We start from the raw sequence: 144,179 nt of genomic DNA, 5'->3' as shown, positions 1-144,179 counted from the left end.
TTGTCTAGTACCTGGCTGTGGGGTGATTAAGACAGGAGAATATGGGCATAAGTATAAGAATGCAATAGAGGAGGCGGTTGGAGGGTGGGTAGTTTGCATATGAGAAGTGCTCCCAGGAAAGCAGCTTGCTGTCTCCAGGAATCAGCTAGCTCCGGGAGGGGCAGTCTTTCCCAAGTCAACAAGCCCTCTAAATGTCAAAGCATAATAAAATACAGAAAATAAAAACCATGATTAATACAAGTATCCTTGGTGAACTTCCCAAGCCACACAACCATCCTTATACTAGTGGGGCTTCCAGAAGAGTTGGCATGATTTATGTCTATTTGTAATACAATTGCAACTATGAAGTACAATGACATGGTTTTAACCACCAAATAACCACCTTCAAAAACAATTACACGTATAAAATATACTCTAAAATTCCCAGTAGCTTTTCTATAGATCAGTAAAAATTAATAATAAAATTATAATAAAATTCTGAGTACAAACATAAAATATCTAGATATAAATTTAATAAGAAATGTGCTATTCTATGTTGTGTGAAACTGCAAATCTTTATTGAAGGGTATAAGAGATACATAAATGGAATCTATGTTTTCAGTATTAGATACATGCCAATTTAGCCCAAATTATATAAACATTATGTGATATTAATTAAAATATTAGCAGAATTTTTATTATTATTTGACAAAATAATAAGCTCATCTGGAAGAATAAATAACTGAAAACAATTCAAGGATTTTCTGAAAAAAGAGGAGCAGTGAAAGGATTTCTTCTAACAAAGTGTGTCTACCTAACACAAATATGTAAGTAGTTTATATATTATAAATGTATTTCAAATCAGAGGGAAGAGTTAATTGTAAAATGAATTAACTTTATGGGAAAAAATAAGTTAGATCCTTACCTCATACCTTATACCAAAATAAATTTCACATTGTTTAAATACTTATATAAAAATAAGCAAATAACCACAAAATTTCCATAGAAATAGATAGGTGAAAGCTCTATTGTCTCAGGAGCGGGGAAGGCCTTTTAAACTTTGAAATCAACACCAGAAGCCAGCAAGAAAAAACCACTGATATGTCCATCAGCAGATGAATGGATAAAGACGATGTGGTGCATATATACAATGGACTACTACTCAGCCATAAAAAAGAATGAAATAATGCCATTTGCGTAATGTGGACGCAACTAGAGATTATCATACTAAGTGAAGTAAGTCAGAAAGAAAAGACAAATACCATATGATATCACTTATTTGTGGAATCTAAAATATTACACAAATGAACTTATCTATGAAACAGACTCACAGACGCAGAGAACAAACTTGTGGTTGCCAGGAGGGAAGAGGAGTGGGAGAAGGATGGAGTGGGGGTTTGGGATTAGCAGATGCATAGTATTATATGTAGAATGGATAAACAACAAGGTCCTACTGTATAGCACAGGGAACTATATTTAATATCTTGTGATAAACTATAATGGAAAAGAATATGAAAAAGAATGTATATGTATGTATAACTGAATCACTTTGCTGTACAGCAGAAGAGGTGAATCAACTATATTTGAAAAAAATAAATTAAAAAAAAAAAAGAAAAGGGCTTCCCTGGTGGCACAGTGGTTGAGAGTCCGCCTGCCGATGCAGGGAACATGGGTTCGTGCCCCGGTCTGGGAAGATCCCACATGCCGCCGAGCGGCTGGGCCCGTGAGCCATGGCCACTGAGCCTGCGCGTCCGGAGCCTGTGCTCCTCAACGGGAGAGGCCACAACAGTGAGAGGCCAGCGTACCGCAAAAACAACAACAAAAAAACGCTGATGGACTTTGTTACACACAAGTTAAACTCTGCACAGCAAAGGAGAACAAAGTTAAAGGACAAAAGGCACATTAAGAAGAGTACTTACAGCATACAATCTTTAAGATTTAAAATGGCAGTATATCAAGTTACTCCAATGGGAAAAAATGAGCAAGATACCTAATATACAAATTCATAAAAAATGTGTTTAATGAACATTTAAACTTAATATAAATGAAATGTATTAAAAATGACAGTAATGTGATCACCATTTTTTCTGCCATCAGATTGTCAAAAACATAAAGATGGCTCATACACAAAACTGATAAGTTTGTAAGGAAATAGGCAGGGTCGTGCACTGCTTGTGAAAGCAAATTGGTCCTTTCTTTTCTTTTTTTTTTTTTTTGGTAATGTGAGTCGAAGTCTTTAAAAGACCCATATCCCCTGAAACAACAGTTTCACATCAAGAAATTTATATGAAAGAAATAGTAAGAGAACACTCATCTTTCTGTGGAGGGATAATCACCACATCTTTAAATTATTTTTTTAAATAATAATGAATAAGTGGAAACAACCTAAGTGCCCAGTGATAGGGGATTGCTTAATTACTTATTTCTGGTACTTTTTTACAATGGAATATTATACAGCCATTAAAAATTATGTGCATTAGACAAACACATACACACACTCCCACACAAGAAAGATCTCCGCACTATAATTATAATTAGAAAAAAGAAGTTTGCAAAATAGTTTGCATAATACAATCCCATTTTAGTAAGAAGTAGTATAATCCTTTTTTTGGAAGAAGATCTAAAAGATTTGACATCAAATTGTTAATAATGATTATTTCTGTGTGGTGGATTAAAGGTGGCCTTTATTTTCTTCTATATACTTTTTCTATATCCTGAAATTATTGCAAGGGATATGCATTTTTATAATCTGAAAAACACTATAAATTTATGAAAAGGTGATTTCTCAGCTGTTTTTCCGCTTAACAGGAGCCTTCAGATGGTTGGTAGTGGAGAGCATGGAGGGTGAAACTGGGTAAAAGAATTCTGTTTCCTGCTCTCCATTCTGCTTGCCGTAGATTGAAAATCAGGAGAGAAATTCCTCTGCAGAGCATTCATTGCTCTGACCTTCACTGTTGAATGAAATTAGAAGGCCTGTTGAAAAGAGAATGTTTTCCCTCCAAGTTTGCTATAAATATTTAAAGTGGAAAATATGGATTATGTCAAATGTGGTTGAGGAAACCAGCACAGAAAGCCCAGGATCTGTGCAGACACAAGCGTGGGGAGGAGGGTAAGTGAGGGGCGTTGGCTGTCTGAAGGCTCCGCTGACTTGGGGTTACTTCCAAAGATCAATGGTGCTGATGTTGCAGAAATGACAAGCCTTGCTGTACAGCCTGCGTCTTCTTATGCTCCACCATTGGGATCCAAGCTTTGGGCTCAGGGGGGTAGTTCATGATTTATTTTGTTTGAAATACAAGCAGAAAAGGAGGACATCTCCACTGGCATAATTATGTTCTGGGGCCCCTAAGAGAGTGATTCCTGCTCATTAAGTGGCATTTGCTCCCCGAAACAAGCCAGTCTTGGGTGGCCCTCTACCATGCAGACATATTAGCACATCCTTGGGGTCTCTCTCTGCTGCTTCTCATCCAGGTAGGTGCAGAGATGTTAAACAGCTCTCCATCCTCACCAACCCACCCAGTGTGTTTATAAATCAGACATTCACCCCAATTTCCAGCTAAACCAGATTTCTGGGACTCTGGGTGCCATTTTCCCCCTTGGAGAGCTAAGATACTGGGATGTCGGAAGCAGAATCAGAATAGTGAGATCGAATCACCATCCATCCCTCCTCTCATTAGATATTTATTGAGCATAGACGATAAGCCAGGCATTAGAACTCCAGAGATGACTGTGGTGTGATCCCTGCCCTCAAAGAGTTCACAGTCTGGTGCGGGAGATAAATATGTGAACCAGTAATTGTAGTACCACACGCACAGTAGGTAAAAGAAAGACCTACAACATGTCATCAACACCCAGAGAAAGACGAGGCGAAATAGCTTTGGAAAAAAGTGGTGTCAGACGAGCCTTCCTAGTGGAAAGGATTTCGACCTGGATCTTGAAACAAGAATAAAGGAGTACATGCGATAGTTTGATACACTGAAGTCCGCAGCATGTTTTGAACATTCCAGAAACCCGATAAGCATTTGTTGAATGCATGACTGTGCAAACAAAGAATTAATAAACGTGTGCAGGGAAAGAGGTTAATGACGAGGAAGAAGAGTGTCTCAGGAAGGGGTTTGGAGATTTGAGGCTGGAAAGGAAGCTTAGGGTCAAGTTGTGAAGAGATCTAAGTATTTTCCTAATGAACTGGACTTTTCCTTGTTTGATGAGCTTGAGCTCGTGTAAGGATGCAGGTAGATGGAGCCTCCAGCATCTGGAGGTGGGGAAGCCACAGCGGGTCATGGCTCTTGAAGCTCTGGACGGCGTCCACCTGAAGTGGCACAGCTCACTTCCACGCGCATTGTATTGGCCTCTGCACGTCAAAGAGCCTTATGGAGACAGAGAAGCAGAACGCTATTTTGTGCTCAGGGGGAAGAGAAACAAAATACTGGTGAAGAGCACCACAGATGGCCCCAAAAGCAGAAGAGTGCTTCCCACTTATTATTTCCTACTAATAAGGGTTATTTTAGGTAAGTCACTAAACCTTTCTGAGCTACTTTTTTTTTTTTTTAAGTAAAAAGAAGTACTGAACTTAAAGAGCTCTAGAATTCTATTCTATTTCTCTTTCTCTCTTCTTCTGTCCTTCCCTCTCTGATGATAAGGATGGGGTGTGACATGACTGGGTACAAAAGGGTCAGGTTCTTTCACAGAGCACAAGCAGACATCCCAATGAGCCCGAGAGCAAAGGACAAAACTTAACCTCAGAGTCTATAAAAAATTTACAGAATTGCAGAGTGCCAAGCAAAAATATAAAGAGTTCTCGTTCTCTGCACTCCGGGAAATTATTGAAGCCATAAAGATTCCTGCTCTTGCAGAAGAGGCAGTCGGTGTGTGGAGCAGAGCAAATCAATAATGTCATACTTCTCATCCAGATCAAAATACTCAAGGAAATAACTGCAAAGTAAGAGGGGGACAAAGTCTGTCTCAGTCGATCCCTGCACTGGGCAATGCCGTAGCAGAACACAGCCTAATAGTCTGGCCTGGAATTTTAAAAGCCAGGAAAATGCTTAATCAAAATTTGGAGCCATTGTAGCTCCTAACGGATAATTACTCAGCACTTTGGCAGAGGATAGTCTTGGAGAAAGAATCTGATGGGGGTTGTGCATATTAAAGTGAATGCTGGTTTCATAACTATGAAGGATTCTCGGGAAAGAAAGGGGCAAAAAGAGTTCCCTTTTGGAGGACTGAGAAACTAGGCATCACAAGGTGATACCTATAAGAGATTACATGTGCCTTGTTCACTGTTGTGTCCTCTGCCTTACAAGGGGCCAGGCCCATCCTTTCATTTTTGCCTCTGACATAATTTATTAAACATCTACTATGTGACAGGCACAGTTTTAAGAGCTGGAGTATAGCAATGAACTAGACAAAGTAGGTGTCTGCTTTCCTGGAGCTTACATGGTATTGAGGAAGACAGATAATAAACAAGAAAACTAATTTGATCCTAAGATAGTGGTAAATGCTATGAAGACAATAGAGTCGAGTAGTGAGCGGGGGGGGGGGGGTGGGGGGGGTGGGGGGGTGGTGGTGGTGTCTAGGATGCCCTAGGGGGCTGAGGACTCTTCTGAGAGGAGCTATTCAGACTGAGACTGGGAAGATAGAAGGAGTCAGTCATGACATATAGAAGGAAGAACATTCCAGGCAGAGGAAAAAGCAGGCCCTGAAATGGGAACAAACTTGGCATGTTTGAAGAACTTCAAGAAGGCCAGTGTTGGGAGGCCAGTCGTGGGAGCAGAGGGCAGAGGGGTGGGTGTGGAACCAGAGGGTGTATAAACTTACAGGCTATAGGAGGACACACAGTAGGTGCTCAATAAGTGTTTGCTGAATGACAGACTAACCAAATGACTGAAGTGATTGAATGTAGCAATTTATCCTGGGCTGCACAGATATTTGATAGTTGTGTTGAGACTAGAACTTGAGATGCAGCCCCAGGGTTTTACATAAGATCACGATAATCCCTGGTAAATGGGAGTAGTAGGGAGGAGTAGATTTTGGCGTGATAAATACACTATCTTATATTTATTGAGCCCTTATATTCATACATGTTTAACCTTCCCACATCTCTGTGGATAACTGTTATTATTCTTTCTTGATAGATGAGGAAATGGAGCCTCAGAGTTTGACTTTAGTGATCACCAGCAGAGAATGGTCAATGGATTGGTGGTTTCCTGATAGAGAGGTTTTATTTTGTTCACTGCTATATCCCCAGCTCATAGCAACCAATCAATAAATTTTGTTGAATGAACAAATAAAACCATATTTTAACAGAAATGAAATCGTACTATACGAATTGCTTCTGAACATACTTTTTCTCATTGTGAATGTTTTTTATCATCAATAAAAATCTTCATTGTCATTTTTTTTTTTTTTTTTTTTTGCGTTACGCGGGCCTCTCACTGCTGTGGCCTCTCCCGTTGCGGAGCACAGGCTCCGGACGCGCAGGCTCAGCGGCCATGGCTCACGGGCCCAGCCGCTCCGCGGCACGTGGGATCTTCCTGGACCAGGGCACGAACCCGCGTCCCCTGCATCGGCAGGCGGACTCTCAACCACTGCGCCACCAGGGAAGCCCCATTGCCATTTTTAATGACTACATTGTATATCATTGTATAGCTGTATCTCCAATCATTTTACCAATCCCTATTATTGGACATTGGGTTGTTTCCATATTTTTGCTATTGCAAATATCTCTGCCAATAAAAAATCCTTGACATGACAGCTTTACACATCTGTCTGATTTAGTGCTTGAGATAAACCCCCTGAAGCAGAAATGCTGGATGAAATAGATGCACGTTTCAGAAGCTTTGCATACACAAACCCAAACTGCCCTTTGGAAAGGCTGGGTCTATTTCAGCATGTTCTGTTTGGGATGCTACCCTTAAGGGTCATAGGTGTAAACTACTGTGTGTTCAGAGAACAGGATCCCAAAGTATGCTTGCCATGTTAAGGGCATAACGGAAACCACACTTTATGAAAAGTAGTCAGTGTCAAGCTTAAACGGTAGAGGGTCTGGGAGACTAGGCTGGGAGTACTCAGCCACAGAGACGTTCCTGCAGAAGAAAAGGCCTCCTGGAGCAGCCATGAGCTGAAAACATTTGTCATGGAGTCATTTCATGAGTTGGCTTTGTATTTTTTTTCCCATTTGCTTTTGTTTCTCTGGGTAACAAACTGGACTTGTAGAATGAGGGTGACCTTTGGAGATGCCCAGACGTGAGTTTGAATCCAGACTGCATTTACTTACTGTATGTCCTTGAGTGGTTTTCAAACATTTCTGAACCAGGTTAAGCCCCTCATGTCCCAAATGTGTCTCCTCAGATATTTGTGAGAAGCTCTTAGGGGACCCTCTGAACCGGCAGGGTTTCTCCTGTCTCCCCCTCATGTTGCCATGCCAAACAAAGCCCCTTAAGGGTCAGTACTCTGGTGGCCAAAACTGTCCTCTGCTGCTGAGCCCCGTGTACTCTGGCCTCAGCGATGGGACACCATTCTCGTTCATTCATTCAACACATATTTATCGAGCACCTACTACGTTCCAGGTACTGTCCTAGATGCTCGAAATTGAAGAGTGAGAAAAATTGAACGTGGTTCCTGCCCTTGTGGTATTTATTGTCTAGTAGGGGAGAAAGATTCTGATCAAACAATCCCATGAATAAATATGTAATTACAAACCATGCCTATGATAATTCAGGGATTATGAGAGAGCATAGGAAGAATCTACTGGGTCTGGGGGGTGAGGGTTAGGAGAGCCTGGGAGGGTTTTCTTGAGGAAGTGATATTCTAGATGATAGGTCAGAGTGAGCACGAGTGTACAGGCAAAGGGGGCAGAGGCAGGCATTCCAGGCTGAGAGAAGGTGTGTGCAAAGGCCTGGGGCAGCAAGGAATGTGGCATATTTGTCAGGGTCTGAAGGAAGGCCAGAGTGACACGTCTACTTCCTAAGTGTGGAGCGGGTACTTTGCCTTCATTTCCCCAATAGAAGAGGGACCAGGATTAGCTATTCACAAGCTTTTATGACAGCTTGGGGCTAGTTGAGAAGAAAGAAAATAGAGAATAATTAGGACCGAACAGGTCCAGATGTGTCCTCCGCTTCTCTGGACTGCCTGGCTCTGGGTGTCCCTCTCAGTATGGCTTCACCATGACTGGGCCCAAGTCCCCCCCTTCCCTCACCAGAAATACTCCTGGCATCTCTACATGGTGGGCTCCAGACCCAGCTGACCCCCAGTTCACAGAGAAGAGACCACTTTCCATCCAGCTCATTTAAGGTCTGTTTTCAGAATCCTCATTTCCTGCTCCAGGGCTGGCCGCCCTCCAGGAGGGCTGACTGCAGGAGCACCCCTTCTTTTCAGGGGAAGCTCCACAGCGCCTCCCCACCCCCAGGGCTGTGACCTGTCCCTGCCACACATGTGGGACTATCCTACATCCCGTCCTTTGGGTTATTTTATATTAAGCAAAGTTGGAAATGGCGCATGCACATCCCAGTCCAGGTGAGGCTGCACCTCTCTCAGAGCATTTCATTTTCAGCCTTTTCTTATCATAGGTTCAAAAATCTTGGGGCCTGGTTTCATTTAGAATCACCTGATATGACACATATTACTGGTGGTACCCAGTACCACCGTTCGTTATCTTCTGCGATGACATTAGAACCTCTGATTTCTCACTGGGTCTATCCCACCTGGATTAAAGATTACAGTTTCCAGCCTCCCTTGCAGTTGGGTGTAGTCATTGGCTAAGTTCTGGCTAATGGGAAATGTGCAGCTATGCCGTCTATAAGTTCATGTCCTTAAAGGAAAGGGGCATTCTTTTTCTCTAGTCCTCTTCCTAGCTGGCTGGAATGTAGCAATGCACCATCTTGGACGAGGTGAATGAGGGCAACACCTAAAGATGGCAGAGCAACAAGATAGAAGGAACCTGGGAATTCTGACATCCTGGAGCTCCCATCCCAACCCTGGACAGCCTACTCCTCGACCGTTAAATGAGAGAGAAATGGGGGACTCTGTTTTAGCAACCAAACTTATAACTTAATTATATAATTTATCATTGTGTGAGATGTATGGCACATAGTAGGTGCTCACTAAATTGTAGCTCTCATTTATTTTTAGAGTTCTCCAGCTGACAGTGGGGATGAAATTGCAGGCACTTAGGAATGTTCTTATGGGGGTAACCTTTAAATGAGGTACCTTAATGGTGATGGAGCAATATTGGATTAAGATAGATCTTTACAGAAAAAAAATGCAAAAGACAGTAATACATTTGGTAAATCTGTGTGAATGCATGAGACATATTTTATGAGGTAATGGGGATTTAAATGTGAATTTCAGCTAAAACAAAGTGAAAGCATTGATTCTCTTGCAGGGGATTGGGGCTGGGAGGGAGGAAATTGTGGAGTCTCGGGAGGCTGTTTAACTTGAAGGTGATCAGCATCCTTTGTGCTGCATCTGACACCATAGCCCAGAGCATGCCCTGCTTTCTACGTTTCTGTCTGACCTCTGTTTATCAGTCTGGGAAATAGTCATGGTGAGAGCTAAGACTTTTCTTATAGGCTCAATGACCCTCAGGGAAGGAGACAGGGAGAGGATTAGGTAGGGATTTGAGATTTTCACTGATTTACCCACATAGTCAAGCACACCAGGATGGCATTGAACCTCCTGAATGGCTGAGCCATCACCCCATACTATAGCCTTCTGTCCTAGAGGTCTTTCTTGGTGGCGTGGGCAGAACCCCAGACTTCCAGTAGAATCCTTGAACCCAGGCAAAACTCCTTAACTACACCCGGAATTCCCTCTCGGTAGATTAGTGTGTGGGTTTTGGATTCAGGGAGACCTGAGATGAATTTGTACTCTGCAAATTCCCTACCAGGTGTGAGAACCTAGACAAGTAAATTCAGCTTTTTGGAGGCTGTCTTCACTTGTAACATAGGATTCAAATCTTATTCACATCACGGTTGTAAGTGCTTATTATTAACCTCCAGCTTGGCTTGGAAGAATAGTCTCAGGATGAACTGATCAGCTCAGCGAAAATAAATATGCAAGCTCGATAGAAGATATGAAGTTCAGCTGCACAGCAAAATCTGTCATTGATCTGCCCTGTGAGAAATCAGGTGGGAACGGGCACTGGACTTAGCAGAGGGAATGGTTTCCAGACCTGGCTCTACTGCTCAGTGTTCGACATTAACTGTGTTCTTCATGTCCTCTGGGCCTTCGTTTCCTCATCTCTAAAATCCCTTCCAGGAGAGAAGATGAGCCTCACCTAACTTCTTTGCAGTTAACACTTAATGCTTTGGGGGTCCTTTATTTGGCAGGAAGAGTTGATAAAGTGAATAATAAACTAGTTTTGGATGATAAAAATTTTTTAAAAATAAAATCCCTTCCATGATCTCTGTTTGTCCAGCAAAACCTAGACATCAATGGTATGACCTGGCCACAGTCCCAGTGAAAATCAGTAAAGGCCAACGTGGGACCAGAATCCCGGCCTGGAGCTTTTCTCCAGGGCTTTCAACATCTTGAGAATGCCAGCTTAGCACTCACTGCCTGCTCGGTGCGGTGGTAGGTGCTGCGGGAACAAAGATGAGGAAACAAGGTCCCTGCCCTCAAAGGGCTTAGTTTAGATGGTGAGCAGACACAAACAAGGTCATTGACCGATGCCCCCCAAATTCTTCTCCTACTCATCGTCACTTCCCTTGTGAAGGGAAGCCCTGTGAGCCTAGGACAGGCTCAGACCTTGTCTCCTGCGGCTCTGTTCTCTCTGCACCTCTGGGCTTTTGCGCATGGGACCCTCTTCCTTCTCATCTGCTAGCTTGGCTCACTAATGTTTACTGGGCACCATACCATGTTAAGTGCTTTATTTTAATGATCTCTTTAAAGCCCAACAAACACCTTATGAAATATGGACTATTATTTTTATTCCCACTTTGCAGTTGAGAAAACTGAGGCACAGAGAAATTACTTGCTGAAAACACATAGATAGGAAGTGGCAGATCTAGAATTGGAACCCAGGGAGCGTGGATGGCTGTGCTCTCAGTTGTTAGCTACTCAGCAGCTATTTCCTCTATGTTTCTGCCAGTCTCTTCTTTGGGTAACCCGGAGAGGTCCCCAAAGCTGAGGATTTAACGAGGTCGTTACTGACAATGGTGATATCTATTTCACTGGCTGTTACCCCATCTGTGTAATAAAGGCCTTTGGGCTCTGCCGTCCCAGGTGAGGTCTCACCCAGGTTTTGCTACGAGTCCCAAAGGGGTTTCACGTGAGCTCTGAAATGATTTGCTCAGGGTGTGTTTGCCCCGGCCCCTCTCTAGTGGCCACCTCTCGCCAGCTCCTGCTGGAACCACCTTGACACCATTGATGTATATGTTAGGGTGGTGTCGCCAAGTGCTCCTGAAAGCTGGAATTCTTTAACAACAGCAACATCAAAAAACCAGCCAGCATTGAGCAAACCCTCTCTGTATACCCAGATAAGCATTCTGCATGTGAGAACTTACTTATTTCTCATGGCAGACTTAGGAGGTTTTCATGATTAATATACCCATTTTACAGATGAGAAAAACAAGGCTCACACAGGAGAAGCAACTTGCCCAAAGTTTGTTAGAAAGAAACAGAGCCAGGGTGTGAACCCAGGTGGCCAGCCCAGGGCCTGCAGTCTGCCCCACGTGAGGGGCCACATTCCCAGTCTTTCCTGAGCAGAAGCCACACTGTGTGCTGTGCTGACATGAGTCAAATGCTGCCCTCCCCCTGCACGTGCCCCACTTTGTCCCCTGGTCTCCAAAGCTGTCATGTCAGGGCCGCTTGAGCCTCAGAGATGCTCCTTTGGCATCTCTCTCCTCAGGGCTCAGACCCCAGCCTTGAGGCCCGTGAGATCCCCACATCTTTCTCCCACGTTAATCAACTCCTGCACGTGGATTGCCTTGGGGTTGCTGACCTCTCAACCTATCTGCCCTGCAAGATAGCCTGAATTCCCTTTTTCTCAGACAGAACCTGTTACATCAAACAAACAAACAACAAAAATTCCTATGAAATCTTGACTCCCCTGACTTATCATTTTTCTCAGTGTCCTCTCTTTGCAGGGAGACTGGAACCCATCAGAAAGGATATTTGCTTATCCAAAGCTTTGTGAACCTCTGCTTTTGGTCTGCTTTTCTTTCTTCTTCTTCTTTTGAATGGGCATTGTTCAATCAGGAACATCAGAAATTAACTTTTGAAGCCAAAATTGTATCCTAGGATGAACTCTGATTTCATGCTACAAAAGATCTCTAAGGAGAGGAGCCGGGAGCTTTTCATTTTCTCATGGGTGGGATGGAAGCTGACATGGTCCAGCCCGTGAGGTTTCCACCTGAAGGTTGACTCCCTCACTGGGTGAAGTCTTTGAAACTGAAGCACAGCAGAGCAAAGCACAGCGTCAGGTGGCAAGGCAGGAGGTGAAAGCCTCAAAGCTTTCTGTAAATTCCACCTGCAGCCTCGTCATCGTAGTTATGAAGTTTAAAACCTGAAGCAAGGATGTGGCAGGATGCACCTGGCAGGACCTGAGATCTCGGTGCTGGAGCCCAGGTTTCAAGGCCTCCACAGCTGGGAATGGTGACAGGGTGTCCAGGACACTTGGAAGGGGCCAAAATCTCACAGGGACCAGAGATACGTCTGCACAGCTGTGGTTGTCTGTGATCACTTCACCTCTTGCTTGGACCTCTCAGTGGTAAAGAAAGTGTGACTCCTTCCCACATGATTCTGCCCCAATCAATTTCATCAACTGTTCTTCTCTCAAGCCTCTGCCAAGAAGAGAACTCTTTAGAATCACCGGGTGAAAAATGAGGCTCAGTTGTTAGTCTGAAGGCTGGCACATTTCACCATCTCCCCACAGACAATACATCAAAGGCAGCTACAAATGGGACTCAAGCACAGGCGCAATGAATTGGCCATGCACTTAGGACTTGGAGCTGAGCTTGCAGCTCAAACTGAGTTTTATATGCATTTTTCTCTACCATGTTTGGGGCATTTTCTTACAAGCCTAGGTGGAGACTCCAAAAGGAAGCCGTGTCTTTGGACTCACAGGCTTATCGTATGGCTCAGCAATTTCACTTTTAGGTGTCTACCCCAGACATTTGGAAATAGACGTCCACACCAAAACCTGCGCATGAAAATCATGACCACATTCTTCAAAACAGCCTAAAACTGGAAACCCTACAAACGTCCATCAACTGGCAAATGGATACATAAAATGTGGCACAAACGTGCACTAGAATGCTACTCCAGAATGAGAAGGAAAAAACTACTGACGCGTGCCTGACATGGGTGAACCTAAAAATAATTACGAAACATTGTGGAAAAAGCCAGACAGAAAGGACTACATAATGTATGATTCCATTTATATGAAATTTCTAGAAAAGGCAAAATTAGAGAGTGAGGAAGCTGTTCAGTGGTCGCTTGGGACTGGAGCTGTGAGTAGGGCCTGGCAGCAAATGGGCAAGGAGAGTGATAAAAGAATTCTAAAACTGGATTGTGGGGATGGTTTCCTAACTGTGGAAATTTACTAAAGCTCACTGAACTGTACACTTGCAATGGGTAAATTTTATGGGATGTAAATTATACCTCACTAAAGAGACACGGCAACTAAAAAGAATGCTCTGGACTTCTTTCTGTCCTTCCTTCATTCCTTGCTTTCTTCTCTCTCTCCCTCTCTCTGTTCCTCCCTAAACATTGGCTCAAAAATGTCCCTGGCCCAGTACTAGGCACTGCAGTCCTTCATTCATCCACTCATTCTGCAGATATTTATTGAGCGTCTACTATGTGCCAGGCACTGGCGTGGGGACTGTGGAGAGAGCAGTGAATAAAATCAATCCCCTGACCTTACAGAACATGCATTCAGTGGGACAGACAGACTGACAAATTTAGACATCACGTTAGGAAGCCGTGATGCTTTGAACAGAGGACTAGAGAGGGATGGTGACGGTCATTTTGGATGGGGGCCGGGAAGGCAGCAGCCTGAATGACAGGAAGGAGCCAGCCATGCGGCTCCCTGCAGGAAGAGCAGACCGCAGGCCCAACTGGCCAGTGCAAAGCTCTTGGTCCGTGAGCCAGAGGAGCAAGGAGGCCAGTGTGGCCAGAGAAGGGGGCGAGAGGAAGAGGAAGGCATGGCCAGTTCACGTGGGCCACTTTTGCCCTAGTAAAGTACTGTGGATTTTACATTAACAGTGATTGGAAACCACTAGACGGTTGAGAGCAGGATAAGAGCCGATCTGACTTCTGTCTTGAAGGATCCCTCTGGCGGCTGTAAAGCACAAACTGAAGGAATTGGGCACAGAACACGGAGGCCGGCAGGAGGCTAATGCCCAGGTGCAAGAGGATGGTTGCTCAGCTGGCACTGTGGATGAGTTGCAGTGCGCTCGGAAATGAGATCTGTTTTGAAGGTTAAGCCTGACAGGATTGCAAATAGAGAGCTCAGAAGCTCAAAGGAGCTAGTAATGTAGTGGGGGAAACAGCTGTAAAGGCAAGAGCTATAGTGAACACCTAACCCGCTAAACACATCTTTTAATCTTCACTATAACAAGGAGGTAGATGTTATGATTATCACCATTTCGCAGATGGGAAAATTGAGCCCCCCCCAAGAGATAATAAGTGGTAAAGCTGGGATTTGAACCCAGAGCTACACAATTCAGGCCCTACTTTCTTAATCACTCTGCCATGCTAGCTATGTGCACTGAGTGCTAGAGTAGAAGCATGCACAAGACGTGTGGATGCAAGTTTTGGATGAAGAAGGCAGAGAGAGCTTCCTGGAGGGGGAAGACTTGGACTGTGACTTGAAGGAAGAATGGGAGTTCTCCAGGGGCAGGGTGCAGATATTATTCCAGGCAGCGGTACATGTACTGGGGAGCACGTACAGTCACTGCGGCATGATCAACCTAGGCACAAGCCTAAAAGAGCACAAGAGTCCAAAAGCCTGGAGCGTAGGATATCGGAGAAATGAACGTGGAGAGGGAGGCAGAAGGTACATCCTGGCCAAGAAGTTTGGAATGTCTGGAAGCCGGTGTTTCCCTAAATAGCAGATGCATGGTATAAGGGCTAAGCAAAATGAATATAGGTGATACACAGGCAAGCATTTTCATTTCAACAATTATGGATTACTTATCTATTTATATTAATGTCAATTTGAAAAATATACATTTAGTCCATCAAACCTGTGATTTCATAGATATCGCTTCGTACAGAAGCAAAGTTTTAAGAAACAGTTGATTGAGAGAAAGATGTTATTTCACTAATAGTATAACTGGAGGATTACTCATGCTGTATTGTTTGCAATATAAAAAGAATAGGAACCACCTAAACGTCCATCAATTGGTTGAAGAATGGGGCAAGTGAATACAAAGCAGACTTTAAAAATGAAGAAGATTTTATATTCTGATATAGAACGAGCTCTAAGGTGTATTGTTAAGTTATAAAGGCAAGTGGCACAACGTTATGTCTGATATGTTTTCTTTGTGTTTAAAAGGGTGTGTGTGTGTGTGTGTGTGTGTATTTGCTTATATATGAGTACACTTTCTCTGGAAGGACACAAGCAGCTAATAATGGTTGTCTTAGTCTGCTCAGGCTGCTGTAACAAAATACCATAGACTGGATGGATTACAAACAACAGAAATTTATTTCTCACAGTTCTGGAGGTTGAGAAGTCCAAGATCAAAGTACCAGCATGGCCACATTCTGGAGAAAACCCTCTTCATGGTTCACAGCTGAAGACTTTTCCATGTGTCTTCATATGATGGAGGGGGAAACAGAACTCTCTGGGGTCTGTTTTATAAGGGCACTAATCCCATCCATGGGGGCTCCACCCTCACGACCTAATTACCTCCTGAAGGCCCCCCCTTTTAACCCATGACATGGGGGTTAGGATTCCAACATATGAATTTTAGGAGGACACAAACATACAGACTGTAGCAATGGTGGCCATCTCTGGGAAAGGGACCTGATTGACAGGGTGGTTGGGAGAGTTTTTGCTGTATACCCTTTTATAACTTCTGCATTTTGAACCACATAAATGCATTCTAAGTGAAGTTCAATTATTTAATATTAATGAGTGCAGGTCATCTATATGATGAAGATTGTCATGGCAGTACATGAAAGGCGTGAGTCTGAGACCTGCGTGCAGGCAATGGGGAAGCAGGGAAGAGCAAGGCAGCTAAGGAGAGTTTCACGTGGATCTCCTATGTTAACCAGCTGTCTGCAGTCTTGGCACCATGTCTTTCCTTTCACCCTTTTACACATCTGTGTTCTCATTGTATTTTCATAAGAATCCTATGGGAAGGGGGCCCTCTGCAAAAGTGAGACTGTTAATCAGAACATGTGTCTGTGATTCAGGCCTGAACGACCCTGTTGTGTGCACATGGTCTAGCTGACTGGCGTGGCCCGGAGCACTTCAGGCCAGACCTGGGTCCAGACTGAGCTCTGCCTCTTCGTGGATGAGGCCAATCAAGTCATTTCCTTCCATCTCTTGAACCTCAGTTTCTTCTGTAAAACTGAGATGACAGCACGACCTCTGTCCCAGGGTTACTGTGAGAATAAAAAGAGGCAAGAGATGTAAAGCATTTTGCACAGTTCACGGAGGACATTAAGGACACGACAAATCTCAGCCCTTTTGGGTCATGGCAAGTCAAAAAAGTTTCCTCTGAATCAAGAAGCATTTGAACACTTACTGCAGATGCTTTGGATATGTAAGAGAGACCTTATCCTTGAGGATTTCACAGTTTTGTTAGAGATCCCTAATATCCTTCTGAAAACAAAACATGAAAAGTACAAACAAAACATATATGCAATGTTTGTACCGTTAATGGGACAGCAAGTTGTCTCCGGAGCTACGTGGACAACTAGTGAATCACAGAGTGACCATATTTCCCCTCACATGTCTTCGTTGGTCTTTCTGATGTGCCAGGAAGGATGTCTCAGTTAGTGCTGATATGTCTTTAACATCCTTCTGAAACTGGCCAGTCTCCCTTTATCACAAAGGAAGAGTCATAGCGATTACTTTTATTTACCTTTTATTTAAGGCAACTCTAGATGGGTATTACCTGGGTATAGAGAAGGTCATGAAAGTGGGATCTGAATGACAGGAAATAAGATCACAGTCGGTGCTGGAAGAATGGGGCGTAGAAATTCAGAGCATGGCCGGAGTGGTCAGAGTTGGTCAGGGTCAGGAAATGTTTCCTGGAGGGGGCCGGGCTTGATCTAGGGGTTAAATAGATGAAGGAGAAAGTTCCAGGTGGAGAAGCCAAAGACTTGGTGTGCTGTTTCCAGACCTCCTGGAAACACCTCTTGGTGTTTCCTTTCCCACTCTTGGTTCCAGGGCCCTGGTCCAGTGTTACTTCCTGGGAGAAGCCTTTCCTGTAGCTTTGCTCCCTTGTCACACGCTCCCTTTGCCTTTGCCTCTTTTTTATTTTGCTCAAAACATTTATCACAGTTTGTAATTATGTATCTATTTGTGTGATAATTGGATTATTGTTGGAGTCTGTCCACCTCTCCCACCCTCATTACACATAAGCTTTTCCAGGAGAGAAACTCTGCCTATTTTTGTTACTGGGACACCCCTGGTGCCTAGTAGAGTGCTTGGGACAAGGTAGGGACTCAATCATTTTTCTAATCAGTCAATCCATGAATTCATTCATTAATGGCTGTTTTCTACCGCAGTTGTCCAAAGGGCAAGGAAAGGAGAACTGACCTCCTAGGGTCTGAGACTGGGGTCTGAAGCTCCCAAACGCAAAATGTTTTTGAGCTTTTCTTTTATCTTAGAAGTGTATTCTGTACCATAATATATCTGTTTGCTTAAATCTAATAGCCATGTTTTCAGTTACTCATTGATGAAATAATTTAACTTTTTTCCCCCTAAAACATCTTCCGGTAAATTGACTTTCCGGGAAGACAAGCATCTTCCTCCTGTGGCTTCTCTCACCCACACGGCACACTCTGTTCTGAGAAGCACGTCCTTGGAGCTTTTAAATTTTTCAGCAGATTTCATGGCTGCGATGCCAACAGACCCAGGGACGAGGCTGAGGTCGCCTCTTGATTCTCTGGGTCTCTTCTCCCATCCCTCCATTTTCCCCCCTATCGTACCCACGCTTTCTCCTGCTCTTACCCAGTTCCTTCATCTTGTTCCTCTGATGCACACAACCTAAAAAGAAGAGGATCTTAGGGCTGGATCCTATAGCCCCGAGGTTCTCAAACTTGAAAGCACATCAGAATCACCTTGAGGGCTTTGTAAGAACCTAGGGGTAGGACAGGAATAAAGACATAGATGTAGAGAATGGACTTGAGGACGAGAGGAGGGGGAAGGGTAAGCTGGGATGAAGTGAGAGAGTGGCATGGACATATATATACTACCAAACGTAAAACAGATAGCTAGTGGGAAGCAGCCGCATATCACAGGGAGATCAGCTCTGTGCTCTGTGACCACCTAGAGGGGTGGGATAGGGAGAGTGGGAGGGAGGCACAAGAGGGAGGGGATATGGGGATATATGTATACATATATTCACTTTCATATACAGCAGAAACTAACACAACAAGGTAAAGCAGTTATACTCCAATAAAGATGTTAAAAACAAACCCCAAAAAACAGATCGCTGGGCTCCACCTCCGAAGTTTCTGATTCAGTCGGTCCCCATGGGCCGAGATTTTGCATTTCCCCAGTGATGTTGCTGGTTCAGGGACTACATTTGAGAACCACTGTTGTCATATTAACCCTGGGTGCATAGCCACAGCTCTGGCTGTGTAGGCCACCAGATGAACTGAATCAGAATCTCTAGAGGAGAGGCTGAGTTGCTTGTGTGTTTAAAGTTTCCCTGGGAATTCTAATGCTCTAAAGCCCAGAGAGGCTGGGATTTGCCCAAGGTCACACAGCAAGGTGAGGCAGAGGCAAGACTAGAGCCCAGGACTCCTGGCTCTCAGAACAGTCTTCCCAACACATCATCATGTACTGAAATTGCTGGGCTCTCTTAATACATCAGCATAGATAACCCTCACTTTACAGATGAGGAAACTGAGGCAAAGACCCCTGCCTACGGCAGCAAAGGTGAAGCTGGCCCCAGGGCTGCCTGCCTTCAATGCTACCCTCTCAGGGGACAGTATAACAAAGGCCTGAGCTTTGAAAGCAGAAAGAAACACCTGGACTTACCTTCTGTTTCTACCACTTGTGGAACTCAGTGACCAAGTGAACTTGGATACGTATCAACCCCTCTGTAAGCCTCCGCCCCTCATCTGTAAAATGGGTTTAATGGTGTCTCATCCAGTGGAAACGAAATGTTCTGCTCCTGCGGGACCCCATGTTGGCCCTGTGGCCTCACACACTCGCTTCCTCACACCCTCGGTGATGTGTCCTCTTCAGGCCCCCAGACCCCATTCCATTCCCTGCCCCGGACACTGAGTTCCTAGGAGAAATCCCACTTAGCCCCTTTGCACATCAGGAATTAGAAGACAGGAGTCCTTTAACCTCCCATTCACACATCATCTCATTTAATCTCTACAGCCACCCTCCGGGCTAGTCATCCCCATCCCCGTTTTCAGAAAAAGACACTGATACTTGGAGGTTGTACAGCTCACAGGGAGCTGGACAGGAACAGAAGCCAGGATAACCTGACAGCAGAGACCATGCAGTTAAGAGGCAAAATGACCAACTGACTGCTGTGTGCAGACAAATCTGCTCATTTTCCAAGTAAAAGCAAAACTTACTCCTTTAAAAAAAGCAGGGCTTCTCTGGTGGCGCAGTGGTTGAGAGTCCACCTGCCGATGCAGGGGACGCGGGTTCGTGCCCCGGTCTGGGAAGATCCCACGTGCCACAGAGTGGCTGGGCCCGTGAGCCATGGCCACTGAGCCTGCGCGTCTGGAGCCTGTGCTCCACAACGGGAGAGGCCACAAGAGTGAGAGGCACGCGTACCGCAAAAAACAAACAAACAAAAAAAAGCAGTTTCCAAACCAAAACAGAGAGCAGAAGGCTGGCCTCCGTAGGCTGTTGCTAGTTAGCAGAGCTTGCCGCCTTCTCCTCAGTTGCTGCCCTCTCCCTGACGCCCCTCGTCCCTCCCTGCAGGCCTGGCTCCCACCCACGGCCTCCCAGCCCCTGGTTCTGGTCCTGATGCTGGGGAGCCACACTGGCATCTGGTGTCTGGGAGTTTCTTGAAATCTCCTAGCTGCGCAGGGCACCTGTGCTCATGTCATCCTCCCCTGTCCCTCTCTCCTGGAAAGCTGCGCTCTGTGTCAGCTTCTTGCTTTGCTCGAAAATGTTCCCCCTCCCTGCCCCCTGCACTCCCAGGAAGCCAGACTTTGGTGAAGTTGGAAGTGCCTGGGCGGGGCTTCTCTGGACTGTCCAGGTGGGACCTTTGGTGAAATCCTGTCACCCCTGGACTAGAGAAAGGAGAACTTCATTACTTTGGAGCCAGGATTTCTTGCTCACCATTCCTTCCCTCCCTTCTTCGTTCCCTTCCTTTCCCCCTCCTTCCCTCCTTGGTTTCTATCTTCCTTCCTGGCTGAAATCAATGACAACCTGCTCACCCCTGACGCATCCCCCTGAACTTGCACTCATTCAGGAATTCTCCTTCCAGGACCCCACAGGGGGCGTGGGTAGAAGCGATCTTCAGTCTCTCACCAGCTTCCTTGCCTTTCTTGCCAAAACCTCTTATGTCTTTACGCCGAGGTAGCTCCCGAGCCTGGCCCTTCTTGGACAGGAGACTCAGCTCAACAACTGTACTTCCACTGAGGACTCTGGAGTCAGAGAGTCCTGAATTCAAATCCCAGAATGGTCCTTGACGTTTGGTGTGACCTTGGCAATATACTTAACCTCTCTGAGACTCAGTTTCTTTAACTGAAAAATGGGAATAACATGACCAGCATAGTTGTTGAGATCACATGGGATAGCAGAGGGCCTGGCACTGCTCAAGGCTGTTCCCAGGTCACCACACTCACCAAAACCTCTTTCTATCAGGCTGCCTCACTCAGGTATGACTGATGATAATTTAAAATACTTACATAATGATTTCTACTTTTAAATATACTTTAATTTCTATCATCTCACTTTACCCATACTCACCATACCCCCTTGTATTATTATTTCCCCGAACAGTGCTTTTTGGAGGAGGAAACAGTCGCAGAGAAGTTGTGTAACTTGCCAGGTTCAAAGAGCCAGTGAGTGGGGACTGAGCGTTTCACCTGAGGTCTGGGCGCTCCAGGCCTGAGCCTGGTAAGAAGCTAGCACATGGCCCTGCCCGGAGAACTTGCATTTTTGTAACAGTTCGAAGGAGTGGACCCTCTAATGGCCTTTCAGACCTTCTTGCCTGCTCAGTGGAAAGGCCTATATTGAGAGGCAGGAGGGGATCCCATGGGGTTTTTCAGTCATACCAGAAGGTGACCCCACCCCAGAAAGCCAACAAGAAAAAAGTCCTGGCTTTTAGAGCTGGAAGGAGCCTCAGAGAAAATCTAGTCTCTGCTGCCATTTGCCACATTTTGAAGAGGAGTCCTGGAAAGGGATTTGAACCCATGCCTCGGGATTCCCTCTGCAGGTTCCTTGGCAAAATTGAGGGGAGGAGGTGACACTTGGCTTCTGTACCCTTGATCCCTAATGACAGCAGCCAGGAGGCTCCCCCAGCTCTCAGGGAACCCTGTGCTCCCTTCTCACCCCATCATCAAAGGAGCTGGGAGGGAAGCAGAAGGAGCCCCTCCTATCCCGCCCTTGGCCCAATCTCTGGGGCAGAATGTGCAGTACTCAGCTGTGGGGCTCTGGGGACCCCTGTCATCACTCCAGGAAGCTCTGGGGAGTGAGGAACGATCCTCCACCCTCTCCCCACACTCCCCACTTCAGGGGTGAAAGAGGGGGAGGGAGCTGGCAGTGACTGAGAGCTCCATCCAGCGCCGAGCATCGATCTGGCTCTCAGCGTTGTCATGGCAACGGTTCTTCCACTCAGGAGAGATCAGCTCACCAGCACAAGGAGACCTTCTTTAGCCTCCTCCCCTCTTCTTCCCAGGCCACCCCTCCCTCTCCTCAGCCCCCATGGCTCCCCGCCCCCCACACTGTCCTAGTCACCTTTCCATCTGCTCTTGACAATCGTCCTGTGCTGCCACCGTCCCTCTCCCCTCCACCGTGCTCCCCCACCCTTCCCCCTCCTCTCGTCCTGTCCTCGCCATCTGTCCTCTCCCTGCACTTGGCCCAACCCCCACTGGCCGCTCCCTGCTCTCTGCCCACCAGCCGTCACCCCGGCAGGCCTTGGGGCCACCTCTCTTCTGGGCACATACAGAGGTGCAGGGACAGGAGAGCATGAAACCTCGGAGCCACGATGCTTGAGGCAGCCTCTTGCTCGTGCAAGCTCTTCTCCCTGCTGCTCCCAGCCTGCAGCCTCCTCCAGGGGAGAGCTCAAGGCCACTAGGCCATTTTGTCTGCCTGAGCGAGCCTAGACAGGAGCTCAGACGTACTGTCAGGCCCATCTGGGCTCTAGCCCCTGCTCTGCCACTTTCTTTGCAACTCCTGGCAAGTGGCAACTTCTCTGAGATGCAGCCTCCTCAGCTAAAGAAGTGGTAACACTATCCTCCTAAACCAGTTGTTGTGAGGATAAAAGGAGACGCCAATAGCTGCTCACACCGACTGAGCCCTGGCCGGATACCAGGCATCGTGCTAGGCGCCTCACGTGTGTAACCCAGTCACGTGAAGAGGCCACATTCGCTGTCTCCAGCAACAGACGAGGAGCTAGTGCTTAGAGAGATGAGGTGACTCACCAAGGTCACCATCACGGTGGAGAGCTGTAGGCGGTCTTTGATCCCAGTGAGACCACAGCCAGGGTTGTTGGGTTCAAGCTCTATACTTTCTCGTCCCCAATGTTGGTGAAGCAGCATGCAGGGGGCAGATATATATCACACCCTACCCTGACAGTTCATTAATTAAATCATTTATTATGTGCCTAACATATCCCAGGTGTTAGAAATACAATGATAAATTGCACACAATCCTTGTCCTTGAAAAGTTTAAGAGGCTGTAACAGGAGACATAGGCAGACACGGGCAGTGCGGTGCAGGGGTTTGAGCCCACACCCGAGTGCAAATACCACCTGCCCAAGGTACCAGCAGGCGCTCCTAGGCTCGTGACTGTACCCTTCTGGATCCTTGCCTCCTCATCCACATACTGGGGCTTTCAACAGAACCTTCCTAGAGTTGTGAGCAATGACAAAGAGAATGTACACACGACCCAGCACAATGCCCAGGATAAATTAATACCCTATAAAAGCGTTAAGTCAGTATTTTTATTATCAACTTGCTTACACTGCAGCCCGGGGGAGAAGGGGGTCCGTACCCTTTGGAGGAATCAGGAAAGGCTTCCTGAAGGTGGTGAGACGCTGGGAGCATCTTGAAGGAACACTGTGTGTCAGGCAGTCCAGGAGGGGCAGGTCATTTGAGGCAAAGGATTAAACCTTGGGGTGAAGACAGTCTGGGGGTGGGTGTGAATAGCAACAGCGGCATTTCTGGAGTATTTGCTGTGGGCCTGGTGCTGCTGTAGGTCAGTGGTTCTCCCTCCTGGCCGCACGTTAGAAAAACCTGTAGAGGCTTGTTCTTCATCTGTTTTAATATGAATGATGGGCCCTTTTCCCTGAAGATTCTTAGTGACTTGGTCTAGGGTGCCCAGCCATCAGCATGTTTTCATTTGTTTTGTTTTGTTTATTTTGCGGTATGCGGGCCTCTCACTGCTGTGGCCTCTCCCGCTGCGGAGCACAGGCTCTGGACGCGCAGGCTCAGCGGCCATGGCTCCCGGGCCCAGCCGCTCCGCGGCATGTGGGATCTTCCCGGACCAGGGCACGAACCCGCATCCCCTGCATCGGCAGGCGGACTCTCAACCACTGTGCCACCAGGGAAGCCCATCGTCAGCATGTTTTTAAAGCTCCTCAGGTGATCCAGGATTGTGAAGCTCTGGTCTAGGTGTTTTAGAAGTATTAACTCGTTTAATCTCCCTGACAGCTCCATGAAGTTGGTACCAAAACTCAGAGAGATTAAACAGCTCAAAGTTGTAAAGTTGAATCAAGGCAGATCTGACTCTAGGACTCTCTTAAGCATTAGGCTGGGGATGGAGAGGAAGATGTTGGGGGAATGTTAGGGGAAAGCAGAGATAGCAAGATAGAGAGGATGGTAGGTGGGTGGGTGGGCAATAGGCGCCGTGTGGCAGCTACACTGATTGTCAGCGTTGTGTCCCCATCTCCTTTGGCACCAGGCGTGGCTGCCATCTCCCCACAAACATCTGCATGTGCTTCTAGGGGTCAGGGCCTGGGCCACCTCATCCCCAGCCCCAGACCTCGCTGAGCGAGTTGGGCACTCAAATTGTAACCTCTGTATGCTCCACCACAGGTGGGATCTTATTAAAGTGCAAATTTTGATTCAGTCGGTCTGGTGGAGCCTGAGATTCTGCAGTTCCAACAAACTCCCAGGAGAAGCTAGCGCTGTTGATCTGTAGACCACACCCTGAGTAGCAAGTGGATAAAAACACAAGAATAACTGCCTACTCTATCTGTGAGAGCCCACGTATCCCTGAACTTGGAGACAGCTCCCTTCTTTCTGCTCTAGGAGTGACCTCTGCACCAAATGACTTGCTTTATTCATGCTTCCCATAGGTAACACACAGTATTAGCTCAGTAGTGGTTCCCAAACTTTAGCATGCATTAGAATGCATTTGGAAGGCTTGTGAAAATGCAGCTCACTGGGCCTCATCCCAGAGTTTCTGATTCAGTAGGTCTGGGGTGGGGCCTGAGAATTTGCATTTCAATCAAGTTCCCAGGTGATGCTGCTGGCCTAGGGGCCACAGTTTGAGAATGGCTGCATTACAGCAGTATCTCTAGGACAGCATTTTCTTATCATGCCCATGTGGTTAGATGCACTGGATTACCTACTATCCTTATGTAAGTGACGTTTGGCGTGGAGTCAGGATCCCTGGTTTCAAATCCTGGCCGTGCCACTAGCTCTATCAGTGACCATATCAGTTATGGATTAGGTTGGCTGCATATAATGGAAAATCCAGATAACAATGGCTCATACAAAATAGGGGTCTATTTTTGTCTCGTGACATAAAACACACAGAGGTCAGTGATCCGGGGCTAATGTGGTAGGTTCTGGATGTCATCAATATCCCAGACTCCTAACTTTCTGTTCTACTCCCTCTAACTTGTGGCTTCTGTCATTGAGATTGCCTCCTGGGCACAGAATAGTCCCCTCAGCGCCGGCCTTCGTGCTTGTGTTCCAGAAGAAGGAAGGGGGGGAAGGCAAAGGGTATGCCTGCTAAGTCAAGCCCTCTTTTAAGAAGATTTTCTAGAAACCGCATCTAACAATGTCTGCTTACATCATTGGCCAGAACAGTTACACGACCATCCCTCCCTGAAAATGAGGCTGATAGATGTAGTATTTATTCTTTATTTATTTATTAATTTTTAAGCTGGGCTTATCACCGCCAACAACAAAATCTGGGTTCTGCTTATAAGGATGAAGAAAGAATGCTATTGCTCAGGTAACTAGCGGTCCCACCCAACTACAGTAACCTCCGGCAGGTGACTTTCACTTTGGGGCTCCATCTCTGCAAATTTAAAATGAAGTTGATTTTCCATTTATCAGCTTGTTGATTCTCAATGATCGAAGAGGTCCCATTCAGCTCCAAGGTTATCAGATTTCATGATTCTGAACCTAAACTTGCTTATCAGTTATGTCCAGGAAAAAGGAAAGAGGCCTGGTTGTTACCCTCATTCAGTCCTCCAAGTGTCCTCAGTCTGATGAAATGTCAGAACATATCCTGTGCCTGTCTATCCATTCACCCACAACACCTATTAAAAATATTTTGGGGGCTTCCCTGGTGGCGCAGTGGTTGAGAGTCCGCCTGCCGATGCGGGGGACGCGGGTTCGTGCCCTTGTCCGGGAAGATCCCACATGCCACGGAGCCATGGCCGCTGAGCCTGCGCGTCTGGAGCCTGTGCTCCGCAACGGGAGAGGCCACAGCAGTGAGAGGCCCGCGTACTGAGAAAAAATATATATATATATATATTTTTTGGGTACCTACAATCTGCTAAGTACTAAGGGTAGAGTAGTGAATAAGACAGGTGTGGTCCCTGCTCTCCTTGCCCTCTTAGAGCTTACAGTTTAGCTAAGAAGATAGACATTAATAAATAATGCTGAAAATGTTCAACAAAGTACTATAATGAAAGTGGATATACCACATGAGTGCCATAAAGAAGATATAGCGGGTGTAACTTAGATGAGGGAGGCAGAGAAAATTTCCCCAAGAATTTATTTTGAAGCTGAGACCTTAAAGAAAAGGGGCCAGTTATGCAAAAAGTCAGAGGAAGTCCATTCCAGACACAGAGAACAGCAAGTTCAGACACAGGCCCTGAGGCAGGAAAGAGCTGGGCTCATTCTAGGAAATGAAAGATGGCTGAGTGTCCAAACATCATCAGCGAGGAGGGGGCTGACACGGGACGAGGATGGAGTGGTCAGCAGACACCACAGCTTGTTGGTCGACACAGGCCCTGGGAAGGAATTTGGATTTTATTCTAAGGGCAGTGGGAAGTCATTGGCCTATTTTAGACAGAGGTGAGTCAAGGCTGATCACATCTGCATCTTTACAGCATTCCTTTGGCTGCAGTATGAATAACAGATTTTAGGGGGGCCAAAGTGGAGGTGAAGAGCCCTTTAGGAAGCTATTACATCTGTCTGAATAGGAACTAATGGGGGTGGTGATGAAAAGTGGTCTCACTGAGAGTTCCCTTGTATATTCATCCCTCTATCTATCCATCCATCCATCCAACCACCCATCCACCCACCTATGCTTTCAACAAATGTTTATAAAGTATCTTTAAGTGCCAGGGTCTACACTAGGTGCGTCGGGTGAATAAGATGGTTCATTCTCTCTAGAAGTTCACAAGTTAGAGAAGTAGAGAGAGACACATAAATCATCATAGTTCGGAACAGGCCATAATAGTAGTGAGTTCCAAGAGGTGTAGGAAGAGGCTCTTATCAGTGGTGATCTGTCTGTCTAGTGCCAACGGGAGGCGAAAAGCCACAATATGATTCACCACACTGGCTGCAGAGGGTGAGGACTTTTCTAGGTCACAGTGAAATAAACACATTTGAGGGTAACAGCAAGACAAGGGGAAGTTTGGGGGATAGACAAAAATCCCAGAGGCTACTAGGAAGTAGACCCACCCAGAATGTAGGGAGCCATCCCATGAATCTATCCTGTAGGGTTTTTCTGCATGAGTTTAAAGCCTCCCTGTTGACAGCCAACTGGTAGTCTATCGGCTGGACTCCAGTGGCTATCAGTGAGAGCAGAACTGGCTGTCTCTGCTCCAGGCACAAAACAAACGCTTCAAACCAGGAAGCCGAGGCTCTGGGAGCAGAGAAGCCATGGGGCCAAAAGCAGATGGGCTCAGACACACACGATGGTCAAATGATGCAGGCTCTACCGCCCAAATGCCTGGATTCAAATCCTACTTCTGCTGTCTGCTAACCGTGTGACTCGGCAGTTGTTTAACGTCTCTGTGACTCGGTTTCCCATCTTACAGGAGAATGCAATTGTACTTTCCTCGCTAGGATTAAAAGACTTAATATGCTATGGTGCTTAGGGCGGTGCCTGCAACATGATAAACACTATGTGTCTGTTGTTAACAGGATTGTCCCTGTCTTAGTTCTTCTGTTCAGTTCAGGGTTAGACCATGTGCCCTCTGCCTCCCAGGGGCTGAGACCTGGGAACTGCATACCAGGAAGTAACCACGGAATGTGCTGATATCAGGTGTTGTGTCTGGGGGAAATCTTTGTTCCATTAACCAAGGCTCTTTGAAACGGTTGTCCCAATGACCTTACTTCTTGTTCCTAACAGCTTGTCACTCATGCCCACGACGTCCATCTGCCTGCCCCATGCTCCAGTGGATAGAAAAGTATACTGTAGTAGAAAAACTTGGGTTTGGGAGTCAGACTTGTTTCAAACTGCTCAGCTCTGTGCAAGTAATTTAACCTCTCTGAACCCCAGTTGGTTTAACTTCAAAATGGTAAAGAGTGCTGAGCTTGAGAAAGGCTGGAATAAAGTAGTTGAAGTCCAAGTTCAGTGACTGGCCCATCGTTAGTGGAGCAGAGAAACTGAGGGAACAGAAGCAATGAGGGTCAGAAAGGCAAATGACGTAATGACTGACAGTGTGGACCCTGGAATATTACCTCCTTGGCTTCAAATATTCCAATTTTCTCTTCTTTTCTGTTCCATTTGAGTCTGGAAATCCACGTGCCCAAAATTTTGGCTCCCCGGCTGGGGCAATGCCGACCGGTTCTCCTTTGACCATTGCTCCTGGCCCTTCAGAGCATCTTATCAGGCTCTTGTCTCCAACAGAGGAAGGGTTATCATCCTCCCTTAGATGTGGTAACTGGGGCCCAAAGGAATAAGGAACTTGGGCCACGCCGGTGCATTCTGCTACAAAGTCCACCCAACAAAGAGACCACTCTTGGAAGAGTGCAAGGTAAATGAATGCTTGTATATTGGAGTTCATATCCCTTTGTCTGATTTTTCTTGAATACAGAGTACATGTTGCAAAGATAACAAAGTCAGAATTTTGGGATCCCTGTGAACCAAGAAACAGGATGAGAGTTGGCTCATTCAAGGTTTATAACTAGCAATTTCAACAATTTCCTTGCCGTTCTGTGCCCAAGTAACCTGGATTCCAGTCCCTGCTCTGCCTCTTTCTAGCTGCCTGATCTTGGACAAGTTTCTTAACCTTGTCTATATTTTCCTTGTATGCAGATGAGCTACACAAATAATACCTGCCTCGTGAGGTTGTAGTGAGGAGCTAATTTGTTTGCCTTTGTCAAAATGCCTAGCCCAAGGCCTTGAAATCAGTAGAAACTCAGCAAATGTTGTGTCCTTTCAAACAGCCACAGGTACGATCTCCAGACTTATCCATTGACAGTAGCAGATGATGGACATCTTTGTTTAATTCTGCCCCAGATTCTCCTTGCCCCACACACATAAGCGCAGCATATTAATATGACCCTTAGCAGTTTTCTTTGTTTGTTTGTTTTTTGCAATACGTGGGCCTCTCACTGTTGTGGCCTCTCCCGTTGCAGAGCACAGGCTCCGGATGCACAGGCTCAGCGGCCATGACTCGTTGGCCTGGCCGCTCCGCGGCATGTGGGATCTTCCCGGACCGGGTCACGAACCCACGTCCCTTGCATCGGCAGGCGGACTCTCAACCACTGCGCCACCAGGGAAGCCCCCCCAGCAGTTTTTAAGTTTTGTTTGGCTTGGCTGGAGATGGGGCTGGAGTTGCAGGGGAGCCAGTTCACCAGTGGTTATGAAGAGTCTTATTCAGACAGACCTACATGGTAAAACATTTCCAAATTCAATTACCAGCTGAGCAGTGGTGGCGTTCTGGACAGCCAGGCTCAGATAAGTCTTAGTTGGAACACACTTCTACTGTCTGTTCTCTTCTCAACTGTGTCCACCGTTACCTGACTCTCCTCCCCAGAAATGGGCCTTGGAAGTCAGGCAAACCTGAACTTGAATATTGTCCCTGGAACCTACTGTCACATCTCATTGAATCTAAGATGACTTTGATTATAAAACACATCATTATATGTATCACCAAGAATAAAAGAATGGTGCCTACAAACTATGTCATGCCATCAATTATAACAACTTCAGATATCATAAAATGTGCTTTTTAGAGTCATTTCCCCCTTTCTAAGAAACGAGGTGAGGAAACTAACATTTGGTAAGCACCTACCATATGCCAGACCCTTATACACAACACACAATCTCATTGCATCCTCATAGCATCCCTGGGAAATGGGTTTTATCATCACCATCCCCGCTTTACAGAATAAGAAATTGAGGCTCAGAAAAGATTTCTGAGTTTTCCAAAGTCATATATCTTATGACTGACCTTGGAATGCCCAGATATGCTGCCTTATCTGGGCCGCCTTATAGTGAGTTCTCCATCACGGAGGGTAATCAAATATAGGGTGGATGACCACAATGATGATGTTGGAGAGGAGATCTAATCAACAAATGACTGGCACAGCCATCCATATACCTGTAAAATACAAGCATGAATCCCTATTTTTACAAAGGGAAATGCAGCCTCAGACAGTTTAGTGACTAACACGAGGTTGTCATAACGCTAGTAAATGGACGAGCTGAGACTTGAACTCAGGTCTGTCTAGCTCCAGAATTTTTCTTTCACTGAGTTCAGAGTCTACTGGGAGGAGGAGAGGAGTTGATGCAGGCGATAAGTAAGCAGACAGGTAGATAACCAAAATTGTTATAATTATAAGAGCTGTGAAGGAATAAACCAGGTGCCGTGATAGAGAGGCAATGGGTGGGGGGGAAGGTCTCTTTCAATCGGGTGATCATCAGGAAAGGACTCCCAGAAGGGAGGGAAAAATTGAACCCTCAAAGCATTCCTGGTTTGAGGATTAAGTCTGGTAATGCATGATATTTGGCACCAGGAAGTTCCCAATTGTTGGTAGCTGTTATTAAGAAAAGTAGAATACTTCCTCAGAGATCATTGTGGAATCAAAGGGGCATTGTGTGCTTTGTCCTACCTCCAAAATCTAGATCCTTTCTCCGATGGAACAGGAGCAAAGAAGGAGAAAACTCGGGGCAGTGAGGGGCTTGGCAAACGGCGGCCTTGGCGGCTCAAGGCTGCAGCGCCCGCGGGCAACCGGCTCCTTCGGGCTGGCAGCTCCCACGCAGAGCGGAGAACGCCAAGGGGTGAAGAGTCATCTCCGCTCGCCGAGCAGTACCAGTGTGACCTTGGGCGAGTCACGTCTCCTGTCTGGGCATCTGTTTGCTCATCTGTAAAATGAAGGTTTGGGTCTGCAAAATGAAGGTCCCTTCCGGCTCTGTCTTTCTAATTCTGACCGCCGCTTCCCTCCTTCTTTTGGTTATGTTCCCACAGTGCCCTCTATTGGCCATTCTGTAGACAGCAGGGACTGCGCAGCCCCAGGGAGATCGCTGCTCCCCTGGGGGCCTGGGGAGACCCCCCCCACCTGCTAACGGCCCCTCTCCTGTGGGGAGATTTAGACCCCTTGGGGGTAACATACGGATCAGCACACAGCAGAATGAGCCAGGAAATCTGACTTCCCGGAATCATAGAATTTGGGAAAGAGAAACTCTTTTTGTGGTGGTTGTTTTTTCTTTTTGGAAGGAGACTATTTACTGCAACAACAGCAATATGAACTAATATTTGTTTAGGGCTGGCTATTTACCAGGCTGGGCTAGATGCTATGCATGAAGTGGTGAGTATAACAGGCACAAGCCTGCTTGAAAGGGGCGTATAGGATGAGCACTTGTCCATCCTTCACCTGGAAAGACTAACAGGCCAAGAGAATAGTATGTGCAAAGGCCCTGAGGGAGGCAAAGGTCTTGGGGTGCTCAAGGAAGTGGAGTCAATAGTCAATAGTCACTAGATACTGGAAGATAAAGATGTTAACATCTTTAAGTTAAGTTGGGATGTTAACAAAAAGCATGTCACGTATAAGTGCAATCACCTTGGAAAAGTGCTTGGTAGTAGCTACTATCGCTGAATATGCACACTTCACCAGAGACGGGTACCTGTGCTCACCCAAAGCCAGGAACAAGAAAGTAGCACCCTTCGCAACAGCTGATACCTGGAAACAATCCACATGTCCTCAACAGTAGAAGTGATGAATAATTTAGGTTGTATTCTTCCTACAGAATCATGTCGGCAAGTAGGATGATCCAACTATAATTAAACACAACATGGATCAAGTTCACAAAGACAGTGCTGGTCAGAAGAAGCCAGGCTCAAAAGATAGACGTTGTGTGACTCCTCTTAGATAAAGTTCAAACTCAGACAGAGTTACTCTGTGGTGCTGGAAGCTAGGACAGGTGTTGCATCTGGGAGATGCAATAACTGGAGGGGCAGGAAGGGGGCTACTATTTCTTGAGCTGGGTACTACTTACATTGGAGGGCTCATTTTGTTAAAATTTATCAAGGTGTATAAGTGAGATATGTGCGTGATACGTGTATTATACACCAATAAAATATAGTGAAAGCATTCTGTGGCGATAAAGTGACATCACCTTTTCATTACAGCTGCATTACTGTCACACACAATGCAACACAGCCACGACTATTTTGAGGCGGCCCTATGTGCCACCTGAGAAGTTCCAACTGGAGGGGACACTTGACAAGGTAAACCAGTTCCAGTGAGTCCCCAGAGAGCGAAGAAAGACCAGCACAGGAGCTGGCCCACTGGTCTCTTCAGAAAGAACTTGAAGGAATCAAGGGAGGGAATATTTTCTCACACGTAATCTCCGAGTTCTGAACTGCCTCCCCCCCTTGCATTTCAGGACCAGAGAGGTGCTCTCCCAGGTTCCAAGCCAACCAGAGGGTTCTGAGGCCAAGTTTACCACTGGGAATGTGTCTTGAGACAGCCCCAGGTTGGATAGAGAGGGCTATGCTGGGGCCAGAACATGCGACAGCCACAGCCTGTCGAAAGCAGAGTCATAGATCATTAAGTGCAGTGGAAGAGGTATTATTTTCTTAATTTACAGATAGCCCAAGGGAAGTTAAGTGGCATCCTTGAACTCACATCAGCAGAAGTCAGTCTGAAATCTGAATTTCTTGATTCCTGGCCCGGTGCACTCTGCGCGTCGGTTTTCCTGGGCATCTCCCATGTATACAGGAGGTAGACATGTTATTAAACTTATGTTTGTTTTTCTCCTGTTAATCTTTTATTATGGGGTGTGTGTGTGTATCTGGTGCGGGGGGTGGGGGTGTGTGTCTCAGCCTCTACCTATAAGAATAGAGGGAAAATTATTTTTCCACCCTTACAGCTGCTATGTGTGTTCAGTTCTGGACTTAGTCTCCCAATCTCTTACGTGCTTGGTTTTTATGGGGTTTTTCTTGTGTGTGTTTTTCCCCCCTGCTGTTAAGTTATAATCACTCTTCAGCTCTCTCAATTTGCTCTCCACTAATAACCGCTCTATCCGTTTCCTAAGAGCCCTCCTCAATGAGAAAAAAAAGAAAAAAAAATACTCAGATTTCCAAGCAACCTCCCCTGAAGTCACAGAAGATGGGAACTAAAGGGAAAGAAAAGCGATCCTTGATAAGATTGACTGACACTGGGATGCAGGGCACGTTTGGGATCGAGCCCAGAATTCCTGTTCCCATTCTGAGTTGGCGCTTTCATAATTATCCAAGTGAGAAATTCTTCTTTATTTTTGATATTAAGCTCTTTCTTCCTCTCCTGGAAGATGACAGCATGGTGCAGCCTGTGTCTTCATTTATCCAGCCAGTAATGTGTGACTATGGCAAAACCCCTGTCCTTGAGGAACCAACAGTCTAGGGTGGAGGATGTGGGATGAGTATAAACAGATCACTTCAGATGCAGGTAATGCACAGGAGAATGAGGTTCTGGAGAGAAGGGCTCACAGAACAGAGTGTCATCAGCTCTAGACTGGGGAGCAGGGACAGGAAGTCTTTCCAGGAGAAATGACCCTGAAGTTAATTAGGGTCACATCCCCAGCATGGGAGGGGCCTTCCAGGCAGCAAGACCAGCACATGAAAAAAGCAGCACAGGTGAAATGGAACAGGTGGAAAATTCAGAGAAGCCAGAACAGGGGTGTATAGGGGATACGTATAAGATCTGAGGCTGAAGAGACCGCCAGGGCTCAGACGGTGGGGACTTTGTCTGCCAGCTAGTACGCTGACCTCATTCCGTAGAAGGTAAAGAGCTGCTGAAGAGGTTTCAAGAGAGAAGTGAATGGCTTTATATGCTGACTAGCTGCAGTGTAGAGAGTGGATTGGGAGGGGTGAGGCTAGAGACAGACCAGTTGGGAAGCTATTATAGAGGTATGAGAGGACGGTGACTTAGAAGAGATCAGCGTCAGTGGAATTGAAGAAAAGTCACAGAAGGTCACAGAACCTTCTAAGATTCTCTCCTTAGAAGGGAGAATCTACTGTGATGAGGAAGGGAAAGAAAAGGGTGATTTCCAGCCCTTTGTAAGAGAAAGAGGTGGAAGAAGAAGGAGGGGGTGAGGAGAGATTATGAAATGACTTAGGTTGGGTGGAATTTATCCTTTAGGGTCCTCATTCCAATTTCCTTCAGGGGACCACTTTCCCCCTGCCCCTCATGCCCAGCTGGTCACAACACGTCTTCTAGTGTCCCTTATAGGGTTAAGAATGGACATGTGACTTCTCTTTTGGGAACCTCAGTTTCCAACTGGAAAATGAAGGGACTAAACTCTCTGGGCTGGGATACTTCCTTCTTCTCCCAGGCTGAGTTGAGCTCTCCTTTCTCTCCATCTTGCAGCAGTGTCTGTGTCAGTCTTCCACTGCCTGGCTTTGGCTACATGGAGACTGTATGCCCTGCTTTCCCAAGTCGACTCTAAGGTCCTAGCGGGCAGAGCTGCCCAGTTCTTCTCTGCATCCTCCACCACTGCTACAAGGAGGTACCCCACGCCCCGCCAGGACAGAGACATCAGTGTTCCTGATACGGGTCAGGTTCCTTCTCACTGTCTCCATCATCTTTCTACTCCAGATGCTGAGTCTAGAGCCTATTTTCACTGTGACCCAGGTTGGACTTTTTGTCTCAGTGCCCAGCTGGGCAGGACTGGGGATGGAGGAGAGGAAAACTAATGAGAGAGGAGACATGGTTGGAGTCCTGGCTCCTGGGGAGTTGGATCCGGGTCCTGTATGCACATGTACCTATGTGTGCTTGTGTGTGTGTGTAGCATAGGATATGTTTCTTGTTTTATTTTTTTCTGTACTAAGGTGTGTGTGTCTGCATCTACATGACCACGCACAAGTCAGTGTGCACATTAGCATCTGTGTGTCCATTAACGTTCATGTCTGTGTATGTGTGAGGGTCTCTGTGTAGGCAAATGTGTCCACACGTTCCCATGTGCCTCTATGCACACGAATGGATGCATGTATATATAGTGGTACATGTGTGAATATATGAGTACCTCTATGTGTGTGTGTGTGTGTGTGTGTGCGCTTTGTATATAAAGAGAGGCAGCATAGAGTGTCCAATCAAGAGCAAATGCCCCAAGTTCAGGCTACCTGGGTTTAAACCCTGAATACAGAATTTGAAAGCTATAAGCTCTTGGGCGAGTAGTTCTTTAAGCCTTGGTTTACTCATCTCTAAACTGGGGGCAATAAAAGTACATATCTTCAGTACCTAATATGAGGGTGGAATGATACAGTGTCCACAGTGCATCTAGAGTGATGCACAGGACATGTTAAAATGTTAGCTGTTACTAAGTTATTCATGGCAATAAACATGTAGGTGACTGAGCTTGAGGGCCCAGGTGAGGAGCTCTGTGTGTGACATGTATCTCTGAGCACGTGAAGTTGACATGTATATCTGTTGCAAGTGTATGTTGGTATGGGTGTGAGTTCTGGGCCTGAGGGTCAGTGGGAAAGTGTGTGTGGATGTGATCTGCCCGTGCACGCCTCTGTGCATGTGTGTGTTCCACCAGATTGTCAGCGTCTTAGGGGCAGGGACTGTGTTTCCTTCATTATTTTACCCAGGCCCTTGGACCTGGGACATAACAACTGCTCCACAGATTAGTGTTGATCGAATGAACGAGGTAGACTGACTATTCGGTGGCTGTTGCTTGGAGGGATGCCCATTCATAGAAGACAAAAAGCTGTAACTACCTTGATGATAGCAGACAGATGGAGAGGGAAAGAGAGACTAGGAGCTAGATGGATAGATAGATAGATAGATAGATGATATATAAATAGATGTTAGACAGACAGACAAAGGGCGTCAGTCTAGTTAATTGGAATCCCATGTGCATTACACCGGAAGAGATATTAGAGGTTGTATGTTCCAGGGAATTCCAAAATTTTGCCCTTGGTAACCCTGTGGGTTATCATGGAGTTGCTTTGGGGGTTTGAGGAGGGCAGCACAGAATGGAAGATGTAAGCCCCCTACCTGACATCAACAAGAGTCTATTTGCTTTTAATCTCTAGATATTGGATGTTCATGTAGACTTGTACTTAAAGAAATAGCTCCACTATAGATGTTGTGAATCTGGCTCTAGCCAAGCCCCTTTTTTCTACAGAAGGGAGAAGATGAGCCTCAGAGAGGGGAAAGATTAGGACCTCTGACCTCCTTTCAGGTCCATTCCTAGCATGACACCTCCCTTGGAATACAGTAGTTGTGAATCCTCTAACTTACCGGGAAACAGAAAGCAATTCCTCCTGGGAAACCCCCTTTCAAAGAAGCCACTATCATAGTGGTCTTTTGGGATATCTGTCCAAGGAACACCGCCATTTATCTGAGACCTGCCCCCTCAGGTCGTCCCCACTGGCTCTGTGCTAGATGAGCCCGCTCGCCTGCCCTCGATGATTGGACCAGGGGAAGCATTCATACCCACAGGGAAATCAGATTCCCCGGGTGCAATTTGGATGTGGAATACCAAGATGCCAGTTGGTCTCTGTGGTCTCTGAATTAAGAAGTGATACGAAGCTGCAATGTCCATATTTAATCAAGGATGATGAATGAACGGGTAAAGCTAGTTTCACAGAGAGAGGGGGGAAATGAAGGGAACACACAAAGATAAGCAGATGTAAGGGCTGCAAGGTTCTAGGAAGAGTGACAGGTGGAAAGACAGACAAACTTCAGTTTCTCGTGCTTCTCCTTGTGCAGTCGGCTGTATCTTCTGTCCTTGGACTTGGTGCTCCTATATCCTTATAATTAATTCCCCTTTGGCCTGAGTCCATTGGAGTGAGTTTCTCTTTCTTGCAACCATACCATCTCTGAACAACGTGGCACTTTGGAAAGTCTCCTCCTGGCAGATGAATAGGCTCTGCCTCTGGTCGCCTAGCCCTGATCCTGTCACTTTCCCTGAGGCTGGCTTGGAGAGGCCTCATGCATGGCATTCTCTGTCTGTGGCATCTTCATGGAGTCTTTGTGAGGGTTCATTCAAGGTTTCCAGAAAGGGACTTCACCCATCCCCCAGGCTCTGCTGCTACATCCCCATGGCAGAACTGATGCATCATTTTATACTGGGACTCCCTGCTTAACCCTTCAGAGCAAGGGCATCACTATTTACAGCTAGAGGTGTGCTCTGGGGTGACAGCATCTCTGCACCCAAACTGAGCATTTCCTCTAGCATCCAGGTCCCAGGGGTAGGGGTTTGTGTAGTTTTAGGCATGTCAAAGCATGTCTGCAGTGTGGTGGGGGACAGGGGAGCAATGGGCACCAGTCTTCCCCAGAACAAGGTCTCCAAAAGTGGCCCCTTTACAACATGTTCCCATGCATATTGTTGAAACCGGGATGGAAGTACACCAGAGGAAGTGGGGTGAAAGCAAACATTGGTCTGTTCAATTTACTGGCAGTCAGAAGAGGGGGTGTCTGGGAAGTCTGTGGGAGGCATCTTTTTACAAGCAATTCCCTCGCCCCTTCCCCCCATTGACATAGCCCCTCTTCCCTGAAGTTATGAACGTGTGCTATACTTGTAGCCACAGAAGCACATCGCAAATTTGCTTTCAGGATCCTGCTAATGAATGAGGAAGTCAGGCCAGGCCAGGTGGCAGGGCACCCACCTGAGAAAAAAAGGAATACAAAGGCACTGCGAGTGTTAAACAAGCGAAAATCTTCTTTTTCTCAAAACGTAGTCAGGCCTGGAGACTGTCTATGTGATTTGGTGAGAGAATCAGCAGAGCTGAAGGGTGACTGGAAGCCATCGCCAGAGGGAAGAACACGAGCTTCAAGGCCAGATGCCAGCTGAGCTCTCAGAACAGCCCAGCCAGGAGGACAGGCAGGAGAAGCATGGGCCAGGCCACCAGGAACACTGAAACGCAAGAGAGGACTGTCAGGTGGGCTTTGGAATTCAGCAGCCAAAATGAGGTGGCATCCCTATCTTCTGTCTTACAAGGATGACAAAGGCAGAGTATCCTTAATATTTATTTTGGGTTATAGCCCCTGGGAGGTGGCACAGGGCCGTGTGGTAGAGGCAAAGCTGTCTCACCACCACCAAACAAACTTCATTTTCCTCTGAGCATGCTGGAAGGCACTTTTCCCCACCTCCTTTGCAGGTAGGTGGGACCATATGACTGAATCTAGCCAGTGGAATGTGGGTAGAAGCTGCTTCTAGGCCCGGTCCTTAAAACCTCCTACATAATTCTCCCTGCTCCCTCATCCATCATCTAGGGACCAGAAGCAGAGGATCCAGGAGAGGACTTGTGGGGGACAGTAGAGTTGCCAGAAGTTACCAGAAGGTAAGAACCTGAGTTCCTAATGACTGCAAAGGCACTGAACTGCATCCTCCAGTGATTTAATGGGAAATAAACTGTTGTATAAAAACACAGAAAGATGGAGATTGTTTGTTACAGCAGCTAGCATTACTTACTGTGACTAATACTGAAGAGGCAGAAGGACAGGGAGGTTAAAAAGCACTACTTCTGTTGCTTGACTACTTAGCTTAGAATCCTAGCTCTGCAGCTAGCTGTGCAGACCCAGGCAAGTTATTGAAGCTCTCCAAACCTGAATTTCCCTGTATGCAAAATAGAAACATTACTAGCAGCTATTACTGCGTGAGATTTTTGTAAGGCAAGTGAGTGAACTCATAGCAAGCATTTAGAACGGTGCCGGGCACATGGTAAACACCATGTAAGTGTTGATTTTGAAAATCAGACTCTAAGATCTGGGAGGTTGGATTCATATCTCTTCTAAACATTACTGTATACTCAGGGTTAAAGAAGGGCTTGGATCCTGGATCATAGCTGCCTCATGTTGGAGGACCTGGGAGAGGTATGCACCGCCCCCTCCACCCAATACCAGATTATAACGGCTCTCTGTCCCCTAAATTTCAGAGTAACTTGCTGATGTCCTTAGGAGGGAGGGGGAGAAGAATATCATAATTTTCAGAAACATATTAGTATATGACAATCAGCTTATAATTATGAAACATAGGTTGATGTTTAATGAATTCTAAAACATCAAAAATGCTTGTGGGAGATAGCAAGCAATGAAACCATAGGTGCCCTCTTGTGGTACTCTGCTACCAGGTCACAGTAACTCCCTCCATTTTCAGAAGGCTCCAGAATCCACTACCCACCGAGAAATTAGTCAATTTGGCAAAGGCTACTGGGAAGCCAGGCTGCTCCCGGCACTGTGCTAACCTGAAGGACTGGAAGAAATGAACGAGGTTGAGGTCCCTGCTCTCCAGCTGCTTTTGCTCTGAGCTCTAACCCCCCTCTCCAATGAGCACTGCTTTTCTGAGTGTTGTCTGAATGTTAGCACTGAGCATGGAGAGGACAACTTGAGATTATCTGGAAACTTTTAGACTGTTATCTAGTTGGAGATTTGAGGATGGGTAGAACTTTTTCATGTCTGGGTTCACCAGCATAGCCCATTTTGGGGGATAGTGAAATCTTAATAGCATTGCTTTCCCTTTGGGCCAAAATATATTTCTTAGATTTGTCTTCCTATTGAGCTCCAATTCATCCATCAAAAGCCCTTTCCGATGTTAACACATGCAGAAATTCTCTCCTGACCTTATCCAATACAGTTAATTACCCTTCTGTGTGCCCCTTCTGCACTACCTACTTGCTTGTGATTTATCTGCTTATATGCCTATCTCATTTTTGCAACTGGCGTTCATTTGGCCTACAGGGCTTATTCTGCTAATATTTGCACACCTGTCTCCTTTTTCTCATTTAGTTCAAATATCACCTCCTCTGAAAAATTTTCTGACCATTTATCCATTCTAATATTCATTTTCCTTCCTATCTTGGTAATAGAACCATCACACATTGGTTGGGCACCTGGCCACCCAGGATAAAGACTACATTTCCCAACTTCCTTTGCAGCTAGGTGTGGCCATGTGACTAAGCACTGGCCAATGAGATGTAAGTGGAGGTATAAGGTGTCAGCTTCCAGGATTGTTCCTTAAAAGTCATTGACTTCTTCCAAGTTCCCTCAATCCTGGCCTAGATATAAAGATTGGTGCTCTGGCTGCCATCTTGGACCATGAAGGTGATGGCCACACCCTAAAGATGGTAGAGGGGTGAGATGGAAGGAGGCTGGATTCTTTTTTTTTTTTTTAGAACCCAATCCCAACTAATGTGTGTGGCATGAGTAGTTCCCATCATAAGGTAGCAAAATAATTGCTAAAATGTTCACCAATTAGTGACTCAAGAGAAAGTCCCTGTTGAGGGGGGAATTCTCTGGCCAGTACAATGATTCAGGCCTTTAAGTACAGGGGAACTGGCATTGGTTAATTATTACTGCTTTATAGTAATGCCCTACTGCAGAAGGATGAGTAACTGAGGAGTTTTCATTGTTAGGGCCAAGTGAGGGAGCCAGAGGGTCTCTTTGGTAGTTAGTTAGCTTGTAAGAAGCCCTTATCTACAGCCAATAGGAGAGTGGATACAGCTGAAGAGCAAATTTGGACTCAATATAGTTGCCAAGCTTAAATGATGGTTGAATGGTCTGTCTAGGCAGCTTTGCTACGACGTCAGAGCTCTGGCTGGAAAAACCTGGGGACTGAGGAACATGGGATGAGATCATCTGGATAGAGGCTCCTAAGGACTGTGATTCTTCTGGTAGCCCGGAGCCAGTGCCCTCAGAGCCTACCTCTCTTTATTAGGAGCTAGCCTTCCCTCATCCATACGAAGTGAGTCTGGATTCTTGACGACCTCATGGTGCTGCCCTGCTAGCCCTGGATTGCTTGCCTTGTGGACTTCATTTATGTGTGAGAGAAATGAACTTCTGTGTTATCTAAGGTGGTCATTTAACCCTAACCCATGCTGGTAATTTTCTATCACATCACTCTCCTCTATTTCTAAACTACATTGTTAACTTTCTGTTATCTATTTCTCAACTGGAACACAATCTCCATGAGGACAGGCGTCTGGCCTGTATCGTTCACCATTATAACTTCACTGCCTAGAGCAAAGCCTAGCACACAGTAGGTGCTCAACAAACAGTTCCTGTCTAATGACTGGCTCTCCTGCTGCACTGTGAAAGCTCATCTCTAGAGCCAGTCTAGGGTCTGATTTATATCACGGTCCACAGTTCTCGGCACAGGGCCTGGCACGTAGAAGAGGCTATAACTAAATATTCACTGAATTAAAAAGAGGGAGAGTTGGGAGGGAGGGCTGTGGGAAAGGCAGGAGAAAATGATGTACCTGCAGTGCTGGTGGTTCCACTCATGACACCAAGAGACTGGGCACCTGGAGACAAGAGCAGAAGGTGAGGGTTTCCATAGTCATGCTCCACTGACTGACTGTGGCACTGTAGCCATAGTTGCTCCAAGACCTCCTGGACCTGGCCATCACAGTCACGGACAATCCACATTGTGGAAGCATCTATTATCATGCATATGAAACTTAATCCTCCTGACAGATTTGTGAGGAAACTGTTCTCATCCCCATTTGACAGATGAGAAGACTGAGGCTCAGCAATGTCTGCCAGTAAGCGGAAGAGCTTGGATTTGAACCCCAGTCTGTCTGGTTGCAAAGTGGAAGTTCCTAGCACTTCCTGCCCCCTCCCCTAGCTACCCTGTGACAACACATGAGGCAATAAAAGGACAGGACAATTCCAGGCAGAGCCTTCTTCAGGAGACAGCCTGTTTACTCATCTGGAGAATGGAAGTGGTAATAGCGCTTACGTCCTTAGACTGTTGTGAACATCTCATGTGACAATGCATATAAATGTGTTTGGTATGGTGCCAGGCACAAAGTATTATTATTACCGTTACTATTATTACTGTTATTAATGTTACTGCATCCTAATTTCTCTAGGACAAAAAAAAATGTTTTCACTTTCTTGGATTTCTTGATTCTGCCATTCCAGTGTGAATAAAAAACATGACTAACTACCACAGGTACTGCTAACCCACGGGATGGAGGGATGAAAATTTGAGGAGCACTTGGAAAGCTTCTCCTATGTCATGCCCCAGAACACTGTAACTGGATTTTGAGAAACACAGTCATTCCTCAGAAAACAAAGTTGGTCTAGGACTTAGACTGAGTTATGGGGACCTGGCAGGAGGGAAAAGGCAAAGGACACACGCTTTGGAATCAGACCGAGCTGGGTTCAGCGCTAACTCCAGCTGCTCGTGAGTGGGTGATCTTGGGTGAGTCACTTAATCTCTCTGAGCTTCAGTTTCTCACCTGTAAAATGGAAGCATCTGGGGAGGATTAAGTGAGTCAGTGCATGCTGAGAGCTTAGCCTGATCTCTAGCGCACAGCACATGTGGCAAAAGCGATTATCATTACCCAAAGCATCTCCTGGAAAGATGTATTCACCAGTGGGGGGCACTGAGGAAGCAGAAAAAGCCCTGGGGTGTTAGGTTGGTGACCCCAGGCATCTGCAGTTAACTGTCAGCACCTGGCCAGCTGGTGTTATCACTAGGACGTGGCCACTTCTTACCTCTGCGAGTGATGGGTCCCAGATCTAAAACACGGGCTGGGTCAATAGCCACTCCTTCACTGCGGAGTTGATTTCTCGAGCAAGACTGTGGGGATGGAGAATTCTCATTATGTCAAAATGTAAAGGCACGTTCCTCTCCAGGCTGCTTCTGCAATGGGCAGCTCCGGCCCAAGCATGGAGCCCCACCCCCTCTATGATCCTAATTCTGATGTCTGGTTTTCTCTAGAGAATTCTCACTGTCATGTCAAATGAACCTGGGTTTGAATCTCTTCTCCTCTTTTAGCTGTTTCATTTGGGACAGATGACTATACCTGTCTACTATTATTAAATAGTATCTTCCTGGTTGTGAAGGTTAAAAGGAAGTATGTCTGCAGCACACAGGCACATAGCAAGCACTCAAGAAATGCCACCTCTTAGCAGGCAGTGCTAAATCTGGGTTAAGAGCATGGGCACTGTAGTTACACCTCAGCCAGGGCATACCCCAGCTCTGATACTTTCTAGCTGTGTGGCCCTTGGGCAAGGGACCTCTCTGAGCTCAGTTTCCTCATATGTACAATGGGGTTGCTAAAAGAATCTACTTAAAGGGTTGCTGTGAGAATTAAATTAGATAAGGCATATAAAAGTTTTAGTACAGTGCTTGACACAGAGTAAGCACTAAAAGAAGTCAACTATTATTAAAATCATTTAAAATGTCCTGGGCCAAGGAAACCTAGAGGACAGGCTCTTTCATCTGATATACTTCCTGGGGACACAAGGATTGCTTACCTGTGGGCTTTTGGAGGCTTAAAGTACATCCATTCATCCTTCTTTTGTCCCTCTCTTCCTCTTTTTCTCCTTCCCTCCCTTCCATCCATCCACCCATCCATCCATCTTTCCATCTCTTCATCCATCTAACTTCCTTTCCCTTTCTCCCTTCCTCTCTCCTTTCCTCCCTCCCGTCTTTCAATCCATCCATAATTCCAATAAATATATATGGAGGTACCAGGCCCCATGTCAGGCACTGAATAGCTGTTCAGTCCAAAGAGATACTCACCGGCTGGCACTGCTCTTTAAGGGAATTGCAGAGAGAAATCTCACAATGCAGGAAAACTAGGTCATAATTTCCAGCAAACATGAACATCTGAACTGAGAACCGGCTTTCCGATGACACCCCATTCTCTTCCACGTAGATAGTGGAATCACGTTTATTTGGGCAGCTGGGAGGGTGACAGGCACAGGGATTTAACTTCTAGAGCAACTCAGGGGGCCTGAGGCCCTTGGCTGCATCTTTAATTTGTACCCAGTATAAAAATAGCATCAGAGAGAATTAAAGAGCCTCCCCACCTCCCTCCAAGTGTTTTCTCCAACCTATAACACAGACTTTTATTCCTCCAGGTTTCCTCCACAATGTTACCCATAAGCCCACACGGTTTAAGTTGGGGGGGGGCACAGTCCCTGGAACGAGACAGACTGATTTCAAATTCCAACCCAACCCACTTTCTAGTTAAGCGATCGTGAGCCGATTACTTTACTGAACCTCACTTTTCTTATCTGTAAAGTAGGGACAGGAATATGCACTTCCTAGGGTTGATGTGAGCATTTAATGAGATAATCCTTATATTCTGCCTAGTACAGTGCTTGGCATACAGCTAAACTCTATGGTAAATGTTAACTAGTATTATTACCACGGTTTGAATCATGATCTATAGATATGCATTTCCCTTTGTTTTTGCTAGTTAACAATATTCAATAATATTTTGTCCCATAACAGTTACACTATTTTCATGTTGTTCAGTTAGCGTTAACATCTGTATAAAAGTCCCCTGTTTTTGAATTATGAACCTATCGCCAACGTTATAAAAGGTACTGAAATGAAAAATAATTGGCATTTCTTTACCCTGCCCACCTATTTTGTATTAATCCTTTAAGGCTACGATCTCAGGAGTGATATTTCTGGGTCACAGGGTATGGTCATCATATGTAATACCAAATTATTTTCCAAAAGAGGCAAGCCAAGTTACCCAACTGCCAGACAGGGATGAGGTGATCATTCTTCTCCACCCCAAACCTCATTTAGGCCAAAAGATAACCCCAGATTGTCCGGTACCTGTTTCTGATGATGAAATATCTCACAGGGTCATTCATGTCTCCAGTGGGCGTGGCATAGCAGTTCCTCAACACCAGGTTAAATCGGGACGTGTCCCCTCTCTCCAAGATGGCGCCCACATAGAGCATGGATTCAACAGACAGCACGACTGCAGACCCTTCATAAGGAGATGTGTAGTTCTGGTCTTGGAAGAGGGCCATCCTGACAGTGAACTCTCCCTCCCCGTCCACACTGATGTTCAGGGAACTGAAAACAGAGAAACCACAAGAATGGAAACTTCAGGTTTTGACCAGTGAGAACAAAATCAATCAAGTCCCACACTTGTGTTGGGTTATGAAGGCAGAGGCACATCTTTGATTCCTAAATGAACTATTCAATCAGTTATTTAAATCAAGCATTTACTACCTTCTAAACTTGACAAACACATGAGTCTGGCTCCAGGATTCCTACAAATTCTCCCTGCAACAGAGAGCAGACATACCTCCTTCACTCAAAGAACACCTCCGTCTTCTAACCTGTAGAATAGGGCTTGGAACCAGTTCTGTGGGCTCACAGTTTCTAGCAGCAGACCTCTTCCCTGCACCCCATAATCTTCAATGAAACACCAATTTTAACAAGATAAATAAAATGGCTTTAATGTTTATTTTTTATGAACCTTGGGCCCCAACACATTACAGACTGAAATCTAGAAATTGAACCAGAAGATTTCTAATCCTAACCCTGCCATTCTGTGAGCCCAGGAGGCAATAAGGGAATGGGAAGGGCACCTTGGGTTTCTGATACCCCCAGAAGGACCCCCAGCAAGTCTAGGAATGCTGAGGAATTCCTTCAACAGGGCCCAGTCCAGGCACAGCCATACAGCAGTGAACAAAAGACAAAAGCCCCTGCCCAAATTGAATTCCATCCAAATTGCTATTTGGTTCTATTTCTGGTGAGTTACAGGCGCTGTTTATCCAATCAAAGCTGATCTGGCTTAAATCCCACATTTGCAGGGAAGCCTTCCTGCCCCCAACTGTGCTCCCAACCAAGATTAGGTCAGGGACCCTTGCTCCCTGATCCCACAGCACTCCGAGCCTACCCCACACTGCGTGCATCTCACTTGTAAATAATTTTTGATATAGTTAGTTGTTAATGCCTTTCTTCCTCAAGATAAATGAAATTGCTGTGCATTTTTGTTCCTTAGCGTTTTTTTTTGTTTGTTTGTTTGTTTGTTTTGCGGTACGCGGGCCTCTTACTGTTGTGGCGTCTCCCGTTGCGGAGCACAGGCTCCGGACGCGCAAGCTCAGCGGCCATGGCTCACGGGCCCAGCCGCTCCGCGGCATGTGGGATCTTCCCGGACCGGGGCACGAACCCGTGTGCCCCGCATCGGCAGGCGGACTCTCAACCACTGCGCCACCAGGGAAGCCCTTCCTTAGTGTATTTAATTAACACTGTTTCATGTTGTTGTATTGTTTCATAGTAATAATCTTTAATATCCACAAAATATTCGATGCCTGCCTTGTTCATGCCGAACATCCCCATACATAATCAACAAATATTTGTGGAGTGGACGAGCGAATGAACGGAAGCTCCTGGAGGAGGCGGGCGCATCCTGTGGACGTCCTAAGATGTCGTGAAGTCAGTCAGGGTTACGGGTCAAAGGGTAAGTAAGGGTCAGTGCCATACCTTACGATGGGCTTCAGGGCAGTTTGGAGGCTGACTTTCATGTCCAGCGGGTAGGCACACTGGAAGTTGATGCTGAGGATGGTGTCTCTGATGATGAAATCGTTGACCAAGAAGAGGGTGTTTTTGTAGATGGCATGGGTTTGGTTTCTCTTTGGCATAAAAACAAGACCACACATATGTTTATGTGGATGAGGGTACAAGTGTATCTGGGATTCAGGTCTGTGTGACTCCAGAGTTGATGCTGTCAGTCAAGCTGACACCCTGCCCTCTGACCTCAAGGAGGCAATGGGCCTCCTCCCGCTGTGGCACTGACACTTTACGGGAAGGGGACTGAGGACCCCAGATCAAAAACTACAACAATAAATTGCTGACCCTTGGGAACAGTCAGGAACCACCATGCCTGGTCCTCTGTGAACCTTTCCCACCTCATCCCTAAGTGAAATAATCATAATCATAACTTACATTTGCTGAGCTTAAGATCAAACCTATTCTCAGCTCTCTCCTGGACAAACATGTGTAAGCTCACATACCTCTAGAGGCCCATGGAGGCTAAGTGACTTGTCCAAGGGCTCCCAGTTACTGAGACAGGCCCCACCAGCCCAGCTCCCGCACTCTGGCAGCAGTGGGATAAACACCACTCACCTCCAGAATGTTTCCGCAGGCACCAGCCTGGGCAGGGCTGGTCACCGATATCCAGTTGTTCTCCTCTCTTTGCATCATGCTGCTGCAGTTCCAGTTCTGGTCCCGAAGGTAGGCATGGACCTCGTCCCCGAAACCCAGGCCTCCCAGCAGACACTTGTCCAGGGACACTTTGATCTCCTTGGCCTGACAGTCCAGCTGGGGCTGCAAACTGTGCACATCTGGGAAGTTGGGAGAGGGAGGGAGGTAGAGTGGACAGAAGCCTGGAAGTAGCGGGCAGAGCTCACACTTTCTGCCCTTTGACAAAGCCACCTTGCCCACGGGAGGCTGGGGAGACTGGAGGGGGCCTGGGACCCACGTGGGATTCACACCCAGGCTTGTGGTAGGCGGAGTTGGCAGAGATGCCCCTGGTCCAAGCTTTCCAAGCATTTTGTGTGCAGGCTTGATGAAGGTTCTCGTGTCTGGTTCCTGTTGAGCCCCAGAGCAGGTCGCCCCAAAATATGCTTAATGGTACATTGATTATTTTGAATTAAAGTTACTTAAGGTACAGCTGATGCAAGAGGGACACTGTGACCCTCCTCTCTGTCTCCCTGAAGGCAGGAACTAAGTCTCCCCTGTGAAAGGTGCCCTCCCTGCATCTGGAGTAGAAGGACACCCCTGTCGCCAGAGATGAGGAACTCGGGCTCCTTCTTGCCCCTCTGCTTAGAACACTCTCTCGTCTGCAGCGACTGGGAGTGTGCTCACAGGAAAGCAGGCCTGTGCCCAAAGCAAGCATCGGAGGCCCTTGTTAGAGTCTCGGAGGGAAGGAGATCATCTCAGCGGGAAGCTCATCCAATCCCCACCCAGGGCTTAGGGCTCATCTGTGGCATGTCTACCCGTGGGTCACCTGACTGTGTTTGCTTACCTACTGGGATGAACAAAACATCACCTCCAGAGCCTGCCCATTTGGACTGCTCTGATTGAAGTCTCATAAAATCCCTGCATTGTGGGTATTTTTTATTATTATCTCATCCCCATTTTACAGATGAGGACATTAAGGCTCAGAGAGTGTAGGTGGCTTGTCCCAGGCCCCAGGCCCCACCTGGCCAATCCAGGACTGGCACAGGAGTCTGCCCCTGTTCCTCATGTATAGACTCTGCAGATATTTGGACACAACTTCCACACCTGCAGAGTTCTCATCCTTTGTCCCTCATGGGTCAAGCCCACTCATTCCTGAGTCCACGGTCCAGTGGCTGACCTGGAAACGTGCTCCATCCCTGCCCCCAATCCTTGCAAACTCACTGGCTTCATGCACTCTCATCCCCTGACCTCAGTTCCATCCCTACTGACTCTGGTCCACACCTTGTCCAGACCCTCTGAAGTTCCCTCCCTCCTGCCCTGCCCACTAGGCCAGCCCAATCCCAGCGCTCACCAGAGATATTGAGGTCCTGTCTGCAGAAGCAGTCCCAGGTGCCGCTGACGAAGCGACACTCCTCCTTGGAGCGGCAGGTCCTCTCACAGTTGTGCTGCGTGGTGGCGGGGTCTGGGGTAAGGTGCAGAGGAAGAGGATAAGATGCAGAGCAGGGTGGACCTGAGGCCACCAAGGCCAACCTTGTCATTCTACAGGGCACGGAAGACTTGTGCCACGCTTGGTGGAAGGGTCAAGCCACAAACTCGAATTTCCTGACTCCTAATCCAGTGAGGTGAGAACCTCGGAGGTGCATCCTAGTGCTCTTACTACAAGGCAGACGCTGTTCCCAGTACTTTCCATGCATTAGCTCGTTCATTTCACGCGGTGACCACATGGGGGTGGGGGTAGCACAGCAGTTAAGCATTTGGATCGTGCAGCTGGGGTGCTAGGCTCAAACCTGGCTCTGCCACAATTCCAGCTCTGTGATGTTGGGAGAACTGCTGAACCTCTCTGTGCCCCAGACCCCTCATCTGAACTAACTATATAGTGCATGTCTCATGAAGTTGAGGAGAGGACTAAAGGAATGAATGGTTTCAAGTGTTTGGAACAGGAGCAGAGGCACTGTAATGCATGCTGTGTTGCTGTTATTTTTGCCATTGTCCGTTTTTTTCAGATCAGAAAACCCAAACTCAGAGAGTTAAATTAAACTGCCCAAGTGAAATCTAAACCTCAATGAGTCTGAGTTCTTAATATTATGCCACACACGTGGATAGACGTACCAGGAGATTTCACCTTCAGATCCGAATTTCTGGCTTTACTTGAAATGCTGGAAGGTCTGGCAGCCCTTGGGCAACATTCCCATTGGGCAATAACTGACAGGCACTGAGTCGAGGCTGTTCTGCTGTTCTGGTCCTCCTGACCCGCTCCACTCTCTCTACTGACCCTGGGCACTTCACCGGGTAGCCCTGCTCCCCTCACCTGTACAATATCTCAGAGTACACTGCGGGGTGCCCTCCAACCGGTACACGTGGTACTGGCCCGGGCAGGCCTTCACCAGCACCTCCATCTTCCAGAGGCAGCAGTTGCCACTCCAATGGGCACAGGCGATACGGTTGACGATGCCCTCCCCGACGGTGGGGTGGGTACCATTCAGCCACACGGGAGCAGCCGTCTGGCAGTGGTGCACGGGAACGCAGTCCTCCGGCATCCTCACTCCTCCGTCTCCCACAAATCGGTACCAGCCGTGCTTGTCACTGTCACATTTCTCGTCTTCTCCCGTGTTCTCTGTGCTTCGGGAGGGTTCATCCAGTAGGGTGTAATTCTGGCAGGGGTCAAAACAGAGCTGCGCCTCTGGGGTGCCAGGGGCTCCACACTCCAAGCCCTGCTCGTAGGAACTGGCACTGGTGGGGTTTCTGTAACCTGGAGAGTAACAGTATGCTTAGGTGTACAGAGAAACCCCAGAGCCTACAGCGTTTTTATCCCCGACACACTTTGTTTTGGAAATGCTGGGGGCCCCAGTGAGGACAAGCAGAACATGATCCATTCATTGACCACCAGCCCTCATCACCTTGGGGTCAGAATAATCCTGAGGCCTTTGTGTGGTACATTACAGGCATTAAGAACATCGGGGTCATTAAAATGAATAAAGTAGAAATGAAACTTGTCAGAGTCCATTGCATTCCCAGAAGTAACCACAAATTTGTTGTACAGTCTTTAGACCCCTTCTATGCATATGTTTAAAATACAGTTCTTTTTAAATAAAAATGGGTTTAATGTTGTAGAGCTTATTTTTTTCCACTTGCATCTCTTTCTTTCTTTCTTTCTTTCTTTCTTTCTTTCTTTCTTTCAACATTTTTATTGGAGTATAATTGCTTTACAATGGTGTGTTAGTTTCTGCTGTATAACAAAGTGAATCAGCTATACATGTACATATGTTCCCATATCTCTTCCCTCTTGCGTCTCCCTCCCTCCCACCCTCCCTATCCCACCCCTCCAGGCGGTCACAAAGCACGGAGCTGATCTCCCTGTGCTATGCAGCTGCTTCCCACTAGCTATCTATTTTACATTTGGTAGTGTATATACGTCCATTTCCACTTGCATTTTTTACTTAATATATCATAGACATTTGTCCATTATCAGTAGAGGAAGATCTAACACAAGGTTTCTTAACCTCAGCACTGTGGATGCTTGGGCTGGATAATTCTGTGCTGGGGGCTGTCCTGGGCACTGTAGGATGTTTAGCAGCGTCCCTGAGCTTTTCTTACTAGATGCCAGGAGTACTCCTCCCCAAAGCTGTCTCCAGACATTGTCAATTGTCCCCTGAGAAGCAAAATTACCCCCCACTGGTCTAACAGGACCATTTCTGATTGCTGATCTCATGGCTTTTAACAGATTCAGGGACTGTGATGCGTGAAGAGGCAGACAAGTAAAGCAGGGGTGGGGTGGGGGGCGGAGGAAGCCAACAGGCTGCTCAGTCTGGGTTTAAACCCAGCTCTGTGCCTGCTGACTGGGTGACCTTGGCAGATGGTTTAACTCCCCTGAGACCCTTCTGCAAAACAACACCTGTGAGCTAATGGTGCCCAAACTTCATCCATTCCCATGCCTCAGGCCATGACGTTTGCCACACGTGTGTCCACCTGTCCTATTACTTATTTCATGTGTTTCTTTCAATGACTCTCTTTATAAATTCGTTTCATCCTAAGGAATAATAGCTGTGATACCATAGGTATGATGTACTAGTTATTTTGTTTAATACCCATGAAGAAAAGTATATATAGCTATCAAAAAAATTTTTTTTGGCTGTGCCCCTCGACATGCAGGATCTTAGTTCCCTGACCGGGGATCCAACCCGTGGCCCCTGCAGTGGAAGCTCAGAATTTTAATTACTGGATCACCAGGGAAGTCCCCAAAAATTCTTTAAGAATTTCTGCACCCTCACAGTCATTTCGGGATAGGCATGCTCCATTTGGGAAAATAAAGCTTTAAAGGATTGTTGGCTGGTTAAATGAGATAGTAGGTGCAAAATGCCACGCACAGCACCTGGGGCCTAGTAGTTTAAGCTAATTCTCTCCTCTAGTTCTGATATGTTGAACAGTGTGAGTGCCTTAATGATGAATTAAGTATATCCTACCAGGGTCACATCACATCCCTTTTTTTATTCCCTGATGCACAAGCTACTTAATGGGTGACTGTGTGCCCAGCACCGATGCGCTGATTGCTAAGGCTCTGTCCATCCCCACAAAGCTGGGATCATATTAGAGGGAATTTTTAGAAAAGACATTTTCAAGCCTTGCTTATGCACATGCTTGTTTTAAGGAAAGGAGTCACTGCACTTGTTATTCTTGGATTCTTTCCTGCACACACTGTATTTTCCCAAGGGAGGCCATGAGCTGAGTCCCTCTAGCCCCCTCCACAGGTGACACGGGCAGAAATTTTCACCCTTGTGTTGAGCCTGAGAACCCTTCCTACAAGCTTCTAAGATGCCCAATCCATGGGTCTTTGGAAGGACCACAGAGAGATCACTAAGCCTAGTCCTTTCATTTTACAGATGAGCAAACTGACTCAGACGAAGGAGAGGCACTTGCCAAAACAAGGCACAGAGTGCCTGGGTGATTCGTGTCCTCGTGAACCCCGGGCTCTCTGATCGCCCCCATATCCGGGCACGGGAAGTTATGTTAACTGGCTTCCACTGTCCTTGAGGGAGAGTTTCTGATTTGGCTCTCTGAGAGACTGTGACTGATTCCAGCTTCTCTCATCTTGTTTCCCTCGACTTTCGGCTTCTGAACCTTTGCTTTAGTCATGCCCCTGTCTCCTCAGTGACCCCGAAGCACCTTCTCTGCACTTCCCTGCTCACTCTCCAGGTATTGCAGGGCGTCTGAGATGCCAGATGAGCAGAGCACTCACCTTGCTGTTCTGTAGATGCCAGGGTCAGAATGCAGGAGGCCAGGGCCAGCCACAGGACAGGAGCCATCCTTCCCATGAACTGAGACATGCGGTCACTCAGTGGCCCGCAGATTATCCATGCAGCGGGGGGCGTTGTGGGAGGGAGAGACCCAGATACGATCAAGGAGACAGAGGTTGTTCCCTTGGGTGCATGCAAGGGTAAGAAGGGAACTCACATCAGTTAGCACGTGTACTAAGCCCCTTGCATACCTTAGCTCATTTAAGGCACCGAACCACCCTCCAGGGAAAGTATTATTATTCCTCCCATTTTACAGATGAAGAAGCTGAGACTCAGAGTAAGTTAATCCCAGAAATACTTATTGAGCCCCTCCTGTGTGTAAGCACTGTGCTGGAAGTGAAATAGCTTGCTCAGGCCCATATTCTTAGAAATGGACCGATGGCTTCCTTCATGAAGGGCTGTATTGCTTTAAAGCAGGTATGACTTGAAGAAAGGAGGTAGTATAACAGGAACAGGAGACTTGCCAAATGGGTGAGATTGACAGCAAGAGAACAAAAGGCAAGCTTAGAGCCAGCCAGGACTGCAGAATGTCCTAGAAGGTCTCAGGGTAGTTCCTACTCAGGTCAAGGTAGTGGCTCTTGGAGACTGGATGGAGGGGGGTGGGTGACGGTGCTATGAATACCTACCGACAAAAGTAACGGCTTCCCTTTCTCAGTTCTGTGCATCAGGCACTGTGCTAAGAGAGCCCAAAGTGTCCTCTGTGTGTGTAGATGTCTGTGAGACCATGTCAGACTGAGCCCAGTCTCGCTCCTTGCACACTGTCTGACGCACAAGAGTTGCTCGATAGGGGTTTGAGGGATGAATGAATAATAAATGGGGAGGGAGTGGATAGAAACAAAGAGCTGTGAAGAGCCTGTCAGCACGCAAATAAATAACACTTCCTCTTCTGGGAAACTCTCCTCAAATGGAAAAATCTTTGGATAACTTCATACAGCCTCTGTAAGACTTCAGTTGAAGATAGAGGTCTGTTTCTGGAAGGGATAGCGTGAATCTGTTATGAGAGAGAGCCCGGGACTGGTAATTCTTAGAGATAAAATCCCAAGTAGAGGGACTTCCCAGGTGGTACAGTGGATGAGACTCCACGCCCCCAATGCAGAGGGCCTGGGTTCGATCCCTGGTCAGGGAACTAGATCCCACATGCATGCTGCAACTAAGAGTTCGCATGCCACAACAAAGGAGCCCATGAGACGCAACTAAGGAGCCCACCTGCTGCAACTAAGACCCAGTGCAACCAAATAAATAAATATTAAAAAAAAAAATCCCAAGTAGAGGCCTGTCTTCTCGGTGGGGTGTCCAGGGACAAGGGTGAGGGGCACCTTTAGCCCTGGAGCAGCCAGCAGGTGCCTGGAGTCATGGCTGAACTGGACATAGAGTGATATCTGGAGCCCTTGACAAGGGCCAGGGTGCAAACTCCTTGCTGGGTTCTGAAAGCTTCCAGAAACAAACAGCCCTAGCAATTCCAGGGAGTCAAGGGTTGGGGGAGGCCCCCAGGATCAGGAGAAAGACTGCTGGGGCTTGAAGCAGGACTTACCTGGAAGTGAGAACACAGAGAGTTCCTCCTCCTTCTCTGGCCATGGGAACGCAAGCCTGCTGTGGACCTTCCTTTTATTGCAGTTTCCCACCCATGTGGCTCTCCACGATTGGTACAGAGGTGTGACTGTAGTTAGCCTACCAGGCATACACTGGGCTGGTTGGGTGCAGGTAAGATAAACAATTTACCACAAAGGATGGTGAAGGAAGGCTCCTTTGTTCTCCCCCCATCCCCCCAGCAGTCCCTCCTTCATGCAAATGCTTCTCTATAAACAGGAGCAGCACGTACTGAAGGCTGAACACACTGGGCACCGCCGAGTGCTTTGCACCCATTACTTCTCACATTTAATCCTCACGATAAACCAATGAAGCTGGTACCATATTTATCACCAGAAACCAAATGCTAATCAAAAGGAAGGATTTGGATATTAAAGGATTAACATCCAAAGGGAAGTGGAGAGAAATCAAACACACACTTGTTTGCTCAAGGGATTTTCAATTGTACCTTGTGTTCCTAGCTAATCACCTTAAAACACTTCTGCTTTTGTCTGGATGCCACTCAGCTTGAAGTCAGTTAGAGCAAGGGAGTAAGTAAGGAAGGGGGGGATGGGTGTTTCTGATTTTTGGCCCATAGAATCTACCCAACTTCAGATGCTCAATGCTGAGGAGTCTGGGAAGGGCCAATCTGGAGATGTGTGAATCGCGGGCTAGCAAAGGATAGCCCATGCCCTCGGACAAAATAAGCATCAGAAGAACCTTTTGGTATGTGGGTTACCCTAGAGATTGGAAGGTAGAAAACTGAGAGGAAGCTGAAGACCTTGGACTTTTAAATTCCAGGCTTGGACCTGGTTTTTGTGGCAAGGTAGATATTACAGAATTAACAAAAGATTCACAGCTTTAGCAGAATAAATAGCCATTGCCTTTTCTGTTACTCTGGGCCTCTTTAAGGAGGCAAGGCTACAGGGTCGGGGAGCATGGGGGTCTTGGCGTTGGTAACACCTTTCAGGAAAACCTCAACATGGACAAGGAAGAGATGGTACAAGCCACCTTCTCTACTCCTAGTGCATTTGGAGAAGAATCCCCTAAATGTGAAACTTATAACAACTACAAATGCTGGATTCAGAAATTCATCTGAGCCCACAAAATAGCCCGCTGATCCATTCATTTTGGCCAGGTACCCACCCTAGTCTCCCCTATGGCCATTCTCAACCTTCTCCATCCTTTTAAACAGTCTTTGCAGCCATCACTACCCACCTACTCTCCCCACTTCCTCCATTCTCAGCAGGTGTCTTGCATTCTACCTCAAGAAAATTTAAGTCATCACACTTGACCTCACTCAACTTTGTGTTTCCTTCCCCTAGAAACATATAAATATCTACCCCCATTTTCCAGTCCCTCCCCAACTTCTGATAAGGTGATCTTTCTTCTTTTCAAAGTCAGTTCCTCCATCCCTCTCTTACTTCTCCATTTCAATCTGAGGCATATGGCTAAGGTTGCCCTGCTAAGGTCACCTCTTAAGCAAGTCCACTGGGCATTTTTTCTGGCCCCTTGTCAATGGATTTTTCGCTGCTTTCTTCAGGCGCTCTGTATTTCCTTGACTCCCCTGTGCCATTGTTTTCTTGATTCTCCTCTACCTCTCTGGATACTCGTGCTCTATCATTATCATTATCATTGTCATCATAATTATTCTCTTCCTCCAGCTGTCCTTGAAAATGCTGGTAGGTCCCATTTTTCTTGTCACTCCACGGACTTTCCCTGGGAGGTGTCAAGTTATCTCATGGTTTCAAGTACCATCCACAGGCTGGTGAGTTCCAAATCTCTATCTCCCTCCCTGACCACTCCCTTGAACTTCAGATCCACCTACCCAGATGCTTGCTGGACTTCTCCACTTGGACTGAGATGCTCGAGGCACCGTGAACCTTAGCAGGTCCAAATCCTAACTCATCAATTCCCAGAGATCTCACCCTACTCGTTGTATAACCTATCTTAACCAATGGTACCACTGCTCACCTGGTCACCCGAGCTGGAAATCTGGCTCCTTCCTGTCTCCCTCAGCCTCACGTTTCCAATAATCATCAATCTTTCAAATATTCCTGAACCTGTCCTTCCTCCTCATCCCCACGTCATCAGCCTTAATTCAGGCCACCATCATCTCTTAGGAGGGTGATTTTAACAGCTGCCTAATGGGTCTCCCTGCTTTCGTTCTTGTCCCCTTTGATTCTGTTATCTCCCTGCAGCCAGAGGCCACAGTGTCACCTCTCAGCAATATGCCCTATCCCACACACACTAGGCTTCCTGGGATCTGACCCCTGTTCACAGCTCCCATCTCATGTACAGATTTTCCCCACATGCTCTATGCTCCAGCCTATTTGTGGTTCTCTGAACTCTTCCCCCTCCACACCTTTCCATGCGCTATTCCCTCTGCCTGGATTACTCTGTGCCCAGCCTCCTACTGCTTAGCATTCAGGTTTGCCTCTTCCAGGAAGTCCTCCCTAAATTCCCCAGACTGGCTTGTGCTACTCTTCTGTGCTACTAGGCCTCTCTGGGCTGATTACGGTCACACTCAATTACCCACTAACGTATCTGTCTCCCTCTGAAGGCCCTAAGATCTTTGTGGACTTGGATCCTGTCTTGGCAGTTCTAATCAGCACCTAGTAAGTACTTGTTGGGTAAACAAATGGACAGAAATCATGGTATGTATGCTCAAGACCCTTTCCTGTGTGTAATGCCTCAAACTTATGGTGCCCAAGTCTTACTGAGAGCTTGGTGGAAAGACACAAGTTCCCGCCTCAGGGCCTCTGCACTTGCTGGCCCACTGCCTGTAATGTTCTTCCTCAGATATCTCCCTGGTTCATTTTCTTACTTCTCTCAGTTTCGGCTTATCAGAGAGACCTTCCCCAAGCATCCTATGTAAAATAACACCCTCATTGCCTTATTACCCTCGTTTCCCACCCCCTCCCTTCTGAGTGCTTGTTACCACCTGACATATCACACAGCTATTGTTTACATGTATCCCCCTTTTAAACATAAGCTCCTTACCAGCAAGGGCTCTGTTTTGATCACTGTCAGTTTCCCTGCTGCCTATAAAAGCGTCCGGCCTTGAATTTATGCTCAAAATCTCTGTTGAATATTGAGTTGAATAACTATCTGATAGCAAGCAAAAAAGGAAAGAAAGGGCTTCCCTGGTGGCGCAGTGGTTGAGAGTCCGCCTGCCGATGCAGGGGACACGGGTTCGTGCCCCGGTCCGGGAAGATCCCACATGCCAGAGCGGCTGGGCCCGTGAGTCATGGGCGCTGAGCCTGCACGTCCAGAGCCTGTGTTCCGCAATGGGAGAGGCCACAACAGTGAGAGGCTCGCGTACCGCAAAAAAAAAGAAAGAAAAATAAAGGAAAGGAAAAGGAAAGGAACAGAGGGACAAAAGGATAGATTCTGATGTGCTTTTTCCTCCTGGCTCTTGCCTTTGGCCCTTGTTTTTGTTTTTCTTTATGTTCTCTTGTACCTGAATCAAAGTATAGATGATTCTGCACATGTCTAGCCAGGCCCATCTGACCATGGACGTCCTCCCACGTAAAGCTCTTACATAAAGGCAGCAGGCATGGGGATTCAGTGCGTGTCTGCGTGTGATAAGAGGTTCCTTAACTTGAGATATGCTGTCCCCACAGTCCCCAGTTTGCTGATACACACGTGTGGTTTTCCCTGGGATCAGAGGTTCTAATAATGGGTCAGGGCCTTGATCTCTCCTGAATGCCATGGCTGGGGTCCATCCAGGGAAGCAGCTGGCATCAAGGTGGACGTTTCCCATCGGCATCAGCTTCCTTTGGTCCACTGGTCAAAGAAGTCCAGAGCCCCTTGGGATATCCAGGTCTCCTGGGCAGCCTCTGGCTGTGTGTGCAAGGAGCCTCCTGAAGGCCCCCCTTGCAAAGCATCCCCCCTCAATGGGGTTAGTGGTCCGCCTTCTGCTTCTGCTGCCTAGTCCCTGTAAACAGGTCTACATCTTCTACATTGGGAGGGAGAAGTGCAAAGGATGGAGGGGTCCCGACGACGTGCCAGGTACGTCACCTATAAGGATTGTGAGACTCCAGAAGGCAGGGGCTGTGTCTATCTTATTCACGTCTGTCTTTCCCCAGCACCTAGCACAGTGCCTGGCATATATTAGGTGCTCAAAGAAATTTTTCTGGAAAACTGAATGAACCCTGTGAGGGTATCACTATTATCCCCATTATGCAGAAGCAGCAGCCCCCTGTTATACCCTCCATTTCTGCAGTGCCTGACACACTTATCATTCCTTGTTCAAGTTCTTTTTCCCCTGCCAAACCTTAAGCTCCAGGAGGGCAGGGCTTGTTCTCTGCTGTATCCCCAGCAGCTAGCACAGTGCCTGGCGCATAGTAAGTGATCAGCAAATATTTCTTGACTGACTGACTGAATGGATAGATAGATGGATGAAGCTCAGAGACATTGTGTATTTTATTTAAGCTCACAGAACTAGAGTTGGACCCAGTCTCAGTGACCAGACCATGAAGTCCATGACGGCAGGGATGGAGTCTGGTTCTTCTCATCATAGGATCCGTAGCACCACGGACAGTGCCTACATAGAGCAGGTGCCCAATAAATACTTATTGAGTGAATAAATGACTCACAGACTGAACTTTTCAAAATTATTATTTTGTAACACTATTTAAGGAGATAGGGGCCTCATGTGCAGACATATCACAAGTCCCATTTTGAGAGAAGGCAGCATTTAAAGACACAAGCTGTTTTTTGGTAGCAAGGATTAAAGGGGAGAAAACAGGAGCAGAGTGACTGAAATGTGGCCTCCTTTCTCTGTGAGTAGAGTGCTAGCCTGCATCGCCTCACCAGTCAGTAGGAAGCGAGTTGGTAGCCACAGAGCACAGGGTTTCCAGCCACGGATCACTGAGACATCTGGGTCAAGGTGGCCGACAGAAGCAGAAGCAACCAGACCTTCAGGAGCCCTGAAAGGAAAGTAATTACAGGGCTGCTGCTAGCACTGATGTGCACAGTTTATGTGCAAAACTAACATGAACTGCTTCCTCTAAACTGACCAATAGGAAAGGACACCCTCTCTGGGCTGATCAGTTAGAAAAAGGAAGCTTTCTCTTTATCTGTCCTGAAAACCAATTAGAAAAAGGTGCCCTCCCAGGTGGGCCAATCTGAAAAGGGCAGGCTTTCCGCAGGCACTAGCCTTGGTATCCCCTCAAAAGGGCACTTACTCAACCTTGGTGCCCTTGAGGGATATTCGCAAAGGGTAAGCCTCTTGGGGATACCTTGACTCTCCAGCTCTGAGCTCACTGATACTGGGATGAACTAGCTCAGGTCAAATACTAGGTTGGTGTAACAACCTGCTCGGATCTAGGTGCCAGGAGCCAAGCAGGACACGAGTTACACGGATTCACTTTTCGTCCAGATTTTCAGTCAATTCAGTGGCCATAAAAATCAAGGGCCGTGAAAATGCTACCGGTCCCCGGCCTTTGTGGTCAGAGGAGCAGAGAAGCAGAAAAACAGCGTTTCTTGTTTTTCTGCTGTGTTCATCCCGGCACTAAGCATCCTGAAAAAGGTGTCAGAGATGAGCCTTGAAGCTTCAGGAAGTGCCCAAGGTTCAGATCTAGAGTGTGTGCTTGTTCACTGTGTACAGGTGTGTAACAAGCGAGTATGTGTCTGTATATACAGATATGCACACATGCAGCTACAGCTGTCACGCACCTCTGTGTGTGAATGTGAATATGTGCACGTGACCTCGTGTGTGTGTGAACGTCTGGGTGACTTCTGTTCTTGTGCACCTGTCTGTGCGTGCCTGCGTCCATGCACACTGTTGTGGGACAGCATGGCTATGTGTGCAGCCCCAGGTCCAAGACTTTCCGTAAGTGCCCTCACCTCTTCAGAGCTCAGCTCGAGCAGGCCAGGTACTCCAGCATACCCTGGGCCCACAGATAAAAGCCCCAGAGGAAGGTTCTGGTGCAAGTCCCTGTGCAAAGAGGACCTGAACTTACCCGAGCTACTGGGAGCAGCCCTTGAGACTGTGGCCTGGCTCCCTGTGGGAGGAAACAGAAGGATCAGTGCATGGGGAAGCCTGGGTAAAGTCCCTTCCATCTGCTCTTCCTTCCAGCTAGAGTGGTCTTTTTGAAACCCCAATCTGATCATGTCACTCCCCTGCTTTGGACCCCTCAGGGGCTGCCAGCTACTTTCAAGAGAAAGGCCCAAAACCTTAGCAAGAACCACATGTCTATTATATTTCAATTAAAAGGAGGGGGAGGGGGAGGAGGGGGGAGGGGGAGGAGGGGGGAGGGGGGGAGGGGGAGGAGGGGGGAGGGGGAGGGGGAGGGGAGGGGGAGGAGGAGGAGAAGAAAGAGAAGAAGTACTTTAAGGACTCACATGGTTTGGTCCCCAACCTGCATCAGCTCACCCTCCTCCTTCCAGCCTGCCTGGCTTTATCCCAGTTACTCTAGCACGGTAGGCTCCCTCCTGCCACAGGCCCTTTGCCCATGCTCTACTCTCTCCCTGGGATTCCTCCCTCTCCTCTGCTTCTCCTGACCCCTCTTAGTTAATCCCTTCTCAATTTCCAAACCTCAGCTCCATTCTTCCCCAACCCTCCTCACTAGGTCTGCTCCCCCTGCCGTAAGAGCTCAGAGTTCCTGATCCATTTTCGTGACTGCACTTATCGCAACTGCAGAGATACATGATTATTTGAATGATGTCTCCCCTCCTGGTCCGTAAGTGCCACATGAGCCAGCCTCGTACCTGTTGCTGCTCATCCTGAGACCCTAGCCACTAGCACAAGGCCTGGCACAAGGCAGGCATGAGAAGCCAGCTGTGCAATGAATGAATGAATGAGAACCGGCAAGAGGAAGGCAGCTTATAGTCTACCTTGCCTCGCAGGGATTTACTTGCTCCAGTTCTTCAGACCCCAGTAAGACCCCAAGTGCCAGGTTCTGTCACCCCTCCTCACCTCCAGAGAACATTTCTTGCCAGGAATGTGGGGAAGGGAAGGGCCCTCTTACCTTTCCGTGTGATGGGACCCAAGTTTAGGACACGGGTTTGGTCTATGAAGCCCCCCCTGCGGAATCTGGTCTCGGAGCAGGTCTGCAGGGAGAGGGTGACAAAGAAACCTTTCCACAAGGGAGACTGCATGTGGCCCTGCCAGGGGGAGTGGGCCACACCCTTCACAGGAGCAACCTCCTGCCTCAGGCCGGGACTTGAGGATGGTAGAGGCAGGGGTTGTTAGGGGATCGGTATACGTGGGCTCATGTCCCAGCTCTCCCATATGTTAGATGTATGATCTTAGGAAAGTCACTGAGCCTCTGCGCCTCTCTCCCCATATAGAAAAAGGGACTGGTAAAATACCTCCTTCCCAGAGCCGCTGTGAAGTATTAAAAAGTTTACACACATAAGTCGCACTCAGTGCTTAAAAATGTCAGTTTCTGTTATTAGAACACAAGCTTGCAGGTAAGCCAGAGGTCCTGTTGCACTGCCCTGACCCCACCTGACTTCCCCACAGCCTAGGTCTCCTGCCCGGCTACAGCAGCCTCATCTTATTGCTCTGTCTACCCCTGTACTAAAACAGAAACATGTCTATATGTTTTCTTTGAACCTGTGGCCAAATGTCTTCGGTTATGGGAGCTGGGCGTGGCGGAGGACGTGGCGAGCAGGCTGAGGGAGGGGAGGTGACTCACAGGTTTGCACTTTTCATTCACGGTGTCGCAGAGGTACACTTCACAGTGCAGGTAGACCAGGTCATAGTTTCCAGCAAAACGGAACATCTGGACAGAAAAGCGCCCCTGAGGGGACTCCCCATTCTCCTCCACTTGGATGGTTGAGTCCTCCGTGGGTGGACATCTGGGAAGTTTACATCATATAACATGGTTGGTTAAGCAAACACTCTGGGGCCAGACTTCCTGGATTTAAATCTCACTCCACCACTTATTAGCTGTGTGACCGTGGGCCATTTACTTAACCTTTCTGAGCTTGTTTCCCTATCTACGTAGGAGGAATAATAATTGTAGCCCACACCATAAGATAGTTGCAAGGATTAAATGAGTTAAAATTACAAAGTACTTATTACAGCATGTGACGTACAATAGGTGATACATATATATGATTCTAAAGTAAAAATGTCATCGGTACAGAGCTGCAACCATCCTAAAGTCAGCACTTCCTGATTTCCCAGGAAATGGCATGCAGGAATCATTACCTACCATTTATTGGCTGTTCACTGGTGCCTGGTGTTAATTTTAACAGTGGAAACGTCTGAGCACTGAGGGCCACTGACCAAATGGGAGTGTGTGTGCTCATCTACACACATACACAACGCACCCGAACACATGGATAGAAACTCAAAACCGCACGTTCGGAGACTCCCACGGGTGCTGGGCTGGAGCAGTACTCTCGGCAGGCAGATCAGGTACCCTGTCTGCCCTTTCACATGATCTGCTCAAAATGGATTTAGAAAAGGGGCTGAAGGATGATTGCATAGGAGAAGCGAGAAAGGAACTTCTGGGGGTGGTGTTCACTCTGCTCTGTGTCCCCTACAATTCAGATCCGACTTCGCTTGGCAAAATAAAAGCCCTGAGGTTAAGGGGACCCACCTCATGAAAGGCAGAGAGAGTGGCACCCAGCACTGCCCTCGGCAGCCCCAGGCACCCAACCCAAGCAAGGCACCTACGTGTCTCCTCTAGCTGCCCATGGTCTCCCCAACTTGTCTCCTCTTTACACACCCCGTGATATTCTGAGCCTCTCACAGACTGGCGGTCCTCAGCCCAGCTCCCACCCATGCCACGGCAGAAACACAGGGCCACAGCCAGCATTTCTTCATGCTTCTTTTTCAAAACTTTCCAAGCTTCCCACAATGTACATGCTCTACCTTTATACTCAGACAAAAAAAAAAAAGCTTAAAAAATCCCTGCATGGTAGGTTTTATTTATGCCTATTTCACATATGAGAACATGAATATCCAGAGAGATGAGCTGACTTGTGTCTCAAACTAAGAAATAGCAAAATCAAGATATGAACCCCAAGTGTCCATGATGCCCCAATCGAGGTCATGCCAGCATTTTCCAAATTTCAGTTCTTTTTTTGCCTTATCCAGAAACCGTCTCCATGAATGCTTTCCTGTTTCCCAATATCTGTATTATTATTTTACATTATTATAGTATTATTACTATTTTTCTTTAAATCTACACACCGTTTTACTGAAATACATCTATTTTTTAGAAGATCACAACCACAAATAGCAAACCAGTATTCGTTGCCATATATAAAACGTGACCATACTAATAAATATAAAGTAAAACAGTGCTATTACATTTTACTTAGACACTGTTGACTGGAAAAGGCCCCAAACAGACTTCTACTCTCCTTTCTTTTCGTTGCAAAGGGAGATTAGCAAATAACAGAAGTGTGAGCCTCAGATGAGCACCCGGCTGAGACTTCCCCCCTTGATTTGACCATGCAGATTCTAAGAGAACTGAAACAGAAATAGGTCAGGGTCTCCTGGGAGTGCTCTCTCTGATTGTTCTATTAAAATGGCAAATGCCCTCCCCTTTTCCTGCTTAGGTTTTTTTTTCCATAGCCCCTTCATCATTAATCTGCCATGGATGTCACTTTTGTTTAATTGTTGGTCTCCCTGCTTAGAATATCAGCTATATGGGGGCAGAGATTTTTGTCCCTTGTATTCACTGTTATTCACACAGCCTGGCACACGTAAACTTCCAAAAATATCTGTTCAATTTATGAATGAAACTATGAGCTACTTTCTCACAGTGTGGTTCATGGTTCTCTAATGCACTTGAGCCAAAAGCAGTCCATCTGTGTCCTGCCTGTTTCAGTTGGCCCTTGGCTAACCGTACCTTCACTGCACTCCTCCCAGCCAAGTGCCAGCCTGCTCCTGCCTGGGGCCTGCCTCTCCATCAGGTTTCTCATCCTTTTCTGAGTCCTGGACCCCCTCCACCATCTGGTGAAGCCCATGCTTCCCTCCTCAAAAATAATGCCTTAAATGCATAAACTAAATTAAATAAGATTATAAAGAAAACCAATTAAACATAGCTCTTAAAATATTAAAACTTTTGATACATGCATTATATATTTACATATCTATTATATAAATGTATATATATTTACAAGTGCATGGATTTGATATTACATCAAATAATATCTAGTAGAAGTTCTAATACTATAGTAACTAAAAAGCATGATGTGTGCAAATGTTTTCATATGTCCTGCTAATATTTCTGTGGTTTCTTGCCTATATCATAAGGAATGGCAATGCTAAACTTCAGCTAGAGGTGAATGAATATAAAAATGTACTTTGTACCCATCCAAGTCCAAAGACCCTCCCTGCTCCCAAATTCCATCCATGGGCCTTACCTGTCCTGGATGATGAAGTACTTCAAGGGGTCTGTGGCATTGCTGCTGGGTGTGGCATAGCAGTTGGTCATCAGCAGTGCAAACCGGGACAAGTCGCCCCCATCCAGCATGGTGCCCACATAGAGAAACGCCTCGGTGGACAGGGTCACGGAGGAGCCTTGGTAGGGCTGCACGTAGGCAGGGCTCTGGAAGAGCGCCATCCACACGGTGAACATTCCGGTCCCACCCATGCTGATGTTTAGGGCGCTGCGGGAGGAGAGGGGCTGGTGAGAGAACCAGAGCTGAGAACAACAACAGACAGGTCATCCCTTCTGGTCTGCATTCCTAAGCAGGTCCTGCCAGTTACTTGCATTTTTATCCAGCAATAGGACTGGAACCCACCAACCATTGCTCTGTAAACTACACACAGGTCACTTAGGGATCTTGGTGAAATGCAGGTTCTGGTTCTGTAGGTTTGGGGTGGGGCTCAGGGTTCTGCTTTTCTAACGAGCTCCCGGGTGATGCTGCCGCTTCTGATCCATAGACCGTATTTTCTGTAACATGTCCACCCCCTCAGGTGTGGCCCCTGCGTTCAAGAAGGGCCGCGAGCACTTTCTCTAGGGAATCACCGAGATTCCGTTTTTGGTCTTAATCCAGAACAGTTTAAAAAGATGGGCTATGAGTCCTACAGGCCTTAGTCAGAGTTCTGGCTCCACCTACAGCAGAAGATTGGGGGTTGTAAAATGGGTTATTTTAAATCACATTAAAAACAGCCACACTGACGTAGACTCCATGGGATTATCCTACAAAGGACACTGAAAGACTGATGCCCGAGGAAATGGGGTACATGAGGAATAGTCATGTGGAAGTCCATTTCAGAGGTGAGAATGGGGTTATTGGTTTGGACTTGGTTAGACTGGAATGAGATTTCTAGCTCAAGCCAGAGAGAGATCTGCATACAGATGTGTTGTTCCCTGCAACCTACCAGGCCTGGGACATGGCCACGTTGCTCCAGGGCACTGCTTGGCCAGGTGATACTCCACACAAAGGCAGACAATGAGTAACTGTCTTCCTTCAAGTCAGCCAAGCACCCTCATCAGTGCCCAGTGTCCTTCCCCAAGTCTGGTTGGCCCAGGGAACATGTGACCGTGGGCAAGCTTCAAAGAAAAGGTCATGGTAGAGTGGGGACTCTATGCCTGACGGCCTGGGTTTGAATCCCAGCTCTGTCATTTACTAGCCTCTACAACTTTGGACAATTTACTAAACCTTCTTTGACCTTCAATTTCCATATCTGTATAATGGGAATAATAATAATACTTACACCTCCTGGGGTGCGCTAAGCTTTCAATGAGATGTTCCATGGAACGCACTTAGCACAATGCCTGACATATGGTCAGCTCTCAGTAAACACTTGTTATTATTACAACTATTATTTTTTTTCCAGTATCAGCTTCATTGGCTTGTGATTCATCCTATTCAGAGATTTTCAAGTTTATTCAGCAACAGGATCCTTTTATTTTTTTAAATAATAAAACTAATAAAGATGTGGTACATATATATACAAAGGAATACTACTCAGCTATGAAAAAGGATGAAATAATGCCATTTGCAGCAATATGGATGCAACTAGAGATTATCATACTAAGTGAAGTAAGTCAGAAGGAGAAAGACAAATACCATATGATATCACTTATATGTGGAATCTAAAATATGACACAAATGAACCTATCTATGAAACAGAAACAGACTCACGGACATAGAGAACAGACTTGTGGTTGCCAAGACTCACGGACATAGAGAACAGACTTGTGAGGGGGTTGGGGAGGGATGGAGTGGGAGGTTGGGGTTAGCAGATGTAAGCTTTATATACAGAATGGATAAACAACAAGGTCCTACTGTAGAGCACAGGGAACTGTATTCAATATCCTATGATAAACCATAATGGACACAACATTGTAAATCAACTATACTTCAATTTAAAAAATAGGAAAAAAATAAAACCTCATGTGGCCCTCAACGTGGGTGGAAGTTTTCTGGTTCCCACCCCTAAATCACCTCGTTAAAGACCCTCACACTCCAAGAAGCATAAATTGTAAACCCCTCTTTATTCAAACTCCTTCCATTTACAGAGAAAGAAACTGAGGTCCAGATATGGGGTACAGTTTGCCCAGTCCCATAGCAGGTCTGAACTGAGACCTCTCCCTCCTTTCCTCTGGTCCAACCACCCTACCCCTCTGATAAGCCAGGGACCCTAACATCGGTTTCACCTCTGCAGAGCACTTTTGTGCTTCTAAGAAAGACAGTCGAGCATTGCCAAACCCATTTCACATATGAGAAGACTGACACTCGGAGTGGGCCATCAACTTCCCAAAGCCATCTGTGGGATGGAGCCAGGATTTGAAAGCAGCCCCCAGACTTCCTAGCTGGGCTCCTTAGGGGCTCCTTATGGAGTCCAACACTACCTCCCAGCCACCTCCCTCCACCCAGCTTCTTATGGGCGGCAGTTGACAGGGAAGCTAAGGGCCTGGTGCCTAAGGGGTTGTGGGGTGGAGCCGGCCAGGGACGTTGGGGACCCTCTCTGGCCGCACCTGACCATTGGCTGCAGGGAGGTCTTCAGGCTGACTTTCATGTCCAGGGGATAGGAGCACGCAAAGTTGATTTTGATGTTGCGGTCACGGATGATGAGCTCATCTGCCAGGTAGAGAGTGTTGCTGTATGTGGCATGAGTTTCATTCCTCTGTGTTAGGGTGGGGAGGTGGGGGGAGGGAGGGTGGGAAAAGGGGCATAGAATCTGAGTAAGATTCAAAGCCAAAGGTGTTGAAACTGCCCTCCCAGTTTCCGTGAGCACGACTCATGTGCTAGCCCCCTTCCCTCACCCCAGCTAAACTCTCATATTGCATCATTGCACTGACCATGCAATGACCCTAAGAGGCAAGGCAAGCACCTCCCTGCCTCTTGAAAGGAGACAGAAGTTCATGGGAACTGCGTGACTTGCCCCTGGTCCGGGGGCTCTAACAAGCCTGGACTCTTCCCATCACCCCATGCTTCCTCTCGCAAACACTACAAAGACTGAAAACCACGTACCGAGTCATCATTAATGGTGGAACTTCAAAAAACCATATCTGGCAAATGACAATTTTTTCCTTGTTTCTTTTGTCCTCTTTCTTTTTCTTTTGGGGGATGAGGGAGATGGGAGGAAGCAGAGCCCACTCACACAAGTGTTTACCTCTGGGTCCCTTTGGAGGAGGCTTCTATAGCTGAGGTCCTGGGTCTACAAACATCAGTGATGCAGACCCTGCCTCCCAGGATGGCCAGAGACAAACAGATCTGCTTCTGAACTCAGCGCTGATACCTACTGGCTTAGAACAGTCATTGCACTGTCTGGGCCTCACCTTTCCCATCTGTAAAATGGGGAACTATCACTATGGATCATCCTCTTATTTGCAGCTAACATTTACCGAGCACTTATTATGTGCCAGTCACCGTCCTAATCATTTCACACACATTAACTCCTTTAACCCTCTTAACCCTATGCAGAAGGTACTATTATTACTCCATGTTACAGCTGAGGAAGCTGAGGCACAGCTAGGTTAACTAAGTCACCCAAACTCACACAGCTAGCAAGTGGTAGGGCTAGGCTTGAACCAGGCAGTGCTCTGACCCTGTCCCACATTGGCCAGAACGTACCGTCATCACCGTCCCACAGGGCCCATCCCTGGCTGGGGTCACCACGGACATCCAGTCCCGGTCGCCCCTCTCAGGGAAGCCCGAGCACTGGCTGTCCCGCAGGTACATGAAGACCTTCTCAAAGCCCAGGCTCTGGACCTGGCACTTGCCCAGGGACAGCTTAATGTCATTGACCCCACATTCCAGCCTGCGCTCCAGGAGGGAGAGATCTGAAATGATTGAGAAGGCAGGATTGGAGGGAGGTCTGGGATCACAATTCAGGGTACGGCACATCCCCAGGGCCCAGGCCCAGCTAGCCAGGTTGGCCACCAGCTGGGGGTACTCAGACTCGCTTCGGTCTGCCGCTGTGGTCTCCCTTCTGAGAGACATGGAGACATGAGACTGGATTCCCAGCTCACTGGATGGATCCACGCGACCAACCACCAGACCATGTTACCCTAAGAGTAGGTTGTATACAAAGAACAGTATTATCTTTGGGTCGTTCACTGCCCAGGCATTAAATAACATTGAATCCCAGGAAAAGAAAACAAAACAACACAACAAGCAAACAAAAAAAGCTGATAAGTTAACTGCAATTTCTTTCCATCCTTTCTACATCAAGGAGACAGTCCTCAATAGCTGCTAATGTTTTCAGTGCCCTACACTTGGTAATTTTCCTTTGAAACAACAGAGCGCAGACCTCTGGCTAAGTATTTGCAGCACATAACAAAATACGGTTGGACTTTTTAAATTGAAGTATTTACACAGCTGCTGAAATTGAATAACTTTCTTTCATCGTATTCATTTTTACTGTTACCGTCTACGTAGGGTAAGTGTTACTTCCCACAGACAGACACAGCAGTGAACTTCGATGTCCCAAGTTTACTTAAAAGAAGGATGTGACTAAAATCAGGACTGGAATTTGGGAAATACTAGCCTGCTTCAGTCATTATACATATGGGGAAACAGGTTTAGAGATGGCCAGGGCCCAGCTCAGGGTCCTCAGCTGGTCAGTGGAGGGCCGGGCCCAAGAAACTGCAGACTGCGGGCCACGCCTGCATTCTTGTGCTGCAGGAATATGGTTCAGGTAGCCTCGGGCCAACCGGTGGCAGCCACCTGCGTATCCACTGTGGTGCAGGGGGCCTCAGAAAGAAGGCTGGGGGTGAGGTTGTTGCCCAAGCTCTGGGAGCCCAGAGAGCTTCTTGCTGGATTAAATGGATGTTACCGGACCGGCTTTCCACTCAGATTGGGTAATAAGCATTCCCTGGATCATCCCCACAGGCCCCCAGTTCCCACACAGGAATGTGTCCCTCCCCTGGTCGCTGACATTTCTCAGCACCTCCCCTCCTCCCCGCTGGCCTCACCAGTGATGCTGAGGTCCTGTTTGCACTGGCAGTGCCATCTGCCATTATCCGATTTGCAGTCCTCGTCTACACTGCACTCCTCACACGTCCCCTCCACGGAAGCGGGGTCTGCAGGGTTATAGACAGACAATCAACAAAGATGCGCTCCAGTCCCTCGGGGCGCCCACGCGGCCCGGTGGCGGTGGCAGGGAGTCACCCACTCACCTGTGCAGTAAGCCAGATGGCACTCGGGGGGCGCCGTCAGGTTGTAGACATAGTAGCCGCCGGCACAGGCCTTCACCTGGACGAGCGTGTCCCACAGGCAGCAGTGGCCGCTCCAGTGCGCGCAGGCCCTGCGGCTCACGATGCCCTCGCTGCTCGACGGGTGCGTGCCATTGAGCCACATGGGGGCGGCCGTGTTGCAGCGCAGGACGGGCACGCAGGTCTCGGCCAGGCGCACGCCGCCCTGGCCCACGAAGCGGTACCAGCCGGCCACGTCGGAGTCACAGGCGTAGCCCGCACCGTACTGGGCGCTGCGCCAGTACTCGTCCAGGATACGGTGGGCCTGGCACGGGTCGGCGCACACGAGCGTGTCGCCCTCGTGCACGCAGTCCAGGCCAGGCCCGCAGGAGCCCGGGGAGCACTCACAGTGCCTCCCGTCCCCCCAGTAGCCCGCGGGGCACACGCACGAGTAGTTGCCCTCGTTGTTGACGCAGGAGGCCAGGGTGTGGCAGTGGCTGAGCCCTGGCTCTGCACACTCATCCACGTCCGTGCAGCCGAGCTCGGAGCTCAGGCGGAAGCCTTCGGGGCAGACGCACGTGTAGGAACCTGGGGTGTTCACGCAGCTGCTGGGGGCGGAGCAGTTGTGTGTCCCAGGAGTGGCGCATTCGTCCAGGTCCTCGCACTCGAGGCCATCGCCAGTGAAGCCCGCCTGGCAGGAGCACGTAGTGGCAGCCCCATCCTCCAAGCAGGTGGCATTGCTGTGACATTCAGAGCAGCTTCCTGCGGACAGAAGAAACCAGACTCAGAGTGGAGGCCGCTAGGCCACTGGTCACCCAGAGACTCTTCCCGTGTCCCTTAGGGTACCCACGTTCTTTAAGACTTAGCTCATAGCCGACCACCTTCGAAAGAAACAAACCAAACTCCCCTGATGGTGTCTAAGCATTGCCTTCAAGCTGTGTCTTCTTTTCAAATGTCCACCTTTCCACCTCCAGAGGAATAATGCAGAGTTCTTGACCTTTGGTAGCACTTAGGTGACCCTGTCACCCCTTCCCCGACTTGGTACACTCTATGCCTTTTGCTCAGATCTCCTTCCCTGTTTCCTCTCTCTATCTGGTGGTGGCAGTCACACTTTGTTCCTCTGTGACAATAATAATAAGATCGTATGGAGAAATCCAAACGAACCTTCTGGCCAACGCGATAACAGTAAAGATAGTGAGCTGTTGTTTATTAAGCACCTAGTATATGCCAGACGCTGGGATAGGCACTTTCTATTCATTAGCTCATTGAATCCTCTCCAATGGCCCTGGGGAATGACTTTTGTATTTGCCCTTATTTTAAAGGTGAGGAAACAAGATTCAGAAGTTTTAAGCCACTTGCTCCACTGGTGAGCAGCAGAGTTAGGACACAAACCGAGGTGGCAGGACCATAGAGTGTGTGCTCTTAACCACGACAACACGATGGTATTTACTCTCTGTCCCAAAGTACCCCAGCTGGGGATTGTGGGGTGGTGGCCAGCTCCCTTCTCCAAGGAAAAGCTGGAGCAATGTGCAACCCAATGGAAGGGTCACTTAAGTGTTAAACGGGAGGTATTTGGGAGCCACCTGGGTGTGTTCAAATCTCCTGTGTGGTTGAATATGTTCTTGACCTTCCAGTGAAGTGCCGGGGGCCTTAGTGATGTTCTAGACTTTAGTCTCTCAATATGTGATCCAAGGACCACAGCAGCAGCATTATCTGGGAGCTTGTTAGAATGCAGAGTCTCAGGCCCCACTCTGGACTTACTGAATCAGAATCTGCATTTTAGTAAAATTCCTGGGTGAGTCCTATGTACATTATAGAGTAAGAAATGAATTTAGAATAAAGACTGTGCAGATCCCAAGCATAATAGGAGAGGGATCGAAACCGCCTCTGCTAACATGGGCACTGCTCACTGTACGCACACAGCACTTACTCGCTGCCGAGGTGTCAGAGACTGCAGCTATGACGACCCAAGAGGTCACCACCACTACCATCCACATTAAGGTCGAAGAGAAGAGCCACTTCATCTTTTCTGCTCTTCTCAGCTACTTCTGGTCTGGGGAGACTTTCCCAAAGGCAAGGAAAGGTTGGCCTCTTGGGGTTTCCAACTTGTCCTTGACACCTGAAGTCCTGTGAACAGAGACGGATGGGATAAACACATGATTTAACTTCCAGCCCCACAGTTGGGAGGAGTACTTTGGTTGTGCACTGCGTAAGTCCAGGAGATGCCATTTATGTGAACCACAAAAAGTGTGTATTGCTGTGGCCCTTGCTTTGGCGGGGTTTTCCTCTCTGTGGCTCTACTCTTAACTCCCACTCACATCCCAGCATCAGCTTCCCCAGTTTCAGCGCATTTGGAAGAACCAAATCTCTCATCTGGAGCAGGAACCAGCAAGACGGGGGAGTGTTCTGGACTCACCATCTTACTGGAGGCAGCTTTGGGTCTTAACAGCCAACTCCTGATCCCCTGATGGGAAACTTTGAACTTGCCCAGATACGTTTATTCATTCAACAAACATTTATTGAGTAGTTACTATGTGCCAAACAGGGAACTATGCACCAAGGTGACAGACAAAGTCCCTGACTTCATGCAGCTCACATATTGTAAAGAAGTGGCTTGAGATAAGCAACTTGAGAGGTGATTAACCTTCGTAATGTATTTTAATGTTTCCAGAGTGCTCACTTATTATTTCACCCACCTGGCAAAATAATCTACTATTACCCCAATTTTTACAGCCGCAAACTAGCGTAGCATGGTGGTTAAATATGTGGGATCTGGAGCCTGCAACCAGGATTCAAATCCCTATTTTACCAATCACTATGATTGGTAAACTCATAGTGTAACACTGGGCGATGTATTTCAATTCGCTAAGACTTAGTTTCCTCATCTATGAAATAGAGATCAGTGCTTGCACAAATTGAGTGACGACACTGCATCGGGCTCACTGTGAAGAAGTCCCCTGTCGTCAAAGAACCTGTGACCTAGAAAAGTGTTTTGCAAGCCTTTGAGACAATGATCTGCTATAAGGAAATTAATTTATGCCATGACCCTGTACAGCTGCTTGTACACACACACACACACACACACACACGCACATGCACATGTGAAACGAATGTTTTATAAAACAATTCTTACCATTACGGTGTGCATTCCTTGATGACATATTCTATTGTATTTAATTAAAATAAAATTCTGAATGTAATCCACAAATGGTTTCATGATCCACTAATAGGTTGTGACCTATAGTTTGGCTAATAACCGCCTGCCTATTGTGGTCCAGGGATTAACTGAGATGAGATGTGCAAAGCAGGCTCAGAGCAGATACTCTTGTTCACTGCTGTATACCCCACTGCCTGGCACATAGTAGCCACTTCACTAATAGGAATTGAATGAATGAAAAAATTGTTATTAGGGAAGCACAGGCTGAAAGAGAGGGGGATTGACTTACCAAAGCTCACGAAGCCAATGGTCAGCAGAGTGAGGACTCAACCTAGGTCTGACCCAAGTGTCCAATCTCCTCATTTCTGCTCCCCCCTCCCTCAAACAGAATGGAAATCAGCAGAAGACCAGATGGGGAGAGGTGGCTAGGAGAAGTGAGAGCTGCAGATAGCCTTACCTGAAGCCAGAAAGGTAGAATTAATCCGTTTACAAGTGTGTGCCTTCTATATATATATGTATATATATATATACACACGTCTGCCCGCCACTGGCACTCTCTCCTCCAGTTATTCTCTGGTTCTATTTCTTGATTGTTTTCCTGGGGGGTGGAATACTTTCTCCCTTTGGCACAGTGTTTTCCTTTCCTAGGCTGTGAGGTGGTTGTTATTCTTTTTCCTAATTGGTAGAGACCCCAAATGATTGACATTGGGGGTCACACTTGTGCCCACAGTTACAAGCCCTCTGTTTTGCACCTTTTGGAATCAAGAGATTCCTTAGTTAGAAATTAACTGGGAAAACAGTGCCAGGTTACTGGGCTTGTTCTTGGTCACTCAAAAGGACGAGGTGGAGCCAGCAGAGGTCAGAATCTGAAGCCAGGCTGCTCCAGGAGAAAAGAGTGTTCATTGCCCATACTGGGACACGTACCTGTGGTCACTCCGGTTCCAAAGCACACTGCATCCTCATGGGCTAAGCCAGCTCCCCGGGGGTCCAGATGGGAGCAGGAAAGGAGCTGAGAATGGCTGAAGGTCAGAGCCAGAAGATAACTCAGACATCGTTGGACCAGACTCACTTTATGAATGAAGAAATCTGAATTCCCACAAAGGAAGGTCCCTTGGGAGGTGGATAACTTTGTGATTGAACAAACTAACTTTGGAGTCAGTCCATCTGAATCCTCATCAGCCATTGCTGTGTGCCAGTAGGCTCATTTCTTTCCTTCCTGAGGTCATTTTCGTCATCTATAAAATGACAATACCCATCTCCTAGAGTTGTTACGGTGATTAAAGGAGATGATGCAAGTAAAGGCATGTAGCAATGATACCATCTGTGGAAGTCACTGCCGATGCTGCTTTGCTGACGTACAGACACGGGCTAGAAAATGACAGAGCCTGGCTGGGTCCAACCCCGTGTCTCCTGACCTAATTCCATGCCGACGGAAATCCCATACTGAGAAAAATCAGATGTGTGTGAACTCAGGCTGCGCAGGAAATATGACAATGGCCCACAGCACTTACTTTTTCAGGGCTTTCTTCTTCCGCCTGGTTTAGTGGTTGGGCGACCATCGTCAGCGTCACACTCACCTCCTCAGGGGAATTTCATAGGTGTGACATTACTGGGTCAAAGAGGTGGCACAGTTTTAAGAATTTTGATACCTCTTCCCAAAAAACACCCCAGAGAGATCTTTAAAAATGAGTTTACAATTCCACCACAGTACTCACCCACCCTGAGCACTAACTTTCATCTTTGTCGAAAAGTGAGAAATATCTCATTGTTATTTACTTTGGCAGTTCTTCGATGAAAAGGGACGTTATTATCTTTTCATTTGTTTACTATTATTCTTTTCTGAACTGGCTGTTTGTATCCTTTTCCTTTTTTTCCCCCATAAGAATATGTCTTTTTTTCCCTCTCTTTTCTATAGCTTAAGAAGAAAATAAAAGTTCTTAATATTCTTTTTCTCCATCCTGGATGGTGAATAGCATTTCTGGTTGGTGCACATGAGGCTCTGTCAAAATCCGAGTTTGGGTGTCTCTCAAGGATTAAAGATGGCGCTCCAGGTGGCTCTTGGAGTTGTTTGAGCAGAGATCCTGGACAGGAACATGGGGAGTTTGGGCTGGAGACTATTCATAAGTCTAATAACCACATAATTCTAGTTTCTGTATTTGATGCTTTTACACCTTGAGACTTTGCTGACTTTGGAGGGACTACCCCACGGAAGGCAAACTAACGCCTAGAGATAGCAAGGAATATCTCACGATGTGTACCCTTGCCATCTCTAGGAATATCATATCCCTGAGAGCATGACTTTCCTGTGCACAACTGCCAGTCCAGAGCCCATCCCCCAACCCCTCCTCTATCAGGCTCACACTCAGGGCCACATTTTCCCTGCCCTAATCATCCCAGGGCCAGGTGCCAGACAACTAGGGACAACTCCCAAGTCCCAGAGGCTGCTGAAACTATTCAAACTAGCCAATCCTAAACCTGCTTACCTTGCCTCTTCTGTTCCTTCCTATGGAAACCACAATGAAGGCTACAGTTTCAAATTATAGCTAAAATTTCCCCTTGCTTTCTCTGCCTCCTGACCAAGCCGGTACTTCCCTGTGTGCCCCACCCATGGCGTGGTGTGTACCCTACTCTTGGGATCTGTGAGTATAATAAACTGTCTTTTCGATGACAGTTATCTCATCTGTTGGCCTTGCCACACCTGAATGATAATCAAACCTACATTTTAAAACAATAAGCATCATCCTCACTCAACACAGCTGGATCATCTTGTGAGTTTTATCTAATTGGCTATTTTTCCACTCTTTCTTCTTCCTACCCTCTCCCCAGTCCCACACACTTAATGACATCATGGCATACTTCATTGGAGTAACTAAGCCATGCCTCCTACATCTTCTCCATCTACCTGCCTCTGGACTCATCTCCCACATCCCCTCTCCTGTCATGATGGAGACAATATCTTTCTGCAAAAGGCCTTTCTCTCCCTGTATGCTCTGATGACCTCCCAACAGAGGGTCATCACCTGCGCCACCTACCCATACTGTTTACCCCAATCTGAGCCCCTACTTCCTAAGGTCCCAGTTGCATCTGGGGAGCCTGCAGGTAGCACACCCGTTTTCTGGCTTGTGGCCAGTCAGGGGCTCTGTTCCATGTAATTTAGTTCGAGCAGCCCCCGTGGACCCCTCCTGCTTAAAGCCACTGGCAGCCACGTGGCTTTAAGACTGAAGCAGGTGAGCCTCGCATCGTGTCCTGAATACTAATACCTGCCCCTGTCGGGGCAACTGGTTCAGGTGAGTTCCAGGGCCCCAGGCTGTTCCCTGCTTGGTCTGGTTGTGGACAGGCTGGGTTTGGGGGAAGAGAGACAGGGACACCGGCTCCGGAGGCACAATCAGCCTTTGTGTTACATGACGGGTAGAGCGTGGAGAGGCCCAGATGGCGTGTGCAGACCTTGGTCCCTAAAATATTATGCCCTCCTTTTCCCAAGAGAAGGTTTATTATCACCTGACTGAAATGAATGTTACACACCAGCGGCATGAGTCTGAATGACCTCCTAACATGTCTACGTCCTAATCCCCAGAACCTGTGAATGTTACCTTACGTGGCAAAAAGGACTTTTGGGCATGATTAAGTTCAGTATCTTGAGATGAGGTTACCTGGGCAAGCCCAGTGCTATCTCAGTGGCACTTATGAGAGAGATGCAAGAAGAATTGGAGGAAGTAGGAGACGTGAGGATGGAAGCAAAAGGTCAGAGTTCTTTGAAGAAGGAATCATGAATGCAGGCAGCCACTAGAAGCTAGAAAAACAAGGCAGTACTGCGAGCCCTCACGGCTATGGCTTTTTAAAAGATCACTTTAGCATCTTTAGGGAATATGGATTTTGTGTAACGTGTGTGGGGCATGGAGGTGCAGAGTGGCAGTTGAGGGACCAATTAGAAGACTTCTGTGGCTGAGACTGGTGGGTGGAGATGGAGGGCAGTGGGAGGAGTCATGTGTTTAGGTAGAGTTACCTTTATGGTAATAAAAGGAAAGAGGGACCTTGAGGGTTGGCCCAGGATATGACTGTTTAAGTGAGTGGGTCATTTTTGAGATGTGAAAGACTGGGGACAGATCTGGAGTTGAATCTCTTTCTTACTGTGCTAAAATGAAACGTAAAAACATCAGTCCACCTCTTTGAAAGCATCAGCCACCCTCTGGGGACCCCAGCTGATGGTGGTGGTGTGTGCATAGTGGTTAAATGCACGATCTGTGGAGTGAAATTGCCTAGGGTCGTATTTCAAGGGCTTACTAGCTGTGTGATCCTGCCTGGTTGCTTAACGTGTCTTTGCCTCGGTTTCCTCATCCGTAAAATGGGGATGATGAAACCTAGCTCCCAGTGAGGTTGTGAGAACTAAGCAAATGCCCACCATGTTGTAAACACTCATTAAATGTTGCTCTTATGGCTTCCCTTGCAGCCCTATGTGAACTCCAGGCCAAGCAACTCTTCTAAGGCAGCACCAGCCAGGAAAAAGAGGTAATGAATAAAACAGGGCCAAAGACATTGAGGGGCTTTTATTATCCAGCCTCCACCCACCCACCACAATTATATATAATTTTATTTGGAGTAGATCCACTCAGAAATTGATGCCCGGACCTGGAAAATGGGCACGCTCTCTCCTGGTTTTGGGGAGGCTACAGTTCTTCCTTCACTCTTGGCTTCTTCTCCTGTCCTGGAGGTCCCTCTGGCTCAGCTACCTTTTCCTCCTCCTCAGCCATTTCTTTCTGCCCAGCTGGCCCTTCCCGCTTGGTCAAGTTCTCCAGCTCAGGCAACTTCTGTTCTGGTAGCTCTTTCTTCGTAAAAGGTATCTCCTTTTCCTCAACTAATACCTCCTTTTCTGTCACTTCACTTTGCTCAACAGACAGTAGCTATTCAAGAAAAGAAGAGTGGGAGGGACAGAGGGAAGAAGGTGGAAAAAGAAACAAGAGGCAAGAATTATATGATAATTATTGTAATTGCCAAGCTGCCTTTCTCTGCTCTGTGCCCACAGTGGCGGCTGTCCCAGGCCTGGCTACTGAGATCCATTCCCGGACATTTGCTAGGACTAAAGAGTAGGTACTTTCTTTCCAAGCTGAGAGGGTGTTAGCTGAGAACTGAGGAGCAGTCATTGCCGCTCTGTGGGGAAATGCCTACTTGGGAATGAAGCCAACACAGAGGAAAACAGAGATGGGGAGACAGAAAACAACTCTGAGCTTCAGGGTCCACCCACATCTGACGTTCTCCCAGTTACAGGGGATAAATTCCCATTGCTGCTTACGCCAGAGTACTGTGGTTTCTGACATCTGCAACTGAAAGGGTCCTAACTAATACAGATGACACCTTCCAGCAGATGGCCTCACTGAGGCATGAACAGAATTAGGAGAGAATGGAGATTGTAGAATGATGCCGGAGGGCAAGACCCCATCAAGACATGAGGTTACCCAGTCGGGAACAGTGGACCCAGGGAAGCAGCCTTAGGAGCTGTGTGAGACTTCAGAGCGTTTGCCCTTCTCAGTGTTTCTCAACTCCACCTTTCTGGTAGTAGGTGTCCTTGAAATAAAGTCATCCAAACTGGATTCATCCTCCATTCTCTCCAAAGTGCACAAGATTATGGAAATCTTGGTACCCTCTTTCCTAGTCCATTGAGTTCCTGATGGTTCTGTGTGGGACACAATAATCTAGGGTACTGCTGTTTCGCCTTACCTCATCTTCGTCCTCTGTCTGGATCTCGATTTGACTTTCCAGGAAGTCAGAAAAGCCCTTCAGGGTATGTTCGCCCTTATATAGTACAGCCTAGGAAGAAAATGGAGCAGGATCGAAATGGTAGCCCCTTCTTGCAAAATACTCAGGGATTCCTGCACAGGGAAATCCAGACTCAAATTCCTAACAACCTAAGTGCAGTAAGCAAGTTCCTTAACTGCTCTGAGCCTCCATGACCGTGGTTCTAACATAAGCATAATGAAACGTCCTCCATCACAGGGCTGCGATGCAGTGGTTCAGAGCAAGAATTTTGGAGCCACGCTATTGGGGCTCAACCCCTGGCTTCATCACTTAGCCGTGTAGTCTGGTGGCTTCACCTCTCTATGACTCAGTTTCCTTAACTGTAATATGAAGATAATAACAGTCCCTACCTCATGGTGCTGTTATAAGGATTTAATGAGTTACTATACGAAAAGCCCTTAAAACAATGCCTGACTCGTAGTCTGCACTATATATATTTGCTATTATTATTATTACTAAAGAATGAGAATAGTTATTTTACAAAGTGTCTGGCCTCTGTTCTTGCTTAGCCATCACTAGCTTCCTTTCCTCTTGCAGTCTTTAAGAAGATTAGGAAACTGCTTACTGCCCTCTGGCTGTCCAAACTCCTTTTCAGATAACTGAAGATCTGTGCCAGGTCCACCCTTTCAATCTGGGCACATGCATCTTTTGCACCAGGAGGATGACATCTCGTTCACCTTTCTGCAGCCGGCCTTCTGCCTATGCCCTTGTTCATGTTATACTTCCTACCTATACTTCACACCCTTCTGATTTAAATCCCCACCGTTCTTCAAAGTCTCATGGCTGCATGAAGACTTCCAGCCACATCTGTCCTCCAGTATGTGCCCTATCCAATTCCAGTTGCATTTGGAGAGGAGCCCCTATCCTGACTTTTCCTCCACACTCAGTCATACTCTTCTTAGGAGCAGGGACTTTGGCTTGTGATTCTTTGATTGACATTCTTCCCCACATGCCAAAGTGGCAAGAAGAATGTGTCGCATGAACACTGGTGATGTTCGATGACTCTAACACCAAAGTGTAAAATACTTAATTGTCTCTATTACGCATTCTTTCTTCTTCTGATAGCACTCCGCCCCCAATACTCACACGGTGACTCCCCCGACCTTATTCCATATAGTCTGAATCAGGCTCAGTCCTAATACCAGAGGGAACCACTTGACCTAGGCCTGACCATCAAAACACCCACATCACCTTGACCACAATGACTGGGTCAGGGGGGACCCAATCAGACTGAGTCTTGGGACTTTTGTGAAAGCTAATGGAAAACACTCTCTAACTTGAATATGAGAAGATAGTAAGGGCTGGAGCTGAGAATGAAGCTGATTTGGTAAAAGGCAGAGCTGGAGACAGGGAGAGACTGAGTCCATGACAATAATGTAACAGTTCCAGTTACGTGACTCCCAAGAGCCCCTCACTTGTTGAGAGTCAGCGGGGAAGAGCCTGAAGATGGGGTACCGGTCCAGGTGCGTCAGCTGAACGTCATTTGCTGTGATGTCGATCTTGGCGATGGTGACTGTGGAGTGGTTTTGATACTTTCTACCCAGCTCTTCTAACACTGGGAACAGCGCTCTGCACTTTGGGGACCAGGGTGCATCTGGAAGAGAAGGGCCGTCACTCAGGCTCACCTAATAAAGACCCTGAAAGCCACACTCCCACGTAGACACGGTCACTGCGTTCCACTAATGGTCTGTTGCCATGCAAATTGCAGCCCCCTCTCTTCTAATAGTATGTTAGGTTACTTTACATTTCAACCATAGTACCTGATCGTCATGAACTAAATTAGAAAAACATAATAACCTAGCCCCCTTCCATTCAGACACTAAAACTTTTTACATGTTGGGACGTTTTCTACTGTTCTCTGAAAATTTTCCTTTCCACTCCAGCTGAAGAGGAAAACCAAGAAAAACATTTATGATAGATGATTCCTCATGTTCTGCCAGAAGGGGTGTGTGTGTGTGTGTGTGTGTGTGTGTGTGTGTGTGAGATAGCATGAGAGTTTTCCAACAGAGGTTAAGCTCACAGCTCAAGGTCACTTAGTTAATTAAGCAGAGGAAGTGGGGTTTGCAGACAGGTTGTTTTGAGCTGTGACCATGGTATCACACTGCCTTTCAGTCCCGTGGAGGAGAACGCACCCAGGAAGTGAACATGAGGTTGTGACAGGTACAACTACCCCCGGGAAGGGGACACTGGACTTCCCCCTTGAGCTCTTGTGTGTGGCCCAGTCACGGGGACCTGTGGAGAAAAATCTGGGACCAGCTCCAACGTGGAAGGGAAACAACCTTGCCTGCCTGTTCCATTAAAATTGCTGGCTCTGTGGGAGGCGTGGCGTCAAAGGCCCCAGTTATTACATTTGGATGCTCAGCCCATTTACACACCAAGGGCTTCTGTGACCATCTGCTCTCCCAGCTGAATCCCCGAATCTCCCTGGGAGCCCAATGGGCCCTAGGTTGGAACACGAGGGGGCCTAATGGCGGCGGTCCCAGGGAGCCAATCTGACAGCCCTGCTTCCAAGAAAATGAAGCTGCTTTTGCTTTTTACCAGAACTAAGTGGGCATTCTCACGACTCCCAGTGTCCGTGAGTACAGAGAGTCCTCCCTAGCCTCTCACTTAAAGGCAGCAGGTCATGGTAATTCAGCCATGCAGACTTTAAACACCTGGCTCTGTGGATGAACGTCCATTTTAATGAGATTTTGAAAGGCCTGCGTGATGTAATCCAGCCCTTGTTTCACCCTCCAGGCAATGATGGCATCGGAGCCGGATTTGAACTTTTTGCCTTGCCATTTACTTGCTATGTGACCTGGGGTAAGGTAATTAACTTCTCTGAGGCTTGGTTCCCTGATCTGTATCATGGGGAAATCCACTGGACCTTCCTAAGAGGCTTGTTTAGAGGAGGAAATGAGAGCAGGTGTATAAACTGCAAACTCATAAGTGCACAATAGATGGTAACTCCTCCTGTTAAGTAAAAGAGATGTCTGAAGTCACTGCATTACCACCCTTCTCTGTGTCTCAGGGTGGAAGAGAAGGTCCCTGGCTTTGGCTCTCACATGCAGATCAGAAACAGTGAGGGAAGGGCAGTAGTTCCTGGCTGAGCACTGGAAATAATTATAACAACAGGGAAAATAATAGCAATAATACCTGTCCTTTATCAAATGCATACAAGATGCCAGACACTGTTGCAAGTCTTTTACATGCATGATGTGGGTCTTCAGTTTGGCTGCACCAACTCAGGTATGTTAAGTGTGGGCCATCTGAGAAGTTACTTAACTTACACTGGTCACTGGTACAGCAGTTACTAGAGTAGGCACTGGATTCAGGCTGACTAGGTTCCAATCCCTTACTTTGAAGTTCACATACTAGCTGTCTGACTCTAGTAAAGTTTCTTTACTTCCCTGGGACTCTGTTTACTCATCTGTAAGGTGGGAGCAATAAAGCAGCCACTTTCAAAAGTAAGGTGTGAGGGTTAAATGAGATACACAGGCCTGGTTTATCTAGCATTCAATCAGCCATCAGCATTACTGTTGTTACAAATGGTAGCAGGCCTGATTCTGAGAAGGTATTCCACACATTCCAAGAATTTGATTTGGGGGGAGAGTTGCTTTGTAGCTGATAGCATCTTTTTTTTTTTTTAACATCTCTATTGGAGTATAATTGCTTTACAATGGTGTGTTAGTTTCTGCTGTATAACACAGTGAATCAGCTATACATACACATATATCCCCATATCTCCTCCCTCTTGGGTCTCCCTCCCACCCTCCCTATCCCAGCACTCTAGGGGGACCCAAAGCACCGAGCTGATCTCCCTGTGCTACGTAGCTGCTTCCCATGGAATTTAAAAAAAAAAAAAAAAATGGTTCTGAAGAACCTAGGGGCAGGACAGGAATAAAGACACTGATAGCATCTTGATCCAAACTCTTTGGATGTCTGAAGACCATTCTTGGCATGGTGCTTTGATAGGTTTTGGAGATTCTGGTACCCAAGAATTCAGGAGCTACACTGAAAAGTAATGTTGAAGCCACTGCCTCCAATGGCCTCTGCAGAGATACTTACAGAACATCACAAATACGTCCCTTTCCTTGTCAAAGACAATGACGTTGAAGTTCTTCCCAACAAGCTGCTTAACCGGCCCCTGGTCCCAATATTTTGGAATTTCTTCACTGGCTTGATGTTTCTAGAAAGCAAATTTGAGAGATTTTAACGGTCTCCAGAAAGGGATTGGCATTTGGGGCTCCCCACCCTGACTGGAAACAATGGAAGACTTTCTCCTGTTCTTACAACTGCCTTGGGAAAGAGTTGGAAATGCTGAGATAGATCATGAGCTAGATGTGCAGCCTAGATTGTCCGGGGCACTGGAATCAGAGGGCTGATGAGGCGGCAGGGCTCCAAACCGGGGTGGATTCTAGCATTTCAAATACATGATTGTTAGAATTCTTAGATGAGGGTGCGTTTCACATCATTAACAACTAAACTAGTTTGTGTCCCTTCTCCCAAAAATATAGCCACCCCCAGTTACCCCAAGAATCACACTAAGATCATTTTATGTGACCTATAAAATATTTGTCACACTTCGTTTCTTGACACCTTCTCCAAGCTCATCGCCATTCTTCCCTTGCTTGCTTTCTTCAGCCATGCTGGTTTGTTCACCCAAAGGGCTAGCCTTCCACCCACTTCCTCACACCCACACTCCCTTCTCTATCAGATTTATCTCTAACTCAGATTTATCTTGCAGAATGATCTCAGAGGAGGACTTCCCTGACTCTACCCCAGACAAGGTCAGGCCCTGCTTTCATAAATTCTCATAATACTTGGTACTTTTCCTGCATCACTTATTTATCATTTACATTTATTTTTCTGGTTATTTGATTAATGTATCACTATCTCAATGAATGGAAAGTCACAAGGGACTTTTTCCTCCCCCATCATTAAGTACAATTGAGTACCAGCACATCATGAGACCTCAGTCAATGTTCTGTGAATGAATGAAAGAATGAACCCAGCTCTTGCTTCTCTTTGAAGAAAGTGGTGAAAATCTCAGAACATATATTTTTCTCTGCAACCATTATTTTCTGAATATCTCTTGAATTCACACCCTCATCTCTGTCTGCACTGCTGCTACCCTTGGCCAGGTAGCTTGCATCTCTCGTCTAGGTCACTGTGATAGCCTCCTGCTGTTCTCTCTGCATTTCCTCCTAACCCTCACCACACCTTTATTCTCCTACAAGCGGATTCTACCTTCACCAGACAAATCTGGCTTCCCACTGCTCTTAGGGTACCAAATCCTTAATATGCTTACAAGTCCTTGCTGTCTGGCCTTTGCCCAGCTCACCAGCCTTGTCTCCCACCATAGCTTCCCTCATCCCCACCCCAATCTCTGGAAAGGACCTGAAAATTCTTTGTGAGGGAGCGTAAAAAGTGTGGGGACTGGATATGGAAGACGGGGAATGGAGAATTAGAAATGGGCCAGATCAGGCCCGTGACATATTATAGGTCATGCGAAGGATGCCCATCCTCATTCCAAGAACACAAGAGGATGTGCTGGCCCTTGAGAGGAAGATAGACACCTCCTGAGATATAACCAGAGGGAGAGAAAGAGGACAGGCAGAGCTCCAGGGAGGTTTGTAGATGTGGTGATAGAAAATGTGGGGCTCCTGTCTGAAGCCTTCTGTTTTCTTAATGATATATGATTACAGTACTCAGTTCAGACTGCAAGTAGGAATGGCGTTGGAGGAGAAACAGACTCCGAGATTAAGAGAATGAACAAAGAGAAATTTATATAGAAATGTCAGGGCATTTCTAAGAGCCAACAGGATATTTGGTTTGTGATTCCAGGAAGCCAGGCTGCCTCGTGGTGAGGTCCTTTTTCTCCAGGATTGGTCTGGAAGCAGTAGGGAAGTTAAGTTTGGGTTCAACAAGAGTGGTGATTTTGCCTGGTAAATACTACAGGGTGTAGAGGAGGTGGAAGGTGGAAGGGATTGAAGAGTTAAGGGAATCATCATCAGAGCGGTGAACCGTGGAATCCAAGTTCATGAAGGTGGGCAATAAAGGGATGGTGAAACAGGATCAGGAGACTGGAGGCCATGAAAAGGGTTAGGGATTGTAGCAATGTGGCTACTAGAGAAAGGAACTAAGAGGACGGGAAGTGTGAAATCAGGCTTGCAGAGGGGCTGCCACCTCTAGAGTATGGCCATAAGAGCAGGTGGCTGAGAGGGCATGGACACACCATTACCGGAGAAAAGACCAGGGCGTTGGATACTGACATCTCTGTAAATGAGGGCAGAGTAGGGGTCGAGGGCAGGTCTGGGACGAGGAGCTTAAGTCCTCAGAGAGCGAAAGGGAAGTGATCAGAACAGCAACGGGAATCAGGAGCAGGTGGCCGAAAGTCCAAAGGCGTGGAATCCAAAGAATCTGGACTTTCTGAAGGCAGAGGAGGAGAAGTGGTTTGGAAGTGGCATGGAGGACACCAACCTTACCAACTGGCCTGTGATAATGTTGTCCGTTAGACAAAAACCAGCTTTCATCAGAGAAGGCTGAGGGGAAGCAGTGTCTGTGGGGGGATGGACAGAAGGTAGTGGGAGCCCTCCAAGGTAAGGTGACCATACATTCTGGTTTGCCTGGAGAGTCCCAATTTATTCCTGCCATTTCAGAACACTTTTTAAAATCGCTTCCATTACTCTCAAAAGTGTCCCCATTTGGAAAATAAATAATATGGTCACCTAACTCAGAAGGACATAACTCAGCAGGGTGGTTGAGGATATAGCAAGAGCTAAATAAACAGCAGGTGGTTATGTCATGGGGCTACATAGTGTTATGTAGCCATCCTTTTGCAGCCGCTCCTCCCTGGTCCCTAAAGCCTTTGAGGTTAAACCCTGACTGCTTCATACATGAAGCAGTCTTCCACCCCATCTTCTCCCCCAAGCAAGCATCTACCCTGGGGCCAAGTGAATCTTTCACATTAGAGTCTGAAAGAAGGAGAAGAACCTACTTTCAGAGGATGCCAGCCCTGGGGGTGCCTGCATTTCATTTGGAGATTCCTACAAAGAAAATGCCTTTGCTTTAAGAATAAAGAATTAATGGTGGAATTATAAGGTCAGGACAGATCAAAGGTTAAATTGATTCGAGGTGGGGAGATGGGGGTATTTCCTCACAAGAACCATGAGGTTGACCTTTCTTCTGCCTCCCCATTCAGATGACTAAAGCCATCAGAACTACAGAAAAAGAATTATTTTGAGGCTCTGGATAAACCTTGTCCGAGGGTGAGCTTACCTTGGCCTTCCTATTCAGGAAGCTCTGGCCGAATTTCTTGAGGTTTTCATAGGTTATTTCCTCGAAAGGCATTTTGTACCTTGCATCAGAGCTTAAGTTTAGGATTTGGACACATGGGATTTCCACCTCTGCGATCCGGAAGTATTCCAAGACACGTCCATTTCTGGGCTCGTCTGCATCCACAAGGATGAAAAGGATCTGCCAAACCAAATGAAACCTGTGTCTCTCTGGATCGGAGGCATGAAAAAGATAACGACCCCCTTACCGAGGGAGAGAAACTGTTGGGAATCTGTTGCGGGGGGGGGGGGGCACTAATGGAAAGCAAATAGCACACAGTCTATGGAGCACTTCTGAAAGCCAGGACAAAAGCTCCTTTTCATCAGGCAGGTGCAGCCCTGTGTCTCGCTGCACAGACAGGCATCAGCTGTCGTCCTGGTTTCACCATCCTTGTGCAGGACACCATTCACACAACCGCAGGAAGTCAGGAGGTCCTGAGCTTTCATCCCAGTTCCTTGGGCAAAACAGTAACTTCCCCTCTCTGTGCCTCAGTTGCATTTTCTGTAAAGTGGTGATTATAATAGTACCCACATTATAGGGTTGCTGTGAGAATGAAACAGGACGCTGTGTATAAAAGGCTTAGTTCAGTGACTGGGCGGTATAAAATGCTCGGAACGTTTCACCTCATTATTATTCTAAATTATTCTTCTATCTAGGAAACCCACGACCTCATTCAATCATGCATTCAACACCTATTTGTGGAGTGGCTACTAGGCATTTTGCTAAGCACTGGGGATATAAGGCAGACAAAATCCATGCCCTCATGGAACTCATGTTCTAGTGGAGAAGACAGGCAAGAAATGAGTAAAGAAATTAGTCAATCAGATAGCAATGAGTGAGTGCCAACCAGATGATGGAACAGGGCACTGTGACTGAGTGGCTGTACAGATGGGGTGAGATAGAGGCTCAGTATTAGGTAGGAAGGCCAGGAGGAGTATCTGAGGAGGTGACATTTGAGCTGGGACCTGGGTGATGAGTAACAAGTCAGGGGAACATTTATTTAGGCAGTGGAAACTGCCACTGAAAAGGCCTGGGTGTGGGGAGGGGGGACACATAGAACGTTATAGAATAGAGAGACAAGGCCAGTGTGGCTGCAGTGCCAGAGAGAGTCATGGAAGATAGTGAGAGATGAGCTCAGAGCTCCAGTAAGGAGCCAGGCATTAATCTGAATGAGACGGGAGGTCACTGAGGATAAAAGCCAGAGTGTGACATGGTGATAATTTTTAAAAGACCACTCTGGTTGTAGAGAAGAAACAAGCATGGAAGGAGACCAGTCAGAGTCTCCTGCAGACCCTGGATGTGGATACTCTCAGGTCATTCATCTATCAAAATATTAAGAGCCCTACTATGTGCCAGACACTCTTCCAGGTGCTAGGGAGATTGTGAAAAACAAAGCAGACATATTAAAACCAACCATGTATACTTTCAATAAACATTTGTTAGAGGTGAACAAGATAAGATATGGGGGTATGACCTGTTGGAATAATATTCATCCAACTGTTTATCTTTGGCACGAAAATGGAGCACGATCAATAAATGGCATTCTAGAAGTTTGCTAACTGGGGTAAAGGCAATCTACAACCTAAACCCATGATATACGCCAAAATAAGTTCCATCTAGATTAAAGAGTTAAATTTAAAAAAATAATCTAGAAGAATTATGGCTAAGCATTGACTATTATAATAGAAATAGCGTGGAAGCAATCAGATTGTAATCAATTTAATTACATCAAAATTCTTAAAGTTTAAAATTGAATAAACCAGGAAACGTATTTACAAGAGGTGTTTCTGTAATTAGAATAACCTTCCTGGAGAAAAATGAGGTGGGATGTAGCAGACGTTAAATATGCTCGTGCCTAGTGGCTTTATTCTGTATTTATTTGGGGTTTCACAGTTTTTAATTGTTTTGCTTAAATTTCAGAATAATTTTCTTCAAGAGAAAGAGAACCTACCATTACCTTACTTCTTATAAAAATAAAGAGAAAAGTGAACTAAATAGCCCCCAGAGTCCAGATGGTGCTAACTCTATAAATATAGGTATAATACTTAGGAAAAACTGATGTGTTTCTTTTTTTTGAAGATTTTTTTTTGATGTGGACCATTTTTAAAGTCTTTATTGAATTTGTTACAATATTGCTTCTGTTTTATGTTTTGGTTTTTTGGCCCAGAGGCATGTGGGATCTTAGCTCCCCGACCAGGGATCAAACCCGCACCCCCTGCACTGGAAGGCGAAGTCTTAACCACTGGACCGCCAGGGAAGTCCCCTGAAGTGTTTCTAATGATAATAATAACCAAAAAAATAAGCACTGTTTATTGTACATTTGCTCATTGCTTTACATATAGCACTTCTAATTCTTGCTATAACTCCCCATTTTACACGGGAGGTGACTGAGACTGAGAGGTTAAACTCACCTAAGACAAAATCACTTGTAAGAGGAAGAGAATTTGAACCCAGGTCTGTTGATGCTGAAACCTGAACTTCAGCAACTGCTTGTCTGTGCTGCTTTACACCTTCAGGCTTTTCACACTCCTTGACCTCAGGCAGGAGTGGTCTTTCCTTCCCCTCACCTCCAAGCCAAATGCTAGCCACACTGCAGTCACCTACTCTTAGTGGAGCATGGTCCATTGAAAAAGCAGCCAGACCAGTCATGTTCCCATAGTAGACTTCTCAAAATGATGAGGGAAGAAGGAGCAAAGGTTTGGTGAGAAAGAAAGAGACACTGGGCAGGAAGAAGAATGCAAATCAGGAGATTGGTATGCAAATGAATACACCAATCCTCCCTGGATTAATTTATAATCGGTAAGGCAGATGGATCGCATTAGGGTCTATAGGTCTTGGATTCCTAAATAAAGAGCCCCAAGGAGCAGTGGCAACTTCCGCAAACCTTGTTTTGGAATTCCTTCGATGCCAATTTATAATGCTGCATTGTCATACGAAATGACTTGGAGCTTTTGGAGACGAAGAGCAACATGTGATTCAGGATGTGCAATTCATAAATCAGATCCTTATTCTGAAATTAAAAGGAAAACAGGTCATTCCTTGCACACAGCTGCCCCAGCTACCCTTCTCCCGGGACCCTTTGCTCACTGACCTCAGTGTTGTATTCAATAACAAAATCTGTGAGGTGCTGTTTTATAAGTTGATTGAGGATATGTTTGTTGGTACTGTCATCGATAAGCTCCTGGCGGTTCACGATTTTTCCCTTGGACAAACGAAGAAAACCATTAGAGGGCAGTAGCATCCATGATGTAGGCACTTAACAAAAGTAATAGCACAATCTTCCCCTTGGATAAAAGGAAAACACCATGGTAACAGGTGTAATACATAATCTAGATACTTAATAAATATGGATGGCTGGGCAGATTAGCCTGAGGGTGGAATACGGGTATGTGGAAGCCATGAAATCCTCCAGCCTACAGACACAGGGAGGATACTTGACGGACGGCACCAGCGGTCTTGCTCTGAAATCCATCAACGTATTTGTGCTGTTGCTGAGCAGTTTCTCACACGCTGCTCCTAACCAATGAATTTGTCAGGGATACTAAGGCAAGCCCATTTCTGGGAGATACAGGGCTTCTCTTATAGGGGACTTTGATGAACTTTCTTAGAAGTACGCTGCAGTCAAGGACTCTTCCATCCCACCTTCCTTCCTTCCAAAGGGTCAGATCTATTGGTACCTCATGGTCTGATAAGTTTCCCCCAGCTCCCTCTCTATTTTCCTTCAAAGGCCTTTCCCCTAGTCTTTTGCATGATTAATCCTGCCTGATGACTGCTTCTCAGAAGGACCTGGATTAGCACAGGAAACGACATAATTCTCTGTAGCCCAGGATCAAAGTCTGTGGGGGAAGGAGAAAGCAGCAGCTATCTCCTTATTTCTCTCTCCTCCATCTCCTTCTCTTCATCTATGCCAATCCCACCCTCTAGTCCAAACCTAATCCTCGGACTCCTGCAAACGTCTCCTAATGGTCTTCCAATTTCTCCCCCTGCTTCCCTTCCATCTATCTCCTACACTTCAGCCAGAGTGATGTTGTTAAAATGCAACTCTTGCTTAAACACTTCATAGGCCCTATTGTCCCCTGGATAAAGCCTATACTCTTTCCTGGCCGTAACAAGAGTTTAATAATCCTAATTAGACTTATGGAGAGCTCATGTTATACCAGCCACAGTTCTAAATATGTTATATGTATTAACTCATTTAATCTTCATAACATCTCATTGTGCTATATACTATTATTTTGCCCATTTTACAGTTGAGGAAATTGAGGCACAGAGAAGTGAAGTGACTTGCCCAGGGTTGCTAAGGTAGTAAGAGGTGAAGCCAAGATTCCAAGCTAGGCAATCTGAATCTAGTGCCCATGTTCTTGACCATTAACAGAGACCAAATCTCTCCTAAATGCATTTCCAAGTTTGCTATTTGGTTTTTGATTTTGTGATTGGGTTTATTCTGCAGAATTTTAAAATTTTTGTATGATCCAAAGTTATCAGTATTTCTTTTCATACTTTCTGGGGTTTCTGTCATGCTTTATAAAGGGGCTTTCCCCCTCCCTCCAAGGTTAGAAAGCAGTCTCTCCCATGGCATCTTCTGGTCTTTCCACAGTTTTATTGTTATATTTTTAAATCAGGGATCAATCTGGAATTTAATTTGGTGGAAGGAGTGATATATAGATTTAGCTTTAGTTTTCTTCTTTTAAATGGCTACCCAATGCTAGTCATTGAATAACATGACTAGCATATTGTATACTATTTTCCCTACTGGTCTAAAATATCATCTTTATCATATACTAAATTTCCATATGCATTTGGATCTATTTCTGGACTCTATGTTCATTCAAAGCACAAATCAGCTTATTTTATTCTCCAACTTAGAATCTTTCAATGACTTCCATGGGCCTAAGTAAAACACAATGGCTCACAGTCTTCTCTATGAGAAGACCTCTCTGAGAGTCAACCAGCATCTGGATATCACTCCACCTACTTCCTGTGTGGCCTTAGGCAAGTAACCTAACCTCTCTGAGCCATGTCTATAAGCAATGTGGTTATTGTAAGGATTTAGCTTTGCGTGGCGAGGGAGTAATGCATGTTCCAGGAACCAGACCACAGTGTCTAGAGTAACACCGTTCAATAGAATTTTCTGTGATGATGGAAGTGCTCTGTAAATCTGGAAATGCTATTGAATACAGTAGCCACAATCCACCCGGTAATAGCTAGCTTGATTGAAGAACTAAAATTTTAATTTAATTTTAATGTAAACAGTCACATGTGAGTAGTGGCTGCCATATTGGACAGCTCAGATCTAGATCCCAGAGGGAAAGAGGAGGAAGGTTTGTAATAGAGGTTAGACTGTGGAAGGCTTTGTGGGCCTCATCAGGGACTTATCTTTATCCTAAAAATTATAGGAATCAGTTAAAGCGCTTTCAGTTGGAAGGAGGAAAGCGACCATCAGATTTTAATTTCGGAAAGATTTTTCTTTAGAGGACAAGATAAAATGTGGTAGACCAGTTGGATGTACGTTGTATTAGGCTATGGAATATGAATGGTCACTTGATCTAGGATGGTAGCAGTAGAAAGAAATGGATAGATTCACAGGATATTTTGGATTTAGAAATCAATGGGATTGGGCTGATGGATTGGTTTTGAGGGAGGTGTTAGAATGATGCCTAGGTGTTCTGGCTTTGCTTACAGAGGAGCTGGGAGAGATGGTGACACCATTCATTAAGAGAGAAAAAACACTAGAAGAGGATCTGGAGGGGAGATTATGACTTTAGGCATGGCCATGTTGAGACATCTAGTGATGGATATAAAGGTCTGGAGATTAGAGAAGTCTGGCTGGAGACGGAGATTTGTACGTCATGGGTGATGAGGAAAGGGAGATGGACCAGAGGAAAACTCGAGGCAGAAGATTGAGCCTTAATTAATGTCATTTACTGGTTAAGGAAAGGAGGAACTCCCAATGGAAAATGGCTAGAAAGGCCAGAGAGACAACAGGAGACTCTGATTTCCCAGAAATTGACTAGTCCAATGCCCCTTAGTTCACAAGTGCAGAACCAGAATTTATACCCAAAGCCCATACATACACACATAGTTCATTATTTTGAACTAGAGCCCCCTCACTAGCAATAAGACCAAAGTCCTACCTTTCTGAACACCAGAACACTGTCAAGGGTGACGTGGAAACGCCCAATGGCATTTCTAATCAAAATCACTCCAAACGTTAGTTCTGGGAAGTCTTTGATCACATCATAGAACAACTCTGCTACTTCTTCCTCTAAATCCTGTTTGGGGAGAGATGTCTGATGAGGCTTTGGTGGGAAGCAAAATGCCTGGATTTTTTAAGGACAGGGTGAAAATAGTGACTAATTCATCTCTTCACCTTTCCAAGTTCTGTGGTTTTGTTGAGCCACCTAAATCCACTTTCATGGATGTTTCATACCCAGAATACTTCTATGGCTATGACTAAGCCCAAAATAGGCAAATCCACAGAGATGAATGGAGAGAATCGATAAACTTGACCTTTCCCAAGTATTAGAGTGAAGGCTGTTCTAACACAGGTGTTAAGACTTTTTAACATTTATTCCTTAATTGCTTTCAGAAGAGGCCATTGATTTGACCACATGTGGTACCAAATATGAACTTGATATCACGGTACGGTTGTAGTTTCAGCCTTCTTCTTTAGCTTGAAAGAAAATTGGGGCCAAAAACGATGTCAAAATGTAGGATGGGAGAGAAAAAGGTACAAACTCTCCCCTTGTATAAATATAATCCCAAAGTTCTGACTTCTACTCAGAGAAGGGGAAGAGTCATCAAAGTTACAGGAAATGAGTTAAGATGTATAAGAAACTCATTCTCCAAAAGCAAGAGCAATTTGCAAATCATTTATCATTCAGTGATATTCTAAATGAACCCTCAAAAAGATCAGTTATACTATCAAAACCACTTCAATATATGTCAATCTCCTCTCCTCTCTTCCCATTACTGTCCACCTTTGTAGTTAGCTTCTCTTACCATTTCAGCTTCCGTTTCTTCTTTATTTTTTATCCTGCAGTTCCCCCAGAAAACCAGTTCATTGAAAAAGGAAGAATGGGCATGGAATTAACCTAAATGGGAGACCTCTCCTCACCCTACCCACCCTCTCAGACACAGGACTCCCCATCAGTTGAGAAGCCACCTCCCACCTCTTGAATGCAGTACCTGGAAGAAGCCGATGATGACCAAGGGCCTGGAATTCACAAAGTCTGCTATCTCACTGGTGTCAGAGAACAAAAATGCTTTCTGGCTAATTTGTCTTCTCAACCAAACAACCAAGGCAGTAGATTCAACCACTCCTGGAGAGAGACATACAATTAAATGGATCCCACAGAAGTTTCCTCTCGAACTGGAGCAAGTCCTGTCTTCCCCAAGTTAAATGACTAGAAACCTCTTGTCTTGGATTCCCACCCCTTGAAGTCCAAGGTCAGTTTCTCCTCTCCTCCCCACCTGAGCCCCAAAACGTGAACATTAACAACAGCAGCTAAACTTGACTGAGCACTTACCAAGGACCGGGCACTGGGCTGAGCATTTTGCATGTCTTACATCCCCACAATAACCCTATGGGATACATATTCTCCCAATCTTGCAGATGAGGAAATTGAGGTTCAACTTTGCCATTGGCCACTCCGCTAGTGAAGCTGGGAATCAAACCCGGAGGAAGCGTGCCCAGCTGTGTTTTCTTATTCACCCTTCAAAGTGACAGGAGGATGGATTTATTTTTTAAAACATAAAGTTTTAAAATGTAATTAAAAAGGCCAGCTAGCTCTGCACCCTTGGGAGAATTCCATTATCTCCTTGTGTCTCCAGTTCCTTAGCTGAGACCTAGATGTCCATGAGATCATACACCCTGACTTCCATTTCTCAGCTATCATATGGGAAGTGCCAAGCACACAAAAGGCATCTAAAATCGGGACACATCTACCATATCTGGGTGTGCCAGATACACCAGATACACTGGTGTGCCAGAGTGTACTCAAGGCTACAAATGGACTTGTGTTTGCTAGGATCATCAGTTTCATATGGTGGCAGGTAATGTAAAATATTATTTTCTGTCAAGGCCTGCTATAGAATATAATGGATTGTTTAAAATGAGTTTATGAGCTAAAGCAATGTTTGTTGTGAGTAGCTTTGGACAACATATTGGGTTGGCCAAAAAGGCCAATACAAAGGCCTTTATTCTTCACTCTTTCACTCGTTCATTCATTTGATAAATATGCATTGGGTGCCTATTACGTTACTGAATGCTGTGCTTGGACCTGGGGATAAAATGGTGAGCAGAGACAAGACTATGCAGCTCTCGTTCTGTTGAGGAGGACAACTATCCAATAACTGCACAAACAAGGGTAAAATCACACCCAAAGTAAGTATTCAAAAGCAAAGTTCTATGAACCTATATAAAAGATACACGACCTAGACTGTGAAGTCAAGGAGAGCTTCCTGGAGGAAATCACTTATGAGCTGAAAACTGAAGGATACATAGGAGTTAACAGGAAGCAACTGGAAAAGGAAAGGCAGAGAAAACATCCTGTGCAAAGGCCCTGTGGCAGGACAAATTGCTGCCTGGGGCTTGAGGAATGCACACTGAGTTGCTAAATCGACTGGAAAGGACACTATTTTCAGTATGTTTGCTTACTTTTCCTAAGAACATTAGGCCTTTTAAAAATTTATAATGCAGTATGTTTACATGCATAAAGGTATACAAATTATAATGTATAGTTTGATGAATTTTCATAAAATGAACACACATGTATAAATATCACCCAGATAAAGAAATTGAACGTTATCAGCCCCTCGGAAATCTCCATGGTGCCCCCTCCCAGCCACTACCCAACCCTCACCTAGAGGAAACCATTATCCTAACTTCTAACCTGCTCTTGAACTTTCTATTGAGTCATACAGTATGTGTTTAGGATCGGGCTTCACTATACGTGTGAGATTCCTCCATGTTGCACCTGTAGATTCATTCCCCCTGCTGTGTAGCATTCCATTGTGTGAATATTCCACAACTTATTTATCCATTCCCTGTTAATGGGCATTTGGTTTGTTTATAGTTCGGGGCTATTAAGAATTAATTCTTGTGCATGTCTCTAGGGGCACATTGTATGCACTTCTGTTGGGTACATGCCCAGGAGAAGAATTTCTAGTCATGGGGACGCTGTGTCCAGCTTTAGTAGATACAGACTAGACCATTTAAAAAGCCACAGTGAATCAGGCCTCTAAAAGTTGGTAAGAGGATGATGTGGTGGTCTCAAGGCACAGAGGGGGCGGGGGAGGCTTCATGCCACCCTCAGACCATGGCTCTCCACCCACTGCAGTCACTCCCTCCTCCTGGACACCAGCCCCAAGGCTGAGTTTCTATTTTCACAGTCGTCCAAGCCATCTTTTAGGAAGAAAGAGACACATATCATGAAAACAAACTTTCTCTTAAAGGCTTTGCCTGAAAAAGTTATGTCTTAAATGACCTGAAAGGAATTGGTTTAGAAATTCTGAAAATACCAAAAAAAGGTGAATAAAACCCTTCCAAATGGGTTTGAATTACAGGTCCTCAGAACCACTGCTCTGATTTCCCTTTGTGCTACTCTCTCCCTCTGTCCGCACTCCAGCCATATCCTTTTCATCCAGCACACTGGGCTTGGTATCCACCAGTCCCTCTGCCCGGGCTGTCCTTTCCTCTCAGCTCTCAAGGGCATCTCACCCTGCTTATTTAATTCTCAGTTTGGTCTTTTCTTACTCTCCCCTCAATCATTCTCTATTTTATGACCTGTTGTATTTTCTTCACTGAGTCTGTTTCTGAAGCTATGATTTTTTTCCTAACTTTCTCAGTAGCTCCTGAGGGGGAACAGAATATGCCACCTCAAATTCTACTACTTTGGCATATTATTTTGAATTAAAGTTACTTGAGAAATAGCCTGTGCAAGAAGGATGTCTGACCCTCCATTGTCCCTTCGAAAGCAGGAAATAAATCTCCCATGTAGAGGTACCCTCCCTATACCAGGACGGTAGACTACATCCTTATCACCAGACATAGGGATTTAAGGTCAAGAAGGTTGTATAAAAAAACCTCGTTACTTCCTCACTAATTTGCTACCCCAAGCCCAAACACCTTTGCCTTGTCAATGCGTCACAACTTTATTGTTTCTTTGTCTAAAAGTTGCCTGTTTTGGTCACTTTTTTGAGCCTCGTATCTTTGGGACTCCTGTACGTTATCAAATTAAATTTGTTTTTCTTCTTTTACTCTTTCTTATGTCAATTTAATTATTAGACCAGCCAAAGAACCTAGAAGGGAAGAAAGGAAACATTTTCCTCCCCTACATCCTGTAGTGTCTGGCTCACAGTAGGTGCTCAGGAAATAGTTATGGGATGAATGGATGAGGGGAATGAATCATTAGATAACTCGGTTTGAGGGGACTTGATCTTGGACCCTCTTCTCTGGGATGGATGAGCTCCGTTTGCCCTTCTGGACCCCATAGGACTGAGATAGCTCTAAACTTGGCAAACAGCTTGTTTCTGAGTTCCTGCCAATCGGGCACTGTCCCCACTAGGCAGGTCCCTCTCCTGGTGCTCGGCTCTGAGCCTGAGGACACAGCGACAACCGAGGTATGAATGCCGTGTCAATGATTGACTGGGGCCAGAGCTCCGCTGCATATTTCCAGGCACAAGCTGTGAATGCAGCATTAATTGAAGGCCTGGAGGCAGCCTGAGTCCCCCTCCCTCCAGGGAGATGGCCAAGGTCAAGTCTCCCACCATCAGTCCTTGGAGACCAGAGGAGAACCTGGACTTGAAACAACAACGACTAAACCCCACCTGCCTCTGAGGGAAGTTTTCATAAAAGTCACAGTGCAAGAGGCCAGTAAAGTACTGCCGCTCCCTTAGCTCAGGAAGTCCTGTCAAGTGGCAGAACTGGCATTAGTCATTCTTTTTAGGAAGTGAGAAATAGAGGCTGCTTCAAGCTCTCACAGCTAGCGCTCGTCCTAAACTCTGGGCTCTGGCTCCGTCCCGGCATCCCACTGCCTCTTTCCATGGTTGGGGGTAATACTGAGGAAGAAGGGGATGGTCAAGCCCAGTACAAATATGGGCTGGCTCCTTAATTGTGGGGCCCTTGCAATTCCACCCCATTCAAACTCAACATATGCATTAAAAACCTAAGTGTTCCAGGCACTAGACTAGGGTCAGGAAACTAATAGTTTGAGGATAATAATAACCACATCTGCCGTTTACTTAGAGGACAGCACAGTGTACAGCAGGGATCAGTCAACTGTAGCCCATGGACCAAACCTGATCTGCCAACTGATTTTATAAATAAAGTTTTATAGGGACACAGCCTCGCCCATTTGTTTGTGTATGGCTCCTTTCTCACGGCCTAGAACAGTGCCTGGAACACAGTAAATGCTTCAGACATGTGCAGACTTATTCTTTCTTCCTAGGAACCCTTGGAGGTAGATGCCTTTACCATCCCTACTTTACAGATGAGAAAATCAGAATTCAACAGGAGGAAGTGATTGTTCCTCAGGTATGTAGTGAGGATTTGAAGCTGAGGTGTCCACCAGCTCTGGCAGCCTTTTAGGAGACCCCAGGAAATGAGGTGAGATTGGCCTCTGCCCTGTGCTGTCAGTTGAGTAGACAGTGAGGAAGAGATACAATTCTGTGAGATGAGATCTTTGAGGGGGAAGCACAGGCGCCGTGGGACCACAGAAACGGTGCAGGCACCCCGACCCAGGCAGTCAGGGGAGACTTCCTGGACGAGGTGATAGTGAAGCTTCCTGAATGGCAGAGGAGGTTCCAGGCCTGGCTCCCAGCACAAAGGGAGCTCAGACAGTCTGGAAGTCGCTATGCTGTCACCTTCTTACCTCTAAGTGGAGTTGGACCTCACCTGTCCTTCAGGAGGCGAAGGCATCCCAGAGCCTGAGCCACTCCATGAGGAGATATGGACTTCGACAAAGTAACTTGGGGCTTCTGGTTTCTTCACAGCCCTCCCCCAAACCAACACATCACAAAGGGCTCCTCGCTTAGGGTCAGTGGGTGGCCATTGAGGGTTGTCACTCGGTGCATAGGAAGCAGCAGTTTTTGTCCCTTCTCTCACTCCTGCCCTCTCTCCCCATCTCTTTCTCTTCCCCTTGCACACACCAGCCTCATACAAACCAGCTGGGAGCCTCAAGGCTCCAAGTCTTTTATGCAACCTGCCCTGAGGCTGGCTCTTCAGCGAGTCTGGCCTGTGTGTCTCACACCCCCTTTGTGTCCATTCTGAGAACTGCAAGGCATCCTGCAGCCCCTGTACATGGTGGCCCTCTCCCCCCTGTCCCTTTGGTTCTTGTAACAACTCTCCAACAGGCTTATTGCAAACCTGCTAAACGCCAGGCCCTGAAAAATACAAACTCAGTGTTCTGAGATTCAATCATGCAACATACACAATGGGAACATTCTACTAACATAGTAAGGGCTGTGCTGGGCACTTCTGTGTTCATTAGTTTTATTCTCTCCATCCATCTATCCATCCGTTGTGCATACGTTCATGCAACCATATATTTAACACTCTTTAAACTTAGGACCTGCTATGTGTCACACGGAAGCACAAAATTCTTCAAATTTCCACAACATCAGGATATGACACACGGTAGGTTCTAAATAAAAGGGTGTGGAATAAGTAGTGAATGAGTTAACTAAATGGAGGATGACAGAAGCGGAAGGGTTTGGTAGTCACCCTGTCTCAAGCCCGTCTTGTTCTAGCAACTCTCAGTCTCCGTTTCGAGGAACCAGTGCTTCCTCGGCCTGGGACCCTGTCAAAATCATTCTAAAGTGGAAGAGTGCGGTGGGAGTGGGGAGATAGGTGAGTGGGGACCTCACTCTCTGGTCTCTATAGTTTATAAGCCATGTGCATCCCTATCCCACCTCATGGTGCCTCCAGAGCCCACCAGCTGAGATGCAAGCTGTGGTGGAGGCGGCTACACGTGCACCGAAATCTTTTACTTCCTTTAGACATAGAGCAGGGCCGTATTTCCCAGCCTTTCTGTTGGGTGGAGCGATATTCGCCATCTCCAGGCCTGGGCCACGGACACCACTGGTGGCGCCCCTTTGCCTCTCGGCACCAATAGCTGGCCAGATACAGAGGGAAGGACAGGAAGCTCGGGGGTCCTAGCGGAGGACAACGTCACAGGCTGGAAGGGAGCTGGGTCCTTGAAAGACTGTGGGGAACAGAGTCCCCTCATCTCCACCCTCTGGCTGCTAACTGGGCTCCGTGCAAGCAAGAAATAAACTTGTAATTCTGCTAAGCCACTGAAATGCAGATGTTTGTGTTTCCATAGTTAGCGTTACCTTGATTGACACGGAAGTACCATTACCTTTGCAGCTGATGGGCTCCGATCTATTGCCCTCAAAAAACAGCTTCAACTCTGGGGTCTTCTTGACATCAAACTCCTTCCAAAGTTCCTTCTCAACCGTGATGTCCACTTTGCCAAAGCCAATCCCGTTCTTGCCTTTGCCCATGATCTCCACGGCTTTGCCCAGCTCCTCAGCTAAGTCCCTGGATTGCTCTGAGGATGGGTTGTCTGAAAGAGGCAGTATGAAGACAGAACTCACTAGAGCTTTTCCTGCATCCCTGTCTCCCAAGGAGGAGGTTTTGTCTGGCCTGCTTAGCTCCGGGGCTTTTCTGGTGCCCCACTGCTAGTGGGTAGATTCAGAAATGTGACAAGATGTGAGACACACAGTTCAGGAAATTGGTCAGTTTGGGAGACACACATCAGGTTTCTTTGGGTTCGGTAACACTGGAAACAATACAACCTTGGGCAACTTAATCTATTGAAGCTCCAATTTCCTCATAGATAAAGTGGGGAAATAGTGACTACCTTGTGAAGTTGTCAAAAGATTTATTTTACAATCAGTTGTATTGTGCTTATTACTTTCTAAGAGTTTTACATGGATTAAGCCATTTAATCCTCCTAGTACCTTATGGGATAGGTACTGCTATTATTATCTCAGTGTTATAGATGAGGAAACTGTTGCACAATTGAAATGACACCTACTTGCCCAAGGGCCCATGGCAGCAGGAGGTATAGCAGGATGGGACCCACTCGCTCTGGCTCCGGAGTGCTTGCTCTCTAACCTCCACTGGGCATGTCCAACCCTTAGCACAATGCCTAGAACTTGGTCAGTACATAATGCATTCTTACTAGCACCATTATTATTGTAAAATTTCTATCAGAATTTATAGTGAGGGGGAGAGAAAGAGAGAGAGAGGGAGGGAATGAGGGAGGGAGGGAGGGAGAAGAGGGGAGAGAGAGAAGGGGGAGAGGGAGAGAGAGGGAGGGAGGGAGAGGGAGGGAGGGAAGGAGGAAGGGGGAGGGAGGGAAGGAGGAAGGGGGAGAGAGAGAGAGAGAGAGAGAATGCCATCTAGCGGAAATTCCTGGACCTAACAGGCCAGTTTGGGCCCCTCCAGTTGCCCTGTATCTGCATGTAATACAGCAGGGGATTCTCTCGTGGAAAGAAGGCCAGATGTGGGAAGGGTAAGGATGGAGCGAGGTTATGATGACCTCCTACGCACTCAGCCCATCCCCTTGGTCTGGGGTGTTGAAGAGACCTGACACTATCATATTGCTGGGCAGCGGGGTAGCATTTGGAGTGAGGAGCCCTTTTCTGGAAAGAGCCTCAGGGGCCTGACATGTGATCCCAGCAGCAGGAGAGGTCTTCCTGGCCTAAATGGGGGGGTGGGGTGGGGGCTAAAAGGCAGGCAGTTTTGCCTCCCTTCCTCCTGAGAGGATTGTGAAACTGCAGGCCCCTCGCTGGTCCCTCACCGACTGGTGTCTGCAGCAGGTGGGCCGAGCCAGGGCAGGGGGTCATTAATTCCCTTTCAAGCCAGAACAGTTTATCTTTTTCAAACTCCCTTGTCCATCTGGAGCATTTGGAAAAAGTGCAAATCACTTCCAATGCTATGGGCAAGTTCCAAGTCCCACAGAGAGGGCTTTTGTAAAGCAAAACCCAGAAGGCTAGGCCTGGGACAGCTGGCACACGCCCTACTGCCAGTCAGCACACCTGCTCCAGTGATGGAACCCGAAAGTGAAAGATCGTTTTCATTAAACTCCCAATCAATGGACAGGAAGTGGGAATTTTTGCCTCTCTTGTAGATCCATGCCTTTCCACTGCCTGCTTTGTCACCATCGTCGCCTTCGATACCCCCATCCATCACCACCAGCAGGTGCTGGCCTGTTGCCAGCCACTCCGGCCTGCAGGCTTCTCCTCTGCCTCCCTCGTGGAGTCGGCAGTGCTTGGCTCAGGGCTGCTAACTGACATAGCATCCAAATCAGAGTTTCTAAGGGTACGAGCTTGGGGCAAGGGAAACACTTGTCTAAACAGTGGAGTTTTTGAGGTTCCACACACAGCCCAGTGGTCTTCAGTGTCCAAAATGGAAGTGAGAGATAGAAGTTGTGACAGCTGGGATCTGAGAGCTGGATGGATGGGACCTAACAGTCACAGTAATGGGATTCATTCACTCATTCATCTGACAAATCTTTTTTAGAATCTTCCATGTGCCAGGAAATGTTTTAGGTATTGGGGACTTAACAACAAACAGATTGATAAAAATCACTGCTCTCATTGGAGAAGGAAGAAAATAAACAAAATAAAGAAGCAGACTATATTCTATGTTAGATGCTAAGTGCTATGGAGAAAAAAGAAGCAGAGGTGGAAGTTGGGAGTGTCAGGGGAATGGAGTTTAAGTAGAGAGGCGAAAGGAGGCCTCACTGAGAAGGAACGTTTTAATAAAGACTGAAGAAGATAAGGGAGCAACCTGTGCGCTTGCTTACAGGAGGGAGAGAGTTCCAGACAAAGGAGCCATACGTGCAAAGGCCCTGAGGTGGGAGCACGTGCAACATGTTTGAGGGATGACAAGAAATCCATTGGGTCTGGAACAGAGTGAGCTGGGGTGAGGTCAGGTGACACAGGCCGTGTAGACCACCAAATAAACTTTGGCCTTTCCTCCAAGGGTTGTGGAAATTACTGGAGGGTCTGGAGCCGAGTTAGATGTGATGACTTACTCTTTTACTGGATTGTTCTGAATGTTATATGGAGATTAGACCAAAGAGAAAAAAGGAGTCTAGCTGGAGCCACTGTAATAATCCAGGTGAGACATAGTAATGGCTTGAACCAGGCGAGCGGTGAGAAATGGTCAGAGCCTAGAGGGATCTTGGAAGAGTTGACAGGATTTACTGACGGATTGGAGGTGGAGTGTAAATGAAAGAAATCAAGGATGACTCTGACCTTTTGACCTGAGCAACCAGAAGGATGATGATGGTGATGATGATGGTAGTAATGACAACAAGATAACAACGTTTATTGAACACTTACTATGCCAAGTGCTTTGCTAAGTGTTACAGGCATTATCTTGGTGAATCCTCAGAACAACCCTATGAGTCATCTGCTGTTACAGGTGAGGAATGTTAGACAAGGAAATGGAAGCCCAGAGGTCTCACAGCTAGTAAGCATTAGGCTGAGTGCAGCTCCATGGCTGACTGACTCCGAGATCCATGCTCTAACTGACCTCATAGGTAAGCTGGTCTGAAAAAATGTTCCTTTTTTCCTGGAGGAGTGGGTTTCCCATCTCCCCTGCTCTGAGTGGTTCTCATCAAAGCAGATAGACTCTGGAGAGCCAAATCCACTCTTTACAATTTACAGTCCTATTTACTAGTTTCTGTCTTTATAAAATTTGCCTTTAGGGCTTTGGAGCCTTGAATCCTGAGTGTGTAAAGGTGAAATGGATGCATACACCCCTCAGGTCTTGGTGCCTGTCTCATGAGGCATGGAGACGCAATTCAGCTGTACATTCATTGGAACCTGGGCAAAGCAGTGCCCAGTGGACAGTGGACAGGCAGGGAGCCTTTCACTGGGAGGCTGAGAGCTCCTATAGGTATAGCCCTCCTCAGGTTCTAACTCCACCTAAGGTTCATCTTCTGGCATATAGTGGGTACTCAATTAACATGAATTCCTTAGGTTGTCTCATAAAACAGAGACAGTTATGGTGGCTTACAGCACCGGTGGTCCAGGCAAGGTGCTTTTTAAACATCTCTGCACTTCAGTTTCCTCATCTATAGAATGGGGGTAGTAACAGCTCCCATACCTTAGAATGAGCCTACATAGTAAGACAAGGTAAGCAAAGCTCTGGCACAGAAGTGCCCGATAAACATTAACTATCATGATGACATGGGGGGAATCCTTGGTCTTGCTCTGACCAGATGCTCTCTGGGGAGGGAGAGTCCTATGGAGATATCAGGATCTTCAGCAGATCTTCTGGTTCTGGGGGAAGGAAGACAATGGTGACCAGCACCAAGTCATCCAACACAAGGCTGAGGCCTATTGTGTGGCTCTCCCGTGGGTTTTCGGGTAAACAAATGGGACCCAGGGTCACATTAGCGTTGTCAGTGGCTCTCTGACTGTCTGCTTGGTGTGTAAATGTGTTAATGGCTAATGGACCTAGATCAATGTTTGCCTGGGTCTTTAGTAGATAACCCCAGTCTCCCTTTTCTGAGCAGCCAATGTGGGTCACGGTAGGGACTGATGGATGGGGGAGCTGTGAGTGTAGGGACTGGAGATTAGCTCCCAGCACAGGGAGCTGGAGTCTGCATGTCTTTAGACTGTGGTTCTCAACAGGGCACATTTGGCCATATCTGGAGACATTACTTGTTGTCACATCTGGAATTCTACTGGCATCTAGTGAGTAAAGGCAAGGGATGCTACTAAACACCCTACAGTGCAGGGACACCCTCCTCACACACACACACACACACACACACACACACACACACACACACCCCAAAGAATTAGCCAGCCAGGCAGGGTCTTGGTGCTCTGGCCGGGTGTCAAGCCTGAGCCTCTGAGGTGGGAGAGCCGAGTCCAGGACATTGGGCCACCAGAGACCTCACAGCCTCATGTAATATCAATCGGCGAGAGCTCTGCCAGAGATCTCTGTCTTAACACTAAGACCCAGCTCCACCCAACGGCCAGCAAGCTCCAGTGCTGGACGCCCCATGACAAACAACTAGCAAGACAGGAACACAACCCCACCCATTAGCAGAGAGCTGCCTAAAGTCATACTAAGTTCACAGACACCCCAAAACACAGCACCAGGTGTCGCCCTGCCCACCAGAAGGACAAGATCTAGCCCCAGCCACCAGAACACAGGCACAAGTCCCCTCTACCAGGAAGCCTACACAAGCCACTGAACCAACACCAAAAACAATGGGAACTACGAACCTGCAGCCTGTGAAAAGGAGACCCTAAACACAGTAAGTTAAACAAAATGAGCAGACAGAGAAACATGCAGCAGATGAAGGAGCAAGGTAAAACCCCACCAGACCAGACAAATGAAGAGGAAATAGACAGTCTACCTGAAAAAGAATTCAGAATAATGATAGTGAAGATGATCCAAAATCCTGGAAATAGAATGGAGAAAATACAAGAAACGTTTAACAAGGACCTAGAAGAACTAAAGAGCAAACGAACAATGATGAACAACACAATAAATGAAATTTAAAATTCACTAGAAGGAATCAATAGCAGAAAAACTGAGGCAGAAGAATGGATAAGTGATCTGGAAGATAAAATAGTGGAAATAACTACCACAGAGCAGAATAAAGAAAAAATAATGAAAAGAATTGAGGACAGTCTCAGGGACATCTGGGACAACATTAAACGCACCAACATTCATATAATAGGGGTCCCAGAAGAAGAAGAGAAAAAGAAAGGGTCTGAGAAAATATTTGAAGAGATTATAGTTGAAAAATTCCCTAACATGGGAAAGGAAATAGTCAATCAAGTCCAGGAAGCAGAGAGTCCCATACAGGATAAATCCAAGGAGAAACACACAAAGACACATAATAATCAAACTATCAAAAATTAAATACAAAGAAAAAATATTAAAAGAAGCAAGGGAAAAGTAACAAATAACATACAAGGGAATCACCATAAGGTTAACAGCTGATCTTTCAGCAGAAACTCTTCAAGCCAAAAGGGAGTGGCAGGACATATTTAAAGTGATGAAAGGGAAAGACCTACAACCAAGATTACTCTACCCAGCAAGGATCTCATTCAGATTCAACGGAGAAATTAAAACCTTTACAGACATCAAAAGTTAAGAGAATTCAGCACCACCAAACCAGCTTTACAACAAATGCTAAAGAAACTTCTCTAGGCAGGAAACACAAGAGAAAGAAAAGACCTACAAAAAAAAAACCAAAAATAATTAAGAAAATGGTGAAAGGAACATACATATCAATAATTACCTTAAATGTAAATGGATTAAATGCTCCAACCAAAAGACACAGACTAGCTGAATGGATACAAAAACAAGACCCATATACATGCTGTCTGGAAGAGACCCACTTCAGACCTAGGGACACATACAGACTGAAAGTGAGGGGATGGAAAAAGATATTCCATGCAAATGGAAATCAAAAGAAAGCTGGCGTAGCGATATTCATATCAGATAAAATAGACTTTAAAATAAAGACTATTACAAGAGACAAAGAAGGACACTACATAATGATCAAGGGATCAATCCAAGAAGAAGATATAACAATTGTAAATATTTATGCACCCAACATAGGAGCACCTCAATACATAAGGCAAATGCTAAGAGCCATAAAAGGGGAAATCGACAGTAACACAGTAATCATAGGGGTCTTTAACACCCCACCTTCACCAATGGACAGATCATCCAAAATGAAAATAAATAAGGAAACACAAGCTTTAAATGATACATTAAACAAGATGGACTTCATTGATATTTATAGGACATTCCATCCAAAAACAACAGAATACACTTTCTTCTCAAGTGCTCATGGAACATTCTCCAGGATAGATCATATCTTGGGTCACAAATCAAGCCTCGGTAAATTTAAGAAAATTTAAATCATATCAAGTATCTTTTCCAACAACACTGTGAGACTAGATATCAATTACAGGGAAAAAACTGTAAAAGATAGAAAGACTTAGAGGCTAAACAATATGCTAGTAAATAACCAAGAGATCACTGAAGAAATCAAAGAAGAAATTTTAGAATACCTATAAATAAATGACAATGAAAACACAACATCCCAAAACCTATGGGATGTAGCAAAAGCAGTTCTAAGAGGGAAGTTTATAGCAATAAAATCCTACCTCAAGAAACAAGAAAAATCTCAAATAAACAGCCTAACCTTACACCTAAAGCAATTAGAGAAAGAAGAACAAAAAATCCCCAAAGTTAGCAGAAGGACAGAAATCATAAAGATCAGATCAGAAAGAAATGAAAAAGAAATGAAGAAAATAATAGTAAAGATCAATAAAACTAAAAGCTGGTTCTTTGAGAAGATAAACAAAATTGATAAACCATTAGCCAGAAAAAAAGGGAGAAGACTCAGATCAACAGAATTAGAAATGAAAAAGGAGAAGTAACAACTGACACTGCAGAAATACAAAGGATCATAAGAGATTACAACAAGCAACTATATGCCAATAAAATGGACAACTTGGAAGAAATGGACAAATTCTTAGAAAAGTACAACCTTCCAAGACTGAACCAGGAAGAAATAGAATATATGAACAGACCAGTCACAAGCACTGAAAGTGAAACTGTGATGAATGCAAGAATTCTTCGATATATGCAAATCAATCAATGAGATACACCATATTAACAAACTGAAGGATAAAAACCTATGATCAGGGGCTTCCCTGGTGGCAGAGTGGTTAAGAATCCGCCTGCCAATGCAGGGGACACGGGTTCGAGCCCTGGTCTGGGAAGATCCCACATTCCACAGAGCAACTAGGCCCGTGAGCCACAACTACTGAGCCTGCGCGTCTGGAGCCTGTGCTCCACAACAAGAGAGGTCGCGAGAGTGAGAGGCCCGTGCACCGCGATGAAGAGCGGCCCCCGCTTGCTGCAACTAGAGAAAGCCCTCGCACAGAAACAAAGACCCAACACAGCCTAAAATAAATATAAAAATAAATAAATAAAAATTAAAAAAAAAAAACCTATGATCATCTCAATACATGCAAAAAAAGCTTTCAACAAAATTCAACACCCATTTATGATAAAAACTCTCCAGAAAGTAGGCACAGAGGGAACCTACCTCAACATGATAAAGGTCATATATGACAAACCTACAGCGAACATCGGTTCTCAATGGTGAAAAACTGAAACCATTTCCTGTAAGATGGGGAACAAGACAAGGTTGCCCACCCTCACCACTATTATTCAACATAGTTTTGGAAGTTCTAGCCACGGCAATCAGAGAAGAAAAAGAAGTAAAAGGAATCCAAATCAGAAAAGAAGAAGTAAAACTGTCACTGTTTGCAGATGACATGATACTATACATAGAGAATCCTAAAGATGCCACTTTAGGATTACAGAAAACTACTAGAGCTAATCAATGAATTAGGTAAAGTAGCAGGATACAAAATTAATACTCAGAAATCTCTTGCATTCCTATACAGATAAACCCACGCACATATGGTCACCTTATCTTTGACAAAGGAGGCAAGAATATACAACGGAGAAAAGACAGCCTCTTCAATAAGTGGTGCTGGGAAAACAGGACAGCTACATATAAAAGAATGAAATTAGAACACTCCCTAACACCATACACAAAAATAAACTCAAAATGGATTAAAGGCCTAAATGTAAGGCCAGACACTATAAAACTCTTAGAGGAAAACATAGGCAGAACACTCTATGACATAAATCACAGCAAGATCCTTTTTGACCCACCTCCTAGAGAAATGGAAATAAAAACCAAAATAAACAAATGGGACCTAATGAAACTTAAAAGCTTTTGCACAGCAAAGGAAACCATAAACAAGATGAAAAGACAACCCTCACAGTGGGAGAAAATATTTGCAAATGAAGCAACTGACAAAGGATTAATCTCTAAAATATACAAGCAGCTCATGCAGCTCAATATAAAAAAAAAAAAAAAACCCAATCCAAAAATGGGCGGACAACCTAAATAGACATTTCTCCAAAGAAGATATACAGATTGCCAACAAACACATGAAAGGATGCTCAACATCATTAATCATTAGAGAAATGCAAATCAAAACCACAATGAGGTATCACCTCACACTGGTCAGAATAGCCATCTTCAAAAAATCTACAAACAATAAATGCTAGAGAGGGTGTGGAGAAAAGGGAACCCTCTTGCACTGTTGATGGGAATGTAAATTGATACAGCCACTATGGAGAACAGTATGGAGGTTCCTTAAAAAAACTAAAAATAGAACTACCATACGACCCAGCAATCCACTACTGGGCATATACCCTGAGAAAACCATAAGTCAAAAAGAGACATGTACCACAATGTTTATTGCAGCACTATTTACAGTAGACCTGGAAGCAACCTAAGTGTCCATCAACAGATGAATGGATAAAGGAGATGTGGCACATATATACAATGGAATATTACTCAGCCATAAAAAGAAACGGAAGTGAGTTATCTGTAGTGAGGTGGATGGACCTAGAGTCCGTCATACTGAGTGAAGTAAGTCAGAAAGAGAAAAACAAATACGGTATGCTAACACATACATATGGAATCTAAAAAAAAAAAAAATGGTTCTGATGAACCTAGGGGCAGGAAAGGAATAAAGACACAGATGTAGAGAATGGACTTGAGGACACAGGGAGGGGGAAGGGTAAGCTGGGTCGAAGTGAGAGGGTAGCATTGAGATATATGCACTACCAAATGTAAAACAGATAGCTAGTGGGAAGCAGCTGCATAGCATAGGGAGATCAGCTGGGTGTTTTGTGACCACCTAGAGGGGTGGGATAGGGAGGGTGGGAGGGAGGTGCAAGAGGCAGGGGATATGAGGACACATGTATACGTATAGCTGATTCACTTTGCTATACAGCAGAAACTAACCCAACATTGTAAAGCAATTATACATCAATAAAGATGTTTAAAAAAAGGGGGGGCATTAGCCAGCCAAAATATCAATAGTGCTGAGGACGAGAAACCCCACTTTAGAACAAGTTCAAGATCAAGCATGGAAAAGGATTCTGAGAATAACCCTCTCTCCATTCCATAGGGTGATTTATAGTGTACAGATGTGCTCACAAGTGATAAGGACTTCAGGGTGGTCTCCAACCCCTTCTAGCTCCTCAGGGGCCAGCCAACAAATTTCTCTGACCATTGCAGTGACCTACAAGCCCCTAAAGACTCTGCTCCTCACTCTTCTGATCTTATTTCCCACTACTTTTCAACAACTCAGCTTAGCCACCCTGCAGATTCCCACCTCAGGGCCTTTGCACTTGCTACTCCCTCTGCCTGAAATGCTCTCCTGGAGGTTGCTGCTTTACTGCCTTAAGGTCTTTGTTCAGTTGTCACCTTCTCAGGAAAGCCTTCCCTGGCCACCCTGGCCACAACAACAGCCGTACCTCCACCCACTCCTTGCACTCCCTAAGAGTTCTGCTTTTTCTCCATAGTACTTTTACCCTGAAGATATGCTACCTTTTTTACTTCTTTACCAGTTTATCTTGAGTCTCCCCTCTCTGGGATAGAAGTTCCATAAAACAAGGATGTCTGTCTGCTTTGTTCACCACTCAGTGCCTAGAATATATCTGGTATGTAATAAGTATTCAATAAATGTTGAGTGAATGAATGAATGTCTCAATTATCAGCACAGTTTAAGATGGATTGAGTGTTAGACCTGCTCTGAAATGTAAGACAGGGACAATGAGACCAAGCCCTGTGCCTGGAATACAGGTCTCAGTAAATGGTCGTCCCCATCATCACCACTGTGGTCCTCATTATCATTCTCATTCACCATCTACATCATCAACTAACCTGCTCCCAGGGCACAATCTTGCCACCTCTGCTTTAGGGATGATTACTAATTACTAATTAATGAACCCAGAAACAGCTCTTGTTAAGTCTCACTTTGACCTCTCTCTGCTAAACGTAGCCTTCCCTTTTCTCCTGTCTCATTCATGGGGAACATTGTGGGCCAAAGGAAAGCTCATTTATTCATTCAGCATCTCCTCAGGCCTGCCATGCTCCAAGCACAATCCCAGATGTTAGCAATCAAGAGCTGAATAAGGGCTTCCCTGGTGGCGCAGTGGTTGAGAATCCGTCTGCCGATGCAGGGGACACGGGTTCGTGCCCCGGTCTGGGAGGATCCTGCATGCCACGAAGCGGCTGGGCCCGTGAGCCATGGCCGCTGAGCCTGAGTGCCCAGAGCCTGTGCTCCGCAACGGGAGAGGCCACGGCAATGAGAGGCCCGCGTACCGCAAAAAAAAAAAAAAAAAAAAAAACATTTTCAATACAGTGTGGCAAATGCTATGAAAAGGAGTGTGCAGAGGGCTGAGTGAGCGTGGGAGGGCCTAGGTGGGAGTAAGGTGGACACAGCCGCTTGACAGAGCAATTCCATGAACTTAAACCTCACAATCCAGGTGAAGAAGTTCAGGAAGAACACTACAGGTGGAGGGAACTGCAAGTGTAAAGGCCAGGAGGCCAATGCCAGTGTGACCTACCTGGTGGCCACACTCAGAGTGCAGAGCACAGAGTTCAAGTGGAGTGGAGAAGGAGGCCTGGTTAGGTCAAGCAGAGGACATTTTAGCCGTGTTAAGGAGTTTGGGGACTTAGAGAATCTTTGGGGGTTTTTAATCAGGGAGTGACCCAATCAGATTTGCATTTTAGAAAACAAAATTTCTCTGGGTACACTGTAGAGACGGCACTGGAGGGGGAAGGGAGACCATCTAGAAGATGCTGCAGTGGTTCGTGGCGGGGAATGGTGAGGCCAGAACTAAGGCCACGGCAGGGGGATGGGGAGAAATAGTGATTGCAGAGGGCTTCAGGAAGTGGTTTCAACAGGATTTGGTGACGATTAGAGACGAGAGTAGAAAGGAGTTAAGAATGATCTTGGATTTCTGACTTTGACATCATGTGGATAACAGTGCTGTCAGTCAAGACAGGACGTGAGCAGAAGCTTGTCGTTGGAGCAAATCAAAGATGCTGAGGTCTATTTTGGACACACGTGGCATTGAGATGTGCGAGGGATATCCAAGAGCAAAGATCAGCCTGGGTGTTGGCTCTTGAGCCTGGGGTCCTTGGAGAGATGAGAAAGTGGGCAGCAGTTAAGGATTTGAGAGTTACCAGGGCAGTATTTCCCTGGAGACAATATTGGAAAGACCTATTTGTAAAAAGCCATTTACTCCTGGAAAAAAAGCTTTTATAATGCTTGCCCCAAGTCATTCGTTTTTCCAGAGGTGACTTGAAAGGGTCTGCCAGCTTTTGAGAATTCATTTTGATTTAAACTGTGTATTTGAAGGCATCAAATACTCAAATGAAATGAGTTGGAGTGTCTTTTAGATAGCATCTCTGCTGGTGTTCACCGCTTTGAAATACCTGCTGGTGGGAAGGCTTTAAATTTAAACTATTCAAATTGGTTGTGATCAAGTGCAATTAAAGTATATAAAATGGATTAGCTTCTTTGTAGCCCCAGGTTCGAAGTCAATCCAATCCCTAAGTTACAAGACAACAGTTAACGCCCCAAAGAGCCATGAACTTGCCCTGCTGCCCTGATTAAAACACAGTAGTCAGGACTTCCCTGGTGGCACAGTGGTTAAGAATCTGCCTGCCAGTGCAGCAGACATGGGTTCGATCCCTGGTCCGGGAAGATCCCACATGCCACGGAACAGCTAAGCCCATGTGCCACAGCTACTGAGCCTGCGCTCTAGAGCCTGCGAGCCACAACTACCGAAGCCCCTCACCTAGAGCCCGTGCTCCGCAACAAGAGAAGCCCGCGCCCTGCAATGAAGAGTAGCCCCCACTCACCGCAACTAGAAAAAGCCCACGTGCAGCAATGAAAACCCAACACAGCCAAAAATAAAAACAAATAAATAAGTTCATTAAAAATAAACAGAGTAGTCACGGGCAAGCTTGCATTCTCACACGGACAGGATATGTTATCCAGGCTTGGCGACCTGCTGTGCCATTCTGGAAGGGTAAATGAGTGTCGCGATGTGTGTTGTGTCGTGCAAAGTATGTGGCTCTAAATCCTTCTGAGGGTCTGAGGATCTAGGATTCAGGGTTTAAGGCTGCAGCAAAAAAGAGAAGATGGCTTAGATGTCTGACCTGTGCAAACCATTAACTCATAATCCACAGCAGGTAGAGCAGCTGCAGAGTTCTCAATTCTTCTGAGAAAGCAACCATAAAACAAATGTTCAAGTAGTGGCCCAAGTCTTGGTGTGGATGAGGGATGCAGGGAACCAGCTGGAGGAGTAGTTCAGCAAAGTGGAAATCATGTCCTGCTCACAGGCTCATGTAAAGAAAATGGCCCAAACTGGATCTCTCCTAGGTCTTGCTCCATGGGCTTGAAGTAAAATTAGGCATGCATCCTGACACTTTGAAGGAAACAAACCATTAACAGCCTGAGCTGGATGGAAGTCAGAGGCTTGGAACTATTTTGATGGAACTTTACACAACAGCCATGCTGCACATTGGATGGAGGCAAAATGACCCAATTAGATTTTCCCTTCTGTGAACTACCAAGGTTAAGGGCACAACAAGAATGTTTTTGTTCTATGTTGCTATGAAGTAGCTGCACAAGCCAGCTGAGGAAGCACTGGGATCCCTGGTAACTGAGCTGCTGATACTGTCACTTACCCGACTCCCCCACTGAAGGGGCGTCACTCAGAGAGAATGTATCAAATGAGAAGAGACAAAGATTGAGGAAGGAGCTGAGAGGCCTGAATTTCAGGCAGGGGACACAAACTCAGATACCAGAGGAGTGAGGCAGGGGTGTGACTGTGTGGAATTGGCTTATCCAGCCAAGATGTGGTAAACTGACAAGTATGTTTTCTGATCAAAACGGGAAATCGTTATTCAGCTCCAGCCAACTGTCACATTGCAGGAATGTAAGCCAGTGCTTCCAGAACTTTTGTTTTTTCAAGAGCAGATGTAAATTCAATTTCAATTGTGAAATGTCCCAAAATAGGGAGACAAATAGTGGCGCCACACTGGGTCATTGTAAGGAGTATATGACATTTACTGGGCTATAAGGACAGTGCCTGGCCCACAGTAAGTGCTCACTATGTGACTGTTAGGAAAACCCCTTCTACCCTGTCCCAAGGCACAGACAGGTCTGTGCCAATGTCTCAGGAAAAAGAAGTCTGCTCTCTCTATCAAAATGCGGGCTGATGCAAAGCCTAAAGAATAAGCGTGGGCATGCAAACTTCAGACAGTAGAGGTGATGATCTAAAAGTCTTTCTCAAGAGCGTGCCCATAACTGTGTCCCAGCAACTTAACACGCGATCTTATTTAGTCTTCACAATCATCCAGTGTGGCCCTTATGTTCACGCCCATTTTACAGAGGAGAAAACTGAGGTTCAGAATAGTAAAGACACCTGAGGGTAAATCCTGGCTTCTTGCCTTCAGTGGGACAGAGGAGCCAGATACAAATCAAGACAAGAGTGGCAACATAGTATCTTGCAAATTGCTTAATTTCCCTGGACCTCAGTATTCTCATCTGTAAATTGAGGATGACATTATATATGTTATTTTTAAAATTATTATTAAAACGTGTTCTCATGTGTTTAGCAATATTTAAAACTCCTCTGGGGACTTCCCTGGTGGCACAGTGGTTAAGAATCTGCCTGCCAGTGCAGGGGACACGAGATCAAGCCCGTGTCCCGTGTCCGGGACACGTGCCCGTGTCCAGAATCAAGCCCTGGTCCGGGAAGATCCCACCTGCCATGGAGCAACTAAGCCCATGAGCCACAACTACTGAGACTGTGCTCTAGAGCCCCCGAGCCACTACTACTGAGTCCACGTGCCACAATGACTGAAGCCCACGCGCCTAGAGCCCGTGCTCTGCAACAAGAGAAGCCACCACAACGAGAAGCCCGCGCACCACAACGAAGAGTAACCCCTGCTTGCCGCAACTAAAGTCCGCGCACAGCAACGAAGACCTAGTGCAGCCAAAAATAAATAAATAAATAAATAAAACTCCTCTTGCTGCCAGGAGAAAGGGGGCAGGTCTCAGCCCACCCATCACCCACTGCCCAGGAGTGAGGGACACTCACGGAAGAGCACCATCAAGAAGCGGGTCTCATTCAGCATCTGGGTCAGGCCGGCAGGTGTTAGCACCATCAGGTTTTTCTCCACCAGAATGTGCAAGGGCTGGGACATGTTGATGCTGGCTTCCTTGACGTCCACCTCTGGTGAGCCCTGGACAGTGCCGACACAAGAGGCCACCAGCAGCAGAGACATCCAGAGCAGCTCCATTGCTGTCCTGCAGGGGCAGGAACAAGAACAAGAACCCTTATCAACACAGGTGGTGGGGCCCCATGTCATCACTCTCTCCCCATCTCCTTCCCTGCCAGGTCAGTCCTGATGTGGAGAACATAGCCTGAGCATGTCCCACTGCCCCACCTAGCAGTGCCCACAGCTCAGCAAAGCAAGCTGGCAAAGGAGAGGCAAAGCGTTAGGTTAACCTCAGGGCCCACGGAAACGGCGCAGGGTTAGTTCAGAGGAGCACGGTCCCACTTGCAGCAGCAGAAAGCCAAATCACATGCCAGCCACTCAAGCCCACTGGCTCCCCGGACACTAGGTGAGAATTTTTCTGATATGAAACCCAGTCCAGAATCCCAGGGTGAGCCTCTGGGTCTCAGAGATGACTGGTCCAATCCCTATCACCGCCTCTGCTTCATGCTCCTCCAGCTCCTGCTTGAATACCTCTTTTGATGGGCAGCTCACTACTTGACAGTGTACCCCATTGGATTTTTGAGCAAACTTTCTCAAGTGTAAATATTTCTTTTAAAAGTAATCACCATAGGGGCTTCCCTGGTGGCGCAGTGGTTGAGAGTCCGCCTGCCAAGGCAAGGGATGCGGGTTCGTGCCCCGGTCCGGGAAGATCCCACATGCCGCGGAGGGGCTGGGCCCGTGAGCCATGGCCGCTGAGCCTGCGCATCCGGAACCTGTGCTCCGCAACGGGAGAGGCCACAACAATGAGAGGCCCACGTACCACCAAAAAAAAAAAAAAAAAAGTAATCACCATAATTCACACTTGTAAAAATTCCAAGCAATACAATAAAAAAATGTTAAGTAAAAAATAAAAATTTCTCCCATAACACCACCCCTGAGAAAGTGACTCTTAACAGTTTGGAATGAATCTTTACTGATGTTGAAAATGCCCGTATGAATGTATATTTGAATGTACATATGTAAACATAAGTGGAATTAGGTATGTGTACTGTTCATTGTTCCGATTGTCTTACTCAATGAGATGAAATATACCCCAGATACCTTCTGATAAGAGTACATATTAGATCTATAACATGATTTCCTTTCCTCTTTTTTTCTCATTCTTTTCTTTTTATTTATTTATCTTTTTTTACAATTCTTATCTGTTAGAATGGTTTGGGTCAGCAGCTGCCTCTCTGTAAGTTCCACTCTCCCTGATAACATAGGTTTTCCCTAATAATTTAAAGCATAGGATCACTGTCACAGATCTTTGCATGTTCTCCACAAGCATAGAGCCATTTTCCTGTGTAGCATACAGACTACCCAAGTGTTTTAAATAAAAAGACATATAGCAAGTTCAGATTAAACGTATAAGGACCTGAATTCCTTCGTTGAGTGCTGTATTCCTAGCACCTGGCATTTATGATAGGAAAATGAACATGAATGAATAGATACTTGACATTTCCCTGGGAAATATGTTTGGCACACTATCTGAGGATTTTTTAAAAGTAGATCTTCTAATGTAATTTTTGGTCTAATATATAAAGAATTGTGATCAATTCTCAAGTGCTAAATTTTATAAATACCTGTAGCTAAACATACTTGTCATGTACCAGGTGCTGTTTTAATGCATTCCATGTCATCACCTCTCTAATGACAACTCTACAAGGTAAGTATGGTAATATTGTAATCCCCATTTAGTGAGTATAAAATGAGGCACATAGAGGTTAAGTGACTTGCCCAAGGCCACACAGCTAATAAGTGACAGAGTCAGGATTTTAAACAAGGCAATCTAGCTACAGAATCCATGCCCTTAACCACAATAACGTACTGCCTCTCTAGTGTCCCCCTGCAAAACTGATGTAGTGAACAGTGTTTTGAGACACTAACTGAGGCTTCCGCCCAACCACCACCCCTGGTATCCGCCATTCAATCACATCCTGTCTCAGAGGGGAGGACCGAGGCTGGCAAGAGAGAACAGAATCGGATTTTGGTTTAGGGCTGCAAAACAGGCCTTTGAAACTCAGCAGGGACAAGACACTTGCAAGCCAGAGCTCCAATTGCAAGAACTGGGCTTTTCAGAAAGAAAAGGGTTTTTGACTACTCAAAGGTTTATGCTATAAACTCTAGGTTTGGAAGAACATGTTGACAGAAGGAACAGTTACCTTCCCCAAAGGAGATAAAAGTGTGCCTTCCTGACAGGAGGGAGGAGAATGGGAAGGAGTGGCAAGAGCTTTGATGCTTCTGGGGTCCTGAGAAAGGGGTCCTACCTTCTGTCCCTTCTCTGTGCTGAAACCCCAGCCCTGTCTGTTTTTGCGCACCACTGCAGACCCAGTCCCCAGTCCCATGCCCGCCCACAGTAATAAATCAGTCACTACGTAGTGAGCTGGTATTTGAGCTTTACACTCATCCTCTCATTAACCCTCACAGCACGTCTGTGAGGTAGGTCCAATTCTGATGCCCACCTTACAAGGTGGGGACCCATCCAAGAAGAAGGAGCGAGACTTGAGCTCAGGTGTATCTGAGCCCCATGCCTATGGGTCTAAACCAGGGGTCGCAAACTATGGCCTGCTGCCTCTTCTTATAAACACAGTGTTAGAGGATCACAGCCACGCCCGTTCCGTCACTATCGTCTATGGCTGCATTTACCGCAACCGCTGGGTGAAGTAGTTGCAACAGAGACCCTGTGTGGCCAGCAAAGCCAAAAATATTTATTATCTGGCCCTCTGCAGGAAAAGTTTGCTACCCTCAGGTCTAAAGCACAATAGCACACTGCCCTCATGCCCGTACCTCATATTCTGGACTTTGGAAGTGGTCACAGATGCTCAGATTTGCAAAGTCCACTATCAAAGCACAGCACCTCCCTCTGGAGGATGGGTGAGTGTCCTGTATCCCAGAGTAGTTGTGAGGATTCATAAGGAACTTGTGCTTTATTAGTACTTCTTTAACTTGGATTCACATTAAAATTCTCTGGGGAGATTTTAAGGCAATACTGATGCTCCTCTCACCCTAGACTATTAATTCAAAATTAAAGAAGACATACAGATGGCCAAGAGGCACATGAAAAGACGCTCAGCATCACTAATTATTAGAGAAATGTAAATCAAAACTACAGTGAGGTATCCCACTGATCAGAATGGCCATTATCAAAAAATCTAGCAACAATAAATGCTGGAGAGGGTGTGGTGAAAAGGGAACCCTCCTGCACTGTTGGTGGAAATGTAAATTGATACAGCCACTATGGAGAACAGTATGGAGGTTCCTTAAAAAGTGAAAAATAGAATTACCATATGACCCAGTAAGTGGTATCCCACTACTGGGCATATACCCTGAGAAAACCATAATTCAGAAAGAGTCATGTACCACAATGTTCATTGCAGCTCTATTTACAATAGCCAAGACATGGAAGCAACCTAAGTGTCCATTGACAGATGAATGGATAAAGAAGATGTGGCACATATATACAAAGGAATATTACTCCGCCATAAAAAGAAACAAAATTGAGTTATTTGTAGTGAGGTGGATGGACCTAGAGTCTGTCTTACAGAGTGAAGTAAGTCAGAAAGAGAAAAACAAATACCGTATGCTAACGCATATATATGGAATCTAAAAAAAAAAATGGTTCTGGTGAACCTAGGGGCAGGGCAGGAATAAAGACGTAGACATAGAGGATGGACTTAAGGGCACGTGGTGGGAGGGGGAAGCTGGGGCAAAGTGAGAGTAGCATCGACATATATACACTACCGAATGTAAAATAGTTAGCTAGTGGGAAGCAGCACATAGCACAGGGAGATCAGCTCGGTGCTTTGCCATGACCTAGAGGGGTGGGATAGGGAGGGTGGGAGGGAGGCGCAAGAGGGAGGGGATATGGGGATGTATGTGTGCATATGGCTGATTCACTTTGTTGTACAACAGAAACTAACTCAGTATTGTGAAGCAATTATACTCTAACAAAGATCTATTAAAAAAAAGTTGCTCAAGGTGGGGTCTAGATATCTGTAGGTTTTAAAAGCTCTCCAGATGATTCTTTTTTTTAACTTTCTATTTGGAAAATTTTGAACATACACAAAAATAGAATGCTATGGTATAACATACCCCCAAGGTAGCTCATCACTCAACCTCTGTTATTGTCATCACCAATCTTATTTCTTTTATACTCCCATCAACTCCCTGCCCTGGATTATTTTTGAAGCCAGTCCCAGGCATCATATTATTTCATCCATCAATATTTCATTATGAGTCTCTAAAAGATGAAGATTTTATAATAAAACATAACCACAACACCATTATCACACTTAACAAAATTAACTACAATTTCCCATAACATCAAATATCCAGACAGTAAACTCCTCTGATTATTTCATAAGTTTTAAGTTTGTTTAAATCAGAATCCAATTGAGATCCACGTATTGTCATTGATTGTCATGTCTCTTAAGCCTTCCAGGTAACTCTGTCCTGCAGCCTGTAGGCTGAGAACCACACGGTCAGATAAAATCAATACAGAGAGAGTTGAGATAAGGATGAAGTCGGTGGAGAGCCTGGTTTTCTGGAAAGACAAGTGGTACATATATATGATTCACATCTGCATTTCAGCCAAAGGGCTCACTACTGCTGAGCCCCACGGCCCACCAGGTAACATGACACTCGTTAGTCCTGGGTAAGTCTGGTACAGCGCAATGACTATTAGATGGAACTTTTGTTTCTAATATTAATTCACCTTTGTTGACTTGGGAGGAAACGCACAGCATAAGAGCTGTGAGTTGAGCTTATTCAGTGTCTTGTTGAGGACTATAGCCTAGGGGGACAGCCTCTCAGATGGCTCTGAGAAACTGCTCAGAAGGTGTAAGGGGGGAGGTCAGTATATACGTCATTTCGGTGAAGGAGTACATGCAATCAAACACACATCTCGGCAAGGAACCAAGGCCCTAGTTATTGGTTTTAGTGCTTTTCTAAGTATGGGAAGATGCAAGAAATTGTGTCCATAAAAATTTCTCCTGAAAATATCTAACTATCTGAAGTCCTGTTCTGCCGGTTTTCCCAGACCACAGAGGGCCTCATTCCTCATCTTTGCCCTGAACTCCTTTCAGGGTGCGTTTAAGGTCAGCCGCCGCAGTGACTAATGACGTAATTCTTGTGGAACTGGGTGGCGAGTGCCATTCTCCGGTTGGCACCTGTTTATTTGTTCATTGAATCATTTACTTGCAAAAGAAAGAGTCATCTAGAAGTTCTTTGCCTAGATGGAGACATCAAAGTACTAGAGAGTTAATTTTATTTTACAGAAAATCACTAGAATAACCACTTCTCAGTTATGTGAACCTAAGTTCTTTGCCTAGATGGAGACATCAAAGTACTAGAGAGTTAATTTTATTTTACAGAAAATTACTAGAATAACCACTTCTCAGTTATGTGAACATAAGGCAGCGAGGGCCACCCAGAACCTTCCTGCAACTGACTATCGGCGACCCCTTCCAAACCCCTTGACACACAGAATCTCTTGTTTGGCAGGGGCGGGAGGGATTTGCAAAAGTGCCAATAGGCCTTTCGGAAAGAAACCTCAAGACCTGAGGTTGTTAGACCCTCTCTGAGAGATCTGGATAACACTTGTCAGAGGGACGGGAAGCCTGGGCCTGGGGTCTCATCTCCAACTCTGGAGACCTGTGCTGCCGCGCCCTCCCCCCAACCCAGCGGGTGACCCAGCATCTGAGAGCAGCCGAGGCAGTGGAAGCTGCCCTACCACGCTCTCCCCTCACAGGTCTTTGACACAGGATTCCCAGGGACGCCTGGTCAATTCACGGGGAGGGAGAAGTGCGAGACCCCCCGAGAGGGAAGAGCCAGGTTTCCTGCTGGCTGGAAACACTTTCAGAGCCCCAGGTCTCACGGGATGGAGCTCGAGCCCCTTGAGCTGTGCAGAAAGCCCTCCACCATCAGACTATGCCCACTTCAGTCTTCCCAACTCCTGATCATTCATTCATCCACTCAATCACTCATTCGTTCGTTTGTTCATTCATCAAACATTTTTTAAGGTCTTCATGTGTGCTAAGTACCATTCTAGGTACAGAAGTGAACAAAACAGACAATAGTTCTTGCATCCATGGAGCTTATATTCTAGAAGAGGGAACAAGTGAATGAGATAGAAAGAATACTGAGTATGTCACATGCTGCTAAGTGCTAAGGAGAAAAAGTAAATCAGAGAAAATTTGAAAGGGATAAGGTGAGGGGGGTATTGACATTTTAAATAGGGTCACGTAGAAAGCCTCCCTCAGAAGCTGACATTTTACTGAAAGGAGCAAAGAAGTGAAATATTTGCCTTTGTGGGAACAGGTTGTAGATGTGGGGTGGCAGGGAGAGTAATCTCTCTGTCTCTGTCTCTGTCTCTCTCTCCCTCCTGCACTCTCTCCTGAAACTGACTGTGGCCACAGCGCCGTCCTACCTCATCACGGGGCTCCCGTCAAACTCCGGACCACATTCTGGCTCAACCCCTGGCACTGTTCCCTCAGCCCCACCTGGGCCCCTCTGTTCTCTGGGCCTGTGGACCTCAGTTCCCCCTGTACCTGCCCTTCTGGCCGGGCATCCCTTGCTGCCCCTCTGTGTCTCCTCAGGCACCGTCTGCCCCAGTCCCACAGATTCCAGAATCCTCCCCCCACCACCTACTCCAGGGGAGTGCTGTGATGGGAAACCTTTATTAATAAGACTGAGAATAAGAAGAGCTAACACGGAGAGGCTTCCTACCTGCCAACCAGTACACTGACCACTGAGTGTGTGCTGTCTCCACCAGCGTTCCATAGACAGGGCCCCTGTCCCAGCACCGCCGGCCCTCGTCCAGCTGGAGCAGTAGCCTCCTTTCTGATCCCTTTACTTATTCTCTTTGCTCCCCCAATTCAGTCCTCACACAGCAGTTAGCAATTTTCTTTTTAAACATAATGTAGATCACATTGCTGTCTTACTAAAAGGTCCATGGCTTGTCGTCTCAGACAACCCAACCCTGTGTGTGTTCTCTCTGGCCAGCTCTGGCCTCCACAGCCCTTTTTCCCTCTGACGCTGGCACTGCATTCTCTCCCCCCACTCACAGGGCACCAGGCATGCTGGTCTCCTTTCCTCTCCTCAAGCACATCCTGCCTCAGGGCCTTTGCCTCTGCCTGGAACCCCTTACCCTTATCTTCATTCAGCCTTTTCTGAAGTGTCCCGGTACAAACACCAGCAACTCAGAGGGGTCTCTCCAGGCCACTCTGTCTCCCCAACCTCAGCTTTGAGCACTGTCAGTCACATTACCCCTGCTTGCTTCCAATTTTGTATTATTATTTCTGAGTGCATCTTGTTTATATCTCTAACTTTTTAATATAAGAGCCTTTGTTCAGGGCTGTTTCCCCTCCTCCTAGAATGGTGCCTGGCCCAGATCTGGAGCTCGATGTATGTCGAATTAATGAATGAACAAATAACCTAAATAATCACACAAACCCCATGGTCTGTTTCAGTGGTTCTCAATCATGATTGTGCATTTCAATCTCCAAACACATTGGATTCAATTTCATTGATCTAGGGTCTGGTGAGTCTGGGCATCTTTTTCTTTTTTTTTTTTAAGCCCCCTTGGTGACCCTAATGTGTAGCCATTTATGCTGAAATTCACACTTAAATTTATAACCTTCTTGGCAGAAGGAAGGCTGCCAGGGCAGGGCCCTTCAGTCAGAATTGCCATTTTCACTCAAGCTCATACCTGCAGGAAGCCTGGTTTTTCTCAGGCCCACTGGGGCCAAGCCAGGGCCAGGGCAGCACACTCTGTGGCCCTTGAGGAGGGAAGTTCACGCCTGAAGAGCAGGCTTCTGGCTTCCCTTTGCGACCAGAGCAGGACCCGAAGGCAGCTGGGTGTAAATCTAGAGGCAGAAGTGGAGTCCCTTCCTGGACACACTGAGGCCAGAACATCCTCAGCAGCAATGTTCTGAGTTCTGGGGTTCTGGCCCTGGAGAAGAATAGGCCATTGTTGAGTAAGAGGGGGCCTTGCCCTGCCCATGCTGAGTGGGGGGAGGAGGGCTGGAGATCACAAGAAGGGCCAGAAACAAAACACACTATGGGGTCCTGGGTGTGGCATCAAAGGTGCCTACAGATTGGAATTTGGACGCCAGCTCTGTTCCTAAGCAGCTGTGTGGTCTCAGGCATGTCACTCATGCTTTCTAAGGCTCAGTTTCCTCCCCAGTAAAATGGCATACAACACCTAGGAGGACTGTTAGACGAGATGATACACGCAAAGTGAGTAGCATAGTACCTGCAAGGCAGGAAACCCTGTCCCAGTAATCATTTACACCATGCGCACATGTATCAAACCAGCACAGAATAAGAATATACAACTGCATTTGTCAGCCATCACTCAATAAAGCTGGAAAAAATAAAAACATGTTTTAAAATATACTGAGGGCTTCCCTGGTGACACAGTGGTTAAGAATCCGCCTGCCAATGCAGGGGACACGGGTTCGAGCCCTGGTCCGGGAAGATCCCACATGCCACGGGGCAACTAAGCCCATGCGCCACAACTACTGAGCCTGCGCTCTAGAGCCCGCGAGCCACAGCTACTGGAGCCCGCACGCCTAGAGCCCGTGCTCCACAACAAGAGAAGCCACCGCAATGAGAAGCCCGCGCACCACGAGGAAGAGTAGCCCCCGCTCGCCGCAACTGGAGAAAGCCACGCAAAGACCCGACGCAGCCAAAAATAAATAAATAAGATAAATTTATAAAAAGTAAAAGAAAACATACTGAATGTTAGAAAGTGATAAATCCTGGGGAGGAAGGTCAAGCAGAGAATGGCGGGCAGGAAGTGTCAGATGGGAGAGGGTTCCACTTTCGATGAGGCAGTTGGTTGAAGGTCCATGAGCTGAGCCCTGTGGGTGGCAAGGCAGTGAGCCATGTGGATGGAGCGTCCTGGCGGAGGAGCCCGCAAGAAGGCCTGAACCCGTGCTGGCTGGAGCCGGCCTGAAGGGCCACCTGAGAGCCTCTTAATATTCAGAAACTTTGCAGGCCGGTTGTTAAACTTTGGTAAGTTGAAACTGGTAGGAATCAAAACTGGCCATGGTGGGAACTTTTAACCGTAGATACTGGCAAACACTACAAGTCACTTGTGCAGTTTTTGTTCTCAGAGAAGCACTTTACCAACAACCCCATCCCAAGCCAGGACTTCAAAGCCACAGGGAGACCACTGTGGCTGCAGCCCAGCGAGCCAGGTGACAGCTGTCTTCCAGACTTTGCCTTTGAGCGACACAAGGAGCCAGAGGAGACTCTGTTCTTTTTAGTAGCTTTATTTAAGTATAATTTACGTATCAAAAATTCACTCATTTCAAGTGTACAATTATTTGTATCCCTATTAATTTCTTTTACTAAGTTTACAGAGTTGTGCAGCTCTGACCACACTCCAAATTTAGAACATTTCCAACAAAGAGATTCCTGTGCCCATTTGCTCCAGCCAACTGCCAATCTACTTCCTGTCTCTAGAGGGTTTTGCACAGAAAAGGGATGTGATTTGATTTATATTATTGTCACTGTTGTCTCCTTTCTGCTACAATATAATAAAGTTCCTGTTCTCTTTTTGGATTAGATGATGACCTGAATTTTCAGGGAAAATATCCCCTAGGTCCGGACCCCCAGCAGGCGCTGGGGCTGGAGTACTATCTCCCAGGTGGCGGGGCCGTGCCCGCTGGCTCAAGTGTGCTGACCAGCTGAAGCCACGTGGCCCCTGCTGGCTTCGGGCTCTGCCTTCTCTTGGCTGCGTTTGGGGCCAAAGTTCCCGAGGGAGACTGAGTTAGCAAATTGCCTTTACTGGCGTTCCCAGGAGCCCGAATGTTTACAGGCATTAAGGCCTGCATTCAGCTGAAGCAAAACCTAGAAGTCTTCTCACTTCCTGGGTTCAAGAACAAGGCACTGTGGAGAGAAATCCTTCAGCAGGGGGTGTCAGCTGCCCCTGAGGCCTTTCCTGATTAAGCCTGAAGAGGACAGGGCCTGAAATGGCGCTGCGCACTTGGGAAGGAGGACTGGGATTCTAATTATCTGCTGTCAAGGGGCCCCCAGAATCCAGGAGTGAAAGGCAGAGGAAAGGGCTTGGGGCAGAGTTCAGGAGAGGTGAGGGGTTGGGGAGGGAGGTGAGGGAAAGGAAGTCCTGCCTCACACGCCGACCCCTGTTGCAGGGCTGGTGGCCACAGCAGAAGCTGGGGTCTAGCTTTCTGGGAGGTGAGACCTGGAAGTCCCTTTTCCCCTCCAAGCCTCACTTTATGTATAAAATAGAGAATATAACACATCATACAGTTGTTATGAGGATTTAAGGAAAATATAAAGCACTTTTCAAATGCTTAATACACAGTAAGCCTTCAGTAGATGACAGTTATTATTGCTTTTCCCGTTACCATGACACATTATTATTGTTGATTATTGTCTTCGTCTGTTTGGGCTGCTAGAACAAAAATACCGTATACTGGGTGGTTTAAACAACATTTGTTTCTCACAGTTCTAGAGGCTGGGAAGTGCAAGATCAAGGCACCGTGGGCAGATTGGTGTCCGGTGAGGGCGTGCTTCCTGGTTCAGAGCTGCATCCTCAGCAAGAAGAAGCAACAGGGAGCTCTCTGGGGTCTCTTTCATAAGGACTCCACCCTCATGACCTAATCGCCCACCAGCAGTCCAGCCTCCTCACACTATTGCATTGGGGGTTAGGATTTAACATACGAATTTGGGGGGGGACACAGACATTTAGTCCATGGCATTTATTACTCCCATATTCTATTATTATTATTACCAAGAGGAACTTGGCGGAAAGAAACTGGGGAGACAGTCCCGAGGCCACTGCTTCGCTTCTCAAACTTGAACGTGCTCGGCTCACCTGGAGTTCCTGTTAAAATGCAGATTCTAATTCCACAGGTCGAGGGTGGGGTCTAAAGTTCTGCCTTTGTAACCTGTTCCCAGGTGACGCTGAGGTCCTTGGTCCCTAGGCCACACTCTGAAGAGCCGGGCACTATAACTTCTCTGTCCAATACAGTAGCCACTAGCCACGTGGAGCTCTTGAGCATTTGAATGGGGCTGGTCTAAACTGAAGTGTGTCTGTAAGTGTAAAACGCACATTGGATTTCAAAGAATTAAGAACAACAACAACAAAAAATGTAAAATAATTTCTCTAATAATTTCTGATATTGATTACATGTTGAAATTATAGGATATAGCTAGTTAAATAAAATGCATTATAGTGAATTTCACCTGTTTCTTTTTACTTTTTTGAATGAAACTAGCAGAGAATTGTGTATTACACGAGTACGTGTGGTTCGCATCACATTTCTTCTGGAGAGTGCTGCCCTGGAGTCCTCTTTCGCATTGTCAGGCCAGTTCAGGATTCGCTAAAGGCTTTTGGAGGGATTCGCTTTGAAGGACTGAGCCTTGGGAAGCAGGCTCTGAGTTCCTGCGCTCAGATCCACAGAGATCCACGGGCAGCAGAGGTGGAAGGGCTAGACCTCATGTCCAGGGAGGAGAAATGATCAAAATCACACCATGCAACTCAGACTAAAGCCCAGGACTCTGCTCTACAAGCCGATATGTGCCGTGCTCACCCTAGGGCTGACCACAAGCTTCTCTCCAACCTCAGAGTCTCCCTGAAGCCCAGAATTCACGACGATGCTCTCTCTCCTCTTTGGTGATAGGCAGGAGGCAACACGAGGCTATGGCTCAGAGGACTGGTCCTCCAGGCTCTGAGAAATGCCTGGGGTATCTGTGTGTCTCATGGGCAGCTGCCACCTCTACCTGTCCCTCAGAAGATTGTGGCCACCTGGGAAATCATCAGCCTGGGCAGACAGCCAGTGCCTGAGTACTTCAACTTTGCCCATGATGTGCTGGACGTGTGGAGTCAGCTGGAAAGAGTGAAGCTCACTGTGTCCCAGGGTCCATCTTTTTTTTTTTTTTTAATTTATTTATTTATTTATTTATTTTTGGCAACATCGGTTTTTCGTTGTTGTGTGTGGGCTTTCTCTAGTTGTGGTGAGCAGGGGCTACTCTTCATTGCGGTGCGCAGGCTTCCCACCGCGGCGGCCCCTCCCGTCGCAGAGCACGGGCCCTAGGCGCACGGGCCCCAGCAGTCGTAGCACGCGGGCTCAGTAGTTGCGGCTTGCGGGCTCCAGAGCACAGGCTCAGCAGCTGCGGCGCACGAGCCCAGCCGCTCCACGGCACGTGGGATCCCCCTGGACCGGGGCCCGAACCCACGTCCCCCGCACCGGCAGGCGGACTCCCAACCACTGTGCCACCAGGGAAGCCCCCAGGGTCCATCTTGAGCATCAGATTCCGTCCACGCTTGGGCACCCCAGTGAGACTCAGGGCTACAAGACATGTGGACATTTTGACTTGGGAGTTTCTCAAGTCCTAAAATTTAAACTGTTAGCATTTAACCTTAGAAGAACAATTATGACCAAGTCTTTGAGCCTTAGACACCCTTGCCCAATCGCTACTGTGTCTCACATTCCTGAGCCCAGATCACACAGGGAGAGAGTTACGCCCCTTTTGATTCCCTTCCGATCATTCGAGCAAGTGAAGGAGAAAGTTTTGTATGACTCCTAGTCTGTTTTCAGTATCTTCCTCACGTCACGCACATCCCTTTTAAATAAGGAGAGAGCTTGGCTAAGGCTCAAGGCTTTTCACAGATCACAGCAGATACACAGAATTGAATTCAGATGATCTCTATTTCTTCGGGTGTCTCTGTGCATTTGCTTCCTTCTTCATTTTCCCTTCCTTATGTGTCTGTTGTGCCTCTCTCCGAATTCTATGTTAAAGGTACTTTTTATTTGTAGTAGGAGAATATAAACTTTATCTCAAAGAAATTTATTTATGTTAATTTTAAGAAGAGCTTGTTTTTAAAAAAAGATGAGACAAGTACTACTGTGAGTAGATGTAATAACAGTCTACTGTTAGTGGATATGGTAAAATTCATGGAGGTGGTGTGAGAATGACTGAGATGTAAAAGCAAGCTTTGCTAGCAAGTAGATGTGGTTCATCCGCTTGAAGTGTGACCTTGAGCAAATCCCTAGGCTCCTTGGATCTCAGTTTTCTAACCTATAAAAAGGGACTCATGCCATTTGGAGCTGTGTGAATTAAATGAGAAATAAGAGATGGAGTCGGGGAGCTCCTTTCCTGTCTACAGAGTGTAAGCAGAGCAAGCCTACACTAGGCTCATCCTTAGAAGACTTCTTCTAATGAAAAAAATCAAACAGACAGGGTTAAGTCAGAAAAAAGGATGGAATAAGGACTTTCGAAAATTTTTCTTCTCCAAAATAGCAGCAATAAAAACCTTAGAAAAGTGGTCATAATCAACTTTTCAGAACTCTAGAAACTAGCCAAAGGCTAGAGTAATCCAGGAAATATTTATTAAAGAAAAACTTGTTACGATTTTGGTGTATCTCAGTGAGCACACCCCTGAGATATTACCTCATTATGTAAAAGTGACATATCCTTCATGACTATTCTGACAGAAGTTTAAAACACATCTGATGTTTGACTTTCAGGAACAAAGAACTGACAGAAAATAATAGCCTCTATATTATGCATGCATTTAAAAGCTTACCTGAAGTCTGCCTTTTATAAAGGAATAGTATGAATAAGTAGAACTGCACTTTTAAACCCTTAATTGCCATTAAGGCAGAAATTATAAAGTTGCAAAAAAATGACAATACATCCCAAAGTGATCTACATACTCAATGTAAGCTTTACAAAAATTCCAGTAGACCTCTTTGCAGAATAGACAGTCTTGTCCATAGAGTCCTGTGGAAATGCAAGGGACCCATAATAACCAAAACAATCTTGAAAAAGGAACACAAAACTGGTATATACACACTTCCTCATTTCAAAGCCTACTACGAAGTTACAGTAATCAAGACTGTGTGGGAAAAAGAAAAGAAGGCAATGTGGTACTGGCATAAAGATTGGCATGGATGAATGAGATAGACTTAAGAATCCAGAAATATACCCATAAATCTATGGTCAATCGGTTTTCAACAAAGGTGCCAAGAAAATTCAATGGGGAAAGAATTGTCCTTCCAATTAATGGTGCTGGCACAACTGGATATTCACATGCAAACAATGAATGTGGTCCCTACCTCACACTGCATACAAGAATTAACTCAAAAATGGATCAATGACCTAAATGAAGGAGCAAAAACTATAAAATTCTTAGAAGAAAATATAAGTGCATATCCTGAATTAGGTAATGGTTTCTAAAACATAAGCAATGAAAGACAATAAATAAATCAAACTTCATGAAAATGTCTAGTATTTGTAGATCAAAGTGAAAAGATAGCCCACAGAATGGGAGAAAATATTTGCAAATCACATATCTGATATACATATATAAATCATATATATGTACACACCTATATATATGTTGCACATATCTGCAATATATAAAGAATTCAAACTCAACAATAAAAAGATAAATAACCCAATTAAAATATTGGCTTAGGATTCAAATAGGCACTTCTCTAAAGAATATAAACAAATGGCCAATATACACATGGCAAAATGCTCGACATCTTTATTCATTAGGGGAATAAAATCCCAACCACAATGAGACACCACTTCACACAGAGTGACACAGTTAAAAACAAAAACAAAACAGAAACAAAAAAGTGTTAAATAAAAGAAATAAACAAAATAAAACAAACGAACAAAAACAAACAAAAAGTGTTTGCTAGGGCTTCCCTGGTGGCACAGTGGTTGAGAGTCTGCCTGCCTATGCAGGGGACATGGGTTTGTGCCCAGGTCTGGGAAGATCCCACGTGCTGCAGAGGGCCATGGCCGCTGAGCCTGCGCGTCCAGAGCCTGTGCTCCACAACGGTAGAGGCCACAACAGTGAGAGGCCCGCATACCGATAAAAAAAAAAAAAGTGTTTGCTAAGAAAGGTTAGCAAAGATGTAGAGAAATTAGAACCCTCATACATTGCTGGTGGGAACGTAAAATGGTACAGATGCCGTGGAAAACAGTTTGGCAATTCCTCAAAAAGTTAAACATAGAGTTATCGTATGACCTAGCATTATGCTCCTAGGTGTATATCCAAGAGAACAGAAAACATATGTGCACACAAACACTTATACACAAATGTTTATAGCAACATTATGGAAGTGGAAGCAACCCTAATGTCCATCAGCTGATGAATGGACAAACAAAATGTGGTCTACCCATACAGTGGAATATTACTCAGCCATCAAAAAGAATGTAACACTGACACATGCTGCAACATGGATAAACCTGAAAACATTATGCTAAGTGAAAGAAACCAGCCACAGAAGGCTACATATTGTATAATTCTATTCATGTCAAATATCCAGAAGAGGCAAATCCTTACAGAAAGTAGATTAGTGGTCGCCAGGGCCTCGGTAAGGAGAGAACAGGGTGTGACTACTGATCTGTGAGATAGCTCCTTTTAGGATAATGAAAATGTTCTGGAGTTAGATGGTAGTGATGGTTACATAACTCTGTGAATATACCAGAAACCCTTGAACTATGTGCTTTAAGATGGTGAATTTTATGGTAGGAGAATTATATCTCAATTTTAAAAAAGGGAGGACACAACAGTATAAATTTTAGTCTATCTTTTGCATTAAAAAGATGGTAGGGAGAAAAGAATATACTTGACATTTGCCTAAAGAAACACTGGAAGGATTTGCAAGAAACTAATAATATTGGTTACTCATGGAGACAGGTGAAGTGGGGAGCAGGTGGATAGGCACAACGGCGGAAGAAGACTTCTCAAAGCATATCTTTTCATATTTTGATTTTTGAACCCTGTGAATTTAATAACTGTTGTAAAAATAAAATTAAATTTGAAAAACAACAGCAAGTAAACAAAATTCCTCACCAATGGTTTCTACTTTTTTGCCAATACCGCTGCCTAGGCTGGGCACCGGCCCCCAATCCCTGCCTTCTGATGGGTCAATGGCATGGGAGCAGAGGTCAAGGGGAGCTTTGAGGAGTTGGGGAAGCAGTCCAGGAAGGCAGCTAACGTTCTGGGGGGCACGTGTGGCCTGCAGCCTGGAGACAGAATGATGCTGCTGCTTCCTCAGCTCCCAGAGTGGTGGCTGGCCAGTGTGGCTTGTATGCGGACAGGTCAGTGAGCAGGGCTGAGACTCCCAGTTGGGGCTGACACAACCTGCCCGAGCTTTGGCAGCACCCACAAGGTTTGGGAGATGGAGGAAATTGAACCCCATGTGGCGTTTTGTTTACTTCCTCTTTGCCCAACAATCACAAACTTGTTTGTGTACAGGGGCCAGATAGCACTGTAATTGATTAAAACAGGCTGGTGTGAGGCAGCAGGGAGTGCTGAGGACTGCGCTGAACTGGAGCTCACATGCCTCACCCAGCAGGGACCACCACTCCTCCAAACTCCAAACGCACGTTTCCATGTGTGAATGAGGGCCAGTGTTTCCAGAACTTCTGATTTTTGTAATTAAAAAAACTTGGATTTTTATGGAAAGAAACCTTCCGGTCTTTTAATGTTGACAAATAAATAGACTTTTTAGGGCTTCCCTGGTGGCACAGTGGTGGAGCGTCCGCCTGCTGATGCAGGGGACACGGGTTCGTGCCCCGGTCCGGGAAGATCCCACATGCCGTGGAGCGGCTGGGCCCGTGAGCCATGGCTGCTGAGCCTGCGTGTCCGGAGCCTGTGCTCTGCAACGGGAGACGCCACAACAGTGAGAGGCCCGCGTACCGCGTACAGAAAACAAAAACACAAAACAAACTCTGCTGACATGGTTCTCGGTCCTGGATGCTCATTAGTAGCACCTTGGAAGCTTCAACCATTCCTGGTCCTCAAGCTCCACATCAGTGAGAGCCAACTTCCTGAGAATGTGCGTCAGCTCCCGGGTGATCGAAACGTGCAGCCGAGCTTTACAGAAACTCCATCCGCTGTATATACTGAGCCATCGATCAGCAACAATACTGGAAGGAGCAGATAAAAGTCAGTCCGTTTGTTTTTGAAATGCTGTATATGTATTTTGTGGCTTTTCTGTGATTACAACAGAAATACTCTTTCATGGTATTTTATTGAAAGTCATAGAAATCTACCTACGAAACAATGACAATAACAACATCGTAATTCCATCAAGCAGAGATAATGTGAAAATTTAAACGTATTTTCTTCTAATCACTTTTGTAGGTGAAAGTAAATCCTTGACTTCCCTGACGAATTTATTCCTTATTCACTGAGTGCCTACTTCATGCCACTAAGTATACAGCACTGGACAGGAAAGAAAAGACCCTTGTCCTCATAGAGCTTAAATACAGGATCTCTCTGGTCTGTGATCATTACATTGAGAGAGTCAAGTTGTAAAGTTAGTTGCTAAAAAGAACGTTTGTTTTCTTCAACTTTTTCTTTTCATCACTAGCACCAGGTGTTACTTTTCTTTCTGGGTCATTTTTAACTAAGAAAAAAATATTAAATCTCTTCATGAGAATCATGGAACATTGATAGAGATTGTCAGGCCACAGTTGCTCTGTGAATGCTGAGTGGTCAGTAGGACTGACCAGGTAAGCTCATTCCCCCCTCATTAGCATATACATTCCATATAGCTGAGATTGCACACGTCAATTAATGTGCCTATTTCAACTTTATACCCAGTATAAGGAATCTACTTATTTTCCTATGGAAACAAACTGTCAAATGCACAGATGTTCAATACAGTGTTGTTTATAACAGATGAAAAAGGTGGAGGTACTCTCTGAATTTCTAACAGTGGGAAATTAGTTATATAAATGACATTATAGCATTGTATATTAAAAAAAAAAGAAGAGAGAGAAAGAGAGAAAAAGAAGAAAAGGAAAGGGAAAAGACGAAAAAGAATCCAAATTTCTAATAACATGAAAGTGTTTAAATAAATAATATAGCCACACAGGGTAATATTATGCAAATATTTTACATTTCATTACACTTTTTTATTCTTGTGAGGAGATGTTCGTGATTGTTTATGATTGTTAACTGAGGTAAAACTGGATTGTAGAAATACATGTAGAGAACATTTTGTATTCACACAAATGTGTATATGCATAAAATCACAGATAAGCCATGAAAAGGTCCCATACACAGATCAAATTTTTAGCCTTGATTATCTGAGTAGTGAGACAGATCCTTTGTCATCCTTCATCTTTATTTTCTATTTATTCTATAAGAGATATATAATTGTATAATACAGAAATGATACATTTTTTAAATGAAATCTACGCAAGCAGAGGGTCCTCAGGTACAGTTTCATACATAATTGGCACCATACCACAACTTTGTACTCCGCACTTTTTAACATTAAGTTACGTCACACGTCTTTTTTGTGGCACTAAGTATTTTGGGAAAAATTCATTTTCTACGGCTGCTTAGAGCTCCCCCAATTTGGGGGTGAATATGGTTATTAAGCTTTGTGTAGCACGTTCCCTTCTGAGGGCCTTGGCTCTGCTGGGGGCACTTTGAATACATCTCCCAGTGCCCAGCCTGACAACAAGCGTCATCACCCTGAGAAAGTTAGAGCCTTATCCACAAAAACATTATCATAAGTCTCAATATCTAGTAGAGCAAGTCTCTCCTTCTTACTCAACTTCTTTAGAAACGTTTTACCTATTCTTGGTCCTCTGTTCTTTCATATACACTTTAGAATCAATTTGTCAAGTTCTGTGGATCTGTTAGCATTTTAGTTGGAGATGCAGTGTTTATAGATCAATTTGGGGAGAATTAACATCGTTATGATATTAAGTGTATCTTTTCACTTATGTATATCTTCTTTAATGTTCTGTAGAGTTTTACATTTTCTATGTATGCTTCTTACAGATTTTGTGCTAGATTTATTTTTAGGTATTGACAGCATAGCTTTTTTCTTTATTTTTCAGAATGCGTTTTTAAAATTAAAGTATCATTTACATGCAATGAAATGCCCTTATGTTAAATATACGGGTCAATGACTTGACAAATGTATATATACCTATGTAACCATCACCACATCAAGTTATAGAACATCTTTTATCACCCCCAAAAGTTCCCTTGTGCCCCTTTGCAACCAATCCCTAGGGCTCAGGCAATTGCTAAATTGTTTGTTGTCATGAAGATTAATTTTGCCTTTTGTTAAAAAAAGAACTTCATGTAAATGGAATCAAAGTATTCATTGGTTTGTGTCTGCTTTCTTTTACTCAGTGTAACATTCTTGAGATTCATGTGTGTTGCCGCCTGTTCCAGTAATTTGTTTCTTTTTCTTACTGAGCAGTAGCTTTACTCAAAGCTTTGAGAATCAGAGTTTGGTGTCGTACCTCTTTCCCCTACCCTTGCTCTCGGCCAGCCACTCCCGTTCTATCTTCAGTGATTGTTGTGCACAAAGAGCATCAGTGTGCTCTTTTATCCTAAGAAACAGAGCCAATAGCCATGTGCCCACCCACCTGCATGCAAGTATGCTGCCTAGACCCTTCTACGGATGGCAGTGGGCGGCTATCCTTAATCATTTCCTGGCAGCTTCCTTCCAGTTAAAAGAGGGAAAACCCATATATACACTACCAAACATAAAATAGATAGCTAGTGGGAAGCAGACGCATAGCACAGGGAGATCAGCTCGGTGCTTTGTGACCACCTAGAGGGGTGGGATAGGGAGGGTGGGAGGGAGGGAGATGCAAGAGGGAAGAGATATGGGAACATATGTATACGTATAACTGATTCACTTTGTTATAAAGCAGAAACTAACAACAACAACAAAAAACTATATCTGTGATGTGAACCTGAAAAAAAAAAAAAAAAGAGGGAAACCCCACAGATTCATGGCTCCCTGTCCAGTGGGGACTTCTAGCCACTGGACTTCCTGTTGAGGGGTCCCCAGCCTTCTGCATGGGGCTGCTCAGGCCATGTGTCCTGAGTGACTGTGCCCAGATGGCCCTTCATGGGCTCACTGTGAATTTCAGGACAATTCTGAGAAGCCAGCAGCATCAGAGCGAGGAGACTTTTACATCACAGGGGACTGAGCCCACGTGGACAAGGATGGCTACTTTGGGTTCATGGGAAGAAATAATGATGTGATCAGTTCCTCAAGGTCAAGTTGTCTGCTCTTTCCTTCTCCCTTTGAAGCTTCATGGGAGAGGAGAGGACACTTGGAAGAGTTTGTTTTTCTCTTGCAGCTACCGGCTTGGGCCCGGTGAAGTGGACAGTGCACTTGCTGAGCACCCAGCCGTCCTGCAGTCTGCTGTGGTCAGCAAGCAGCCTGGACCCCCTCAGAGGGGAGGTAACTAGTGCAATCAAGAGCATTACTTCCTGGTTCTTTGCCTATTAGCACCCAGCAGAGTAAGCTGGAAGGCCCAGATTCCCCCATATCTCACCCCATCCAGGTACCACTAAGTCTGAAATGCCACCATCAGACAGACACACATTCCTTTTGGTTAAGCATTGCCCTCACATCTTTAGAGATACAAATATGCTCTAGAGGGACACCATGGGAAGATATCAACACTTTGGTGTCAAGTGGACACGGTACTGTGTCCAAAAGGGGCTATTAGGTGGGAGATGTTAGTGGCAGGTGCTGGCTTTGTTATCCACCCTGTCCAATAAAATGTTCTTTTCCATTTGCAGATAAAGATGTAGTGAGCACACCAAACATGGTTGCTGATGGCTCTAACCTGGGAGGGATAACTAACTTGAGGGATGACAAAATAAGTATCTAAAGTGACCTTGATATGTCAGAAACAAGGACCACATTTAATAAGATGGCTTTTCTCAGGAGAAATGGAAATTCCTTCCCGTGGGTCCCAGAAGAACAGACAGTATGAGAGAAATAAGCTCATAGGCAGACCTACGAACTTTTCACCGGCTGTAAATCCAACATAACCCTAAAGTATAACATAGTTACCCTATGAAAGTCAGTGCAAGATCGAGCTGCATTTTCAGAAGCCTCAGGGCAGAGGAGTGATTTGCAAAGTCTGGGCCCTGGACTGCTCACAGCTGCGTCTTCTGGGATTTTTGTTTAAAATGTAGATTTCTAGACCTAAAGTGAGACTTGCTGAATCAAAGGGACTGGGAATGCAGCCTTAAGGAATCTTCATTTTGACCAGAAGCCCCTAGCCAACTGATTCCGACGTCCACTAAATTTGGGCCACTAATATAGAGGGAGCGGGGTGAGAATCCCATCTATGGGGGAGAGAAATTGTGCCTGGAAAAGTATGCCTAGTCCTGCATGGCTCACATTAACTGGGGCCATGACAAATGGCTTGTGCTGAAAGTTAAGCCAAGTCTAATGCTCAGAACAGAGACTGGCTCGTAGGAAGTGTTCGATAAATGCTTGGGAGTTTTAGCAGTAAGAGAAAGCCCTTCCTAAAAACCAGATCTATCTGAACATGAAATGGTAGTGAGATGCCCACCACTGGGAAGTATGCAAAGACAATGAACCACCATTTAGGTGTTGTTGACAGAGTTGTATGCTGGCCTTGGAACTCTTCCATTCCTGTCAGAAACCATGTTCTGTTGTACCTGAGGTTGGGACTATTTCTCTTCCTTGGCAGGAGGCAACCTGCAAGACAGATGTGGGCAGAGAGAGCCAAGGTGCGGAACATCCCTCAGGATGCCTGAAACAGCTGTGCAGCAAAATGCTTGCTGATTGCAAACACTCATACCTGCAGTCTCAGAAAGACCCACCTCCCCTTGCAAGTGGTACACATTTTCCCCCAATCCTGCCTGTCCAAACCTGTACCTAGCTGCCTTCCTAGTCAGGAAAACCTATACGTAATGAACCCTAAGGAGTTTGTGAATCTCCTCTCTCCAAAGTATTGGCATCTTAAGGGAAGCATGTTGGCTTCTAACTGTGCCATTTCAGGTATGGGGAAGAGTTTGGAAAATAGGATTCTAAAATCACTCCATAAAAGCCATAACTCCCAATAGTTGATCCCGGAAAGGCAGGCAACAGAAAAAAACTGGTATCCAACTGGCTGAGTCCAAGTCACTGGTAGAACTTCCATGTTGGGCTGGTAAGCGTGAGCACTTATTCACAAGGCTAGGCTAAGGAGAAAAGAGCTGTTACATGAGGCCTGATTCTTTGTTTTCTGTTTGTTTGTTTTTTCCAACAGGTGGTAAAGGCATTTATAGTCCTTTCTCCAGCCTATTCCTCACATGATCCAGAGAAACTAACCCAGGGACTCCAGGAGGACGTGAAAAGGGTGACTGCTCCGTACAGGTACCCCAGGAAAGGTAAACATCTGCGGGTTCTAGGACTGAATAAGCTGGGAAATCAAAGGGGCACATGCTCCCTGGGCTCCCACTCAGGATCAGGCACTGGGAGGATGAAGACACGAATAACCCTGGCTGCTGCCTCAGCCCTGTCTCCCTGTTTCTTCACTGGGCCTTCCCCATAGCACATTGTGTTCCCACTCTAAGAACTGACATAAAGGAGATTCAGTTGGTGGTATTGAAACACTGCTGGAAAGAGCATGTGCTCCAGGCTAGCTGTTTTCATTGTTGCCGTTTGGGGAAAACCATGAATCATGGAGGCTTTCCAGTAACGTCGAAAGGCTTTCTGTAGAATGATAATTTCAAAGTGTTTTTGTTTTATGGTCACTAGATGGGCTTTGTTTCAGAACTGCCAAAGACGGTTTCTGGCAAGATCCAAAGGAGTAAATTGAGAAGACAAGAGTGGGGAGATAAGAGGCAGCCCCCAAAAGGCCCATAGACCTCTGAAGCTTCTAAAAGGAACTGGTGGGATCACTGGTTAGTCCCCAGTTGGAGCATCATCCCTTCAACCCTGTAGACATCAAAGGCTTTCAGTTTCCAAATGAGCTTCTCCAGAATCATTGGATGACCCTGGAAGAGAGCAGAGAACATCTGCTCTCTTCTGAGATGCTGCTTTTGTTTCGTTTTGTTTTGTTTTTTGTGGTACGCGGGCCTCTCACTGTCGTGGCCTCTCCCGTTGCGGAGCACAGGCTCCGGACGCGCAGGCTCAGTGGCCATGGCTCACGGGCCCAGCCGCTCCGTGGCATGTGGGATCCTCCCGGACCGGGGCACGAACCTGTGTCCCCTGCATCGGCAGGCGGACTCTCAACCACTGCGCCACCAGGGAAGCCCCTGCTCTCTTCTGAACCCAGAGTTCAGAGCCACTGCCTGGTCTAGCAAGTGTTTGGTGGCTTGACTTCCCTGGATATTTGGAGACATCCTCAGCAGCTGCCCCCTGGTCTTACTTCCTAAGAACGTTCAGCTGGCCCTCCAGAGGACAGGTCACCAGAGTGTCGGGGCACTTGTGATCTCACTCGCTGCCAGGGGGAGTGTAACCACTTGGCCCTTTTGATGAAGCTATTTGGTAATCATATCCAGTGCCATAAAAACTGGTCATACCTTTTAATTCAGAAACTCCATCTTTGGGAATCACTACAAAAGAAAGTATTCAAAATATGTTTCCTGTAGCATTGTTTAAAACAGTGGGAAAAAATGGGGGAAAAAAATTAATGCCTAACTAATAGGGCAATGATTAACTAAAGTGTGATAGGTTAACTCAATAACATATTATGTGGTCATTAAAAATACATGTTGGGGAAAACTTGAGCCAAATTAATTTTAAATCAGTATAAAAATAATATGTGTAGAGTGGAGAACCACACTTGGAAATGTAAAGGAAACTCTACAGATGGAAAAAAGACTGGAGGGAGATACACTAAAATGTTAATAGTAATTTTCCTGGGTATTGAAAATAATGGATGATAGATTTTTCCTTTCCTCTACATTTCTCTATTTTCCAAATTTTCTCAGTAAGTATATTTAACTCTTTTAATGAAAAAATTATTTTAAAGAAATAATCACCCAATACCGTACTCTGACTCATGTCTTGTCCTTCCTTCACACACCAACACATCAACTCCAAATACTAGTGTGTTATGTCTCACCCAGGAAAGATACAGGGACCTGAAGCCATGTCTCAGGAGCCCAGAAACAGAGAGGGGTGACTCTGGGCCGCTGAGACCAGCCATGCAGAAAAGAACAGATGGAAACTGACCCTACTGCTGCTTATCCAACTCTTAGCACTTCCATTCACTCATCGACCAATATTTATTGAGTGCCTACTCTGTCCCAGGCTCAGAGAACACAGTGATAAGCAAAGCCGACCAGTCCTTTCCTGTATTAGTCTGCTCAGGCTGCCATAACAAAGTACCACAGGCTGGGCAGCTTTAATAAAAGAGACTTATTCCCTCAGTTCTTGAGACTGTAAATCCCAGGTCAGGGGCGTTGGCAGTGTTGGTTTCATTCTGAGGCCACTCTCTTTGGTTTGTAGATGGCTATCTTCTCCTGGGTCTTCACATAGCCCCTTCTCTGTGCATGTCTGTGTTCTGATCTCCTCTTTTTATAAGAACACCAGTCGTACTAAGTTAGGGGCCACCCTTTTGACCTCATTTTAACTTAATCATCTCTCTAGGCCCTGTCTGTGAATGTAGCTACATTCAGAGGTACTGGGGGTTAGGACTTCAACATATAAATTTTGACGGGACATAATTTGGCCCATGACACTACCCTTGTGGAGTTTACAGTCTAACGGGGAGGTTGATATTATTCATCAAAGAATAAGGCAAGTAAGGCACAACTGTGATAAATGTCATGAAGCAAAGAGTACAGTTAAAACACAGATGAGGGGACTGATTGAGACTGAGGGGGACTCAGGGTATCAGAGGAGACTTCCATGAGGAAGCCTCCAGTAAGCTGGTATCAAAGGAAAAGTGGAAGTGAACTAAGTAAGGAAATTGGGGATGAGCTTCCTGAGCAAAGGACACAGCATGTGCAAAGGCCTTGGGGTGGGAAAGACAGGTTTTGTGTTTCTAAAAACAGCTCCCAGTCAGCATAATTCTAAATATTTTAACTCTCAACCGTCCTGTTGGACAGGTACCGACAACACCCTCGTTTTATAGATATGTTGACTGATATAAAAATGCACATGAAAGCTGTGAGTTCCAGTTTTTCCTTGATTTTTGTTTTATGAAATTAATTAATTAATTAATTTATCTTTGGCTGCATTGGGTCTTCCGTTGCTGTGTGCAGGCTTTCTCTAGTTGCGGCGAGCGGGGGTTACTCTTCGTTGCGGTGCACGGGCTTCTCACTGTGGTGGCTTCTCTTGTTGCGGAGCACCAGCTCTAAGCGCATGGGCTTCAGTAGTTGTGGTGCATGGGCTCAGTAGTTGTGGCTCGCGGGCTTAGTTGCTCCGCGGCATGTGGGATCTTCCCGGACCAGGGCTCGAACCCGTGTCCCCTGCATTGGCAGGTGGATTCTTAACCAGTGTGCCACCAGGGAAGGCCCTGAGTTCCAGTTTTATTTGGGAACTTACTGAGGCTATAGCCAAGGGGACAGTCTCTCAGATTGCTCAGAGGAACTGCTCAGAAGAGGTTGGGGAGGCCAGTATGTGTGTGATTTTGGCGAAGGGGTGTGTGCACGCAAGCGCATATCTCGGCAGAAGATTGCTGCTAGTCACGAGGAACAGATATCCCAGTTAATGATTTCAGTGCTTTTCTAAGTATGGGAAGATGCAAGGATCTGGGTTCATAAAAATTTCTCCTGAAATTCTCTAACTATCTAAGGGCCTGTTGGCTGTTAATGTCTCATCCTGACCTTCGCTCTGAATTCCTTTCAGTGTGTACTATAGGTCAGCAACTGCAGTGGCTAAGGACTTGATTCTTGTAGAACTGGATGGTGGGCAACATGCTTTATTTTACAGATAGAACAGAGAGGTTAAGCAGTTTGCTGAAGTTCACACAGCCAGCATCTCACGGAGACAGAATTAAAAGCCAGGTGGTCCAGCTCCACCATCCACACGTGCGTCACTTTTCAAGACTGATTCAGGATGGCGCGGTTTAGGAATATTGTTTTTCTCCTGTGAGTACAAGGGAGCCACTGAAGGTTTATGGCAGAGAAATGTACCTCCTAAAATTTCACTAGTCCTTAAAAAGAAAAAAAAAAAACTTATCCAAGTGATTTACTTGTTCTTTATGTCTTTTGTCTTTATGGCATTCCTAGACTGGGCAAATTCGCTTTATTACAAAGGTGGAAATTCAGAGGACTTTGGTGATTTGCCCAATACCTACCAGGAGGGGGCACCAGAGGCAAGAAAAACATGCAGGTCCAGCTCAACATCACCAGTGCTCTTGAGCTGAGGCTGTCTTATGTTGGGTGCCGCTGGAATTCCTAGTGAGTCTCCAAAATGTCAGTTCCCCCAAAGCCAGGGGCTTGGATGGAAATGACACCTGGGGAAGTGGCACCTACCATCTCTGTCATTGTGGTTACCCTGCTTTCTTCTCTAAGCCTCAGCTTCCTTGCCTGCAGGGCTGATGTTCTCTGGACTCCCTGCCCTGGGCTGAACCAGCCTGTTTTCCAGCTATAATCAGAGCTCTCCACCTAGGGGCCTTTTTTCAGACTTCAGTCAGAACGAGGCAAAGATAACAAGGTTGGGGGGAGGCCCAGTTTCCCTCCCCTTAGGACTGCCCTCCACACCCCACAACACACCGGACTCCCCAGCCAACTGCGCCACAGTCACCTCAGCCCAGTTCTGCTCCAAAAAGTCAAAAGCAAAGCTCTCAGCTGCATTACCACAGGGAGCCCCCGGCACACGCAGACCCAGAAGTCACTGGTAGTGAAAGCAATGACAAGTGCTGTCACTTTATTGGCAACTGATTCCACACTGTGCTCATTCCCATTCTACCATCAGGACTGTAGCTGTAGCCACACACCATCTGTGCTGGAAATCAGCTCACCTTTCAAAGAAAATATCTAAACCCTAAGCAATATAATATGCATTGAAAGAGGAGTCTGTAGTTCAGTTAACTTTTTTTAATGCTCATCAAAATAATCATGAACATGAAAACTGCTCATCTAAAATCACCTTGCAAAACCCACTTTAGGGAAAACTGATCCGATCTAATTCTAGTTATTATAAGAAGAAAGTATTATAAGAAGTAAGAAAGAAGAAAAGTATTATAATCTCCTAAAAAGAAAGTATTATAATCTCCTAAGAAGAAAGGATTATAATCTCCGTTTAACAGATAAAGAGACTGAAGGCCAGTGGGGACTTGCATAGCAGCTCCTCCCTGGGTCTCCACCCCTTTTTCTGTCGGGAGCTGGAGACCCTACCAAGACCCCTTCCAACATTTCCAGTGGGAAAATAAGATTTCTGAATTCTTGTTAAAAAACAAAATTCAACCAGGTACATTTGAAGATCTAAGTGGCTTTATTCAATGATTTATGAACAGGGCAGTATCTCGTCTAGCAACCTGGAGGGTGCTCCCAGGGTTGCACAAAATAGAAGGTTTTTAAGGAAGAATGGTGGAGAAAGGAAGCTATTAGCAAAAGAAAAGAAAGGCTTATTTTTAGGCCAGGGCATCTTCTTTTGGTGGAGAAGGAAAGGCAAGGGCAAGGGTTTTATTATGCAGATGCCCAGGGGATTACCTCATTGGTGCTAATAAGAAAATTCCAAACGGGTTGGTTAAGATTACGTTTCTGGTGAAGGTTGAAACTGCAATTTGGTCAGGTATTAAAACCTAAGTTTGGTATCATGGCTTTAACACAAGTGATACCATTTGGGGCCTGTGGTTTTTCTCTTTAACAGTCTGCCTTCTTGGACTCCGCCCCTGTCCTTTTCCTACCGAACTTCCCCTTGTTCTTCAACTTTGCCTCTTCCTGGCCTGAGGGCTCAACTTAGCCGCTCACGTGGCTCAGCTTTTAAAGTCACTCCTTTTGCAAAGCTCCCCTGGATCCCCATGTGAGGAACTTTTGGGGGATCCCAGGATACCCTACCTAACACGATGGTGGCAGAAATGATGGAGACATTGAGTGGGCTGGGCTTGATGGGCTACTGTCAGAAAATAGCTCTATTTTTTACTCCTGTCACTAATATTCAGTGCCACTATGTCTTCTCTCTCTTCCTCACCCAAAGGACTGTATATCCTCAGGCAGATCCCTTATCTTTTTGTTCCTTCTCAAGCCTCATTTTCAGGTACTAAAATGTTTAGTCCAGGGCTTCCCTGGTGGCGCAGTGGTTGAGAGTCCGCCTGCTGATGCAGGGGACACAGGTTCATGCCCCGGTCCGGGAAGACCCCACATGCCGCGGAGTGGCTGGGCCCGTGAGCCATGGCCGCTGAGCCTGCGCGTCCGGAGCCTGTGCTCCGCAATGGGAGAGGCCACAACAGTGAGAGGCCCGCGTACCACAAAAAAAAAAAAAAAAAAAAATGTTTAGTCCAAACTAAATCAAAACTTAAATCCAGCTTAGAGCTGCTCCTCTTCCCCAGCCCTGCCTTTTACCCAAGGCGTGTGTTGTCTTTTTTCTACATTTTTTCTACACGTCAGTCTGTGTTTTTCTTCATAGCCCTTATTTACTAATCCAGATATTTACTGAGCACCTACTCGGTGCTAGATATTTCACAGAGTTCTTGAACTAAATCAATGAACAAAACACGGCAAAGAGCTCTGTCTTCATGTAGCTTAGATTCTAAAGGAAAGAGACAGATAAAAAATAATGTGTAAGTAAATTCTATAATGTGATAGAAAGCAATGAGTATTAAGGAAAAAATAATACTGTGTAAATGTGGGGAGGGAGAACCAGTGGCTGGAAATTTGAAGTAGGCGGTCAAGGTAACAAAGAAGGTGACAAAAATCTTTGGCAAAGATTTGAAGGAGGAAGGGGGTTATCCACAGATACCAGAGAAAAGTAGTCTGAGAAGAAACAGCACATGCAAAGGTCCTGAGGCAGAACGTGCCTTCAAGGAACAGGAGGCCAGTGGGGCTCTTCCGCAGTGAGTGGTAAATGGACAGAACATAAAGCCAGAGGATGGGAGTGTGTATGAAGACCATGTGGGGCCTTGGATGGTGTGGTAAATACTTTGCCATTTCTTTTGCATGAAATTAGGATTCACTGGTAGGTGATGAGTAGAGGTGTGACCTATCTGACCTCTGACCTATCCTTAACAGTATCTAAAATGAACTTAATCATTTTACATGTTATTAGCTGTCTCACCTCCGCACTGGGAGGGAGCTGTCTTGGTTACCTCTGTGTCCATCTGAGAGCAGCAGTCAATAAATATTTGTTGGCTAATTGACAGGGACAGATATTTCCAGGGAAGACAGTGTTCCATGGCTTATCATGGGGAACTTGGCTCCAGAAGGTCTAAACCAAATGATCGGGCGGGTCCTTTTGCCTCCATTTCTGGGAGGACAAATGACTTTTTCTTAGGTTCCCTTCCATTCGTGGGACCCTAACTACTGTTCCCAGGATCAGGACACTCATTCTTCAAATCTCTTGCATCCACATGGTCTGCAGGAAGGTCAATGACCCCAGGCCCCCTGCCCAGGCTGCTGTGTGATTTTAAGTCCAAAGACTCCCCTTCAAATCTCTCCCATTGTGATTTACTAAGTGCTTACTATGTGCTATGCATTTGGTTTAGTTTTTAACTATGAAAACTTTTAAGTAAATAAAAATTCAAATTTGAATAAGTTTAAAAAAAAAAAAAGGACACTTTGACCTGTTTCAAGGTCAAACTAGTGCCCCTCTCCAGAAGCAGCTGAGGTTAGCAATTTCTGATACTAGAAATGTTGTAAACATGTTCATGTGCTGGATGCTTGACGTGCATTATGTTCAATCCTCACACGTCTAAGAGGTATTTTAGAATTATCCCCCATTTTCAGATGAGAAGACTGAGGCTTGAGGCGTGGCAAGGGCAACAGAACTTCTTCAAGAGCACACGATTCAGTAATAGAGGAGGCCAAGTTCAAATCTAGACAAATTTCAGGCCCCCGATACTTAACCATGAATCCTACTGCATAGTCATGAATGAAGAGATTGCCAACCACTGGAGCTGACGAACCAGAGGGTGTTTGTACACAGAAGAGGGGGTGACTGGTACAGAAGAAAGCACAAATCCAATCTCAGGCAGAGAGGCAATTAATTAAGGCACTCAGAGCAGCAGTGAGGAGGAATGCATGGGACAAGGTGAAATCCCTCCTCAACCCACGGAAGTAAATGAAACAGAGGTGAGAGGCCTTGATGTCTCTGATAGACACCCAAGACGGAGTGGGGAGCCTTTAAAAGGAGAGGAAGCAACAGGAGAAACAGCTGACCATTTCAGGGTTCCTGGTAGACCCATAGAGAGCCTGAGATTCTCAAGAGACTCCAAGAACTGACAAGGAGGTAATTCTTATGTCTTGCCGTCAAATTCCTTCAGAAAGCCTCATCTCCCTTTCCAAGCGTTTTCAACTATTTCTTAAACAGAGCCTTAGCAGGGACAGCAACTCAGGTGTCTTATTCTTCAAGATCTAGGTCTCCACTCTAGGTATTCTCCTACTCTTTGTGGCAAATAGGTCAAAATAAAGGGAGTGACTGGAAAGAAGGGAAGGATTTGTACAGCCGTCCTCATGGTCTTGGTTCTCTGAAGCCTCTCTGTCAGTAGGTAGTGAGAGGGCACAGAGCAGTGACAGCAAGAGGGATTTAGGGC

At 46.1% G+C, this 144,179-nt stretch overlaps 3 protein-coding genes and 1 pseudogene across 4 annotated transcripts; 1 reads left to right on the top strand and 3 right to left on the bottom strand.

Annotated features, from left to right (window-relative positions):
• Window positions 1-37,730: 37,730 nt before the first annotated feature.
• Window positions 37,731-52,146, bottom strand: GP2 (glycoprotein 2; the record flags this gene model as incomplete). The annotated part of the gene is made up of 10 exons (XM_082670804.1): window positions 37,731-37,789; window positions 41,130-41,174; window positions 42,376-42,460; window positions 43,409-43,571; window positions 44,462-44,707; window positions 46,127-46,275; window positions 46,769-46,986; window positions 48,177-48,287; window positions 49,134-49,574; window positions 52,059-52,146. The coding sequence occupies 10 exons, from the start codon at window positions 52,144-52,146 to the stop codon at window positions 37,731-37,733; spliced, it is 1,605 nt and encodes a 534-aa protein (XP_082526930.1).
• Window positions 52,147-58,554: 6,408 nt separating this feature from the next.
• Window positions 58,555-71,272, bottom strand: UMOD (uromodulin; the record flags this gene model as incomplete). Its single annotated transcript, XM_082670803.1, has 10 exons — window positions 58,555-58,616; window positions 59,652-59,693; window positions 60,660-60,741; window positions 61,332-61,494; window positions 64,021-64,266; window positions 66,588-66,736; window positions 67,687-67,895; window positions 69,030-69,137; window positions 69,234-70,010; window positions 71,179-71,272. The coding sequence occupies 10 exons, from the start codon at window positions 71,270-71,272 to the stop codon at window positions 58,555-58,557; spliced, it is 1,932 nt and encodes a 643-aa protein (XP_082526929.1).
• Window positions 71,273-77,069: 5,797 nt separating this feature from the next.
• Window positions 77,070-113,780, bottom strand: PDILT (protein disulfide isomerase like, testis expressed; the record flags this gene model as incomplete). Its single annotated transcript, XM_082670609.1, has 11 exons — window positions 113,576-113,780; window positions 98,874-99,080; window positions 92,701-92,834; window positions 91,647-91,784; window positions 88,604-88,714; window positions 88,397-88,522; window positions 85,456-85,653; window positions 82,243-82,363; window positions 79,611-79,789; window positions 78,118-78,207; window positions 77,070-77,303 (listed from the first exon to the last, which is right to left on the bottom strand). Exons 1-11 carry the CDS (start codon window positions 113,775-113,777, stop codon window positions 77,070-77,072), a joined length of 1,740 nt encoding a protein of 579 aa, XP_082526735.1. The 5' UTR covers window positions 113,778-113,780.
• Window positions 113,781-116,192: 2,412 nt separating this feature from the next.
• LOC309832271 (acyl-coenzyme A synthetase ACSM5, mitochondrial-like) lies at window positions 116,193-136,399 on the top strand (annotated as a pseudogene). Its single transcript has 8 exons — window positions 116,193-116,396; window positions 125,393-125,608; window positions 129,626-129,836; window positions 130,509-130,636; window positions 133,653-133,780; window positions 133,866-133,969; window positions 135,801-135,921; window positions 136,292-136,399. The product of its transcript is annotated as an acyl-coenzyme A synthetase ACSM5, mitochondrial-like (transcript).
• Window positions 136,400-144,179: the final 7,780 nt, after the last annotated feature.

The sequence above is a fragment of the Grampus griseus genome, assembly GCF_964374135.1.
Source record: "Grampus griseus genome assembly, chromosome: 14".
In the NCBI taxonomy this organism is placed as follows: Eukaryota; Metazoa; Chordata; class Mammalia; order Artiodactyla; family Delphinidae; genus Grampus; species Grampus griseus.
Note: the sequence above shows the minus strand (reverse complement) of the source record. Positions and strands in the feature narration are given on the sequence as shown.